The sequence below is a fragment of the Theropithecus gelada genome, chromosome 6 (assembly GCF_003255815.1).
Source record: "Theropithecus gelada isolate Dixy chromosome 6, Tgel_1.0, whole genome shotgun sequence".
Taxonomy (NCBI): domain Eukaryota; kingdom Metazoa; phylum Chordata; class Mammalia; order Primates; family Cercopithecidae; genus Theropithecus; species Theropithecus gelada.
Window position 1 is genome coordinate 67,882,609 of NC_037673.1, and position 125,335 is coordinate 68,007,943.

Consider the following 125,335-nt stretch of genomic DNA (forward strand, 5'->3'; position numbering starts at 1 on the left):
AATATCTTTTACTTAAAATAAATAAGTACAAAAAAATCTCCATGGAAGCCTGAGGGGCATTCCTTACACATGTGCTCACAGGGAGTTTCCAAGAAGCAAATAAGGTTCTAGGATGGGAAGGTCAGAGAGAGAATTAAGTCTTGATTAAAAATGGCCACTTAAACAGTGAGCATCTGTCATAGGTAACTACATGGAATTGTGAATTTATAATAGGAAGCCATGTGATGTCCACTAAATATTTTTTGTTAATTTCAACCCCAGGTTTTGATTTCTGGAACAATATTTTGGATTAGGAATGAGCTGAAAAGAAGTAGCTTGCAAGTAAATCATTTCCTTTTGCAGTATAAATAACCTAACGGGTAGTTTGTTGGCTGGTGGCCATCCCCACTTGTAAAGCTCCAAGCCAAGATTTGTTCTTTCCTGGGTTAAGATTTTTCCAGAGCCACATTTAGGAACAACTGCATCCTTCCCTTATTAAGGCTTGAGCTATAAAAGAAGGAATGGAAAAGGTGGAAGGTTGTCTGTCAGCCCAGTCACTAAATATTCCATTCCAGAAAGCCAACTGGCATTTGGTCAGCCATTCAGAGTTGAAAGGCCGCAAGACACCTGGATCAGGTGCATCCTTTCATAAGTTAACTGCCACAGAATCAGACCCTATTACATCAGAACTAACCAATCGGCCTCCCAGATTCCCATGCAACTCACCCATTGGACATCAGGTGGCGCCAACTGTGATCATCTAGGCAAAAATACTCCCATTTTCCTGTCTCTGGTGCCTAAAATACCACCATTAAAGACTTTTATCTTCATATTGAAGAGCTGAATTCACAAGCTAGAGGCCTGGGATCTAGCTGTGTTGTTATGGGGAATCACTTAATTGCTTTGAGTCTCAGCTTCTCATCTATAAGATCTGATTAATAATGCCATCTTTTAGGTTGTTGTGAGGATTAAATGAGATATTTGTTGGTTTCAAACTTTGGTGCATATGAAAATTATCTTGGATGTTTGTTAAAAATGTATGTTATCAAGTTTCCTCCAGAAGATAAAGTATATTAATTTATTTTGTAAATGTGAAGAGTTGCATGTATATAAATAATTGTTCATATCATCCTGGGATTCCTGGATGGGCTAACACCTTGAGTGGTAACCAGCCCATTGTATATCAAGAAAGGGATTGGGGTTAAATATCTTCCTCCATCCCTTTATTTTGAGCCTATGTGTGTCTCTGCATGTGAGATGGGTCTCCTGAATACAGCAAACTGATGGGTCTTGACTCTTTATCCAATTTGCCAGTCTGTGTCTTAATTGGACCATTTAGTCCATTTACATTTAAAGTTAATATTGTTATGTGTGAACTTGATCCTGTCATTATGATATTAGCTGGTTATTTTGCTCACTAGTTGATGCAGTTTCTTCCTAGCATCGATGGACTTTACATTTTGACATATTTTTGCAATGGCTGGTACCTGTTTTTCCTTTCCATGTTTAGTGCTTCCTTCAGGGTCTCTTGTAGGGCAGGCCTGGTGGTGACAAAATCTCTAAGCATTTGCTTGTCTGTAAAGGATTTTATTTCTCCTTCACTTATGAAAATTAGTTTGACTGGATATGAAATTGTGGGCTGAAAATTCTTTTCTTTAAGAATGTTGAATATTGGCCCCCACTCTCTCTTCTGGCTTGTAGAGTTTCTGCTGAGAGATCTGCTGTTAGTCTGATGGGCTTCCCTTTGTGGATAACCCGACCTTTCTCTCTGGCTGCCCTTAACATTTTTTCCTTCATTTCAACTTTGGTGAATCTGACAATTATGTGTCTTGGAGTTGCTCTTCTTGAGGAGTATCTTTGTGGCGTTCTCTGTATTTCCTGAATTTGAATGTTGGCCTGCCTTGCTAGGTTGGGGAAGTTCTCCTGGATGATATCCTGAAGAGTGTTATCCAACTTGGTTCCATTCTCCCCATCACTTTCAGGCACCCCAATCAGACGTAGATTTGGTCTTTTCACATGATCTCATATTTCTTGGAGGCTTTGTTCATTTCTTTTTTACTCTTTTTTCTCTACACTTCTCTTCTCGCTTCATTTCATTCATTTGATCTTCAATCGCTGATACTCTTTCTTCCAGTTGATCGAGTCAGTTACTGAAGCTTGTGCATTTGTCATGTAGTTCTCGTGTTATGGTTTTCATCTCTATCAGTTCTTTTAAGGCCTTCTCTGCATTGATTATTCTAGTTATCCATTCTTCCATTCTTTTTTCAAGGTTTATAGTTTCTTTGCGCTGGTTACATAGTTCCTCCTTTAGCTCTGAGAAGTTTGATCAACTGAAGCCTTCTTCTCTCAACTCATCAAAGTCATTCTCTGTCCAGCTTTGTTCCGTTGCTGGTGATGAGCTGCGTTCCTTTGAAGGGGGAGATGCGCTCTTATTTTTTGAATTTCCAGCTTTTCTGCCCTGCTTTTTCCCCATCTTTGTGGTTTTATCTGCCTTTGGTCTTTGATGATGGTGACATACTGATGGGGTTTTGGTGTGGGTGTCCTTTCTGTTTGTTAGTTTTCCTTCTAACAGTCAGGACCCTCAGCTGTAGGCCTGTTGGAGTTTGCTTGAGGTCCACTTCAGACCCTGTTTGCCTGGGTATCAGCAGCAGAGGCTGCAGAAGATAGAATATTGCTGAACAGCCAGTGTTGCTGTCTGATTCTTGCTCTGGAAGCTTCGTCTCGGGGTGTACCTCACTGTGTGAGGTGTGAGGTGTCAGTCTGCACCTAGTGGGGGATGTCTCCCAGTTAGGCTACTCAGGGGTCAGGGACCCACATGAGCAGGCAGTCTGTCCATTCTCAGATCTCAACCTCACAAAAATCACAAGCATTCTTATACACGAGTAACAGACAAACAGAGATCCAAATCATGAATGAACTCCCATTCACAATAGCTTCAAAGAGAATAAAATATCTAGGAATCCAACTTACAAGAGATGTAAAGGACCTCTTCAAGGAGAACTACAAACCACTGCTCAGTGAAATAAAAGAGGACACAAACAAATGGAAGAACATACCATGCTCATGGATAGGAAGAATCAATATCGTGAAAATGGCCATACTGCCCAAGGTAATTTATAGATTCAATGCCGTCCCCATTAAGCTACCAATGACTTTCTTCACAGAATTGGAAAAAAAATGCTTTAAAGTTCATATGGAACCAAAAAAGAGCCCGCATTGCCAAGACAATCCTAAGCCAAGAGAACAAAGCTGGAGGCATCACGCTACCTGACTTCAAACTATACTACAAGGCTACAGTAACCAAAACAGCATGGTACTGGTACCAAAACAGAGATATAGACCAATGGAACAGAACAGAGCCCTCAGAAATAATACCACACATCTACAGCCATCTGATCTTTGACAAACCTGAGAAAAACAAGAAATGGGGAAAGGATTCCCTATTTAATAAATGGTGCTGGGAAAATTGGCTAGCCATAAGTAGAAAGTTGAAAATGGATCCTTTCCTTACTCCTTACACGAAAACTAATTCAAGATGAATTAGAAACTTAAATGTTAGACCTAAAACCATAAAATCCCTAGAAGAAAACCTAGGTAATACCATTCAGGACATAGGCATGGGCAAGGACTTCATGTCTAAAACACCAAAAGCAACGGCAACAAAAGCCAAAATTGACAAATGGGATCTAATTAAACTAAAGAGCTTCTGCACAGCAAAAGAAAGTACCATCAGAGTGAACAGGCAACCTACAGAATGGGAGAAAATTTTTGTAATCTACTCATCTGACCAAGGGCTAATATCCAGAACCTATAAAGAACTCAATCAAATTTACAAGAAAAAAGCAAACAACCCCATCCAAAAGTGGGCAAAGGATATGAACAGACACTTCTTAAAAGAAGACATTCATACTGCCAACAGACACATGAAAAAATGCTCATCATCACTAGCCATCAGAGAAATGCAAATCAAAACCACAATGAGATACCATCTCACACCAGTTAGAATGGCAATTATTAAAAAGTCAGGAAACAACAGGTGCTGGAGAGGATGTGGAGAAATAGGAGCACTTTTACACTGATGGTGGGACTGTAAACTAGTTCAACCATTGTGGAAAACAGTGTAGCGATTCCTCAAGGATCTAGAACTAGAAAACCATTTGACCCAGCCATTCCATTACTGGGTATATACCCAAAGGATTATAAGTCATGCTGCTATAAAGATACATGCACACATATGTTTATTGCAGCACTATTCACAATAGCAAAGACTTGGAATCAACCCAAATGTCCATCAGTGACAGACTGGATTAAGAAAATGTGGCACATATATACCATTAAATACTATGCAGCCATAAAAAAGGATGAGTTTGTGTCCTTTGTAGGGACATGGATGCAGCTGGAAACCATCATTCTCAGCAAACTATCGCAAGAACAGAAAACCAAATAACGCATGTTCTTACTTATAGGTGGGAATTGAACAATGAGATCACTTGGACACAGGAAGGGGAACATCACACACCAGGACCTATTGTGGGGAGGGTGGGGGGAGGGATAGCATTAGGAGATATACCTAATGTAAATGACAAGTTAATGGGTGCAGCACACCAACATGGCACATGTATACATATGTAACAAACCTGCACGTTGTGCACATGTACCCTAGAACTTAAAGTATAATAAAAAAAAGCTAATAATGTATCTTTCAAACTATTAAAAATAAGATATTTTACACAAAAATATGGGCCAGAATTATCAGTGTGCTTTCCAAAAGAGTATTCCCAGAATGAAAGTATTCCCATATGACTTGCTCCTCTGTGAAGTAATGCTGACTTTCTAAGCTTTGTTCTATCTGATTCTGTCATCTAATAGTGGTTTTTGTTGTTAAAGAGAAGCAGGAGATGAGCTGGTACCTCTGGTAAATACACTTTGGCTGAGTGGGCAGTAAGATGGGGTGCTCTGTACAAGTATCAGGTCCTGACCTTTGCAGACCCAGAAACACCCCTTTTTGTCACTGAGATCTGTTCCAACTCAGTGAGGCTCTCAAAGAAAATTTACAAATGCCTGCCCAGTTTAAACAAGACTCAAGAGTAAAGTGGACTCCCCTTGGCTGATAAGTCCCCTCTCTCCTCTAGTTAAATCTGTAGAGGAAACAAAATTACTATCTAGAAGGTACCTGGTAAAAGTAGTGTCAAAGCCAGAGGCATAGTTGGTGATGTTAACAGCATTTATCATTTTATCTTTTGGTAAGAAGCCTCTTACTTGTATAGTTATTATTTATGCTGACTATGGGCCAAGCACGGTACTCCTGTTATTGCATTCAATTCTCACACAATGATGTAAGGCAAGTCTTCCTATCTACATGTTACAGATGAAGAAACTGGAGCTAAGAATGGTGAAAGAGCTTTCCCAAGTTCACACAAAACTCCTAACTCTCCTCTCCACTCCCTCTTTATGATTTTCAGGAAAATCCTTCAATGAATGCCTTCACACAGGCTAAAAAGCCTTGTTGGGAGTGGTCACAGTTCTCTTGATTACATCCCAGTCCTAATGACACACATTCAGCTCTTGAGACACCATCCATACATGCAGCCAGCATCACTGTGGCTACCTGGGTGCTAGAGATACAGGAGGAAGAGGCTCCCAACTAGTGCCCTGGTCTAGCAGTGAAGAAAGACAAGTAGGTTGATATTTACAATGCAGGATGTTTCATAGAGAGAAGGTGTATCAGACATTACTCAAGGGATAGGAGATGGTTATAATAGTTAACATTTATTAAGCAGTTGACCCAAAACAGGAACTGCTCTAATTTTTTGATACTTATTTAATTTCCCCAGCAATCCCCTGAGGGAGGGATTATTATTATGACATCTCACCAGTGAGAAAACAGTCTTGGAGAGGTTATGTAACTGGCCCCAGTGACACACAGTTAGTGTGAGCTAAGCACTTCCAATATGTGTTTTTCTTAGTTCAGTTCAGAGGACATGTCTGAGTTTCACGGCACCTTTTCATGAGTCTTAAGGGATAACTGTGTCATCATAATTAATGATGTTCGATGATATGATAGCTAAGATAGTTTCTGTGGAGACAGAATATAGTAGGAAGGTACCCAAAGAAACTTTGATTTTTTTTTTTTTTTTTTTTTTAACATTGTAGTCAGCTCATCCTTGAAGGACAGAGTAGGGGCAGGAGAGTTGACTTGACGTTGATACAGACATAAGTTGTTTTCAAAATTGGTAACTCATTCAATTTAAGGTGTCATGCTGTTGTGCCTGAATAAACTTTCCTTCTTCTACAGCGGACAGCCATCCTTTCCACTGGGAAAAACCATGTTTTGTGGTTAGCCATAGACTATACCCCCGAGTCACCCAGGTTGCTCTTCATTATGCAATAGTAGTCAAAAGGGAAACTAGTATGGGTGACTCAACACAACCCATCGCTGCCACTAGAAAAAATAACCCAAACCAGAACTTACTGGCTCTGACTTTCTTGTGTCATTTATCTAAAGAGCAGTATCATCTAAATTGATCTTAAAGGAGTTCCCTCTAGAGAGGGGATTTCACCAAAGTGCATAAATAAGCAAGATGAACAAGTGTCTAAATTCCACATGGGTGGGACCTGTAAGGAAAGGGGACCTGGGAGGCATTTCAGAAATGCCTTGAGTTGGAATGGAATGTGGAGAACTGGGAAGGGAAGACAGGAATGGCTTATTCTAGGAGAAAGTTTAAGATCTGTTCTCAGGGCATGGACTAAGAGTTAGGAGTTAAGGAAGGGAGTCGGGAGAGTAGAGGCCTCTTGCAGATGTTGCTGCTCTCTCATTTCCCCTTTCCTGAGAACTGGCCCTCGCTCACATAAATGGACCCCAAACTGCTGCATCTGAATCACATGAACCTACTCTTTTTTAACCATAACCAGTGGTTCAGGGGACCCCTGACCCAAGTGGAACCAATTAGATTTGTCTCTGAGGAATTTGGAGATTTGAATTGATTGGTTTCAGGAGTCCATGTGGTCAAGGGAGGTTAATGGCCTGGAATTGACGCTGATGCTGATGACTGGATCTGTCCTGGGCCCAGTCCTCTCCCAGGCTGACTGTTTGGATTCTCCTATGATTTTCTTATTTATTTACTTACTTAGCTACTTATTTACTTACGTTTAAGTTAGCTAGGGTTGGTTTCTGTAATTTGGAACTGGAGGAACCTTATCTAAGACAGTGGAAAGCTGGAAAATGTCTCTTCAGGCTTCAGTGACATCTTCCCAATGCTGATTAAAGTAAACTAATTTCTTCTAAGTAAGATTGACAGGTCAATTCACTGGAAATTAAGGCTCCATTGAAGTCTGAGACTACCTGAGAGTAGAAACCAAGAAAAGTAGTTTCTCTCTCTCTCCTTCTTAAATCATTTAAATTATATCTTAGGAAACAAGATTAAGGTCTGTGACTGACTCCAGCCAGGGTTAGCTGAGAAGCCTACCATGTGATAATGGCTAAGATTTCCAGAACACATTACTGGCTGCTAAATCAAGCTTATTGCATCAGAATACCTACATGGAGGCCCAGAAAACTGCATTGCAACATTGTAAACAAGCTCTCTCATTAAGTTTTGTGTTATTATTTAGATAGATTATGTACATATGTGGGTGTATATGTGCATATATATTTAACAGCAATGTTAGGGTAAATTCCAGTTCTCCTAAAACATTTATTATTAACTTACTGTATTAGTTTCCCAGTGTTGCCTAAACAAGTTGACATAAACTAGGTGGCTTGAAAGGACAGAAATTTATTCTCTCACAGTTCTAGAGGCTGGAAGCCTGAAATCCAGGTGTTAGTAGGCACATGCTCCCTCTGAGGGCTGTAATGAGAGTCCTTCCTTGTCCCTTCTAGTTTCCAGTGTTTGCCAGCAGCCCGAGCATTCTTTGTCTTGCAGCTGCATCACTTCAATCTCTGCCTCCATTGTCATGTGTTGTTCTCCTTGTGTGTCTGTGTCTCTATTTCTCTCTCCTTTTATATAAGGACCAGTCATTGGATTAAGGGCCACTCTAATCCAGTATGACTTCATCTAAGCTTGATTATATCTGCAAAGACACTATTTCCAAATAAGGTTACATTCACAGGTATGGGAGTTGGGACCTGAACATCTTTTTGGTGGGACACAATTTAACCCACAACACTTCCTGTTGAATATTTATGTTTATTTCTATTTTTTCCAAATGACAATGCTGCAATATTTTACATAACTTGTAGATGTTACCCTCTCTGTTTCTCTATGATAGATTACTGGAATTGAATGACGAGTCAGATAGAGTATCAATTCAAGTCCAACCAGGAAAACAGAAAACTCCCTTTATATTTTTGTAACAGTGTGGGAATTAATGCAAAAAAGAAAAAAAAAAAAAAAAAGAAAGAAAGAAAGATCACACAGGTGCTAGAAGTGGCTGCAGAGCCAACAGGGAAGGCGAGACAATCCAGAGTTGAGGAGTGAAGCCACTGCCATTCCTGTGAACATCAGGAGTCATGGGCATCAGATGGGATCTAGAACCATGACAAGCCTGGTGGCCAGAAGCTGGATCCTCAGCAGTGACTTTCAGAGGTGCCATCTGAGGTAGAGCATGGGGACCCACCTTCTCTTTTCCTCCCATCTCCATGGCCCTGTAATAAATAATATTTTCTCCTAATTGCAAAGGCAATAGATACTACTGTGGGAAATCTGGAAATTAGAGAAGCAACCAGAAAAATATCAAAGTCCTCTCTGACCTTACCACTCAGAGGCAACCACTATTAACATATATGTATGTATATATATTTCTTTTATGAAATTATAGTATTCTATACATGCTATTCAGTAGCTTCACTTTTAGTCTTAACAATGTATTGAGAAAATAATAAAATATTTTAAATGTTAAATTGTTTGATAGCATTCTATAATATGGGTATATTATAGTTTTAACCTGTCTCCTGTTATTAAACTTTCTGGTTGTTTAAAATCTTAAAAATAAAGAAGATGATAATTTCAGATGGTGATAAATGCTGTGAAAACAAAAACATGGTATTTGGGGGAAAGGGAGACTACTGTAGACCTAGCAGTCAGGGACGGTCCGAAAGGGTGACATCTGAATCTTGAGCCTGGCTGGAGCACGCCTGAGGTGAGGGTCAGTGCTTTACCAAGTTCCACCGGGTAGCCCCTAGAGCTGTGCTGGTCAAATTGGAGTGTTTGTATTCACTGTTTGGTGTCAGGGCTATTCAAAGCTACCGTATAAGCACCTATTTAGAACACACATTTTATTGAAGGTTTTGGAGAAAACAATATTTTATATTAAAACAGACTCTGACGTATTATTGAACAGAAAGAAGAAAATTAATATGAATATTTAAAACAAAACACAGAAATTCAGAGAAATGTCAAGCTTGCAGCAGACATTGGCCACAAAGACCTCTAACTCCCAAATTTGTGGGTCTCCAGTTCATTTCCTTGAGCCCTTCAGAGCACTTCCTTGGGAAAGTCTGAGAAATACTGCAGCCCTGCCATGTGCCTCATACACATCTGTGGGTGCTCAATAAATATTCCAGACTTGGAATGGAATTATGTATTAATTGCGCTATTACACGCAAAGTGAGAGTTGCTATTCACAAGTGGCTCGTTTTATTTCTGAACGTTGAAATTTCACTGTGACTTAATATTTGCTCTCCTGAACTCTTGAACTTACATCACTGTTAAAATATACATCATGATGCAACTCAAAAATCCAGCAAGGAATCCCACAGACTCTGCCTTCAGGTCCCTGACTTAGTGATTCAGCTTGCTGGAGCGCAAGCCCTCGGAAGACCCTTTCTTCTTAACTTGTATCCTGAAGGTTAGTCCTGCTCAAGACTCATAATAGGTGTTCAATGTGTGTGTGTGTGTGTTTGTATTTAATGATGAGAGAATGAATAGCATGAGAATGAACAGTGTTTTTGAAATTAACCACATCAACACAATCAGTGTTATATAAATGCAAAAATAAGATAGGAATAATTTTCTCCCAGAATAGCATAATGAAATTACTGCCCCTTGGTAATAGTCTCAGAAACAGAGAGTTGTCCTAAGATCTGAAATATTCCATAGGTGCTAGAGTTTACTCTTCCAGGACAAGGGAGCCCCCTAGGTCTGTGTCTAAATAGATTTCAAATAAAGCAATCCATTAACACATCCAGTATTCAGACCAGAGGACAAGCCTCTTTAAGTAAATAAAAGCCTCCAGGAGCCTGCAGAAAGGCAAGCCGTAGAAGAAGTTTGCTTACAACCATTTGCAGACAGTTCAGGCAGAGACAGCAGCTTGCTGGCTGCCCACCTTCAGGCCCACTCTAGGCGAGATATCAGAGGCTCAGGCAAATCAAAGGCACAGACTACCTTTAAGTTCCCATCTGGGAAACTTAACTTAGTGGGACTCCTGATTTGTATTTTACTTTCCCACGTTAAGAAGGTGATGACAGAAAGGACTCATGGTCACTATAAGGGGTAGGAGGCATTTCGCAACTTCATTGAGCCTTTTAAAGTGATTATCAGACACTTGTTTTCCAAACGAGACAGACAATCCACCATAATGCTTGCTGTCATGTCAGATGACATGCAAGTTGTGAAGGATGTCAGATAACAGAAGTTACGAAGGAAGGTGAGAGAAGAATCTTTTCTGGTATTAGGTCTAAACAAGGTATTTCAGAGGACACCTAGGAAAACAAGGCTGAGTAAAGGGAACTAGGGCCAAGACATTGCGGTTGCAGAAGTGTGGCTGCCCCTAAGCAGGCGTGGAGGAGAAAGGGTCATTTGTACCGCAGATACCTCTGGCTGTTCTTGTCTAGAGTTTTTATGAAATTGAACTGAGCTTGCTGTTCAAGAGTTTTTTTTCCTTTCCTCCATTCGAAGGCCAAACTGCTCAATGGGAAACCTCAGTGATCAACATCTATGCTAAGAGACCCCACACCCAGACATAGACTGGAGGTGCTGGGCTATTTCTCAGCTAGTTTCTGCTGTTCCTTGCTCTTCTTGTCACATTAGTATCCTGTAGTTGACTAAGACTTCCAGAAGAAGGGGCTACAGCTCCTATTCCTCTCTCTGCCCCACTTGTACGTCACTACTAATCTCATCTCACCACCCCAACATGTTAAGAATTATGAGAATGTGAGAAGAGTTCCCTCTAAGTCTAAGAAAAGTCTTAGACTGGCAAGTCATTCATTCCACAAATATTTGTTGAGTTTTTATCCTGTCTCGGGTTTTGTTCTAGGAGCTGGCAGTGCAGCAGTGAACAACAACAAAAATTCCCTGCACACATGAGACTTATAATCTAGTTGGGAGAGACTGACAATAGCAAATAAATGTATGGTATGTTAGAAAGCAGTAAGTACCGTGGGTAAACTAAGGTAAGACAATGGAGGTGAAGCTGGGATGGACTGTAATATTTTAAATAGATTGGGCAGGAAAGACCTCTCTGATAAATGCATTTGACCGCAACCCTTTGAGACGCCGTCCGCGCTGCAGGGAACTCGCGCATTTAGCAGCAGGATGAGCAGTATAGTGGGCGTGCGTGAAGAACAAGGGATGGGAGCGCGCCCAAGGACCAGGCCCAACCATGCGCCGGCTGCAGGCGCAGCGCCCCCCTTACCACCTGCGGAGACCCGCCGGTGCGGACCACCACTCCAGCCCTCCTGCAGGAGCAGGGATAGGAGTGCCCACCACCAGGCACAGGAGAACAGGGTAGACCAGAGAGGCAGGATGTGCATCCGGGACTCGCACCCCGATTCTCCTCGCCAGAGACGGCCTGCAGTGGACCCCGACCAAGAGGATAAAGAAAATAAAGGGGGTGAGACCCAAGGTCAGCAACCGCCTCAACAACTACCGACACAGACACCCAGAAAACCCTAAACCACAAGAAGGCAAAGAGACAAAAACAACCCATCAGCTGAGAATCCGGATCCCGAGGCTGAGTAAATGCGGGCTTACCATCTCTTCCATCATCCTGGTTATCATCCAACAAGAAGAAAGGAATGCAAAATTCCGGCAACAAGAAATGAACAAAAGATTGGAGCTGAAGATCTTGAGTGCTTGTTTTTTTCCGTTGACCAGACAACTAGAACTATCTGCGTTGTCTATGCAGCATGGTGTTTTGTTTTGCTTTTGAGATAGGGACTCACGATGTCACAGGCTGGAGTGCAGTGGTGCAATCTCGCTCACTGCAACATCCTCCTGGGCTCAAGAGATCCTCCCGCCTCAGCCTCTCGAGTAGCTGGGACCACAGACGCGCATACCATGTTAAGGTTTTGTTTTTGTTTTGTTTTGTTTTGTTTTGAGACAGAGTCTCGCTTTGTTGCCCAGGCTGGAGTGCAGTGGCACGATCTCGACTCACTGCAAGCTCCACCTCCCGGGTTCACGCCATTCTCCTGCCTCAGCCTCCCGAGTAGCTGGGACTACAGGTGCCCGCCACCACGCCCGGCTAATTTTTTCTGTTTTTAGTAGAGACGAGGTTTCACCATGTTAGCCAGGATGGTCTCCATCTCCTGATATCGTGATCTGCCTGCCTCGGTCTCCCAAAGTGCTGGGATTACAAGCCTGAGCCACCGCGCCCGGCCCATGCCAGGTTAATTTTTACACTTTTTTGTTAGAGACTGGGCAGGGGAGTCTCGCCGTGTTGCCCAGGCTGGTCTCGAACTCCTGAGCTCAAGTGATCCGCTTGCCTCCAGACAGTTTTTTAAAAACTATTTTTACCTAAAGACATCTCTTTTTGGTAATAACAAACATTTTTAAGCCCCCCTCCCCTCCCTTTTTTTTCAATATACCTTTAAAGGTTTTTAAATTGCTTCATATCTGGTCAAGTTGAGATTTTTAAGAACTTCATTTTTAATTTGTAATAAAAGTTTACGACTTGATTTTTCAAAAAAGTCAACAAACTGCAAGGACCTTTTAATTAAAGTCTTAAATAATTTTTTTAAAAAGGCTTCTGAGAATTTCTGATCTAGGTGAATTGTCTTAGGCCAGAGAAGTCTTAATGAACAGTGACTTCAAACCTGTGACTATCCGGAAGACCCTCCTCTGACCTTTCTGTAGGCCATGGAGGCTCAGAACTAGACATAGTGCTCCACATGGAATCTGACAATTCATTGGACTCATCATTTTCCTTCTTCCAGAATTTGATATTCTATTAATACTGCCTGTGGTTGCATTAGTCTATCCTCTTGGTATGTATTCACTTTGTGTCCAAGGTTTCCAAATATTTTTCAAATAAATGTTTTCAGACCCTTCTTGCCTCCGTCTTATGCTTATGTAAGTACTTTTTTTTTTTCCACCTTGACGCAGGACTTTACAGCTATCCATGCTAATTTTCATCTGGTTTGTTTTTATATTGCATCAACCAACATAAGTTTTTTCTTTTTGAGATAAATCTTTTTTATTGTTTTTTAATGAAAGGAATATTTGCTCATTACAAAAATATTATAAAGTGCAGATAAACAAAAAATAACATTAAAATTTTATTATGCCACCCACCCATAGTTAATCGTTGTGAATACTTTGGTATATATCTTTCTAGAATCTTAATAAATATCCTTCTAAATTATCCATAAACACATTTCCATACATAAATGACCCATAGCAGTAATTTTGAGATTCAGTCTTACATCTAGTGTATTTACTATACCTGCTAGCTCTGAGTCAGCCACAAAGTGGCTTCTGTGCATGTTGTTGATAAAATATTGTGTGATACAAACAAAAACAGAATCCTGCCTCGTAGCCCAATATTTTTCCCTCCGGAAGACTACTGATTCACAATTCAGCACTTGTTGTGTAGCAGTTTTCAACCAGTTAGAAATTCATGTACTTGTACTCTTAGTCCAGTTTTCTATGTTATTCAGATGGATAGTGTCAGTGGCTTTATCTGTTTAAGTTATGACAATATGCAGCCTAGAGATAGAGTGATCTAACTCTTGTAATTCCCAAATAACCGGGCTTCATCTTAAATTGACTATTTGTAGATTCCAAACTTCAATACTGTACTACTGGCCAGGCATGGTGGCTCATGCCTGTAATTCTAGCACTTTGGGAGGCTGAGGCAGGAGGATCACTTGCACCCAGGAGTTCAAGACCAGCCTGAGCAACATAGTAAGACCCTGTCTCTATTATATATAATTTTAAAAAATTGTATTACCTTCCTGGCTTTCAGAAATAAAGTCACTTGTCCATCTCCAATTTTCAGGCCCTTTTTCTACCCTTTTTGATTTTCCAAAAATTAATGGCAGCAATTCTACAATTATTTTTATTAGTTGTTACATCTTGAGCTAGAATTTATCCAAGTCTGAAGAATCAAAGTCTTTCATGAAGGCTCCCTGTTTTCTTACTATCTTGGCCCCTATCTTGGACTTCAGTGCAACCACGTTTGTTCTACACCTTCAGGTTTTGAAGCTGTTTCATTTTCAGAGAGAAGACAGAAGCAAAATAGAAGCCGTAAAGAAGTTCTACTCACCATCTTCCATTAGCTTTAGAACGTGAGCCTCATTACACAATTCTGGCCATTTTCACTCTGGTTGTATCCAACAAAAGCCATTTCAATGCCTCTAGATTTTTTCATAAGTTTGATTCATTTTTTCTTGGCTTTAGCCTTCTGGCTATGATTTTGACTGCTCTCCACCAATCTTTCTTTTTCTCTCCTGGTCAGGTACTATTCTCTGATCTTGTGCGTGTGTGTGATCTTTTACAATCTGATTCCACTGAAGTGGCCTTAGCTACTCATTTGCTTCCTTACCTTCCTGTCTCTTTTCCTTTACCCCAAGATCATTTTTTAAAAATATTATCTTCACATTTTTTATAGACTCTTAGGCCACCTCTCCTTTTATATAAAGGCTCCAGCTGTATTAACAGAGCTATCTCTCCCTTGAATATTTGAAATCTCAGAGAGATGCCTCATTCTGCCTTCTGTTTTCTTCTGGACACAATGGAGAGTGTATAGATATCATTCAATAAGGTTCTTAGGTTAGTAGCAGCAGAAACAGGCTATGGCTACAGCAAACAAAAATGGAATTTGTTGGGAGGATTATCAAGAAGCTTAAAGCTGATGGTCAGAATCAGGCTATACAACAGTCAGAATCAGGGTGGTTCCAGGAGTTTATTCAGCAGGAATTAATCTGTCCTGGTGCTAATAAAAGAGGATTTCAAAAGTTTGTGGAAAAATAAAATTAAAAGATAAAAATTAAAAAATATAAACTTTATGTCTCAACATAAGCTCCAAGAAGGTCAAGACACTTTTGTAAGCCATGATACTAGCCATTTAGTCCATCCCTAAAGAACTGAGGGCCCTGGAAATTTGACCATGTCAATGAAGTCTAATTTATATTTTTAACTGAACAAAAATGAGTGCCCTTTAATTTTTTTTTTAAAGGTAAGGAAACAAAGAGAAGTCAGAAAGAGCCAAATCAGGACTGTAAGGTGGATGCCTAAAGATTTTCCATCAAAACTTTCACAAAATTGCCCATGTTTGATGAGATGAATGAGCAGGAGCATTGTTGTGGTAAAGAAGGACTCTCCAGTGAAGCTTTCCCAGGTGTGGTTTTATTTTTTTATTTTATTTTTATTTTTATTTTTATTTTCTGCTAAAGCTTTGGCTTTCTTGAACACTCTCATAGTAAGCAGATGCTGTTGTTATATGGCTCTCCAGAAAGTCAACAAGCTAAGTGAGTTGAGCATCCCAAAACACTGTTTCCATGACCTTTGTTCTTGACTGGTCCACTCTTGGTAGCCATTGCTCTGATTGTGCTTTGTCTTCAGGATTGTACTGGTAAAGCCACGTTTCATTTTCTGTTACAGTTCATCAAAGAAATGCTTCAGGATCTTGATCCCACTTGTTTAAAATTTCCATTGAGAGCTCTGCTCTTGTTTCAGCTGATTTGGGCACAACAGTTTTGGCACTCATTGAATGGAAAGTTTGCTCAATTTTAATTCTTCAGTCACATGTATAAGCTGAACCAATTGAGATGTTTGTGGTGTTGGCCATTATTTCAGCTGTTAATTGTCAGCCCTCTTCAATTAGGGCACTTAATTGTTGGCCCTCTTCAATTATGGGAAGAACAAGATTTTTTTTTTTTTTGCAAATTGTTGTGGATGGTCTGCTGCTGCTGGTTTCATCTTCAACACTGTCCCATCCCTTCTTAAAACGAGCTGTCCATCTGTAAACTGCTGATTTCTTTGAAACATTGCACCCTTAAACTTTTTGTAAAGCATCGATGATTTCACCATTCTGCCACCCAAGCTTCATCATAAATTTGATGTTTGTTCTTTCTTCATTTTTAGCAGATTTCATGTTGCTCTGATATGTCTTCTTTTCAAATTGAAGTCTTATCCTTCACATGACTCAGACCAGACCCTATTCAGATATGTTATAACAAGTTAGTACAAATTTATTTTGGTACACAAAATTGAAATTCACTGAATTTTTTTTCATAATATGCATTTCCATGAACATTTTGAAGACCCTTCATATACTTCAGATTAAAAATCTTAAGAGAGATGGTGAGTCTGATTGGCCCAGCATAGGTCAGATGCCTAGCTCTTGGCTAGGGGAGGCTAGGGAATTCTGATTTGCATGTCCAATAAGGCTACATGCAATGGGGAGGAGGTAATGCCCCCAGAGGAAATTGGGTGCAATTACCTGTAGTGGGGTGAATACATGATAGAATGCTGAAGAACAACTGATATCCACTGTAGCTACTATCTCCCAAGGTTCACCTCATTTCCACTTTACTAATAAGTTCTACCTTTTTGCTCAGAGTTAAGAGTTGGCCGTATTTCCTTTATTGATCCAGCTGCTCCTGAGAAAAGATGTTATTAGCAAAGGATATTAGAAATTTATGAGATGTTCTGCTTTCAGCAGGATGAGACTTCCCACAGTATCCAAGTGGTAGAAGTCCCAGAATACTGGCAATATCGGTGCCAGTTTTAACAATACCACTAAAATTCTATTGCCGTGTGGCCCCAAATCTTTTAGAAAGGAGTATCAACAAAAGCATTTGCCTCATATTAACCTATTAAATTACTTTAGCAATCAATCAATCACATTTGGGGCTTATTCTATAGCCATTGGGAATCACAAATATTATCCCTGAAACTTTCCCACTATTTCTTCTTGAAAATTGTTAATTGTCCCCTCAATAACATTAATAATCTCTCCCATATGGATGCTGACCACCCAGCACTCAATATTCTGTTGCATCTTTGTTTCATATCTTTATAGTTTTCCTTAGACTTTTTCTTCTTCCTCATGATTTTAGGGTTTCCATTTATTTTTCTTTTTAAATTAATTCCTTCAAGCCTTCGTAAGTGGCTCTCAATCTTTGCCAGGAACTTATCCTAAGCCATGGTATGCCAGCCATGTAGCTACCACTCACATCTCACAACTGTCTTCTTTTAAAGACAGAATCTTCAACAAGAAGGATAAAAAAATGGTGCCTAGTTCTTAAATTTCCTATCTAGAATAGAGACAGATGTAAATTTCTCTTGCCTTAATCACTTGTTCCCATGTGAGCACATAGATGGGTGGTAGCAGGCTTAGGCTGGGCTCTCCTTTTCAGATATTGTCAAACAGGTGACACAGTTCTGAATTGACTGTGTCATCTCCTTATTCTCACTATGGATAAGCTCCGCAAAACACATCTTCCACCTGGAAAATTAGTGGGCATATAGATGTTGGAAGAGTAAAAGTAATTCTTAGAATCATTAATTCAAAGACAAAATGCTAAGAGGTGATAATAGGGGTTGGAAGAATGAGATTAAGGGAGTAACATGGTAATAGGAAAAGCAAGATTCCTTGAGAAATATTCCTGTTAGTGAGTTTTCTCATGCTATCCTGGAGCTCTCCCCTGCCCAGCAAATTAGAATTACAGTTGAACTGGGAGATTATTTTGTAAAGCCTCCTGACCTTTAGGCACTGTATTTGAGACTGAGGCAGGGAACAAAAGAAGTCCTAAATGTCATACACAGGTGTCATCAACCCCAGAAAGGCTTGGACTTTGGTCACTCTTGAGAAACCACAGCTGCTAAGATAAATGGTGATTCCCATGAGGAGATTGTTCTGGAATCTGTCATCGGGATGCCCTTTTATTTTTCGAGACAGCTAATCTGGAAATGTGAAACTTGCTCATGATCCAATTTTCCTTTCCTTTCAACTGCCTTTAATGAAGTCATAAGATCTGACAATGGCCAAGCAAGCAGCCATGGAGTGGATCCCAGGCTCTGGCATTTACTAGGTAAGGTCACTTTCTGGGGTACTTAGACATAAAGGAAGCTGAAGGTGAAACAACATTTAAGAGAGTGTATCTAAGAGTCAAAATGAGGGAGGCCAGATCCGTGGTCCAGGAATTCGAGAACAGCACAGGAAGACAGTAGAAAAGGCAGGACTAAAGAAAGGCCATTTTGCCATAAGTGGAGCTGGGAGATGAGAGATTTCTCTTTTATGTAAGTGACTCTCTGAGGTACGACACCTATGTTAAAAGCACTGGGCAGACCAATAAGAACAACTAATCCCCTAAAAAGAAACACCCTCCATTCTCTTAACCTGAAGCAAAGTAAAAATGAAGAGCTCTAGAATCTTATCAGGGGCTGTTCCCCTTAATGAGTAGACGCTGGAAAGTCAAAGGTTTGGCTTATCATGCAGTATGCCAAGACCAGCAGCCACTCCTAAACATCTATTTGGATGATCTCTGGGTTGAAAATGTTGTTGGGAGAAGGGACTAGGGGGCTTAATTAAGGCAGATTCAGTTAGATTTTGTATTTATTTTGGGGTAGCTTCAAGGTTGAAGGAGATGTGGTCTAATGGCTATAGAGAGGCAAGAATCCTCAACCCACCTCCTCACAATTAGATTAGTTTACTCCACTGATGATTAAGTTGTGCTGAAAAAGATGCAGAGAACTGTGAAAAAGGTGTTTGTGAGGAGAACAGGACACACACTCCGACCCCAATAATATAATATACAAAAATTATTTAAAGGGAGTACAATTCAGATTTCCAGGCTATATTTCCACTTTTACCCATGCAAGTAGAAAAAATAATGAAAAGAATGAAAAGAATGAGGAAAAGAGATATAATAGGAATGAGATAATTTAACCTTATTAGAGAAAGGAGTTCATCACCGTCTAAGTCTAAAAAGGATAATGGGGAAATAATGATGAGCACATGTTCTCCATGCCCATGGTAGACACAATAAAAGAAGGCAGACTGAAGCCATGGCCAGAGGGGAGATTGATCTGGGTAACAGAATTTCCTCCTCTGCAGGCTGTTAGAACTGAAGGCATGCTCCTTTTCCAAAATGGCTTAGTTGCAGCTTCATTGGTGTTCTCACTACCCATCCATCCCTCAGGCATGATAAGCACAGTCAGCTTAACTAAGGGCACTTCCCACCAGTTTCTGCCTGGGGTGGGGGAAACAGACCCAGCTGACACCTTGACCACAACCTCATGAGAGACCACACGCCGGATCAACCCAGATAAGCCACTCCCCAATTCCTGACCCATGAGATTTTAATGCGTATTGTTGTTTTAAGCAACTAAGTTTTGGGGTGATTCCTTAAGCAATTAAGTTTTGGGGTGATTCCCTAAGCAACTAAGTTTTGGGGTGATTCTTTATGCCTCTGAACCTGTGGAACAGAAGAGAAAGAAATAGGTTTGGGCAAAGGTAGAAGTTGAGCTGGGATGCAGTTTCAAGGAGGTCCTCAGCTGGCCATATGAGAGCTTCTGAAGCGGCGATGATACTGTAGAGTCACAGTTATTATTTTTTTAAAATATAACGATTTTATTTTTAATCCTATTAGAAACTGTCCCATATCAGTACATAAAGAGCTTCCTTAGTCTTTTTCACAACTATATAGTATTCCACTGTATGGAGGTAGGTACAACAATTTATTTAGACAATCCCCTATGGATGGACATTTAGATTATTTTAGTGTTTAAAAGCATGCTTCAAGGTACCTATGTGTATGATTACCTTTTTGTGCACATACATATAAAAACACAGAACAAATCTGTAGAATTGGAATTGCTGATATCCAGGCTTCTCACTCAGTATCTACAGGAGTTGCCTGATCTTTTATGCATCATCTACCTACCCCTGGTTCTCACTCAAGTACTGGAACCTCTACCTAGTGTAAGCTGCCTGGAGCCCCTACTGTACTCATCAGACAAGGAGCACTTTATGTAAACTCAGAGAAAATAGCTAAAAACTTTATGAGTGTGTTATTAAAAACAGTAAAACATCACTATTTCAACAAGTCCATTACTGCGTCCTACATAGACTCTTAGGTCAATAAAAAGTTCTCAAACACCTAATGTGATAAAACATAGTGTGAGGGCCAAAAAGAAATGAAAGACTTGGTCTTCACCCTTCAGAAGTTGAAGATCAATTATCCCCACCAGCTGGGACTCAAGAGAGCTAAATCCAATCAGTTGGTTTTTCTCCCTCAACGACACAGCTCCAGTTGCAGGGGAGAAACTGCCCTGAGGTCACTGAGGATAGGAATACATTCTTGGGTGAACTCCCTCTATCTTTTCATTTTTCTCTCACACATAGACACAATTTTTTTTGTGATGAAGTAAAATTATACTATTATGATTAGAGGGCATTGGCTGAATGATGTGAGTTTTCCACTATCTTCATGTACTTCTTTAATCCAGAGTGGTTTTCTTTGTTTTGATAAAATGCACATATGCTTTTATGTACATCTAGTGTTTCAGTGACTTCCAGTCTATTTTGACCATGGCTAACAGTATGAAACACATTGACAATACAATCCATCCAACCATCCACCCATCTACGTATATCTTTTAAAAAAGCCTCACCAAAAGCACTTAGCCTTATTATGCATAATACTTTCTGATAGTTCCTATTCTAGTCTATTCCATTTTGTAAAAATGCTGGAATCAACTCACTTAATTTTACAATCTACTAATGGGTCATGACCTGCAGTTTTAAAAACACCACTCTCTATGCCACACTACAGGCCTGGAGTAAAATCCAAGTGTTTGTCTTGTGTAATAAAAACCTTAGAAGTCTTTGAGCCCTGCTTGTTAGATTTGTTCTTCCTCTAAAAGTTAGAAGCTATCCCTGCTAAATGTGCTGGAAGCAACATAAATCCAAGAGTTTCTCATAAGTCGGCATGAATGTGCTGTCATTTGGGGCTGGTGTTAGAAATGTCAGTAAGTGCACCTGGTTCTGTCATTCTTCTTGACTGTCTGTCACAGCTGGAGAGGTACTTTCCCTCCAGATGCCCTCTGATGGAGTTCACAGGAAGAGAATGCAAATGCTAGTCTGCTTAGGCCAAGAATCTGTCTCCCTGCAGCTGATTGGGTTACGTGGTGGGGAGAGGTGTGTGTGTCTGTCACTAGCAAGAGTGATCTGCTTGTATGGGGAATCCTGGGGAATAGAGTAAAATGAGAAGGCAGATGTAAAAGAATTCTCCCTAACATTATGCCATCACACCTGGAGTAATATTAATGATCTCACATTTGTGTTTGGTCAGCCTGGGGACACAGAGGAGGGAAACTGACGTGATGGTTTGTGGGTCAGCTGTGTGTCAGGCCCCACACTAGGCACATGCCTGTGTAGTCACTGGAGTAGGTGTAATAAGAGCTAACATGTATTGGGTGCTTATTTTTCTTCAGGTATTTACAGGCATTATCCCATTTACGTCTCACAATTCTATGAGGTTCATACTATATGAGTCCCAATTTTTCAGATGAAGAAACTGAAGCTTAGATGGAAGGAATAATTTCCCCAGGGCTACACAGCTAGTGTAAGACAGAGCCAGGACCAGAGCCCAGGTATTCCCTAGTCCACAGCCTGTGCTTGTCACCACCACCCTGAATTATTGTAGGGGAGGTAACTGGCTCAAAAAGAATAAGTAAAGTGCACATAACCCCGGTTCCACAGCTAACAGGTGGCAGAGCCAGGATTCACAAGGAGTCTGTCTTGAAGTCAAAGCCAGGTTCTTTCACTAGAACCCTTCAGCTCTGCTGTTTCCTGGGCCCACGGTGGCCAGGAGTAATTTAAGGGGAAATGTGATTCTTTCTGGAATGCAAGTTTGAACATGGTAGGATGGAAAGATCTGCGGCTGCTATTGAGAAACATGTATTCTAGTGTTGACTCTCCATAAGCTTGCTGGGGGGTGAAGGCCCAGGGGATGAGGTCTCAAATAAATCATTCTGTGTCTTCATACAAATAACTGTACAAGTCAATAGGCTTTTATGAGCTCCCTAAGGATCAAAGCTAAAGGTGTGAGGGATTTGGACATTTTAAAGTTGAATATAAATGTAAGACCTGACTTTTAAAATTCCTTCTTAAACCATGTACCTTATGCCAAGAGAAATGTTATACTGTATTGCTTACATGAATTGAAATAAACTGCTTGTGGTCAGGAATCATGTTTCATGGTTCTTAGAATACTTAGCACTCACGTCCTTCTCCAGTGTTACCATGGAAAGCATCAGAAAAGGAATTTCTACTGCCAGGGAAGACATTTAAAAGTTGGGGTAGGGGAGAGGTGTCTAGACTGACAACCTCAACCTATTGTATGAATTTAAGTAATAATTGTAATAGATGTTAATATTATACCTAATTTACATAAGTAGAATTCTAGATCATTGCCTTGAAAGGAATTTAATCATTCTGCTTATAATTTGGGAGCTTTCTGTATAGCTGATGTATTGTTGCTTATTAGGGTAGTCAGATTGACGGACTGATAATGGCCTCACAAAACTGTTAAGTTCATTTAGGACAGTGACTGCGTCTGTAATGCTTATTCTGGGGTCTCCAGAGCCTCCCCAGCACAGTGCCTGTCAGGTAGCAGGTGCCCAGTGAACATTCATTGAATGAGTAAATGAAGCTGTGGGTCCTCTTGTTTTGATTTCAAAGGGAAAAGTCTTGGTCGGCAAATACTACAGACAAATTTTTAACTTTCAGACAAAGTATCAAGGCTTTGCATATGATGACTATAGCGTATTTTCAGTGGCTAAGTATAGGCTTTTATCACTAAATGCCTCATGTGAGTACTTAGCCACATTGGTTCTTTCTCTCTAAACAAACAAAAGCCCCATAGAGGTTTTTTGGGGTTTTTGCTTGCTTGCTTTCTGAAGCTTTTACAGTTTAAAATGTGCAAACTTCGACAAAGGGGTAGACCCAGGAACTTGAATCCTGGTTGGATACGTGTTCCGCTACTTCCCTGTGCCTGCACATCGCCACCTCCACCCCCACAAAGGGGATGCAGTGCTTGTCTACTATTCACAGACAAGTCCTAGGAAAGATTAACCCACAATATTTGTGATGAAAATTTTATGGAGGTCAACCAAGGGCACAGTTAGCTATTAGGTCACCTTGCAACTCAGGATAAAGGGAAAATAGGATGCAGGGTGGAAACAGAAAATGGAATGGTAAAGCAGAAGAAAATGCCCTAACTGGAATAAAGACTTCATATAGTTTGGATGTTCTTCCCCTTGAATTCTCATGTTGAAATTGATTCCCAATGTTGGAGGTAGGGCCTAATGGTAGGTGTTTGGGCCATGGCAGAGGTTGGGCTCCCTCATGAATGGACTAGTGCCCACCTGCCCTGGGCAGAGAGGTGTGAATTCTCCCTCTGTTAGTTCCTGAGAGAGCTGGTTATTGAAAAGCGTCTGCACCTCCTTTCTCTCTTGCCTCCTCTCTTGCCATGGGGTGTCTGCACATGCTGGCTCTCCTTCACCTTCCACCGTGAGTGGAAGCAGCTTATGACCTTCACTAGAGCAGATGCTGGCACCATGCTTCTTGAACAACCTGCAGAACCATGAGCCAAATAAACCTCTTTTCTTTGTAAATTACCTAGCCTCAGATATTCCTTTATAGCAACACAAAATGGACTAAGACAAAGCTTCTATTCAAAACCCAGATAGGCTCCTTGTTGTTTGAAGAATAAGAAGTACAGAACAACAGCACAGCTGTAGGAATAAACCCCATATAATTCACTGGGCATCCAGTTTCTATTTACAAGGAACAGGTACAGTTCATCTTTTATTTTCTATTTTTATATTCATGTGAAAAGAAGGGAGATTATGAAAGTAAATATGGATCCCAGCATTAACAGCTGAATATATAAAGGAATTCAAGGGCTTTAATTAAAAAATTATGACCAGTCGGGCACGGTGGCTCAAGCCTGTAATCCCAGCACTTTGGGAGGCCAAGACGGGCGGATCAGGAGGTCAGGAGATCGAGACCATCCTGGCTAACACGGTGAAACCCCGTCTCTACTAAAAAATACAAAAAACTAGCCCGGCGAGGTGGCGGGCGCCTGTAGTCCCAGCTAGTCGGGAGGCTGAGGCAGGAGAATGGCGTAAACCCGGGAGGCGGAGCTTGCAGCGAGCTGAGATCCGGCCACTGCACTCCAGCCTGGGCGACAAGAGCAAGACTCCGTCTCAAAAAAAAAAAAAAAATTATGACCACAGTGAGATACACTTCACACCCATTGGGATGGCTATTATTAAAACATGAAAAATAACAAGTGTTGAATGAGGATGTGGGGATAATGGAACCTTTGTGCATTGCTGGAGGGAATTTAAAATGGTGCAATGTCTGTAGAAAACAGTTTGGCAGTACCACAAAAAGTTAAACATAGAATATTACCACATGACCCAGCAATTCCACTTCTAGGTATATGCTATGGTGTGAACGTGTGCCTCAAAGTTCATGGGTTGGAATCTTAATCCCCACTGCAACATTGTTCAGAGGTGGAACCTTTAATAGGTGGTCAGGTCCTGAAGGCTCTGCCCTCATACATGGATTAATGCCATTATCTTGGGAGTGAGTTCCTGATAAAAGGATGAGTTTGGCCCCTTTCTCTCTCTCACCCATGTGATGCCTTCTGCCATGGTGTGATGCCTTCTGCCATGGTATGATGCAGCAACAAAGCCCTCACCAGATGCTAGTCCCTCAATCTTGCACTTCCCAGTCTCCAGAACCATAAGCCAAGCAAACTTGTATTGTTTATAAATTACTCAGTCTGTGGTATTCTTTCATAGCAGCAGAAAATGAATCAAGACAGTATACACTGAAAATCAAAATGGAAAGAACTGAAAACTGAGACTCAAACAAATATTTGTACCCCAATGTTCATAGGAGCATTATTCACAACAGCCAAAAGGTAGAAACAACCCAAACATTCACTGATGGATAAATGGATAAACAAAATGTAGTATGAATATATATAATGAAATATTATTCAACCTTAAAAATGAAGGAAATTCTGACATGTGCTATAACATGCATGAACTTTGAAAACATTATGCTAGTAAAATAAACCTAACATAAAGGACACATACTGTGTAATTCCACTTATATAGAGTACCTGAGTAGTCAAATTCAGAGTCAGAAAGTAGAATAGAGATTACCAGGGGCTGGGGAAAAGAGATAGTAGGAATTATCGTTTAATGAGTGCAGAGTTTCTGTTTGGGATAATGAAAATTTTCTGGTAATAAATAGTGGGGGTGAGTGCACAACATTAAGAATATACTTACTGCATTGAATTATATACTTAAAATGATAAATTTTATTTTATGTATATATTTCTTTTTTCTTTTTTTCTTTGGAGACCGCATCTTGCTCTGTCACACAGACTGGAGTGCAGTGCGCGATCTTGGCTCATTGCAACCTTGGCCTCCCAGGTTCAAGCAATTCCCCTGCCTCAGCCTCCCGAGTAGCTGGGACTACAGGAGAACACAGCCACGCCCGGCTAAATTTTTTTTTGGTATTTTTGGTAGAGAAGGGGTTTCACCATGTTGCTCAGGCTGGTCCCGAACTCCTGAGCTCAGGCCATCTGCCCGCCTTGGCCTCCCAAAGTGCTAGGATTACAGGCGTGAGCCACCGCACCCAGCCTGTATTTCTACTATAATAAAGATGATGTTGTAAAACCTATGAACGGATTAATTGTATTCACAATGTTGTACAACCATCACCACCATGCTCTGCTACCTCTTTCAGCGTAGGTCTTCCACAGTGCACAGCCGAACCCACTAGAACAGCTCCACCAAAACACAGAAATGCGAGGAAAGAGGGACTACACTCCTCACCAGCTTCTCCACTCAGCTCCTCCCCACTGAGCAGCAGCTGAGGGTGGGGGGAACTGTTGCCTGGATACCCACCCAGGAGAGATCTGTCTGTATAGGCTGGGGAGGTGGGAGTTGCCACCTGGCTGCCAGGCCCACTGGACAAGCCATCTGGAAGCTGGGGAGGTGGAAGGGTGAAGATCCTAGCTTGATTGCCATGGCCTCTCATTGATACTACAGAGTTTCTGTAGATTTGTTGAATAAATATTCCCTAAACTGTTGTAAGCCCTTTGGCCAATCACCAGAGATTTTTGAATGATTGTCTTTTACCTGTTTAATAGATGTCTCCCTGGGGGAGAAGTTTCACCGGCATTGTTACATTATCATTCTGGAAGAGTTTTAATTAGTTTTAATTAACCATAGTGGAAAAGGCATCGTTATATTATCATTCTGGAAGCTCCTCTCTTCCTCAAAGAGTTTTAATTAACCATAGTGAAAAATGCATCTTTTAAAACAGAGGCATTTTGTAGAGGCCCTTTTGAAGGCTTCTCCTGATAAATTCATGTATCAATCTTGGTCTGATGGAATTCTAAAGAGAAGAAGAGATAGCGGCTGTATCCAATCACAAGTATATTTAAAACCTTGCTGAAGACGGTATAGTAGTAGCCAGGCCCTTTGCTCAGAGAGCTAACAGTCTGAATAAGGCAAAGCATTTGAGTAGACAAACCTGAGATCAAAAGTAAACTATCCCTGCAGGAAGGTAAGGAGATTAATAGCATGGAGGCATATGGAGCTTTTGGAAATAAAGCCATTTGAAATCCACAAAATCACCTGTGTCTTCAGAGAGGGGCTTAGAGTGACTTTGAAGGGGATTAGACCCTGTTAACAGTGTGCTTCAGAGAGATGCATCAGTATACCTGACGAATGTTTTTTGAATGTCCTTGGGGAGGCTACCATTGTAAGTATCTGTTTCTGAGGCTCTGCATAACTTTGCTTTGATTTTTGCTGTTTTTTTTTTTTTCTATAAGGACTTTGCCGGTACTGGGGGTTTTATATTTCTTTTATTTTCAATTGGTTTTTAAGGAGGGAGAAGAGGCAATTGACTCCATGCCGTTTGTATACAGTCTTGTAAAACCACTGCTGAAGATTTGAAATATTATTCTGACTTGAATAACTCGCCACTCCAAGTGAAGCTGTTTTCTTCGCTAGACTTGCCACAGTTTGGAAGGGAAGCTGTCCTTCAGCAATGATAAATGACACAGCAATTGTTTCTGCAAGTCCAGAATGATGAATAGATCTTGCCTCATTTGACACAGGAGAGACCAGTTTCTTTACTGCTACATTCTAGAAGAAGAAACAAAACCATTTGCCAGCATGCTTAATATGATGAATTTCTAAACTGAAAGCACTATCTTTGTAATCCTTTTTGATGTCTCTTAATATATCTATCCATTTTCCTCCAAAGACCATTTGTTTATTAAGATCCACTCTGTGAAAAGAGTCACACGGTGTATTTCAAATGTCCATTTAAAATGATTCTTTAGGTATGATGCCAGAAATTGTAACAGCCCTCCGCCTCCCCTTCACATTGCCTGTGTGACCTCTGGCATGTCCTGCCAAGTACTCTCCCTCTCTCACTTTCATTGCCCAAGTGCATTCTGAGTAGCAAGGAGTTCTGCTGGGACTCGTTGTTTGGGTCAGGTCAGAGAGCACTCTTAGGTTTTTTTCTCATCGGCTAATAAAGATAAGGGGTGGCATCAGGGGAAGCACGTCTTAGAGATGAAGGGCAAATGGAAATCTTTGATTCAAAGAATGTGGCTCCATCACTTTCTCTTACATAAAAATTCTATTCATCCCACACTTCCTACTGCAAATCACATTGGTACCCCATGACAATGCAGCAGATACACAAGGACTTTCCCACATCACACTACAAACACAGCCACCCTCTCTGGGGAACGTAAGAGAACCTTTTGGGCTTCCACTTCCCCTCCATTTGTTTGAAGGATCAAGAGAACACTGTTCCATTTTCAACAAAAATTAAAAAGGAAAATCATGAAAAGAGCCAACCTCCTCTTTTTTTGTTTTCTCCCTTAATATATTGTTGCATCCAGGGAAGAGGAAACAGTGAGCGCCACTGATACTGGGTCCCCAGGGACCCCATAAGGGTCACTCCCCAGCTATCAAATGAGCATGTCTTCCTCCACTTGCAGAGTGAGTTTTTAACGGGAATGGAAGTTACTCTTGGCTCAGCTCTGATGTTCAAAAAAAAAAAAAAAAAAAGAAAAAAGAAAAAAAGAAAAAGAAATGCTACAGAGCTTCAGGGAACCAGGCTGTGTTCACACCTGGGTTTTCACAGGAGAGAGATTTTTAGCTTTAAGGCCTTGGAGATTTGGAGAAAGGAGATTTCAGAAATCATTAGCCATGTTCCTGCCAGCTTCAGCAGGCCAGCTAAGAACAGTGTGTTCCTTAAGGGCAGGAACAAATTCCTTCCACATGTTTTTGTTTTCTTGTTTCTTCTTAAGGTGCTATCAGTGGTGCCATGGGCCAGTTAACTTTGGGACTTAAAATGTGACAATATCTCATTTTTTCTACACCATTGCTAACTAAGATGATCACTAGATAAAATTTTCCAGATAACTGGACTGTCATCCTTTGAGAACTGTATTTTAAAAATGGAAATGTGTTTGGACTCCATTTAGTGAATAAAAACAATAGAGATGGTTAACTCTTTGTGCAAGTTCATGTTCATGGGTGTATTATTTTATTGGCTGCATCAAAGATGTCCTCAAGGTCTACGGAGATGAAAAGGACTCTGCAGCCTCACATGATGGTCTTGAAATTCTAGCCTTTCTGTGACTTTTCTGATCTTCCAACTCCGTGTTCATTTGGCATTGTTATTCTGTCATTTCTTCCCAGAATCTGCGTCTGAGAAGCCTCGTTGCCTTCCTCAGTCTGGACTATTTACTTCTTCACCAGTTGTAATGTAGGCAAAACTGAGAGAAACCAGATGGACTTAGTTTTACATACATTACTCAGTAAATATGCCCTCCTGCCAACTAAATGAAAAGCATGGTTTTTATGACAGCATCAAAATCTAATTGATCCCTTCAGTCACTGTGTGAGGAGATGGACTTTATATCAAGTGGCATTTTATTTTGAACTTAGAAAAATATGCATCTTATTACAATTTACCTTCAGTATAACAAGTCCATTGGACCTCCACACCAGATTTTGAACCATTCATTTCTAAATTATTTGCTACCTCCTTAATCTAGGCCAGTATTATCTCTCAGAGATTATGGAAACTGCCTTTTGATGGTGTTCCAACATCATCCTGGCTTTCTTCCAACCCTATACACTATAGTCAGAATGAACTTTCAAAAAAACTGAATCTCATTATTTCACCTCCTTTCTCAATGGCTTTCTATGTTAGCCTCACCTTGTAGCACTCACCCTGTCCTGCTGTGCTCTACCACACTGTCTTAAGGGGTGAAAAGAGGTAATCGACTCAATCCTGTATGTAGACACTCTTGCAAAACTACTGCTGAGAATTTTAAATATTGTCCTAAGTTGGGTAACCTGCCATTCCAAGTGAAACTGTTTTCTTCACTAGACTTGCCGCAGGTTGGAAGGGAAGCTGTCCTTCAGCAATGATAAATGACACAGCAACAGTCTGTGCAGGTCGAAGATGATGAATAGATTTTACCTTATCTATCCCCTCAGTTGACACAAAGTTGATACCAGTTTCCTAGAAGAAGAAACAAAATTATTTGCCAAAATGCTTAATACAATGAATTGTTAAACCGGCCATTATATATATATATACACACACACACACACAAACACACACGTATATATATATATATACACACACACACACACATATACGTATCTCACAGGACCTTTGCATCTGCCGTCTGCTCCATCTGGAATGCTCTTCCCTCTTTCCCTGGCCTGTTTCTTCTCTACTTCAGTTCTCAAATTAAATTTCACTTCCTCAGAAAGGCAATTCTTCACCATCTTACTTAAAGTAGGCATTCACTATTATTCTCAGTCTAGGGTAGAGTATGTGGATAGACATATGAGAGTGAACACAAAGTAGGAAAATCTTTATATCACATGTTAATACACATCATTAGATAGCATCTACCATGGAATAGACATTAAATAACCCAGCAGACAAAAATGACCTCACCAGTTGACTTTAGCCACCCCAGTGCTGGAGCAAAGAACACGTGAACAAAGTAGCCACACTGGTAGAGATTATACACAGGTCCAGCAGCAAGAACTGCATTTACAAGGGTTGATCTAGCTGCTACCACTGCTAAATATCCAACATACCAACCATGAGGACTGGTGATGGGCTTCTAATATGACACTGTTGCTCAAGAAAACCAGTCAGTCACTTGGTAAGATGTTGGCTTCAATGAGCTCGTTTCATCCTGAGGGGCCAGTGGTTCCTTATTACAGGCATAGACACATACTCTGAGTATATGTTTGCTTTCCTGCTCGTGGGAACTTAGCCAGCACTACTATGCAAGGGATGGGGTTATGGAATGCTTGCTATGTTGGCACAGAATCCTATATAACATCGCATCAAGCCATGACCTTCAGCTTATAGTAACTGAGGTTTAGAAATGAGCCCTGGCCACAGGATCTACTGATCATATCAAATATGCACCACCCAGAAGTGGCTAGCTCCCTACGGTGCTTCTTGGAGGAAATACTCTGGAAGGATGGGGTGCCACCCTCTGGTATATAATTGAATCAAATACTTTTATATGGTGCTATGTCCCAATAGAAAGACTGCATAGGTCCAGGGACCAGGAGTGGAAGTGGGAGTGGTCCCACTTGCCATCAATCCCAATAACACTCTGGGGTGATTGGCGGGTTGCCCGGGGCGGTGGGGGGGTGTTGTACTTCTTATCACATAACTCTGGGCTCTGCAAGGTTAGAAACTTCCATCCTCAAAGATGGTACACTTTCACCTTGGAACATAGCAAGAGTATCATTAAATTATAAGCTACAGCTGCAGACACTTTTGTTCCTTGCCTCTAGGGTGCAGAAGACAAGGAGAGGAGTCACCATCTTGGCAGAGGTAATTGACCTGATCATCAGGAGGAAGTAGGGCTGTTGTTACAGAGTGGGCCAGGAAGTATAGTGTGGAACCTAACGACCTACTTAGGCTCATTTGGTACTTCCTGGCCTACTTGTGATGTTAAATGAACAGGCACAGCAACCTCATTCTGTGGCTAAAAGAACAAACATCTATTTCTCACAGTTCTGGAGGTTGGGAAGTGCAGATCAAGGTGCAGGCAGAATCAATGTCTGGTAAGGGCTTTGTTCCTGGTTTGCAGACAGCTGCATTGCTACCTTCTCACATGGGAGAGACAGAGAAGGCCTAGTCTCCTCCTCTTCCTCTAAGGGCACTAATCACATCATGAGGGCCCCATACATAACTTAATCCAAACCTAATTGCCTCCCAAAGACCCTATCTCCAAACACCATCACATTGGGGATTATGGTTTCAAAATATGAATTTTGGAGGGACACAAACATTCAGTCCATAGTAGCATGGTGACAAGGGCTCAGACCTCTTGCAGATGAGAACCTGGGTGAAATCACTAGGAAAGCCACCAAGACTGCCAGAGGTGGTATCTGATGGTGAGGAGAGTCTAGACTGGGTAATGGAGAAAGAGAAAATGAGTATCACTTTTGGTCCCTAGACTCATTGCAGCTGTAGGGGCTGAAATTTGTGCTCACCTTCTCTTCTAAGTTTTCAATCAGGAAGAGAAGCCCACTGGAACCTGCAGGAGATGCTTCATGAATGTGCATTAATAAGTGGACTGGGGTGAGGCAGAGATGAGCAGTCTCTCTTCAAGGAAGTACTTGCATCCGAGTTATGAGAGTGCAGTTGGCAGACAGCCTCCAGCTGCCAGCTCCCTCAGGGTCTGGCCCAGCTGCAGACAGTCACACCCTTTCTGGGGAAGCCCACATCTGGTGACTGAACCAGGCAGGGGTGTAGAGGAATGGACATTTCTGTTCAAATTGGCATAACTCTGATGGGCAACATTTGCCCCCAGAGCTGCCCACCACAGTAGCCGAGGCTTTGTTAGGGCTGCACTGCAGGTTGCTTTCTCCCTCTGCTCAACCTTTCTTTCCTCTTCCCTCTTCCTACTGGTATTCATCCTTGATAAGTAGCTTCCATCCAAATTTGTCTCAGCATCTGCTTCCGGAGAACCCAACATGCTATAGGCTATATGATTTACCTGCTACAGACAAAGGAGTAAGTTGCCACCTAGGTAATTTGGGGCAAGTTATTTCACTCTCTTGGACTTCCATTTCCTTCTTGGTAAAATAGGGATAATGTTTGCGAGTATGTAAACCATCTGGCACAGTGCTTGGCCTATCACAGTGTTCAATATGTGCTGCAGTTTTGCTGTTTTAAAGGGAAGCTCCCCAGGAATGGACAGCCCCCCGTGCTGACACAACTTTGTGAGGTTTCTATTGAGGATGGGAAGCTGAGTGCTCAGTCTTTTGGCCACATTGTTGACAATCGCAGTGCCTAATTCTTTTTTTTTTTTTTTTTTTTTTTTTAGATGGAGTCTTGCTCTGTTGCCAGGCTGGAGTGCAGTGGTGCGATCTCAGCTCACTGCAACCTCTGCCTCCCAGGTTCAAGCAATTCTCCTGCCTCAGCCTTCCGAGTAGTTGGGACTACAGGCACGCACCACCACGCCCAGCTAATTTTTGTATTTTTAGTAGAGACAAGGTTTCACCATGTTGGCCAGGCTGGCCTCGATCTCTTGACCTTGTGATCTCCCCACCTAGGCCTCCCAGAGTGCGGGGATTACAGGCGTGAGCCACCGTGCCCAGCCTTGCAGTGCCTAATTCTTAACAGAGCATCACCATGAGCCCAGCACATTCCAAGTGTCTTGCATGTTTTAAGTAATTTCAACAACCCAGTAAAAAAGGTAGAGTTCCTAGTCCCATCTTACAGATAAGGAAATGAGGCACAAAGTGGTTCATGAACTGGTCTCAGGTCCCAAAGATTGGAAGTGGGAAAGCTGGGCTTTGAACACTTTGAACACAGGCCACCTGGGAGCAGAATTTGAGCTTTTGCTTATAGCATCTACTGCCTTTTTGTTGAACTTCATTTTACAAAGAATGTGAGGCAGAATGAGACAATCCTGCCTTCACCTCCCACTTGCCTGTGACATCCTTCCAGAATAATTTTTTTCTGAATAGGAAAGGGCAACAGGATGAGGAAGATGTCACCTTCCTGCAGATGGATTGGAATTCATTCATCTCTTTCTGAAGCCCTGAGGGAGGGAGAATCAAACACACTTGTATTCCTGGGGCTGAGGAGCCAAGCACTGGGAACCACCCTGGCCAAGGGTATAATGGCAGGAGTGATATGTTGACAATGGCAGCTACCTTGCAAAATTTCAGGTATCTGCAAATAATTAACTCAGTTTTTTCAACATGTCTTTATTTGCTTAAATTAACAAAATATAGGTTACATGTTCTTTTCAGGTAAACTGCTTTTTCAGTGAAGCAGAAAGCAATATTCACAACTTGGGCTGCTATATACTTAGAGTTTTAGTTTTTAAATAGCAAGCTAGGGTTCTGTACAAAATCAACATTTGGTGTAATGTTGTCCAAATATGCGAAGGATTTCAAATGTTAGCTCTGTTATATTTTGTTCCAGCAAAGCAGACAAAGATCATAATTCAAAACACCATGTTAATATTTTATTAAATGCCTTCAGGGCTTAATAAATACAGTATGCACATTGAGCTTTCTCATGCAACTACTCATATACAAATATACCAGTTACTCTCGTGGGTTCATGAAAGGTCAGCCTTAGTCTCATGGCCAGTGGGGAGTCAAATTTTTAAAAAGAGAGAGAAAGAGGAATTGAAAGGCAACATGAGGGTTAATCATAGGAAAGAATAAAAAGAATAAAAGAAAAATATGCCACTTGGCTGGTCCATTGATTGGTTCAAAGTGACAGTGGTCAAAAGGCTGGAAAGCATTTGGTAGTGACCTATTTTCCGAGTGTCACAATGTGATATTCTGGTTTTGGAATGCTGGTAATCTTGGAAGGCTTCATCCCTTAGTTCTCTGAGATGGCCCACATGGACTCTTCTTCAAGGCTTGCCTTCTGGTTCATCAGCTCATTAGGCAAGGCTGGCCAACCCTTCCCTTAACTCTGTGCTCATGCATAAGGTGTCCATGTAATTTCTCACCTATACTGGAATACTTTTGAGAATTAAGGTGACACTTGAATAATTATCCTGGGACAATAGGTCTAAACCAGGATCATCCTAGGCAAACCAGGATGTTGGTCACTCAACAGCATACAAAACCAAGGTTTTAGCCTTGGTGCTCAGAAGGTTAATTCTGTATTAACCATTAGGTTAGATCTAATTAAGTGTCTTATGCCCAGAGTCAACAACTGAAAACAGGCACTGGAATACACTCCATAACAAATTCTTTTTATTTCTCCTAGACCTTTTTACTCCCTCCAAATAAAATTTTATTTAGAATGCTAACATATAAATCAGATGGAACTTGAGCTGCTTGGAGTGAGGTGGGTGTGGGAGTTGAGAGTTTCTCCTCTCCCTACCACTCTTCAGAGGCCTAAAGATGACCTCCGCCTCCTCAAAACACAATCTGAAAACCACCATTCTAGACCATACTCTCTCCATCTCAACATTAACTGGTCCCTCAAACATTCCCATGTGGTTTGTTTTGGTTGGAAAGGACTAGAGCCTGTTACTCTAGAATTTCCTGGTTCCCATTCCAGCCAGGCATACTCAGAACCAAATGGCATTCTGCAGGACATGTGGTCAAACACAGCACGTAGTAGGTCCTCAACACATGGCCACAGTGTGAATAAATGTGTAACTGAACCCTAAGAGCTGGAAGCCTCCCAGGCCACTCTGCCAGCCTCCTGGGCAATTTCATCAGAGGCACTGATGAGCTATATTAATAATGAGTGGAAGGGACTTGCCCCTCTGAGGACTTGGAATGGGTTTTTGACCCAGAGTTGTGCTTGTAACCACAAAAACCCACAGTCTTCTCTTCACCATCTCCGTTGCAGGTGCCCTTACCTCAGGACACAGTACTCTTAGCACTTCATGGTGGTGGGGAGTCTGACAGGAGAAGCTTTAGGCAAGGTGGCAGGGGAAATGGGTCAAAGATGGACACAACACACAGGTGAGTGATGACAACCAGGTGGGGCTAATGGAGCAAACCTTGGCCTACAGAAAAGGCCAGCCTCCAACAGGTGGAGATGGACATGTCTTCTAAAGGAATGTATTGGGAAGTCTGGGATAGGATGAAGCACAATAATAACCAGTACCTAGCTCTACAAATAAGAGTCAAAACTACCAAACAAGAGGTTTTTACATAAACAGACACAGTACCAGAGGGTTATTGCTATGGGCAGTCACACGTACATGACACCCGGTCAGTATTGCTTTTCTCAGTGCCAGTGCCTAAGTAAGGCCGACCTGCTGGGCCCATCCCACCCAATAGAGTCATTTCCACTCACTGGCATCATAGTTCAAGAGTCTGGGAAGAGATAATGAGTCACCATAGGCCAGCCATGCATTTTTCAACATAGTAAGTGACCATAAACATCACAGGCATCATCTTCTAGTATAATGTCAAAAGTGTGTGTCTTTATAGAGAGAGTGTGTGTCCACTCATATGGCTCTTACAGACAGGTAAGAAGGCCTAAGTCAGCAGTATGATTGTGAGGTCTCCTGTTCTCAACCTTAAAGAGTCTGAGGCTAGGAACAGAAATACTTATGAAGTCTCTGGGAAGTGTCCTGGAAGCCACAGAAATGGTGAGTTCTATTTTAGTCCCCTCAATCTTCTCAATCTCGGCTGCACATAAGAATTGCCTGGAGCAATCTGGAAAATTCCAGTCCTGGGGCTCCACTCCAGATCAATTAAATCAGAATCTTAATGGGTGAGGCCTTGGTTTGGTGTCTTTTTTTCAAAGGTCACCCCAGATGATTCTAATGTACAGCCAGCACTGAGAACATAGTCCAGAGTCTTCTTTACTTATGATTAGCTGTCAACTATTCTAGTAACCCAAATAAGTCAGAGGTTAGATTTCTGGGAGAATTCTCTGAGGTCACCCCCCAGCTCTAGCTCTGAGGAGAAACCCCCTGGTCACTGGTGACAACTCTTCCTGCATCTGCCCTTTTTTTTTTTTTTTTTTTTTTTTTGAGGCAGAGACTCACTCTGTCACCCAGGCTGTAGTGCGGTGGCATGATCTCAGCTCACTGCAACCTCCACCTCCCGGGTTCAAGCGATTCTCCTGCCTCAACCTCCTGAGTAGTTGGAACTACAGGCATCCGCCATCATGCCTGACTAAATTTTGTATTTTTAGTAGAGATGGGGTTTCACCACGTTGGCCAGGTTGGTCTCAAACTCCTGACCTCAAGTGATCTGCCTGCCTTGGCCTCCCAAAGTGCTGGGATTACAGGCGTGAGCCACTGCGCCCGGCCCCTGCCTCTGTCTTATGCAGCATGAGGCCTCAGAGCAAGACAGCAATGGTCTCCAGGAGGGAGCTCTGCTTGAGAAGTGGGGGTTTGTCTGAGGAACCAGGACCCTGAACATCATCAGAGCATCTGAAAAAAAAATGCTCCAAATGCTCAATCTGATGAAGACAGCCAACATAGAACAAGAGAATCTAAGTATTCTAGGTCACCAGTTTCCCTAGTCAAAATTATTCTTCTCCTGAAATTTTACCTTATATCTGCAGCAACTACTCGAGAGCATTCTCTTCAACATTTCATCCTCCTGTGCCATTTCTGACATTTTTGGTTATAGAATAAAGGCTATTTTTATATATACAACTACTAATATTTTCATCTATCTGGAAAATATTATAACCTTCACGGATTCACCTAGTTATTAATAAGGTGACACCTCAAGCACCATATTTTTGCAATTAGAAATTTACCATGTATTGCATATAAATCAGAGGAAAGTAGAATTTCTAAAAGCACCTCAGCATCAGCTTACGATTAGATATCTAGAAGAATACTCACAGTTTATTATACTGGCGATGCATCAAACGCCACTGAAGAAGACCCTGCACATGTGTGAAGGGTATCAAGGGCCCCGTGAATGACCTGAGAAGGCTTTCCATTACCTACATCCCTGCTCATTTAGTCTAAGCCATTTGAAGAGATTGGTACTATTTGCCAGTCTCCAGAAAATGACAGTTCATGCAGAAAGCTATATTTGAACTGCCTCGTTCTCATTTTCCAAATGTAATTTTAAAACTGTCCACTTAGATACCTAAAAGCACTGCTTGTTTTTCCATTTTCCTCTCCAGTAATTCTTTCAAACTCCCATCTCTGTGCTTGAAGTATAAGTAATCAGAAAAAGAGGGACCCCGCCGGGTACTCTGAAAAGCCCTGAGGCTGAGACACTCATCTCTGCCTGCATAGTCTCTCTCCTGGCCACCCTCTGCCCCAAGGTCGCCCTTGCTGCTCTCCTCCCATTCTTCCTTGGATGCATCCTCCTTCTCCTCCTTGCAGGTTTCCTCCAGCACCTCCGGTGCATGCTCCGGCTTGGTGGACAGATCCTCGGGTGTGCAGAGCTGCTGGCTCTGGGGTGCCAGGCCAGGGCTGTAGGGTTCCACCTCGTAGCAGTTATCCTCCTCTTCCTCCTCGTGGCAGTGGCTGCCCTGGGCACTCTCCCCGTCTGACTGGAACATGGGCACCTTGGCCCGGTGCTTCTGAGAGAGGTCAAAGGGCTCCTCCTGCTCCAGACTCCTCAGGACACCGGCTGTCTGTGCCAGGGCGATTCTCCCCCTTCCCAGACCTACAAGAGCAGAGTAAGAATTCATGCACCTGAGGAAATGCTGGGGCAATGGAACCTTGAGGAAGGGGAGCAGCCCAGGGCCGTTTAATGTATTCTGATTGCGTATTTTACAAATAGATCATTCCCAGTAAGGATGTGGTCATGGGAGGCTTGTCACAGACAGTGTCCAATTGGTTTAATCCCTTTAAGGTGAATTTGGCAACATCCACCGAAAGCTTTAAAAATAAGCTTTGACTTAGCAATTATGCTACTGAGAATTTAAACTGAAAAAATAGGCAGGCAGGTGCACAAAACATGTGTATGGATGCATATCACCATATTTTTCATCACAGTCAAACTGTGAAAAATTTTTGTATTTAATAATAGAGGTTTGGTTAAATAAATAATGATATATCCATATAGTGAACCATGCATAGGTGATGTGGAGACCTACTAATGATCACAAAAAGATATTTGCTATGTATTTTAAGTAAAAACAAAATATATATGTAAGTTTGTGTGTGCGTGTTTATTTATAGTGCAGACCTGATTTTATCTAGCTAGCCATCTCTATCAAAAAAATGTCTTGAAGAAGTATGTCAAAATCTTAAAATTAACAAACATTCTCTTTTCACTTTTAATGTACTATTGTTTTATTTTTTACCATGAGCATACATTTTATCATAAAAAAAGTAAATCAATAATAAAGGCATTTTCATCTTGAACAAAACAAAGATATCCCATTTGGGGCAGCAGACACCACCCCAGGACTGTGGCCCCAATGCCAACAGCCTACTCATAGACAGGGTAGAGGTGGCATGAAGAGGTCCTCTGAGGAGCTCACACAGCCCCTGTGTCTGACCACCAGTGTCCCTGCTGTTGGGCACAGTGATTCAAGGAAGCCTCACTTTGGGCTTCAGTTTGCAGGGCTGTAGGGATGGGCTTTTCAGCATGGCAGTTTCATTTGATCCTATCTTTAAGACCTTGACCTTTGATGAGTCAATAGGCAGGCCTCCAGGGACAGCCTGGACACTGAGGACGAGCAACAGCAAGGGAGGGGTCCTGGGGTGCAGCTAGACCAGGCTTCTGGGAGCGGGGTGCAAAAAAGAAGGGTAGGGGCGATGATGTTCACTTTTTGATGCTGTCAGGCAATGAAACTGTCTGTATCTTTAATCTTGTCAGGGGACAGGAAAGATCTTTTTAATGATTTTTGAGCGATTTCAAAAGCTAGAGTGAAAAATAAAAGCTAATACCCTTTGTAGATGAAAACACTAAGACTGTTGAAAGTCTGTTAAAATTTTTCAAAGCAACCCTCTGATAGTTATTTTTCCAGAACAACAGAGCTGTTAGGTGCCTTTTAGGATTTGAGCAGCAGTGTGGGGTAAGTCATGGCAACCAGTTCGTGCTTTCAGATGGAGTGTGGTCTCCTCATTGACTTGTATGTCTCCCATCCTGATGACAGAGCAAACCTCACTTCTTCTGGAAAAATCCAGGCCTAGCTTGGGGAAGTGGCTCAGGCAACTAGAGATTCAGTGAATAATTCAAGAGAAAAACGTTTGCAGGAAAAACAAAATTGTTTTTGCTTTAACTACATTTTTTTTTCAGGGCTTTTGAACAAATTCCAGCTCTTGTTTTGTGACCACAGCTCCCTGTCATCCAGGAGTTACTAGAAACTCAGTGGGTACTGTGAAAAACCTGAAAGTTACAACCATTTTGTTTCACACTGTGTGTGCATATGTGTATCTATTTATGAATATGCTCACCCACTCGACCATCTCTTTTGTAAGGAGGTGAGTGAAACAGCACACAAACAAATCACCCCATGTTTCTGCCTAGGGTAGTGAGCACTGGCTTGATTCAGAAATTAAGTTGGAATCCCAGTTTTGTCTTCAGACTTGCTGTTTGACCTTGAGCAGTTTATCTAACATCTCTAGGCCTTGGTCTCCTCTTATACAAAATAAGAATAACACAGTCTCTTTCATGGCATTGTAGGGCCAAGCAATAATGTCCCTAAGGGGTCTCACCCTGTGCTTTGATGATACTAGTGACCGAAAAGCTGTTAAGATGATTTTGTAAATTACACATAAAATTGTCTTCTCTCCCCATGCACAGACATCCTAGAGGGCAGATGGTCTCCTTCCCCTAGTATCTGCTGCTGCGTATAGTTCACTGCTTTGGACACAGGGGCATTTATTGCCTGTTTATTGAAGGACTGGTTGATTAGACAGTTAAGGAGCAACCCGGCTGAATTCAGTAGATCTGGAACATAAACTCTTCACTCCCAAGGGCCCTGGGACTGAGAAGGTAAAGGTGGTAAGAACTTTTCATTAGTTCAGTGAGGACTCAGTGGGGGAGGTGTAAACCCCGGCTCTGCATATGGGCCAATCAGCCCTACCTACCAAGCAGGAAAATTGTCCTTGGGTGTGTCTGGTCATGAACAAGTAGGAAACACCTAGCCTGCTACCAACATAGTTCTGCTAACAGTAGGGCTTGCACATCTGTTTTCTAAAAAGGAAAGAAAAATTGCATTCCCATTCACAGCAATGCCATGAAGTGGGTACAATAAAGTCTGCAGAGTCAGAAAGGCCTAGGTTCAAATCTTGACTCTGCCACTTTTCAGCAGAGCAACTTTGGGCAAACTGATCTCTTGAAGCCTTCATTGCCCCACTGTAAAATAGAAATAATAGAAGTTCTTCCAGCCTGGAGTTGCCATGAATATTAGCGACAAGGCACCTGATGTAGTGTCTGGAACAAAGGAACCAATAATGGTACCAACTGGCATCATGATGACAGTCCTATTTACTCTAATTCACTTGTACTTACTACCTTCAGAAATTAGCATCAGATTTTTTTCTAGTAACATTAGAAGGCTACTCCTGCTACTCTGCTGTGGTCTTGACAAGAGTAACCCTCAAGGTAATGCCCCATAAAATGAACTCAGCTCCCATTTGCTGTCCACTGGACTGACTCGCGGGGCTTCCCAGAAGAGTGATTACCTTGGGAATGAAGGCCCCGCTCCATGACTCCGTGCTTGACTTTCATGTGGCGTGTCAGGTTCCCCTTCAGGGTGAATTTGCTTGGGCAATAGAGGCACTTGAAGGGTTTGCTGTCCGAGTGCAGGTGCATGTGGCCCATCAGGTTGTGCATCCGGTTGAACTCCTTCCCACAAAGCTGTCAAAGATGGGAATGAGAACACAGGTTACTCTGCCTGAGTGAAGCCCCATCCAGGCCCCTGGAGCACAGATACCGCTTCTACTTTGTTTGGACCTTGACATTTTAATCTACTTGCAAGGAAAATGTCCATAAGGAAATCAGGAAGGAGCCTCAAAGGTGGAGCAAGTAGGGGTAGATTCATGAGATTTGTTCCTGGAGTTTAGAAACCTTTAAATACAAAGTAAAAATATCAAAGCTTGTAAAACTTCTTTTGAATAAAAGCTTTGGAAAAGGAGAAGAGCTGATCTGAAAAGCAGTGGCTACGAGTGTTCCTCCTTCAATAATAAGAATGTGATTATGTGTTTAATATTTATGCAGCAGTTGCAATATGGAAGGCCTTGTTCTAAGTCTACCATGGAATATCTTATTTAATTCTCACACCAATCATATGAGATGGTTGCTGTTACCATCCCCATTTTACAGATGCACAATCTGAGGACTTACGTCACTTGGCCAAGGCACACAAGTAGTGGGTGCTGAAGCTGGGTTAATGAACTCAGGCCATCAGATGCCAGAGGCCACACGGTCAACCACCAGACCACATTGTGTGTCTCCCAGCACAACTCTTCTGTATCAGGCAGAAGAGAATAAAAGAATACACTGTAGTATTATATATGATGTATCACACAATGCTTTTTAAATTGCTTTATTTTCTAATCACTGGTATGGATTTCAAAGTTAAAAAAATGAGAAATCATCTCAGGAAGGAACGTGTCTTTTCTCTGGGTAGAAATTTGAAGTAGTGAGAGTGTACAAAAAGTAAACATGTTTTACTCTTTCTTTCTCATCATTCTATTTCAATCGAACTGCAAATACATGAAGGACAACTGGTTCTCCAACTGCTTTTGGAAGAAGAGCAGAACTTTCTTCTCACAGGTGATTTTGTATATGCAGAAAGAGGAACCCAGAAGCAGACTGCTTTGGGGGAGCTTTTGTTGTCCCCAAGCCTTACTAGAACAGGAACATTTCAGGCTGTGGTAGGAGGAATGCAAACAGTGATTTTGTGTCTGTGATTGGACAAGAATGCTAAGAGAGAAGAATTCTCCTTCCCTCCCCAACCTCAGAGGCCAGTGGAGCTGGGGCAGCACTACGTAGTGAGAGAGGCCACAGAGACCCTCAGGGTGAGGCATCCTCTGAGCTTACACCAGTTTTCCTTCCTCACTGAGATATATTTTTAGGGCCAATGTTGGGGATTCTGGATTAAATTTTTATTGATGAAGGCAACAATTTCATTAGTTGGCTACGGAAGATGAGTGTTGAGCTCGTCTTGAAAGAGTAGATAGACCTCTCCAATGATGATTTGGGGAGTTTAGCCTAGAAGAATGCTGGGTCCATGTACGGACAATGAATGGCTGGCTCTGTATTCTTGAATGATTCATGTTTGAGAATTGTAAGTACTTTCCCCGCTTTTGCTCTCTCTTACTAGCATGAATGAATTTGGCCTACTGGGTGGGGTTCCAAGCTCAGCATCCAGACAGAGCATCTGCACGCCACATTCATTTGAAAATGGTGACCTAAGAGGAGAAAAGGATGACAGAACTGGTCTAATTCCAACTTTCGCAAGAGAAGCAATATGCAGGATAGATGACTCTTTTATTCTCAATTGAGATAATTTATTAAGATGTATCAATCTGTGGCTCAGTCATGCATATGTGTAAAAGTTCTATTAGAGTTATGCTTATTAGCTTAATTTGCCCACTTCTCCACCATCATGGCTGAAAGCTCTCTTTTTTTTTTTTTTTTTTTTTTCTGAGACAGAGTCTCGCTCTGTTGCCTAGGCTGGAGTGCAGTGGTACCATCTTGGCTCACTGCAGCCTCCACCTCCCAGGTTCAAGAGATTCTCGTGCCTCAGTCTCCCAAGTAGCTGGGACTACAGGTGCCTGGCTAATTTTTCTGTCTTTAGTAGAGATGGGGTTTCTCTGGCCATGTTGGCCAGGCCAGTCCCAAACTCCTGACCTCAAGTGATCCATCTGCCTCAGCCTCCCAAAGTGCTGGGATTACAGGGGTAAGCCACCATGTTAGGCCAAAAAGAAGCTTTGAAGCTAGAGATTCTACATTAAGAATTTCCAGTCATGGGTCATTTTTAGAAAAAGCATACCTTATTTGGATTGTGGGATGGTTCCTGGTTATTTGGAGTGAAGTTGCTGTTACAGTTGCTGAGCATAACCAGTATTTGGTTCATATATATTTTCACTCAGGAGACTGCAACACGCATTGAAGCTTTGTCTGCTTTTTTATTTATTATCTGCCTAGTATTTGTGTGACACATCATAGTTCCTCAGTAAGCATCTGCTGAGTGAGGAAAGGGGTGGGAAACACAGCCACGGAAGAACGGATCAAATGAAAAGCCATGAGTGGTTAAGGACAAGGCATGTAGGGGGAGAGAAGCTGAAGGCCAGAAGATCAATTAGGCTAGTATACCAGTCCAGGCATGAACGGGGTCTCGTGGTCCTACAGGCCAGAAAGAGTCCATTGAAAAGAAGTGACAAGCACCTTCTGCACTTGGCTCACATGATGAGAGAAATTCTTCTTTCAGTTATTATCTGTGGTTGCTGAAGCCTTAGAGGCTGAACTGGTCTGAGAAGGTTTTGTAAAGGGGATGGAATTTTAGCCTAACTATGAAAAATGTGTAAAGTGCACTTTGTTGTACACAAAGATAAAGTCTCTTCATAAGACATTTTCAGACACTTCAATCAAATTCTTGTTGCTGCCACACCTTCTGGGACCTTGGGGTATTACAGACCTTGCAATTCACCTGCCCCAGTGTCCCATCTATTTCCCTTCCCCAACTCCATGCACAGAGGTGTGCACCTAGTAAAACGGTGTCTGGGCTCTAAACAGCATCCCAGGTAGTCTCCAATAAGCTGACTTCCTTTTCTTCGTAGCCAACTCAGTATCAAGCACAGGACTACACATATAGTACACTTCATGAATGCCTAAGTCTTTGATTGGGGAAATAAACAAGTCAGGGAAATGGCATTACTTCATGCAAAATTCTAAAAAGCAGCCATCACCAGCTCTCATCCTTTTTCCACAAAACCTATTCATTTTCAAACCAAACTCCTCAGTGGCAGGATAGAGTCAATTAACCCAGGACCTGAGATACTCGGGCTCCACTCACATCTGGGCGGTAGGTACTTAGCTTCTTCCTCTCAGCCTCTGACTCTCCACCAAGCCTTTTGGTTCTTATCCAGAACACTTGGCCACCTCATCTTTCTCAGAAGATTGTCCTCATGTGAAAACACCCAAGTGTATGGAGGTATTTTATGTCTGTGAAACTCAAGAGAGAAACCTCTCAGACACTGTTAGTAAAGAGAGGCCAGAGAAAGAGGATGGGGCCAGTGAATCACGGCGCTCTTGGGTGGAGTCTGAGATGTAAGCCCTAAGCAGAATTGTCACAGTAGGGGAGGGGAGTTAGACCAGAGGGAGGAGCAATGGATGGGAGGGACCACCAAATCTCTAGCTTCTTCTCCAGAGAAAAGCAGCCATTGAAGTCAAGGCCTCCTTAAATCATGCGATGTGAAGCTAAAAGTGTGCCCAAGCAGGACTTGCTGAATCATCTCTGCCAAGGTCTGTGGAGATGAAAATAGGAGTGGATGTTGGTTCAGGAAGCCACTGAAGTGGGGAGGACTCTGATCTCATTGCACAGGTGCGCTTCTCCACCAGAGTGCCCCCGCTTGACCTCTCGGTCGCTCCAAGGAGCACCGTCAGTGTGTTTCAACGTGAAATCTCAGCTTCTCCATCCACCCACTTTTTGAGGTGGAGATGGACCTCAAAATTTAATAAAAAATGGAAACAAATATTTTAAAGTGCCCTGTAAACATGGGTCGCATGGGTTATTAGGCTTTGAGATGTCAGAGTAGAGAGCAGAGGTGCAGACCCAGAAGGACAGAGAGCTTGCTCCATTTTCTCTTCTGTATAATGTTGATAATAATCATCGTTTCCTCTGAAGGTTGTTGTGAGGATCAAATGAGATAATTCACAAGAAGGGCTTGGCAAATAGTAAGAGCTCAATAAATATTAGCTCTTTTTACTATCATTATTGTGTATATAGTAGATTCTTTTACATTCCAGAAATGGAAAGGTCTTTGAAGATGAGGGGAATATTAAAGGAAGAGCCAAATAAGAAATCTGCTGACTAAATACCCACTAGGCTGCTTGAAGTGTAGTAGAAATGTAAGCGGTTGTGCCTGCCCCAGGTCTGGGAACTGATGGAAAGAGAAGCTCCATCCAAGGTTCAGGGCTGGGAGAGGGCAGAGTTATTTGGCTCCCCCATTCTTAGCCTGCCCTTTGAACAGCTGTGGGATGCCCGTGTGCTCCGGGCCTCCTCATCCCAGCCTCCTGGCACCCTTCTCCTCCCTGGTCCAGGTCCTGGAGGCACCTTGGGCAGTTGCCATGAACCCCAGTGGCCATGCTGACAGCCATGGAGAAGTCGGCCGTGGTCAGAGACAGGGTGATAGCGCGGGCAGCCCCTGGGCTGGGGCCAGAAGCAGCACACTACCTCGCCCCAGCCAGCCTGGTGTGAGCTTCAGAACTGAGATGCACCAGGAAGCCTGTGTTTTCCTATTCAGAAAGAAGAGGTCAGAGAGCTGTGGCCTGCAGCTGAGGAGAATGGCCTCCGTGAAACTGCCCTTCCCGCACATTCTTCTCCCTCTCTCTCTTTTAATAAGAAGGGTGTTCCTTTCCTCAAAGGGAGAGAGAGGGAGGGAGGGAGAGAGAGACTGTAAACTGTCCAAAAGGACCGTGAGAAAACAGGAAGCTTTGAAAAGTACAAGAGAAAGCAAGATGAAATCTATTTGCAGGCGGGCCCCTGGGGACATGTGAGGCATTGTTAAGCAGGCAGTTCATACAGCTATATCCTTCCTTCTGCTGAGGAGGGCTTTGCTGCCAAAGGCTGCTATCTGGTCACTGCCTTAACCCCCTCCATGCCAGCCTGAAAACTCTGACCCCAAGCACTGGGCCCCTCAAAGCCCCGCATCTGGTTTCTTCCTTCTTGGAGCGTCAAAGAAAGTGAGGGGAAAATGGAGCCAGTTTGACGACAGTGGTGGGCCCCTCCGCGGGGAGACCTCATCCCTATTCTGACAGCTCTGCCCTCTGGCCTTCAGTCTTATGCTACAGACAAGGTTTCAGATGACCTGGTGATTCATAACTCAGGCAGCTCCCGGCTTCACCCATCTCAAAAGAGAATTTGTCCCGGAAATTCTGGACGGCTGCTTTTCCTGGACAGGTTTCCCAAAGACGGCAGCTGGTTCTTTGCTGTGATGAAGTTTGGCCACCACAAGGATAGGATCCAAATCAACCCCTGTGTGCTTACCCAGAATCTGGGAAGCATATTTCTGAAAAGTGGCTTAAGTCTACAGGCGCAGGTCTCTGGAAAAACTCCAGCTGGCTCCAAGAAGCACGAGTCCAGAAGTCCAGCCAATAGCAAAAGAGCCCAGAAAGGCAGTAACTTTTTTATAACGAGAAAAAGAAAAGAAACATGGAATGGAAACCTTTCCTCTCCTCTAATTTTCCATCCTATTGTTAATGCCTAATCCCACAGTGAGTGAACATTTCTGCTTGCTAGGGACAGCTGTTTCCACTGAGCACAGGCCTGGAGAAGATCAGTTCACATTGAGACAGGAGGAAGGATGTATGTTAAGAAGGAATTTTAATGGTGAGAATCCCAAAAAATTAGAATCGGTTGCTAAAAGCCTCTTCCTTGCTGTGAGTTTTTGGGTAAAGGAGAGAGTGAAGACTGCCTCTCTGCCCAGCCATGTCAATCACGAGACAGGAAGTGGATGGCTCTTCCCTGTTACGGCAACAAAACACAAGTTCAGTTGCTTGGGCTTGTCCTCCAACACCACGGAGCAGCCAGCCAGCCATGTCTCTCAGATGACTGTGAACAGCATTGCAACGGGCAAATGGCCCTTCATCCCTCTGTCAACTCCCAAATCCCCAACAACCTTCACCCAAGGCCGAATTTCCAAGAATCTAGCACAGCACAGTTGGGAAGCAAGAACCACTGGACAGCATCTTGAGATGGCTCACCCCACAGTGTGACCCGGAGCTAGTTTACAAATGCAAAGAGCCTTGTGACATAATCTGTAAATCCAGACATGCTCTGCAAGTCTGTTGAAATGAAGAAGGGCAATGGTACAAAGACGGCACCCAGCAGGGTGACACTGACAGGAGATGGGGACAGGGAGAGGAAGGCCCTGACTGTATGCTTTGAGGATTGTCTCGGAGACAGAGGGCTGTGAGTCAAGGTGGCTGACACTTGTTCTTGTTTCACAAATGGCTAAGAATGGAGAAGGCCCACCTTCTCCATTGTTTGACAAGAATGCCCTTTCACATCCATTTCTTTTTGTCTGATGACAGATGACACTCTCTAGGGAGCCTCCTGACCTCTAGTGTGGTCTCCTGAGAGGACTTACCAATAGGAAGAAGCAACCTTTGCAAATGGCCAGTCCAATTCCTGCGCCAGGCTCATCTCTCCCATTGTAAAATAGAAGGGGATCATTGTTTCAAAGCTGTCATTCTACGTTATGAACCACTCTCTTATGGGTTCTGATGGTGTGGACCAGACATGGAGCCTAATCTAACCTCAAGAAATGGGTAAAACAGTTTCTGAACTGTAAAGCTGACCATCTGACACCCTTTGGACCATGTAGATGCATCATCATTGGAGTGGAGGAGGAAGGAGCCATCGTTCGTGAAGGGAAGCCCTAAACATCAAGCTGGGATTGCTCATTGCATCAAGGGCCCAGGTTACATAGCACCTTGCAGTCTCTTGTGCACCGACACTAGAGAGAACCCTCCAGATCCTCAGATACTACCTGGTCCAAGAAGTCCTCCAAGCCCCTGAGGGTAGAGAAGCAGAATGCCTCTGTATCCTCAAGCCACACACAGCCTACATTTGTTTTGCCTGCTGACATAACCCTATATTTCAGGAACATTTTCTGCCTGGTTTTACCACTACCACTGGACCAGAATTGACGAGGTGGAGGTAGGAGATGGTTGACTGGACAGATGTGAATTTTCAGGGGATTATAAACTATGCTAATGGCTCCCTTCATATTTTAACAATTTTGCTCCACCACCATCAGTTGATAAGATAAAAAATTCAGTTAATGCTTGAAGCCCAAGAGTAAACTCAACATAAGGAATGAAGAATGGCAAAGAGACCTGCTTGTAACTCCATTGTAGGAGACAGTAAACCCTTTACAAGAAGAAATAGCTCTGTGAAATGTGAAGTGCTCTAGGGGCTCAATGAAGTGGGAAGGAAATGAAAGAAGTCCCCAAAGAGAGAGAGAAGAGGAGGCTATGGAGTCCATCGCTGCATGCAGCCAAGGCCTCACTTCATGGGCATATCACACAGGGTCCCATAGTCAGAAAGCTCCTGAGTTTGGCTTAATGCTCTGCTTTCATCATCTTGAAACTCCCAGTAATGTTTGTACAAGGAGTCTTGCATTTCCATTTTGCATTGAGTCCTGAAAAAATGTGGCCTGTCCTGCACGAAGCTGACTCTCGCTTTAGACGGATGTAAATTGACTTTCAAACCACTGGGAACATGAAGAAAAGGAGGGGAAACAGAAGTTGGTGGCAGGAAAAGGGCTGGAGGGAGAAGCCTCCCTCTCCCACCTCTGGACAATGCCCACACAGGTCTAGGGAAGCTCTGGTGTCTGACCCCTCACCCCTTCCAAGAGTTGCCAACACAGGAAAGAAGTCAGCTTCACAGGGGATTCCTTCAAGTGGGGCCACACTGCAGAGGTATTAAAGCAGGAACAGCCCCTGGAAGCAGGGAACCCCACTTCAGGAGTGTGGATCAGCAGAGTATCATTTGAACCCGATTAGGCACCCACTAGCACAGAGAGAAAACCTCCATTTCAAACAGAAGGGCTCTAATGATATCTGAATGTGGTAATTTCCCTCTTCTTCCCCCTCAGCCTTCTTCATGACCGGATGACACTTGGCCAGTACATCACTCGGATTAAACCCAGTCATGGCCAATGCTCTCTCCTCATTTTAGAAGTAGAGAGAGGAAACACTCTTGTGGGGTGGGGACAGCCTCGGGGAGCCGGAGCATTTCTGAGTAATGCCCATCAGCGCCTTGGGCTTTACCAATCTCCAGCTCACAATTTTCTCAGCTGATGAAATACAAACCCAACCAAATTAGTCTAACAGATATTTTAACTAAGATGCTCCATCCCTGTGCTACATGGCACTTAGCAGTAGGTGAAAGGCACTTGAAGTGACTGTGCTCACAGTTATTCCACAGCCCCAGCAAGCATTTCTGAGGGCCTCTGAGGGGCTAGCTTTGAAGTCCCTCTCATCCTCTCTGGGAGGTCTGCCCTCAAAGTATACATATGGCTCAGCCCAAGTGTCAAGAGGCAAGGAGAGGAGTGGAGGCAGCAGCAGGGGGGAAGCTGTGCTAGAAGCTTCTCTGACTCCTATTTCCTGTTCATTGCCTTGTAAGCAGAACGCTAAACTTGCTTTCTCCTCTCTAAAACAAAGGCTCTCCACATCACCTGCAGCCCTTAACAGCCTCCTTCTTCAAAAGGGCCTTCCACGCTCAGACCTTTCCCCTCGTGCCTGGCTCCACCCCTGGGCACTGATGCCATAGTGAGACAAACAGGGCAGGCTCCTTAGGGACCTCCAGCCTGGCATGACATAAGTGGGATGTGCAGAGGCGCAGAGTGGCAGATGGGACCTGGGGTTGGCCACGGACCTATTCTGAGCCCCCGTAGCCCCACTGATGAAATACAGTAGAAGGCTCCCTGGGGACCCTTTCCTATCAGGCATTTGCGCAACTCTCTGGTTCCTCTCAAGTCCCACTGCCCACCTTGCATTTGAAAGGCTTCACATCAGAGTGGACGATCATGTGTGCCTTGAGGGTCTGCTTCTGCACGAAGCTCTTGTAGCAGAGGTGACACTGGTAGGCGCGGATGTTGGTATGGATCAGCACGTGTCGCTTCATGTTGGCCAGCAGGGTGAACTCCCGCCCACAAATTCCACACTTGTGCTCCTTCACACCCTGCAGGGAGGGAAGATTCAGAAAAGTGGTGATTGACAGGTAGCATGCTTTCATCAGGATCATAGACTTCATTTTCCTCTCTGCTACATCAATCCACAAAGAGCTTGGTGATAGATGTTGAGTTTCAAATGGTGTAGCTTCAGCCTTGTTAAATTGCTATTTTCTGGAAAAGTGTTGATTATATAATCCTTTTTTTCCCCTTCTGAAAACCATAAACTAGCCAGACTGTTAGAGGAAAAGAAAGCTATTGCTTTCGTTGTTCCAGCTGCTGCTGGGGTTAAGTCTCCAGTGATAGTTCTTGAGGATTAACAGGCTTTTGTTAAGAGCACTGTGGGCTGATATGCAATACGAGTCTATAATCCAGCTTTCATGATAATGAAAAAATAAAATCTTCCAAAATGATATTATTATTTACTCTATGGAAACCAGTGTTCTCTTGGGTTCTCATTAATGGACTTGAAAATCCCAGAACATCTTATATCCACACTTCAGTAAATTACAACTTGATAATCACCCTCTCAAGCTGGTCTCCTGGGTTCCCACAGGCCACACTGACCTCCACAATGACATGGTTATGGAGCCTCCCCTAAGCCAGCTCCTTCTTATAAAGAAGTTTGGCAAGAGATAGCTTTCTGCATTAAGGAACAGGACAGGAGGCTTTCTTGTTTCCTTTCTGTGCATGAAGGTGTGTTTGAACCAAGGCCCTTAATTGAGAGCATTTCCAGGGACTCACAGCTTAAGCCGGGCATTCACTAATCCTGACTATCCATTACTTCCCCGCAAAGGCCTCTGCAAGAGGTCTTGACCCAGAATGACTTTTGGGAAGAAAAATTAGAGAACCAGGGCACTAAACTGAAGGTTACCATAGGATTGGAACAAGTTGCTTAGTTAACAACTGTACCTGATGAAATCCATATTGCCTGATAGTCATAGTGGCGGAAGGAGGGAAGGAGGGATTCTAAGCTCATCTCTGACTCTCTCTGTCTATGTTTCCATTTCTTTACTTTGAGTCAAGGTAAAAAAGAATCACTCTGCAGTTCTGGCGGGCCCATGGTACTAAAGGGTGGATTCAGGTCTCTGCCTGGCTATTCCCTGACTGTAAAACCTTAGATGAGTCCTGTGGCTTTTTTTAATGAAGGCTTCTCATCTCAAGATGAAGTGGTGGGTCATGAGAACCCTGGGGTTCTTTCTAACTCAAGCACTGTCTAGTCCAGATGATGTTACATGAGTATGCATTTATATTAATAAGGAGACCTAGAAATCAACCTCCTTTAGAAATTAAACTTTGATTCTGCCTAAGGAGATGAATTTTTAAAATGTAGTGCATATTTAAACACTGAGTTTAAAATTATAAAATTTATGAAAAACATTTTCTTAATGGATTTTAAATTTTATTTTAGCATCTTTCTTCTCTCAAGATTTTTTCTGGGCTTGGCTCTGATCCATTTGTCCTGAAACCAAGGAGAATTTTCTTATCACTGTTTTCAGAATTCTTTAAAGAGAATTCTGTGTCCAAAGTAAGATTCACCTGTGGGCTGGCCTAGAATGCAAATGAGCAGGAGCCTGGACACAACTTTGAAGCAACAAAGGAAGCTGTTATTTCTCTGATAAGATCAGTGGAATCACAGAGTCGGAGCCTGTCAGGTGGTCAGCGGTGTGAACAGAGAAGCAAGTGGAAAAGAGGAAGTGCTCACCATAGAGTGGCCAAGGCACAGATGCCTGTGCCAGAGATTCCTGAGTGACCTGCCATGCCTCAGTGTCTTCAACTGCAGATGGGGAGTAGCTCTTAGAGTTGTTGAGAAGTAAATGAGGATTGGATAAAGAGTGAAACACCTGTCATATAGCAAGTGTTCAACAAATACTACCTCTCACTGTTTGCTTACACCTCTCATTAAAATATATTTTGTTTTCTAATTCAAATGAAACTTATTTCAGACACCAGGCTGTTTCTCCCATTTTGACTTCATTTTCTACCATCTTACAGGATCTTTATATACTCTAAAATGCACTTTTGATTCCTTTCCCACATATAAAGGAGCCCCTGAAGTTAGCGAATGGTCCCCCTTGCGACTGAATCCCAGTCTGGGTCCTTTGTTGATGGTTCCTGCACTTGGCAGGTGATTCCCCTTTGGATGGTATCTACAGGTGCCTTTTGTAGGGCAGGACCTGTTTGTGCAGAGCCCACAAGGCAGCCACACATTTCATCTCAGCTGCAGAGCCAGAAAATACTCTGTGTGTTGTCCTAACCTAACAAGTGAAACCTATTATAGCACAGAGAAACATTATCTTGACTGGGCAAAGTCCTCTGCTGACCTTTCAGAATTAAAGAATGCTTTAGAAGCTCTGGCTTGCTAGAAGTCTTTCCTGCCAAGAAAACCACTTGAGGTTAAGGGTGTGAGAGTAGGAGTCAGTGGGGGCAAAACTCCCTCTTGGAGGCTCAAAGCAGTTTCCATAGTTTAGCTGGGGTAAGATTTCAGGGACACCACTAGGGCCTTATTTTAGTTCAGCCTGAATGACTCTAGGGCTATGTTTGCAAACTGGGCTGAACTTAGACTCTTGGGCCTGTATTTCCCCTTGAAGACCTGAGCACGGAGAAGATCAAACAAAACCAGAGAAGGATGCTTTCTCATGCCTCCTACAATATAAACCACAGGGCCCTTCACCCAACTAGGAACGGGTTCAACACAGGGAGGCATAGGCCCTGCCAACCTTGGCCAAGCTCTGCTTCCCTTGGAGAGCTTGCATATGAAGCGGGTCTCACAGTTGAGGGAGAAAACAATGCAAAAAGTTGTTTTCCACTGCTTCAACAGTACGAGACCAAGAGAATTCTCCAGAAGGTGCTCCCTGGCACATCCCAGGCACAGAGCTGATTTAGGGTCTGATGACACACTCATTCTAGTGCCTTGGATGAAGTTTCTAGAAGCAGAAGCTGCAAGATTCTTGGAGGCTAGGGAGCATCCTTCCTCATCCTCCTCTGCAAACGTCTGCATTATTTATTTCTAGGCCTACCTTAGAGTCTAGAAGGCTGGTGGGGGAAAGGGTTTGGTTGAGAATTGTTCTCTCCTATTTAAACGTGAGGAAGGACCTCAGGGCTTAGCCAAGGGACGGCTTATCCGGGGTTGCCCAGCTCCTCAGGGTCAGATGCAGAGCGGCACAGGCGTCCTGCTCCCCGGGGGTCTGCTCATGGCCCCACTCCTCTTCCCAAGGCCCCGCCCACCCCACCAGGGGCCCCGCGGTACCTTGTGGGTGAGGGAGTGCTGCTTGAGGTGGTGCGGCTGCACGAACTCCATGCCGCACTCGGAGCAGATGTAGGGCCGGATGTCCTTGTGCTTCATCATGTGGTTCTGCAGCTGGCTCGGGTACTGGAAGGTCTTGTCGCACTCGGAGCAGTTGTACTGGATGGGGCCTCGGTGCGTGGTGAGGTGTCTCTTCAGCTGGGCCAGGGTGGGGAAGTCAAGGCCGCACTCCACACAGATGTTCTCGCGCCCACTGGCGTGCTTAGCTTCGTGGGCCTTGAGCTCGCTGGGGTAGGCAAAGCCGCGGCCGCACACGCGGCAGTTGTGCGGCTTCACCTCACTGTGCTGCATCATGTGGCGCTTCAGGTGGCTGGTCTGGGTGAAGGCCTTATGGCACACCTGGCACTTGTGGGGCCGCGTGCCCTGATGGGTCAGCATGTGCGTGTGCAGGTGGCTGAGCTGCTTGAAGAGCTTCCCGCAGTGCGTGCACGCGTGCGGCTTGATCCCACTGTGGCCCAGGATGTGGGTGACCAGGTTGTACTTGGAGGTGTATGACTTCTCGCAGGTAGGGCACTGCCAGCGCTTCTGCGCGCCGCCCACGTCCACGTAGTAGCTGTCATCGATCTGCACGTTCACGTCCACCCTCTCCACCTTCTGCTTGGTCTCCTCGTTCTCCTGGGGCTCGGCTTTCCGGGGCAGCAGAGGTTCCGGGGGCTGCTTAGGCAGGAAGGTGTGCCGGCTGAAGGGGAAGGGCGAGGACGACGGCACGAAGAAGGGGAACATGAGGCCCGGGTGGACTTTGGGGTAGTAGGGGTAGGGCGTGGGCAGGAATGGAGTCGGCGTCGGCTGGGGCCACACGGCACTGGGCTTAATGGGCTCCTGCTTGACGGTCTTGCCCCCCAAGTGTTCCATGCTGCGGTAGAATTGGAAGCCCACGTTGCACAGGTCGATCATCTGAGAGTCATACTTGGGGCGCGGGGGCTGCGGGAACAGCAAAGGGAGGTTGGGAAGACCGTGGTTTTTGTTCTCCTCGGAGTGGAGGGCGAGGGTGGCTTCTTCTGCAGGGTGGTTATAGGGCACCTTTGTGGGCATGCTCTTCCGTTTCCTAGACCCCGCTCCTTCGAAGACCCCGGGAAACCCATCTAGGTCTCCTGGAGGAGGTTCATACCGAAACTGGGAAAATGGCCCTCGGAGAGCTTCTGGGAAGGGGTGTCTTTGGGGAGCCTTTCCCCGAGAAACCACTGGCTGCAGGCAGTGGGGAAAGGAGGGGGTCTTCCTCACAGCCAAGTTGAAATGCACATCCTCATCTTTGATCATCTTCATTTCCTTCTGCATCCTTGGCAATTTTCCTTTAAAGAGAAATAAACTTGTGTGCTTTGATTTGGTTTTGTTTTAAATCCTCTTTTCCCTTAAGGGTTCTGGCTATTTATCAGTACTAATTTATGAAGAGTAATACTTGCTTAATATGAACCCTCATTTATCCTTGGGCTGTTCAAAATATCGCTTTTCTTTCTCCTTGAAAATCCAGTTATCAATATGGGTAGCACTGGCCTCTTGGGGTGACCCTAGGGCTGAATCGAACTGGGCTCCAGTGTAAATCCAGCCACAAAACCAAAACGGGTGATGGTAGGAAGGGAAGTGGACTAGTTTGGGAAGAAACCTGAGAACTCATCTGGTCATTGTCCCCATTTAAGATCAGGGTACCAAAGTCCAGACAAATGAAATGACATTCTCAGGTTACACAGGTACTCACTGAAGGAGTGAGCACCAGACCCATTCTGCTGCAGCCTTTCAATCTGAGATGTAATTGCATCTACTAATGGTGATTGGAAAGTGACTTTTAGGGTCTTTTTTTTTTTTTTTTTTTGTGAGGAAACCAATTTTCACTGCTACTCCCTTGCTTGGACCTTTGCTGCTGGAAATGAGGATATTCAAAGCCTCATGGGAGAAGGGATGTTAATGCTTAACTCAGATCTAATCATTTCTGAATATCCACCCTGAGTAAGGTGTGCTACTCAGTTAATGACATAAACATGATTTTAGAAAGCATATCGAGTAGCTCAATGTTATAAAGTCACCCTGGCAATGCACACATTACAGTCTTAAACCTGAAGCAAGCTAGAATGAAATATTTCTTTATTATGTGAAATAAAGCCACACATAGGTCTCTCCTTTCAGATAGGTGTCAAAATAAAGGGCAGGCTTGGTGACTCCTGTGGTGCCTGACACTTCCCCTGCTGACACAGCCAGTTACTGTGTCCTGATGACATACATAGGCCTGTCTGAAAGAGCTGGTGGTGGGACTAGAGTCTGAACCAGGGGCTGTGTTTTTCACATGTCTCCTTGCCAGTTTTCTTTCTTTCTTTTTTCTTTTTTTTTGGAGATGGAGTCTGGCTGTGTCGCCCAGGCTGAAGTGCAGTGCAGTGGCACACAGCTCACTGCAACCTCTGCCTCCTGGGTTCAAGTGATTCTTGTGCCTCAGCCTCCCGAGTAGCTGAGATTACAGGCGTGCACCACCATGGCCTGTTAATTTTTGCATTCTTAGTAGAGACGGGGTTTGTTGGCCAGGCTGGTCTTGAACTCCCAACCTCAAGTGATCCACCTGCCTCAGCCTCCCATAGTTCTGAGATTACAGGCTTGAGCCATTGCGTCTGGCCCTGCCAGTTTTCTGTCTTCTTCATATGGATACTGACAGAATGAACCAAGTGCAACTCCACATTTCCAGGGAGGGTCAGTTCTACCCAAATCCTCTGAGTTTGAATGGGATTATCCCTTTTGCTCATCAGAGGCTCCCATGGAGCCAGTTGGCTTGGCCAGGTGTAAGGTCTGATGTAGGGCCAGTGGAGACAGGGCTGATACAGAGTCTTAGACTAACTCAGGGCTCTAGCCCCCGGGATTGTCTACAAACAAGGCAATATGGGGTGAAGGTCCCAGGGGTGAGAGGGCCAACAGTTTTCAGTGATTTTCTATGATCCTTGGTGAGTCAGATACAGCTTTTACAATGATCCAGATATTCTTAAATTCTTAAATAGCATGTGTGTCTTTTTGGGAGGCTTGAGAGCTGCAGTGCAATTAAAACAAAAATGAGCCTTTTTTTTGTTTGGTTACCTAGTCTATACACAGACAATCCAATGAGGAAAAAATATGTGCCTTATTATATAACTATCTGGGCACTATTTAAAGCTGTTTGTGAAACTGGACAGATAACTAAAAAATAATACTTAATACTTGCTTTGTGTTTATGTGAGTGAAAAGATAGCCCTGGCTTATCTTTCTAACCGTGGGTTTGGGGCTTAGTAATTATGAGCAAGAGCTTGTGTGTTCAGCAAATGGGAGGCCCAACCTGTGTCTTAAAAGATTCTTACTGCAGTGCTAGATCTCCTTCTACTGCTGCCTCAAGGGCCAGGCAATTATAGGAAGTGACGAGGGCAGTGGGAGAATGAAATGTCTAGCTTTATGAGACCCGGAGGGGTGTGGGTGGGTGAAATGAGAGTCGTGCTGCTGCTATCAGAAAGGACCAGCAGGAGGATGGGGAAATAGAGGTTCTTTGATGGTTTTTCTTGTTTACTAAATCATCTCTTAGCTTGCAATCCAGAAGGTCCTGATCTCTAGATTCACATAGAGTTATAGAGGGTGTGGCCCAGGCCCAAGAATTTGTTGCATCTATAAAAATAATTGACTTTCAACAAGACTAAATGTGTCCTGCTGAATTGGAGGGGAAAACGGCAGATCCTTTCCTTATTATTTCATTTGGAACATAGTTGATTTTATAACCTCTTGGGAGATAAATTTCTTTTAGTAGAAAGGCTGCTCAGATTGAAAAAGTCTCTTCCAGACTACAAGTACCTATGGCAAACCGTTGAAGAGCCCATCGAGAAGCAAACTGGTTCTCTTTTAAAGTTCTGCTCTGATTAAAAGAGGCAATAATTCCTAGTACATACTAGAGAGCTTGGGTTGAGAATTAGTGAAAAAGAAACATGTCAGAACCTGGGCCAAAATGCACTGAGTTTCCTGTGTATTTTATTATTAAGAAGGTACTTCTTCTTAAGTACGTGGCTAATGACGTGTTGTATCTTTATACAACGGGCTGTAGCTTATACTGGAAAGCTACTGACTTGGAAAGGAATGTTATCACTAATTTTGAAACGGAAGGTATTTCAGTCTATGCACGTTATTATTGCCTTTGTTTAATATTTTTGTTTTTAGTTATGACATAATCAACTAATTGTTTCCTTTTAATACATTAGGAGTTGTAATATACTCCTAATATAATGTTAATCTCAAAAGCATAGTTATTTTCAGCATTTGAAGTTTTATCACCATTGTCCTGGTAAAGCAAAAAAAAAAAATGTTGAACAGAGATGATGTGGTTATTTTTTTTAAACATAAATGGCACAATTATGTCCCCAAATGCAGTGACTTTAGGTGCATACATTTTAATTTTTTATATATTTTAATCTCATAATATTAATTTCCTCCAGTTTCTGTGTGTATATATAATGATTCTCCCACTCTTAAAATAGTAGTCTGTGCACACTAGAATAAAATCAGAAACCCAGAAAGTTTTTTAAAAAGTAGGATCTCAGCTGGGTGTGATGGCTCAAGCCTGTAATCCCAGCACTTTGGGAGGCCGAGGCAGGTGGATCACGAGGTCAGGAGTTTGAGACCAGCCTGGCCAAGATGGTGAAACCCATCTCTATTAAAAATTCAAAAATTAGCCAGGTGCAGTGGTGGGCGCCTGTAATCCCCGCCACTTGGGAGGCTGAGTCAGGACAATCGCATGAACCCAGGAGTCGGAGGTTGCAGTGAGCCGAGATTGCACCACTGCACTCTAGTCTGGGCGACAGAGCAAGACTCTGTGTAAAAAAAAAAAAAAAAAGTAGGATCTATCCAGGGAAATTTTTACAGACATTTAAAACAGCAGTCCCTTTCTGAATACAGATGCATAAGGACCTTAAGGATCATCACCAGTCCCTACAGAGGTCAAGGAGAAGTAGATCTGATTTCCCTTTGGCCTGCCTGAGACAGAAATCAGCTGTGGCTGCTTCTAGCTATTAATATCCCTGCCTTTGAGCACCAGCACCAGGTGATAAGGAGAAGCCCTAGATGGTAAAACAACAACAACAACAACAACAACAACAAAATCTAGCAAACAAATGCATCCTGGGGAAGGGGAGTGTTGAAGGGAAAAGCTGGGAAGGATATCTCCCTGAGGAGGTAATTTATCTTGAAATCAGTCAAGTTAAAATTCAGGGTGTCCTCCGCAAAAATATTAATAGATTCATAGAAAACCGCAATGTGTACCACCCACATGCTCGCCTCTATTTGTTACAGTAGACCCACAGGCACCCATAAAACTGACAGGACTCTTATGCAGGAGGCAGGAGAGGCTTGGGGATGGCAATCTGGTTAGGAGACCCAAAACATGAGGAGGTGGGGCAAGCCCTGCTAAGTCATTGATCCATGGCTGCCTCCAGAGGCCCTGGAGAAAACTAGCAGGTTGTAAGACAGTTCCCCACCAGGAAGAGTTGAAACAACATGCAAAAAGAAAGAAGAACTGAAAATGTAAAAGCCGCTGGGTGTGGGATAATGGAAAAAGTGCTGGTTTGGAGCCTGAAGGTCTAGGTTTGAATGTGGGCTTTGTGCTAGCAGCTATGGGAGACTGAGTAAGTTACTTTTGAGGTTTGATTTTCTCATTCATGAAATGGAAGTTAGGATATCCCCATAGGGTAGTTGGAAATTTACAATGTGTGTGAGAAAGTATGTTAAACACTAGACAGTATGCTGCCCTTAAGGAGTGAGAAAGAGTGGACAGGAGAGGGGGACTGGGTTGTGATCAGTGGTTTGATGCTGTCTGACATCATGTCTGTTTTCTAAGCTGAAGCTCTTGATCAGCACTGATGGCATCTGGGCCTCTGCCTTGCAAGTTAACCAAGACTTTACCCATTTATCCTGAGTTGGTCTTGTCACAGCAGCGAAGGTGAGCCACACTCAAGAAGGCCATGGATAAGGCTAGGGTGAGTTATTCATACCATGTGGCAATAAACCATACAGTTAAAGAATACCTCCCCATCCCTTCTCTATGGCTGTTTTTGCTATTACGGAGATGTTTTCAAGCTTATGTTAATAATAGTCTGCTTTGATGAATGAGGATTTGAAGCAAAGGCTGATCTCATGAGCTATTTCAGCCAGTGTGTGAGAAACTGAAACAATGCCCCACATCTAACATCAGAGGTCACCTTCCTAGGGACAGGAGGACCTGTTTGTCAAACCCAAAGTCTCAGACACTAGAATAGTGCTGGGTCAACATTAGCAAATCAGCTCTTACAATTCCTGCTAGACTGTGAAGACAGGGACTGGGTCTGTTTTAGTCACTGCTGCATCTTCAGTTCCCGGGATGGTGCGTGGCTCAAAGTAGATGCCCAATCATCTGCTTCAGGATGAAAGAAGAAATGGGTGGTTCTTGTTTTTAAAGTCTCCCCATGAAGTTTTAAAATGTATAATTTTATCTTGCATTATTTAGACTGTGGATGACTTTCAGTATGTCCCTAATGAAATCATCAGCACATCTATAAGTTATTAGGTAGTTATTATGAAAAGAACTTGATACACAGGCTTTGTATGAGCTGTTGCTTACCCTCCTCATTCAAGGGCACTATTCTCTGAACTAACTCTCAGATTCAGGGTAAGCCCTAAATCCTGGCTACACTAACACTGGAGAGCCATTATCAAAGTGCCACCAAATTCTGCAACCCAGCCAGAAAACAGATTCCTGAAAAGTCCAAAGGGCAGTCATGGGTAGAAAGAAAGATTCCTGGATTGAGAAAGGGAAATGTAAAGCAAGAGTGGGTGGTCACCCTGCACTCTTCCACCTAAAAAAATGTTTGGGAAACTAATAGCAGCCCATTCTTTGTACTAATAAGAGGGAGAAGATTTTGAAATAATCATACATTTTCATTGTTATGGTCAGACATTGTTCTAAGGTCCCTGGCTTTCTACAATGCATCACCCAAACCCAATAGGCTATAAATCAAGAAACAAATAGTTTAAAAAGGAACCTATTGGGTTAATCTGTGTTAAAGGAATCTGGGACTCAGATAGCTTCCTTAACTGCTATTATCCATAGGAGTTCGTTACGAAGAAATAGGGAAATAGGGAATGAATGAATTTTAAAACCAAAACCAAAATCTCCTCTTTGACCCATAAAGACCAATGAGAGAAATCCAAGGCCTAACCAAGACAAAACCACATTTAGTTTGGGGGGAAATATGCTGTTAATAATGGTCTTTAATTGGGAATTCACCTACTGCACCAAAATATAAATATTCCCCAGATAAAATTACTGGTATTTTGTGGTTCTCATTCAAATCAAAGGTCATTCCAGTAAATGTTGTTGAAAGAGTCACAGTGAGCCAGCATGCCAGGGGCAAATCTCTTTATCCCTCCTCCACCACACTGACTTCTGTTGGTCCTGAAATTCACAAAAGAATATTCACTCTTCCATGAAAGAGAGAAAATGAACTCTTCATTCCTTGAAGCTTTCCTATTTTCATTGGAAAATGTTACATTTTACTCTTGGAGGCCCTGACTTCCCTTGTAATATGAGAGTGGCAGTTTACTTATGTGATGTACCCCAGAGCTCTGTTCTCAACAGAGGTGGAAGCAGGGAAAAGGTGAGAGTCAAGGAAATTGGTGAGAATAAACAGCAGTGTGAAGAGAAACAAAGGGTAGGGGGTGGGGAGGACCACAGGAAGGCAGAGGAGGAGAGACATGAACTGGCAGTTATCTTCTGTGTTCATACAAAGGATCTCCTAGTGAGGCTCCTCTGAAGAGGGATTTTTAAGTCTTGTAATGTTCTAACGTTTCAGCATAATTATCTTAATATATATGAACTTACACTGCTAAGTTCTTCATTTGTAGATGTTTGGCAAGTAATGATTCAGTCTGGCATTCCTGTGATTGGCAGGAATAGAAGGGTCTCGAAAGATAGCTGGCAGATAGAGCAGTATGTGGTCAAAAAAGTGAATGTTCTGCCTCGTCACTCTCTGGGTCAGTGGTAGAACCAAAAAGAGGTAACCTGATGCTGGAGCAGGCCCCAGGACCCTTCCAGATGCCCTTCTGGCCCCCATTTAATTTATAAACCCCAATTCCTCTCATTTTATTATAAAAATAATGTCAGCCCATGATGTGGGCCAAGTCCTCTAGGTGGCCAGAAAACATGAATTGTTGATGAAACTTGTTCACATGTGAAATAGCCAACTGAACTCACAAAATCAATTTTTTGAAAGTTCCTAAATACAACCAAGACATAATATAATATGTTCATAATATAAAGACATAATATAAACAATTGTGTATTGTTTAAATAGTCCATAATTAACTTGCATGTTTACCATTTGTATATCTTAAATGTATACATTGATAAGAAGCTCTTAGTAAAAAAATTATCAACAACAGATCCAGCTACTAACTTGCATAGGTTAAAATGGATGTGGGTTTCATATGGGAAAGAGAAGTTTTTCTTTTAAGTGCTGAATACCTAGACCTAGTTTCTGGAAAGCAGGAGTGAATATAATCATTTGAGCTTGGAACAGCTGCCAGCGTGTTGGGGTTATCTCTGTCCTCGTGACCCATTTAAAGGAAGGAAATGAATTGGAGATATGACTTAGCAGTTCTCTTCTCCAACCTCAGAGCTAGTATATCTATAATAGATGGTGCTCTAAGTAGAATGTTAGAATTTTTCTCCAACTTTCTTTGGAGGGAATATCTTTAGAATATATGTTGTTTGTTCATGTTCACAGACAAATAAATTTGATAAAGTTACTCCTAGCTACACAAAAAATACATATGCATGTTAGAAACCTTCTTTTTGTCCACCTCTGAAAATGACAGCATATTCAGTCTGGTGGGCTCCAGAATTGGTAGATAGTACCAGAAAATATTACAATCTGCAAGCAAAAGTGCTGAGAATCAACGCATAATTGATGAGGTTAGCCATCTATGGAAAGAACCTATTTTAAAAGTATAACTCAAGGAAATATTAGGTGGGGAGAAGTTGATAGAAATATATTGTATTTTGTTTCTGGTGGTAATTACACAACTCTGTATTTGTCAAAATTTAAAGAACCAAAGGAATGAATTTTACTGAATTTAAATTAAAAATAAGTTTAAAAATATAAAAGAAATATACAAAAATGCTATTCTGCACACTGTTATTAAAAGTGTGTATGAGGATATTTGGAAAACATCCAGCAATAGTCAAGGTGACCAGACCCCACCCAATAATCAATTCATATTTGTGGAATGTGTCCAATGATATTCATATAATATATACAGAGGGGACCGGGGTTATGAGAATTTAATAATCTTAATTCCTGCTCTATTCAAAGGGGAGACTTTGAATATGGCAGATACCAGCATTTTTTTGTGTGTGTAGTCTATTCAGCAAGAATATTGTGGGGGCAGGGATGATGCATTAAGTTATCCTTCAAGGTAGTCTTTTGCCCTGATTGCACATTCAGTAAACAGTCTTCTATAATTGCCCTAACATTCTTTGAAATGCAAAATCATCTAGAGCCTGGCACAGCGGCTCACGCCTGTAATCCTAGCCACTAGGGAGGCTGAGGCCAGAGGATTGCTTGAGGCCAGGAGTTTGAGATCACTGTCTCTGCAAACAACAACAGCAACAAACTTAGCCAGGTACGGTGGTATGGGCCTGCATTCCCAGCTACTCAGGAGGCTGAGGTGGGAAGATTGCTTGAGCCCAGGATTTCAAGGCTGCAGTGAGCCATGATCATGCCACTGCATTCTAACCTGGGCAACACAGCAAGACCCCGATTTAAAAAATAAATAATAATAATAAAGTAGTATCAGTGGACAAGATCATTCTGGCCATTAGAAAATATACTTCTACTTCTTGTGAATCGGAAGATAGGTATTGATAGGTCACTGTGGTGCATCATTTCCCCTAAGCTTGATGAACTGAGTTCTCTGACAACATGGAAGTTGTTTATTATAATATTCTCCACACCTGCCCGCCAAATCCTAAGTTGCCATGGCCCCACCGGATGTTGCTCTCCCATGCAGCCTACCTGAGCAGCCAGCTACTTTCTTTCTTTGACATTTCATTGGCTGTATCCACCATATTGTTGCAAGATTCTGCAGGGCAGGAGAAGGAGAGAACCTTCCCTAGTGGAGTCTTTATGGAGACTTCTAGGTGAAACCTTCCTTTCCACAAGAGCCAGAAGCAAACCCCTCACTTCTCTGAAGCCTATCACAATTGTTGGATGTTCCACTCATTGGCAGGATCCTGTGCTGCCTGTCACCTTTCTGTGTGGGTAGATGTCCTATATTTCTAATATAATCTGGTTAGAAAGTCAGAAACTTGCCTGGTGCCTCATGTATGGTTCAAATCTCATCATTACTTGAAAATTTACTTGACAAATAACCATGTCCTAGCTTTCTCTTGCTCCCTGATCCCAAGCAAAATTTTGCTATTTCCAGAAGACAGGACTAACTGGTTGACTTGTCCTGTCCCAGTTTATCCCAAGTCAACCTCACATAAATTAACTGCTAAGAACATCTCCCATGAGGAAGGTGCTTTAGCCACAGCATAGCAGGGACTGGGGTAGTGCTCCTCAGAATGGATGGCCCCTGCTTCATCCTGGCTCAGGCTCCTTGGCCAATGAGTGGCGTGTTTCTTTGATATGAAAGATAGAATGTCCTGTTTCACTGAAATAGCATAAAGGAGTGTGGGAGGGTTCTGAAAATGCCCAAGGTGACGGTGGGCAAATGCCAATGAGTCTCTGAGTATGCCACCAGAGCAAAACATGCCCACATTCCCGCAAACACAGCGTGTCCTGGAAGGGCAGGCCACCATGATTTCCCTCACTGACTCAATAGCTGCAGATTCCCCATGACTCTCCATGCAAACGCTCATTCGCTTTGTGGAAAAGCCCATCCTCATGGGCAGATGGGTCTGTGACCCCACTGTTCACTGTTTCTTTTTATTTTATGTAGATAGATTTCTTGCTATATTTCTGCCTTCTGATGAATGATCACTCTGCATCTGGATACCTTTTCTCCCCACTTGACATTTTTATAGTTCCAAGTCTTCTCATTCATCTGCTTCATATTGATTTTTTTCTATTGATTCTGCTCACTAAAATCATTCTTATAAAATATACATACTTATAAAATACATGCACTTATCTCCTTGTGTACATGTACAGATAGCCTACCTCTAGAAGGAAATAGAAGAATCTGATATTATCTGCTGTCTCTGGGGAAAAGGACTGTATGGCTGAAGGAGGAAGGCTTGGGAGTGAAGCAGCTGAGTTACCAATTTATGGAGGGGCTGTTCCCATCATAGTCTGTAGGTGGGTGACTCTGCAGCTGTTCAGTGCCCTGGGTAGAAAGGAAATTTTCAATGGTATACTTTTGCAACTTATACTTCTATACACTGTAGATGACTTAGCTATTCAAATACTTGCATTAAAAATGTAAAAATTCATATTGGTTTTCAAACAGCAAACACTCAGACAAAATTAGACTTGGGATTCCCTTCCTTTTGAGCTCTGAAAAATTCCCTTGAGGCATTTTAATGGGCTTCTTGATTTTTCTGCCCAGGATCTTAAAAAAAATTGAGATGGGGTCTCACTTTGTTGCCCAGGCTGGTCTTGAACTCCTGGCCTCAAGTGATCCTCCAACCTCAGTCTCTGCCTAAGTTCTTTGGATGCTTCTGTCAGACTTCACCCTAGCTTATACTTTGGGCATACAGCTTTATGACACAGGCTTGTATCATCAGGAAAACAAATACAAACCACAATAAAGACTCAGACTGTGAGGAACCTCCCTGCAAGTATTCACTCAGCAAACTGCTTCAAGTGTCTCTTCTGTGTCTGCACTATGCTGGGTGCCAGGAGGACAGTGTCTCATAAACCGAACACTAGGTTCAAGGAACTCACCATCTAGTGGAAGGAACTGACAACCAGATGTGGCGCAAAATGTTTTAGGAGCTACTAGAAGAATATTGAACTGGTTGGTTGATTTACTGAACATGAGAGAACAAAAAGAAGAACTACATTTCCTTGACTAACATCAGAAACTATTTTCTTTCAAAATGTCAAAATGTTCTTTTCTCTTGTTTTTTTGTGTTTTTGTTTGTTTGTTTGTTTTTCTTACTCATTAAAATGTCAGTTAAAACAACATGAAAAGGATGAAGGACTATCTTTGGATGTGAAGGTTGACAGAAAAAGTTTCCCCTTTCCCAACCAGTGCCACAGCCTTCCCTACCAGTATGTTCTGTAGAACAGAGGAAGAATTTGGGGACTTGCAAAATTAGACTGACCTTCAATTAACTGCATTAAGAAAGCCAGTAAGTGTAAGTCCAAAAATGAACTTCAGTTATCCTTGAAATAAAGAAGAATCAGTTGGAAACATTCACAGTAATTACAGAATTACACACTGCAAATATGATTAATCCAGTTTCTCCATTCCAGCTCTCCGAGTTTCTCCCTGACTTCTTATCCAATGCTGAGAAGGCACTCTGGCATGTCAAGGGTGAGCCCTTTAGATTTTGACAATGTAAAGTCCTTCCCCAGGTCCCTAATGTAGTTGAGTTGCTTAAAAGCTGCTTTCAGGGTAAATGAAAAGTCCAATCCTATTTGTACCACTGTAGAACCACAAAGTACAAAGCATGCCCCAGCCCTCAGACAGAATCAGTCCCCCTTCCTTTCAGCTCCCACAGACTGTGCCCACACCCTCGAGGGAGCTTCCTCATGGGATATTGCATAATCTAACCTCCCACAACACTGGGATCTCCTTGAAGCCAGGGACCATTTCCTAAACCTTTCTGCATCGTCACTATCTTATACAATGACTGGTACTTAACATTTTTAAGTGACGAATTTTTAAATTGCTATAATTTGCTAGTCTTAAGAGGATTTTGTTCTGGTTTTTTTTTTTTTTTAAACAATAAATAGTAGATAAAACTGCTTGGAATGTGGATATGAGACTGGAGGAGGAGCAGCCTTATTGGAACCATGAAGCAACAATGCCTCCTACCATGTGTGGTCAAGAGGTAGGGGGAGATTGTCAGTGTGGAGCTCCTGTGCCCACTTGGTGCTGGTCTTCTTGTTATTTGAGAAAATGAATCCTTTACTTGGTTAAGCAAATGTATTCAGAGTTCTATGGCCTGTAGCTAAACACAATCTTTATCTGATATACAGAGCAAATCAAATGTCAACTCTTCTACCTGACTGTCAAAGTTCTCCATGATCAAGTTCAACTCTGTTCCCCTTCTCTCTAAAATCCTGCCAACTGCAGTCAGATCAGACTTTCACTGTTGTCTACAAGGGGCATAATAATACCTTCCTCGTTGCCTTTGTTTAGATTGATTGGCCATCCAGGAATGTTCTTTTCATTAATCCATTCCATTCTTCCAGGCTGAACTTAAGTTCAGCTTCTTCCCAGAAACCTTTGCTCCCTACTCAGTTATCTGTCTCTTGTTTCAAATCCTATGACATTAAACCCACTAATCCCTGGGTTAAATGTATGTTTTTCCCCCTATATTGCACTCTGATTATTTTGTGTTTAGATTTAGTGCTGAACCAGTGCTTAAGCTCCCTGCAGCCTAGGATTCATACTCTCTTCTGTCATCGCACATTGCACTTTACTGATCACCATGAAGATACTTAGTAGATGTCCCTTGCTTGGTTGTGATCCTCTTACTATGCATTACTGTATCTGCTTTTGAACAGAGGTTTGTCTGTGGCTTGAAGAGCACATGTGAATTTAGGTTGTATCTCCATCTGGTAAATTAATATTGCCATTGGTTGCCAGTTCAGAATCAGAATGAATTAATTTGCCACGTGGAGAAATTTGCAGCAGCAAACATTATCATTATGGCTTATTTATTGCTGTGAGCACTATGTTGAATTTGCACATTGTTTAAAGAGCATTTGTTGGTACTGGGGGTGGGGATCAACGTTTAACCCCTTCAATCTGTGTCTTTGGCCTCAAGAAGATGAGATCAGGAGTTTCTGACAGACACTGTCTCAGAAGCACCACAAAGGTCAATTAAAAGGCTCGGAGCTCTCAGGCTCCGGCACTGAGCTGGGGCAGCTAAGCCATCCCGAAAGTCTCCTTGGAGGGCTGTGGTCCTCCACTGCACACAAAGGAGAAAGGACAGGAGAAGGGGGGAAATGACACTGTTGATTAAACCTGTGGGGGTTTAAATATTCTTCAACTAAATTGAAATAATCACAAGACTTATATCTTGGACAGGTTTGTATCTCTCTTTTGGGACTTAAACTGTGAAAATCAAAAAGGATATCAGAGTAAGGGAGGGAAAGTCCAAATTCAGAAAGGAAGGTTACTGTAATTTCTCAGTTTTCTACATTAATTTTTTTAATGAGATTTCATCACATTCATAACCTTGCTTTCTTTTTGTCTCAAACATACACTCATGCATGTGCACACACACACACACAAGCCATGTAAAGTAATCCAAGTTGCCAATTCTTTGTGTGTGCATTACATTACAAAATAGGGGGATCCCTTCCAAGATATAGTTCCCTTAGTAACCTTACTGGAATTTCCTTCTCTGTATGGAATCCTCCACATCTTTAACCACAGAATCCACTTACTACTTGGAATTCTAAGTCTGCCTTATTGAATAACAATTCCTAGTCTAGGAATTCCAATGACTCTTTATTTGGCATTTTAATCTCAATTTTTAAAAATTTAATTAGAAAGAAAGGAGGGGTAGCATAAAAGAATTTTTCTGGTGAATTTTTTCTGTCCAGGGGACAGATCTTGGGGCAAAGACCCACAGAAGCCTTTACAAAAGCCTGCGAGATGCTTTGGGAGCTTCTTTGAAGAGGCTCAAAGTTGCTTACTGAGAACTTCACCCTGAAGTCTTGAGAAGAAAAGCCAGAGTTACCATCTTTGCTCTGACATACAAGAGCTTATGAGCAGCAATCCTGAAGCCTGCAGCCTGAAGACCTTCCTACAGGGCTCAGGGACTCAAGATGAGCATCAAGCTGCCTTCACGGACTGGTCTCTGATATATTTGCTGCCCACCACAAGCAAGGCCTATGGTGGGTGGGAGAGAAGGGGGTCTTCTGCAAAGAAAGATGTGTACGATGAAATGCCTTCCCTCAGAGGCTTGCTACCACTCACTAAAGATCATAGGACCACAGATTGTCTGAGCCGGAAGGAACCTAAAAGGAGTACAGAGGTAAGCCGCACTAAATTCTCTTAACCTTTCAGAGGCTTGGTTTCCACATTTATGAAACTCAGCTAATAACGCCTACCTTAGCAATTCATTCAATGAGACCATTATCTTGCAGAGGGCCTGTACAGAATAAGTGAGTTTTGATCTGCTTTTAGTACTATCAATATACAAGTCAGAAAATTGTATTCAGTAGATGATACTGATAATAGGATATCACGTTGGAGTGAGGTAGTCAAAGAAGTTCTGCTATTGATTTAGTAGTAGGTAAAAGACAAAGAGGGCTGTAGCATTCTGGAACCAAATCACTGAGGGTAAGCCATGCCCTCTAAGGTGGCTTCCAGCAACAGCGGTTGATTTGGGCTGATCTGCCCAATCAGAGGCTCTCATTGTCCATCAGCCTGTAAAATCTGGGCTTGGGGAATGCAGTGACACTTGCCATCATGAACAAGGAGCAGGATCTGAGTGCTGCCCTGTTGTAGCACTGAGCTCATCACGTGCAAAGAAGCAAAGTATGACTCCATAACAATGATGCCCTGACCACTCTAAAGTTACAAATCTCTGCATCCCTGGCTCTCTCTTTCTCAGCCTCAAGTTTTATTTTCCTGGTAGCACCATAAAAAATATCTTGGCCATTCATATGTTTATCATCTGACTTGCCCCACTAGATTCTAAGTTTCATGAGACCAGGTACCTGGCCTATGTTCACTGTTGTATGCCTGTAGAAGAATGGCTGGCACGTGGTAGGTCAGCACACGAGAATCACTTGGGAAGTTTTAAACATACAATGCCCACCTCCCTTAAAAAATGCAAACCTAGGCTCCTTCCCGGACCAAAATCACCTCAGGATCTCTTGGTGGGGGTCAGGCATCAATGTTTTTTAAGAGCTTTGTATTGTAGGTGATTCTCATGGCCATCCTAGGCTGAAAAGTACTGTAGGGAGTGCTCAGTGAATCTCTGTTCAATGTAAACGACAAGTCTCTACAATAAGGGAAGTGTGAATGGTCATGGTGAGTGGGCGAGCATGGCAGAGGAGACATTCTGATGGAAGAAGCCCTATGACTTGCAGTCATCTCTCCCTTTCCACCACCCACCCAGGATACTAATGATAGGGTGTTGGAGGTGTGGAGAAAATTTTTCTGTATGTCAAGATTGAGTTGATGAGGCATAGCCCAGGCAATGGCCATCTGGGGTCCGGGTAATCACAAAGGAAAGGTCCTGAACAGGTTGTGCTCTCCCCTGGTGGCAGTGGGGAGTGCTCACAGGTGCACCATTTGTATGCATGTGAGTCCTGAGTGGAAGACTTCTCTCCATTCCACATCAAGACCCTCCCCAGCCACTAGATGAGAAGCTGAGTTGGAGATATGCTACCCCCACAGCGATGGCTCTTCTAACCCACAAAGTTTAACAATGAGGAAGAGGGCAGGACGTTTTCTCTCTGCATGACTATGATACTTCTGAAAGGTTGGGCTGTGGGATTTTTTTTTTTTCACTTCTGTCTTGGAAATCACCTCCATATGCTGGTTGGACTGCTGGATACGATTTCTTTACATTGAGAAAGCATTTCCCACCATATAGAGGAGACAAAGTGGAACTGCTGGTTTTTCAACTCCCTTAATGGCTTTCAATGCCATTTGTCAAAAGGTTGGTTTTCTTTACAACATTAAAAAAATTTCTAACAACAAACAACTAAATGCAAAATCTTCCCTTGTACTTTGATTGATGGTTCACACCTTTTGGAATATCTAGCTCATATTTTTAGAAAGAAGCAGCTGGTACTCTTGACATTTAATTTCAACAAAATGCCTCATTCAGTTCCTTCTCTCCCAAACAGGGTACACAGACTATTGGAAAATATCCAGTGGCACTGATTCAAACATCTACATTAAGTGTGGAGGAATGGCAGAGTATGCTTTTAATGTCCTGGAAGTTGAGCTAATAGCATTGAAATGGCTGATCTTAAGAAAACATTTTTTGTGACAAGGAAGGATGACCATTCTAGCTGCTCTTGATATCTGCAGGAGAGAACTTTGAAACTGAGCGTGACCAAATAGGTTTCTGTTCCTGGGTTAGTGTTTTACCCAAAGAGCTTCACTGCAAATCAACAATTCTAGTAATAATAATGATAGCTGTTATTAACTGGGGACTTACCACATGCAAGTCTTTTACATGGATTCTATGGTTTAATCAGTACAATTATCCCTATTTGCTAGATAAGGAATTTGAGGCACAACAAATGTAAATGACTTATCTAAGGTCACATAGCCTGGAAGTAGCAGTTCTTAGCCATGGGTTGGCAACACTTTACTATAAGGGATCAGACAGTAAATATTTTCAGCTTTCTGAGGCACACAGTCTCTGTTGCAACTACTCAATCCTGCCAGTGGCAATGAAAGCAGCCACAGTCACCACATAAACAAGTGAAAATGGCTGTGTTTTAATAAAACTTTATTTACAAAAAAACCAAAAAACAAAAAAAAGTGGTGGGCTAGATTTGACCCGGGGTCTATAGTTTGCCAATTTCTGCTCTTAGTCATGACATAAGAACTATTGCAAACAGTCGTTGAGCCCACTTATATAATGGCCTTCTGGGTAAATAATTGAGGGTCTTTTTTTTTTTTTTTTTTTTAAATGAATCCTATTTCTGAATTCCAACAATACTCTTAATGTTTTGGCGGTAAAAGACATTTGAGTGAGTAGGATTGTAAGACTACATAAGAAACCTTCAGGGGAAAGCCTCCAAGGGCGTCATAGCTCCCAGGAGTTTGTGAGCTGGGCAGTGAAAGAGGACCAGGCCCTGTGTGGGGGCCCTTCACACTCTCCCATTTATTCAGTGTCTTGATATACCACCCCTTCTATGCAAGTTTCAAGGTGGCACACAAAAACATACACAACTACAAAGATAGAATAATGGAAGGAAATGAAGCATTGTATTATTTAATCCCTGCATCAGTCCTGCAAGACAGGTGCCATTATTCCATTTTATAGATGAGAAATCAAAGTGCAGAGGGGAACTGGCCTGCCTGAAGTCAGGGAGTGAGTAAGTGACTGAGCTGGCATTCCACCCCAAATGTGCCCAATTTCTTTACATGTACACCTTTCATTAGTCCATACTGCTCCTTTAGAGTGAACTGCACACCTCACCTTGCTTAACTCAATCGCTGAATTTGGAAAGTCAATTAAATTTGAGTTTCTATTTATTTTCACCCCTTGAAAAGAAAAGGAAGTCCTAGTAAATCTACTCATTTTACATGATTGCTGTAATAATCAAGCAAGATAGAGTAGGTGAAAGATTTTTGCAAAGGGGGGGAATATTCTGCAAATGTAAAGTGGTAGCACCTGCTAGGGAACTGGCCATTGAAAGGGTTTGCCCACCCCAAGGGGACTTTGTCTACTGAATCATTCAGATGGCTCAAGTCTGGGAAGACATTGGCCTCTAAAAATCCCCTGAAATCAGTCCAAAGCCCAGGAACTTGGAAAAGGTTACAGAATAGTCATCCAATTTCTAGTCACATAAATGACTCTTATAAACACTTGTTTGATCACCATCCCCGCCCCCCTCCCTGCTTTCCTCCAAGAGATTTTCCTTCTACTTCTGTTCTAGTTTCAAATGGGCTCTTCCTCCTGAGGATGAGTGTAAATCTAACCCTTTATCCCAGACCTAACCCTTGCCCATTTGTTTCAACAATACTATTGCAATAGGAAACACTGTAAAAGCTTCATTCTAAGTCCAAAGCTCCAACTCATTGGTAGAGATGGCTTTAGTGAGTCTGCCTTACCCCTATGATTTTTTAAACCTCTGACTAAAAGGCAGAAACTAGGAAGGTTGAGTAACTTGATTATATAAGAAAACAAATCCTGGCTGGGCATGGTGGCTTACACCAGTAATCCCAGCACTTTGGAGGTCCGAGGCAGGAGGATGGCTTGAGCCTAGGAGTTTGAGACCAGCCTGAGCAACATAAGGAGACCCTGTCTCTATTTATTAAAAAAATTTAAAAATTAAAAATTAAAAAAATTAAAATAAGAAAATCCTGTATGTCAAAAATCACATAAAATTTAAAAGGAAATGACAAACCACAAAAATTTTTTTCAACATGTGACAAATAGTTAACGTTATTCAATGTCTGAAAGCTTCTGTAAATCAATCAGAAAAGTGACAACTTAAAGTGGAAAACTGGGCAACAGCCACCAAAATGCAATGTAGAAGAACAATACTAATGACAAATGTTTTAAAACTTTTCTGGGGGCTAGTTTCAAGTAACACCAGATACCTAATTACCATGGAATCACCAGTAATAGAGATGTTTAGACAAAATATACAGGACATATCTGGCGTATTTAAGTTGCACAAGTGTGTGTGCACAAGCATGTGTAATCTCCCTATGTAAACACACACCTGCCTGAGACAGCTTAGATGACTGGAGGGTATAAGACTGGAGACAGAGATTGGACTGAATTTCAGGTTTAAAACTTGTGAAAACAACACATACAAATATAACCAAGACTTCAACCTGAGAACGTGAACAAAGGGTGAAAAAACAGATATATTTAAGGAGGAGATGCAAGCAGGCTCACAAAGTCTTGTTTTGCAGCAATGGCTGGAATGTGATATATGCGTTCCAAGGCTCATCTAAGGCAAAATCATACATAAGAAAAATCCATTCATGAAACTAAATCATCCTAATGCAAATGACACTTCATGAGTAGAGACTAAAACCAAAGTGTGAAGGACATTTTCCAAATCAATGTGAAAGTGTGCAGAAATAGCTGGATCTAAATTGAATAAGAATTGTGTGACAAATTGATGAGGTACTGAGGGAAAGCCAGTTAAGACACTGAGGGGCCTATTCTGAGAGACTGGATGCCACAGACTGAATCTAGAAGAAGATTCTGCATAAAGAATATTTTCTTGGAAGGTTTGGCAAAAGAAAGAGTTCTTTTAAATGATTTCCCATAACTTATTTTCTGTTCCTTGGAGCTTTTCGACTTTTAGTGGTTTGGAATGACTTGGTTCTGGTGGATTTCAATCAATATCCCTCCCTTCCTGTACTCCCTCCCTCCCCACAATCCCCTTGTCTTGGTGGAGTAACAGGCTGATTCTGTTTCATCACTAACCTTCTCTAGCTTCCTTATAAAAGGAGTATGTTAGATAACATTTAATGGGCATTTGGGAAATGAACCTTTTAAGTTTTCATCTTCATTTATGCTGATTGAAGAACTGGTGAGGTGAACCTAAGACAGAACTAATTTGAACGCATAAATAAATAATGGAATGAATAAATAACAAAATACCTTTCTACTGAGGGTCTCACCTGGAAAGAGAGAATTCATTTGAGTCTTTTTAATAACAACAAAATATGAGCAAATTCAATCTAGACTTTGCAGAATCGCCTATAGTTTCTAAAACCTTTGGGTTCTCAGAGTAAATAGCTATTCTGTAGAAATTAATGGAAAATTCAACGTGAGTGAAGACTGCTTCGTAGGGAGGATTAAGCAAGCCACACTTGAAGAGCTCCTGTATATCATATTGCCGAAGAAGTGAGCCCTGGGCCACTTCACAGCTTGTGAACTTCGTGTGGAGAAAGAATGCAGGGAATATTGAAGGACGGAAGGAACACCATGTGTGGACACCCTAAAACGGACAGGTGACTCAGCTCTCTGGGTGTCAGAGGGCTGTTGGCAAATAATAGCCATAATATAAAGCCCATGCAGCCTCATGGTTAGCAAAGAACAGAAGAAAGCCCTGAAAGCAGTTCAGATAAGCTGGCTACTGATCAGACATATTAAAAGACAAAATGTGTTGGTACCAGGATTAGATTAAGGTGAACAAGTTTATACAATTTATTTTTAATGACCTTTAAATAGTATAAATTTATTACCATTGTAAATAGAATGCTGAAATATCTAAGAGAGAAAATTAAAATAATCAATAATGCTACCACCAAGAGTTACTGTGTTAATATTTTGGTCTGTTTCTTTCAACTCTTTTACTATGTATGAATATATTTTCTTTTACAGCACTACTTACTACATATCTCTATGCATTAGACAAATAGCACTGCAGTAGACAACTTTGTTCATAAATCCTTGTTATGTCTCTATCATTTCCTTAGATTAGATTATCTAGAAATAGAATTACAGAGTGAAAGTATATTAATTTTCAGGTCTTAATACATAATGCTAAATTGTTTTCCCAAAAGGTCAACCTAATTTATACTTATATTATTCATTTCTATAAATGTATCTTTTTGTCTTCTATGACACCTTTTATTTTCCACCTGACATTAAGTAAGCTCCTACATTTGACCCAACATTATAATAAGAAAAAGAAACAATTCTAGGTTTATTGAGATAATTATTTCATGACGTTGTGCTAACTTACACTGAGATAACTCTCAATTATTTCAAAAATTTTCATACCCATTAGTACGTTTAGTTCCCCCAAAACCCCTGAGGGGAAGATATTTAATTATAGAATGTTTAGAGCATGGGAAAGCATTTCTGATATCCTCTAATTCAGGTTTTATTCATGTTTATTCATGATAGAGGCATGGGCAAGATATGAGAGTTTTAAAGTTCTAGAGCCCTCGTGTCAGGAATCTCAGTTCGTATATTCCTTCCTGCCGGATGACTTTGGCTCTATCCTAGTCCCTGTAAAGCTTTGTATCCTTCTCAATTTCCTCCTCCCCTGCACTGTTTCATCAGTCCATTGGGAAGTCCACCATTAGGTTTCTTGCTCTTCCAGGAGTATGAAAATAGCTAGAAATCTGGACTCGGACTCATAAGTAGAGACAAAACAGTCTTGAAATGAATGTTTTCTCTATGACGTGGGTGATGACCTAGAAAAGATCCCCCAAGATCATGTAATGAGCCAATGAAGTTGAGAGAGTCAGATCTGTGCTTAGGATAAACTTGATAAACCAAAGTAGTCAAGGGGAAGTTTAGTAAGAAGAAGTGTGGGGTTCCAGGCTCAGCTCAATGTATTAAAGTATTAGACTATTCTGACAATAAGGATTACCAAATGCTGACGTTTGCTGGGACTCCTCTGGATAATTCTCACCTGCTTCTCTGATTTAGGTAGCATAAGTGGGTTTTTTTTTGTTTGTTTGTTTTTTGTTTTGTTTGTTTTTTTGAGATGGAGTCTTGCTCTGTCGCCAGGGCTGGAGTGCAGTGGTGCGATCTTGGCTCACTGCAAGCTCCGCCTCCCGGGTTCACGCCATTCTCCTGCCTCAGCCTCCCAAGTAGCTGGGACTACAGGTGTCCGCCACCACGCCCGGGTAATTTTTTGTAGTTTTAGTAGAGACGGGGTTTCACCGTGTTAGCCAGGATGGTCTTGATCTCCTAACCTCCCGATCCACCTACCTTGGCCTCCCAAAGTGCTGGGATTACAGGCTTGAGTCACAGTGCCCAGCCATAAGTGAGTTCTTTCAACAGACAGGGGGCACCTTCAAGGGAAACCATCTATGTGCTGTAAAGATTGGATATGCTATGTTGCAGATTATCATCATGTTAATGTACTATGGGATTACAATATATTGCTTATAGCTTAAAACAGCACTGTGTAGGTGTTTGAGAGTCAACCCATGGTCCACCACAGGCTCCAGAGAGCTGTTGCCGTGTTTTCCTATGGGGGTCAAATTTATTTTATTTAGAAACATCAGAGTCGCATTTCTATTTTGTGTGTGTGTGTGTGTGTGTGTGTGTGTGTGTGTGTGTGTGTGATTTTAAATTCTGAGAAACCATCTCTTAAAATGCCTGACATTTAAGAAAATCTGGCACTGTATTGCCACCACTGAAGCCAAGTATCACATGTGTAGAAAGTAGCACAGTTTAGCATGCTGAGTGTGCCAATTTCCCTTAAAATTAACATTTGCACCGTATGTTGGTACCCTAAACTCAATACTTTTTTGGCTGATGAAAATGCAAAAGGAAAACATTCCCAGACTGAGTCCTGTTCTCTTTCTTTGTAGACACTGTTTTAAAGAAATTAGCAGTAGTCTTCCTTTGGAAGTAAAAATGAGTGAATGCTGTAATTCATGGTGAGAAGTCAGGCATCTAGTGGTGTTGAAGCTAGAAGATCCATGCCGGTCAGGCAAAGGTACCTGAAGGTGTCAATCCTGCAATGTTGTCCCTTGGTCTCCATTTACCATTCAGCCCCTCACAATGTCTTGGGTAGAAACTCAGAGATGAGGTCCAGCTTCTTCATCCTCTATCATGATGTTTGAGAGGGTAAAGTGAACAGGTGAGACCAGAAAGCTCCCACTGAACTTAGAGCATTATGCCAGACATTTAGATAATGCCCAGGCAACCCAGGGTAACAAGAGACCTATACTTACCCCTGTGGTGGGTCCCAGATGCTGACTTCCTGGCCTTTGAGGTCACATTCCCTCTGAGATCCTTTCTCAGATAGCCCCTACCTGTCTCTGTGGCATGTAGCTTCCACAATATGAGGAAGAAGTAACATTATTTGTGCCTGTGAGTCAAGCATCTGCACCTTTCTAGATTTTCAGTGTACTTTGTACAAACCCATGATATATCGCCATGCTCCCTGGACACCTGTGTGGCTCTGGCAGAGTTTGGGGTTATCCTTGAATTACAGTGGAGACAGCCTTTCACTTCTAAATATTGATCCTAAACTGTATGGGGGAAGGATGAGAGAATAAAGTTGTGTTACCGCTAAAACTGCCAGAGATATTTAAACTATGATGGGAGTGATGGGCCCGGGGCTTCATCCCACTGGAGTATTAAGTAAGAATCACGTGCTCCTGGCCCTCAAGCAGATTTTCTCATCCGTACCATGAGGGATACACAGTATTTAAAGGAAAGTTTAAAATATAAGAAAGTCTGAAGATCTACTTAAAAAAAACTTTTTGTTATGGAACAGTTCAAACTGTGAAAGTAGACAGGATAATATCTGTGCTTATCCTTAGTTTCAATTCATGACCAATCTCATTTCATCTATACCCCACTCCCTTCCCCACCTTCCAACTGGGACGCTTTTGAAGCAGATGACATCATATTATTTCATCTATAAATATTTCAGAACATATCTCTTAAACATGGGGACTTTTTCTTAAAACTTAGCCACAATAGTATATTATACCTAAAACTCAATAGTTTCATTAATTATTTAAATAGTCAGTATTCATATTTCTCTAGAAAAATTCAACTCTTTGCTTTGCAGTGAAGGCCATTTTGGAGTTTTGTCAGTTCACTATTGAACTAGTCAAATTCCACCTTTCAGATACCATAGAAGAGTTAAGGTTGAAAGGAAAGGTCTCTTCAGGAGCGATGACAAGAGAAGGAAAAACTATTTGGACTTCCTTATCCAGAGTCAATGATCATTAAGACTGAAAGGGTAGGTACACATTACCCAGCCCCATCACACTTCCTTATTACAGACTGAGGCAAAGGGTAGTAAGCTGATGTCCCCAAATGCACACAGCTAATTAACGACAAAGTATTCAATTTTAAAATGCAACAGGTTCTATTTAAGGTATTACCTACTTTTAAAATTACTGGAGAAGGACCTATATTTCCAGCGCTTTGTTCATGACTTTAAAATGTGTGTGGCTTGATGGTTTAGAGCTGTGCTGTATAATTCAGTACTCATTAGCCACATGTGGCTTTTGAGCACGTCAAATGCAGCTAACCTGGATAGAGATATGCTGTACATGTAAAATGCACACTGGATTTCAAAAATTTAGTAAAAAAAATTTAAAATATTTAGTAATTACTGTATTCTCTTGATTAAATGCTGAAATAATATTTTTCAACACCGACACTCAGCACATTAAGTTAGAGTGTCATTTTACATGGATTTGTTGTGTGATTATTCACTTAATGTCTGACTCTCTCCATACTGTTTGCTCCATGAGGTCAGGGATCCTGTTAGTTCACAGTCACTATTGTGCCTGCCCTTTCTTTAACAGACCCTCAGTTAAAGAAAGGAACAAAGGAAGAACAACTGGAGTCCTGCCTGCTCTAGCTATGTCCCTTCCTTCTTTATTACCTCTTCCCAGTTCACTAATGTGTTCCTGGACAGGCCACCTGAGTACCCTGGTATATGAATTAGCAAATCCTATGTGCTCCCTTTTCAATATCTGTCCAGAATCCAAGCACTTCTCACCACTTCCACTGCCTCTACCCTGGTCAAGCCACCAGAGGTTCCTTCCAGGATCACTGTAACAGCCTCCTGACTCTTCTCCTGTCTTCTCCCTTGGGCTCCTATCTACTCAACACAATAGTCAGGCAGGTTCTATTAAAATGTAAATCAGATCTTGTCATTCTCCTGCTCCAAACTCTCTAGTGATTTTCCATCTATTTCAGAGTAAAAGCCACAGTCTACACAGTGGCCTACAAGTCTCTACATGAAGTTTCTCCCTGTTACTCCTACGACCTCATGCCCTACCACCCGCTCACTTGCTTCTTCCACTCCCACTCTCCAGCCTCTGGTTGTTCCTGGCACACACCAGCCATTCTCCCACCCCAGGGCCTTTCACTTGCTGTTCTTTCTGCCTGGACAGCTCTTCCCCCAGATACCCACATGCCTCTTTTGCTTCCTTCAAGTTTTTGCTCAATACCGCGTCTGCAGTGAGGCCACCCGAACTCCGGCTGCCAAGCACTCCCTACTCTCTCTCCTTCCCGATTTAATTTTTCTCCATAGCTTCTAACACACTGTGTACCTTACTGTATTCATTGTTCATTTTCCTCCACTAGAATGCAAACTCCCTGTACACAGGAATATTTGTCTTTTGTTTCCTTATATATTCCTACTGTCTAAAATAATGTTTGGTGAGAGGTTGTTGCCTGGCAAGTATCTGTTGTCTGTGAGACTAAAGGTCAGCCTATGCACCTGAAAAATAGGCAGACTTGAGACCAGCCATTGGACTTGAACATGCAGAATTGGCCTGTGCTGTCAGTGGGACCAACTCGGCTCTACCTCGGTGCTAGTTCAGGAGACTTGGAGGCTCCCTGCACTCAGATTGGCCGCCCAATCTTACAGCTCAGTTCTGATGACTGTGAGGCCCAAGGAAACAGTTTGGATTCAGGGAGGGTCTAACTGGCTCCTCCCAACATCCTCTGTACCTCCCCTGCCCCACACCACCACACGCAAATATACCACAACATTCTCTCCCTTCCCAAGGACAGACTTGGGCTATTTCTAAAACTGAGATTCTGATCCAAAACAGTAGCCAACACTTAGTGTATCCCATGTATACAGGAAAAGACAGGAGACCTCTGAGCAATTTCCTGGCCTTATATTTTTCCATTCCAGTAAATGAGGCCTTCTTTAGCTCAGGAATCTGTCTCCGAACCAAGCCAATGCTGTAATGGTGCATGCCATTTGTTACTGCCTGCCTTATTTCTTTGTTTTTTTGAGATGGAGTCTTGCTCTGTCACCCAGGCTGGAGTGCAGTTGCCCGATCTGGGCTCACTGCAACCTCTGCATCCCGGGTTTAAGCGATTTTCCTGCCTCAGCCTCCTGAGTAGCTGGGATTACAGGCGAGTGCCACCACACCCAGATAATTTTTGTATTTTAGTAGAGATGGGGTTTCACCACGTTGGCCAGTCTGATCTCAAACTCCTGACCTCAGGTGATCTACCCGCCTCAGCTTCCCAAAGTGCTGGGATTACAGGCATAAGCCACCACACCCAGATGCTTATTTTCCATTTTAAGTGATCAACAATTGGGTTCTTTCTGTCATGAAGCTTCGACAACCAGCTCTACTGGTTGGCTACCAGTTAAGGCGCATATAATGCTACTGGAGAGTTTCCTTCCTAAACTGGCATTTTATCCAATAATGCATAATAGTCAAATTGAGCTCTCTGCCTTCAAAGAGTTTTGCAAACTTTACACCTCATTAGGCTGAGCAGCGCTTGAGCTCTGCTTTATGGATTGGACCCTAGCAAGGTTAAACAATTTGCCTCAGGCTAAAACCTGCTTTGCTCTGGACAAAGTACTTTGTCTTCTTTAATGAATCAGAACAATATAATGAATAATATATGTAGTCCCCTAACAACTATGTTTTCAGTAATTTGGTTCCAAGTCATTTCCATGTGCTTTTTTAGGCCATATTTGGGGTTATTCCTAGTTTTCTGATATCATTTCACAGTTCTTCTTCTCCCCCCAATCCCCCAACCCTCCTCCTCCTTTCCTTCATCCTCTTTGGCTTCTGGGATACTCTAGCTACCAAGGGGCAACCGCCATGCCCCTAGCCTGAGAGCAACCCTTGTCCCTCTCCCTCAGGGACCCACTTTCAGATGGTAAGCATATTGACATTAAAAGATGGGGAAGGCTTAAGTTCAAGTTCCTAGGTGTGGTGGAAACCACAGAATAAGTTAGAGTGTCTTTTGGGTTATGCAGTAGTGGACAAATATGGGTATGTTACAGAGCAAAATGCGAAATACCAGGAGAGGTTAAAGTCTGAAATTCTACCTGTGGTTGGCTGCTTAGGATTTCTTCTTCAGACTTTTCCCTCCCACTAGAAATAGATACATCTGAGAAGAACTGACATAACAGGGTGCTGGGTGCGGTGGCTCACAGCTGTAATCCCAATGCTTTGGGAAGCTGAGGTGGGTGAATCACTTGAGGTCAGGAGTTCGAGGCCAGCCTGGCCAACATGGTGAAACCCCATCTCTACTAAAAATACAAAAAAATTAGCCAGGTGTGGTTGTGCATGCCTGTAGTCCCAGCTACTGGGGAGGCTGAGGGGAAAGAATCGCCTGAACCCAGGAGGCAGAGGTTGAAGTGAGCTGAGACTGCGCCATTGTAGTCCTGCCTGGGTGACAACAAGTCTTGTTATTTTATTGCTCCTTTGAACAAAGGTTTTTTCTTTCCTGGAGACTGTTTTGGGTGAAAGAAATAGAGGGAATTTGGGGACATTCTTTTCCCTGGGTTATGAACATCCACCAGGCAGCAGCCTTACGAAAGTAAGAATAGAGCAACTGCTCTCTTATTATTTAACCAATAAAAGTAATAAGCAAGGAAATCTATGATACTTGAGACTAGGATTAAAAAGAAAAATCTAGCATGTGGTCAAAGATACCACTTCTTTTACATATGATTCCGCATCGAATGTGTTGAATCCCTTGAAGGAGAATTGAAGTGGGTAAAATGAAATAATAGCTGAGCCACAGTGATTTAGCTTTTGCTTTAACCTGTCCACATCTGGGGCATATGCATACCCCCGTGAGCCCCAAGAACACTTTAGCCCAGCAACCGCATTTGGAGAAGAGGTTGGATACCATGTACGGAACATGCTTGTGAAATGCACCCACTATAGGAGAGCAAAGAGCTCAGGAGCTGACATCACACGCTTGGCCTTGAAAGCCAGCTCCATCACTTCCTAACTTTCCTAAGCCTCAGTTCCTCAGCTATAAAACAGAGACAAGAATACTTTATTCATGAAATATTTCTAGCTCTTCTTTTGGGCACATGATTGTATTGCATTTTTCTATCCCTTTATAGGCGGGCATGGCAAATGACTTGCTTTGGATAAAAAAATGTGAGCACATGAGCACAAGTGACATGTGTCATTTCCTTGTGGAATCTTTAAGAAATAGCCCACAATTCTGGCCAGACGTGGTGGCTCATGCCTGTAATCTCAGCCCTTTGGGAGGCCAAGGTGGGTGGATCACTTGAGCCCAGGAGCTCAAGACCAGCCTGAGCAACACAAGACCCCATCTCAAAAAAGAAATTAAGAAAAAAGAAAGAAATAGTCCACAATTTCATATTATTTTCTCTCTCTCTGCCATAGCAACCTGAAACATTTCAGATAGCAGTTATTTTGTCAGTCTAGGGCCTAAAGGTAAGATGATCTGGATTCATATAGTGGATATGTAATACAAGTAAGGCATATATTCTTGTTTTCTTTCTTTTTTAAAAAGCCGGGAGATTTAGGGGTTGTTTGTTAATGGAGCATAACCTCGTCCATCCAGACTAATGTATTTCTTTGTGGAACTGGAGGAAGATTAAATAATGTACTGAATAGGTAATGTGCATGGCACATGGCAAGTGCTAAGTAAATGTTTGTTCTTTCCCCTCTTACCAAATTTCTCCACTCCATGATTTTTCCCAGCCCACACTTACCAGCCCTGAGCTTTGCTACCCTTCAGAAAGTTGTTTTCAATTTGAGAAGAATGAGAATGAACTTTGTTTTTAAGACCTTTAAAAGTATTCCCTAATACCCTTTAAGAAAATGGGAGAGCCCCTGAATGGAGCAGAGTTGGGAATTCCCATGATGGGAAGAGAACCTTCTCTCTGAAATTTATGAAAAAGAAAAAAGCTAAGGGTCTTCTCAAGGGAATCAGCCAGAAAGTAAAACCCATGACCTCTGAAAATTTCCAACCACAGATAATGCTCCATACTGCAGCAGCATCATGCTCCTATCACGTAACTGGAATCAGGATACAGGCATCTCATGGGGACACATTTCTGACTCTCTTTCAGCAGGTTATCTGTCAGGAGGGAGCTGCAGTCCTTGGTCTGCTTAGTACCAGCTTTCCTGACATTTCAGCAGGGATGATGAAGAGGTCAGCGCTTGAGCTTGAGCTTCTTCCTTGCTGACTCTTTAAGACCCCTTCCCTTCCTCCACAAGTTCCAGGCTTCAAGAGTAGCTTCAAGGGTCAGAGAAGGGAAGTCAACAGGGCCACTGTTGCTGCTTTGGCCAAATCACTTAATCATTTAACAATCTAGTCAATTAGACCATCAAGGTAAATACCTTTTTGGAGTGTTTACTTCTATTGTGGAGATAAAAGCTCCTACCTAAAATTACCCTACAAAGCCACGTCTTTGAGTTTTACTCAAAGGGTAAATCATAATTGGTCAATTTAGAAGGTCAATTTTGAAAATTTTGAGAATAAGGGAAGGAAAAAGGAATGGAAAACAGATGAGATAGAGCTGAATAAAGCCTTCACTTTTAAAGTCGGTTCCAGAAATGATAGGCAAGCAGGACTGCTCCCGTGGGAGAGGAGACATGCTGAAAGATGGCAAGGTACCAAGGAGAGCATTCATTCATGAGATTTGTACTTAGTTTTTGTGAAGGGATGGGCACTGTGCTGGGCATGGAGGGACAATGGCAAGAAGACAGTGGTGGCTCTGGCCTTCTCAATGGGGGCAACAGCATTGCTATTTGGGGTCCATTTTTCTTTTTCTTTCTTTTTTTTTTTTTGAGACAGAGTCTTGCTCTGTCACCCAGGCTGGAGTGCAGTGGTGCAATCTCAGCTCACTGCAACCTCCGCCTCCCGGATTCAAGTGATTCTTCTGCCTCAGCCTCCCAAGCAGCTGGGACTACAGGCACATGCCATCATGCCCGGCTAATTTTTTTTTTTTTGTATTTTTTTTGTATTTTTAGTAGAGATGGGGTTTCACCATATTGGCCAGGCTGGTCTCAAACTCCTTACCTTGTGATCCACCTGCCTTGGCCTCCCAAAATGCTAGGATTACAGGCGTGAGCCACCACGCCCGGCCTGGGGTCCATTTTTCATCATGCCAGATTGTTGTGTGCATTGCAGAATTTTAGCATCCCTGCCCACCCCCAGCCACCAGATGCTAAAAGTGCCCCTTAGTAATTGTGAAAACCAGAAAGCACCCTCCCTATTTCCAAATACCTCTGTAGGCACTGGACTGCCCCCAGTTGAGAACTACTGAACTTGAGCATGATAGTTGCTGTACATAACATAGTATGCAGCTTTCAGAGGAGCGCAAAGAACCCCAGCAATGGTAGGAGGAGCCAAAGAGAAATCTGCCCTGAGACCCTCTTCTCCCTGATGGCATGTGCTATCTACATCTTTCCCTGACCTGTGGACTCTGAGTCCAAAGAAGACAGGGTCAGCTCTGAGCTGCTGTGGAGCTCTCAAAAGTCACTGGATTTAATGGAATGGTTTAGGGAGTGCATAGAATTATTTGAAGAAATAAGGAGAAACTATATGGGGTAGGGATTGGTTAGAAAGAACTGCCAGACATTCCTTGATAGTAAACAAGTTGGCCTAGTACATGTTAATAGATGTAGAGCTGGCCCACAGCCCCACAGAAGGGGTGTACATGGCCAAAGGCATGCCATTGCAGAATTCATGTTATCTGACCACTCTGGGAACCTGGCACACACTTGTGTCCACTCTAAGCCCTCTTCTTCATTTTTAGGTTCCATGTGATTATTTGGGAGAAGAGGAAGGATGATGAGAAAAAGGGAAACTAACATTTATTGAGCACCTAGCATGACCAGCCAAAGTACTAACTATGTCCAAGTATGTTATTAATATATCACAGAGACACTGAGTGATGTGTGAGAAGGAGCAGAAGCTTGGAGTTAGGCAGCCCTGGGTTTGAATTCTAGAACTGTGGCAAGTTACTTAATCTCTAAGCCACAGTTTCCTCCTATGGAAAATGGGGATAAAAAATACTAATAACCCAACTTGCCTGGTTATTATAAGATTTCATAAAATAATAAATTTAAAACACCAGAAAAAGACACTTAATAAATGGCAAGTATACTAGTATTTGGTTTTTCTAACAACACTGGTTAGAAAATATTCTCATGGTTCCACAGAGAAAGGAGGAAGACCTGAGACAAGATTAGGGCTGGGGATCTAAAAATACAATAAAGAAAATCAACCATTTTGTTTCAAGTTTCTTATTTATTTACTCCAGGTCCATTCACTGGGCTTTTTGAGGAAGAATTCCAGCAGTTGCTCTGACCCTGAATACTGAATATTGGCCCTGGAGAGCCCAGCTCCACTCTGTACTGGCCAAAACCACTGGGATGGTGGTGGTGGAGGAGGGTTCTGGGTCAAACATTATGGAGAGGAACAAATTAGAGAGTGTGCAAAGCAATGTGACCTACTGGTGAGGAGACATAAAACCATACCTTACTTAGATGGCTAGAGTTCCCTAGTATGTTAATAAGGAAGTGTGTTGGAGACCTAGATTCTTGATGGCTTATGTTTAAATACTTAAGAGCTGACATTTAAAAGAACTTGATTTGTTTCATTTGATCCCAGTGGGTAGACACGGGATCAGTGAATATAGGTGACAGGGAAGCATATTAACGTCCCTTATTGTAACTATGCCTAGAAAGTTCTGTAAGGGAGAAAATGGGTCTTACTTTAGTGTCTGTAGCATCAGCACAGGGTATCACTATGACTTGTCATCTGATTACTACCTAGTCTTGGTAAAAGCAGTGGAGTCTGAGAAACTGATTTTTTCTTCATTGGCCCATTTGCCAAATACCTTTGTTAAACAATAAACAACAACAACAACAACAAAAACCAACCATGTCAGCCAGTGCTGAAACTCAGGACAGCTCATCTTTTAAAGTCAAGCAATAGGTTCTTTTTTCTACTTTCAAAACCTCACAAAAACAAAACAAAAGCAAAAACAACTGTTTCTATAAGGCTAGAAGGTTATTCATGTAGTAAACCAAATAGCTATCCTGGGATGATCTGAAAGTAAAATCTTAAGCTGGCTAAACATTGAGCCTGCTATGAAAGGTCATTCTAACTTCCTTTGACCTTCTTACAGCTGTGGTCCTCAGCATTTTGGTTTGTGGCAAGAAAGCATCGCTTCTCTTCTCCCATTTGAAGAGTCTAACGGCCTTGTTCCCTCTTATGGTTTTTAATGAGGAATAAAGCCTTTACTTCACATCAGTTCCAAGCCCAAATTCTTCCCGCCTGATCCCTTAAATGCACGTTGTGATACATCTAGCAGATAAAGCTGATAAACCTGTAAAGTCTGCTGGGCCAGAAAATACAGAAACATCATCAGCTCTCTAGCTTGAGCTCACCGAAATGAATATTCCCCAAATGTAGCCTCGGCACAAAAGCAGCTGTCCTAATTGCCTGCCTGTGACCAAGGAATTGTAATTAAAAAATTATATATATAGAACTGCCCTTATTCCTACTTCACATTTTCATTTATTTACTAATGCATTCCAAAAATGTCTATCGAGCCCCAACTATGTGTCAAAAACAGTCTCAAGTATTCAGCAACAATAATATTTGCTGAGTATTTCCTATGTGACAAGAATGTGCTAAAGACATCACAGGCATTAACTCATGTGACCATCACAGCACCCTCTGAGGTAAGTACTACTATTCTCCTTACCTTGTCAATGAGGAGACTAGGACACAAATAAGTTAAGCAAATTTCCCAAGGTCACACAGATAATAAAGGAAAGAATTAGAAGTTTTTTGGGAGATAGTTGTTAGATGAAGGAAGAAATTAAACAATGATGATCAATACTTCCACCATTTTCTAGACTTTGATCAAGTATGCAAACCTATTATAGGTAGCAACTGAAGAATAGAAATGTTCTTTGCTACCAGAAGACCTAGATTCTTCTAAACACACCTTCTGCAGTTTGTTAGTGAGCCCTAGCTTTGGTCTACTTCAGCGGATTCCAGACTTCTCAGATCAAGGACCTCTTGTAAGTTTAAAAAATAAACCCATTTTGCACCTTACTAATAAGTTAGAAAAATACAAAATAAAAGCTATTTTGAATTCAGTAACATTAACATTTTTTTTTTCTTTTTCTCCTGAGGCAGAGTCTTGCTCTGTTGCCCAGGCTGGAGTTCAGTGGCATGATCTCAGCTCACTGCAATCACCGCCTCCTGGGTTTAAGCAATTCCTCTGCCTCAGCCTCCCAAGTAGCTGGGATTACAGGTGTCAGCCACCAGGCCCAGCTTTTTTTGTGTGTGTGTATTTTTAGTAGAGGTGGGGTTTCACCATGTTGGCCAGGCCTGTCTCAAACTCCTGACCTTGTGATCCGTCCACCTTGGCCCCCCAAAGTGCTGGGATTACAGGCATGAGCCACTACGCCCAGTCTTAAAATTTATATTTAATCAATGAATGAGTTAATTACTGTAACATAACCATAACATAACATGTACTATAACATAAACAGAGGTCCATATACTTCTAAACCATTATTTAGTCAGTCCAAAAACATTAAGCACTTGACATCTACATACAGACTCTTTGCAATAACTCTACATTCCCCTACTTCACATTTTCCTGAAGATCCATGGAGCTATATGACTTCGCCGAATCCTTTACTCTCTCTGAGCTGTAGTTTCCTCATCTCTAAAACGGGGATAATAAGAGCTGTTATTTCTTCAAAGGATCTGAAAGAATTAATGTGAGACCAGCAAGAATTTGGAGAGCCTCTTGTCCTAGAGAGTACAAACATCATTTAAAATACGGTTCCTGACAAACACAGTTCTGATGTAGTTAAGAAGAGAAGACAGACACGAAAGAATTATTAAGCAGAGCAACCACTAAACTGAACTGTGCCTTCTAGAATCCGGTTCTAAAATGTGATCTGATCATGAAAAGGAGTCTGCTATCACCTTATACACACAGGGGAAATTCAGCTCCTTTAAAAGCTGTCAGAGATTTTTTTTTTTTTTCTTTTTTCTTTTGGTGTCAGGAGGGCTACTATCCATGACTGAGACCCTTGAAGTTACAGGGATTCACAGATAATTGTCTGGATTTAGATAAAACCCTTGCTTCTGCACTGAGACTGAAGTTGGAAAACAGGGGCATGCACATATCATGGTAATTAGAGGTGTTTGGCTTGGTTTCGTTTGATTTGAAGCAACAACTCATTTTTGTCGAATGACTACCATGGCAAGGAGGTTATGCAAGTGTCCCCATATTAATATTCAGTAATATTTTAATCCAAATGTAATTTAAGGCACATTTATCATGTAAACTGAAACTCACTGTAACTTAACTGGCTCAACCCCCCGCATAATGTCACAATCTTGTAGTTTTACAGCTTGCCTTCTTCACATTTTCAGGATGAAACTGACTCCAGGAGATAGAATCTTGGAAGAAGTTTCTTGAAGAAGTTTCCCTCATTGATATTGGCTTGTGGGGAGCAGAATTTACTCCTGCCTCTCCCTTTGGGTTGTTGCATGAAAAAATAAGCCATTTCATCACTGCCAGGACTCCCAGTTCACAGTGGTAATGAATATACAACCTGTTAACTGACATGACTTTCTTTCCCCGACTCCCAAGAAAGCTCCTGGTCCCATGAGTAGGGGAGTTCAGATTAATAATTAAAAAGGCTAACTGCTTATTTAATATTACTAATTACATGAATTATCACTCTAAATTCCTACCCAAAGAGGGGATGCTATTTTATACCTGTTATACAGATGAAGAAACCGCACAGGTGAACTCCCCACGGTCACGCTGCCAGCAAGCAAGGTGGCTGGGGTTTCATCTCAAGCAGCTGCCCCTAGGACATGGTTGTAACTGCTCCTGTATACTGTATACTGTCTTGTGTGTTTGCCCCTAGCTTTCTAGGCTGCCGTTTCACTGTGGTTGACATATTTTACATATGTGACTAGAGAACATGGCCCCAATAAACTGAGAGGCAACTGAATGAAAAGGAACAAAGCCTTTGGTTGTGGTTTTACATGTGGCATTTGGTGACATGCTGGCAGGGAAAGAACGAGAAGAATGTCGGCAGGCGAGAGATGCTCATCCCTAAAGAAATTCTCAGAGCATGGTACTTAAAATCAGAAGTATCTTTAAAGATTGGCTTTATTTTACAGATGAGAAAACAAAGGCTCAGACATTTGCCCACTATAAAAGAGCTGGTATGGCTCACATGGGTCTCAAAAACCCCACCCCACCCTGGTACAAAAAGGAAATATAGTTAAATGTTTCCTTACATCCCTGTCTCCCAGCCATCCTACTCCCTCCTCCAAAGGTAAATTCTATCAGCAAGTCTATTGTATTTTTCTGGAGATATTCTATACACATGAAAAATACACTTTGTTTTCTTTTTTCTTTTCTTTCTTTTTTTTTTTTTTTTTTTTAACAAAAATGATACACTGTAGAATTAGAGTACCCCGGCCTTTTTACTTAACTATATAGGTTGGAGATTGCTCCCTTATCAGAACTTATAAAGCTGCCTCATTTTTTTTTCAAGTTAAACAGCTTTATTGAGGTATAATTTACATGATATACAATTCATGTGTTTTAAAATATGCAGTATGATGTGTTTTAGAAAATTTATACAGTTGTGCAACCATAAAAAAATCCAATTTTGGAATAATTTCATCACTCCAGTAAGTTCCATTATGTCCATTAGCAGCTGATCTTGCTCCCACCCCTGGTCCCAGGAAAGCACTCATCTACTTTCTGTCTCTACAGTTTTGTGCTTTTAGAAATTTCTTATAAACAAAATCATTCAACATGTACTGTGTGTCTGGTTCCTTTAATAATATTGTGTCTGGTTTCTTTCTCTTAGTGTGATGATTTTTAGATTCATCCATTGTTGCATATGTCAATAGTTCCTTTTTATTGTTGAGTAGTATTCCACTGCATAGATAAACCAGCTTTTGCTTATCCACTCACCAATTTATGAGCCTTTGGATTGTTTCCAGTTGGGGGCATTATGAATAATGCTGCAGTGAACATTGCTCACAAGTCTTCATGGGAACGCGTGATTTCAGTTTTTGAGTGTAGTTACCCAGGAGTAAAATGACCGAGTTGTATGGTAAGCATATATTTAACTATTTAAGAAACTACCAAACTGTTTTCCAAAGAGGCAATACCCTTTTACATTCCTACCAACAACATATGGGAATTTCAGTTTCTCCACGTCCTTACCAACACTTCATATTTTCCATCTTTTTGGTTTTAGACATTTTACTGGGTGTGTAGTGACAGTTCATCATGGTTTTAGTTTGCATTTTCATAATCTAACAATTTTGTGTATCTTCGATGTGATTTGCCATTTCTATATCTTTTTTAAGTATTTATTCAAAATGTGTGTCCATTTTTAAATTGGGTTGTTTGCCTTATTATGAATTTTAAGAGTTTTAAAATATGTATAAAACAAGCCCTTTATCAGATATTCTTAAAACAAGTCCTTTATCAGATATACGTTTCACAAATATTTTCTCCTAGTTTGTTGCTTGTCTTTTTTTTTTTTTTTTATAACGGTATCTTTTTCTTGAAGAGCAAAAGTCTTTAATTTTGATAAAGTCCAATTTATCAATGTTTTCATGTATTTCATGTTTTGCGTCATAACTAAGAAATCTTTGCCTAAGCCAAAGTTACAAAGATTTTCTCCTGTGTTTCCCTATAGAAATATTATAGTTCTAACTCTTATATTCAGGCCTATGATCTACTCCAAGTTAATATATGTGTATAGTGTGAGATAAGGGCCAAAGTTCATTTTCTCTTTTGTTATAGACATGGAATCGTTTCAGTATCATTTGTTTAAAACACTATTTTCCCCTCATTGGCACCTTTGTCAAATCAATGGAACATATACCGAGAGTCCATTTCTGGACTCTATTATGTTCCCTCATTTGGTAGGTCTGCACAATATTCCATTGTACTAATTTAACTCGTCTGTTATTGATGGACAATTGTGCTATTTCTAATTATTTTCTGTCCAAATAATGCTGTGGAAGATACATTGCATTGTAGGTCTGTCTTTTTGCATCTTATTTATATAGGATAAATTCAAGAGGAGTCAATGTTACATTTTGATAGACATTCACAAACTGCTCTCTGTGGATGTTCTGCTAATTCACAGTTACACCAGAAATATCTGAGAGCTCTCTCCATAACCCCAGAGAAAAATGGGTTAACAAATGTTTCATCTTTGCCAATAAAGTAAATAAAAATTGGTATCTCATAGTTTTAATTTGCATCTTCTTATTATGAATTAAAATATCTTTTATTTTGTGCATGTTGATAAGCCAACTATATTTCATTTTATGTGACGTATGTGTTTCATGTCGTTTGCTCATTTTTCTGTTTATACTAAGCTCTTTGTGATACATGTTGCAAATGCTTCCTCCGGTTTTTTGTTTGTCTTTTGACTTTGTTTATTGAGTTTTGGCCCTGCAGAAGCTTTTTATTGTAATGCAATAAAATGCATGATAAATGTTAAGGCTTCTGTGTAAAACTAGAAAGGCCCTTCCTACTCTGCAATTCAAAAAAAAAAAAAAAATCTCTACAGTTTTTACGTTTTCTTTGTTTCATTTAAGACTTTTTAAAGCAAAATTTTAAGTTCACATATATTTTTATTTTTAACATTTTAAGTCTTTGATCTATCTGGAATTTATTTTAATTTAAAAAATCAAGTAGGAATATAAGGTTTTTTTTTCCAAATAGCTACCCCGTTGTCCCAATCTCGTTAATTACATAATTTAACTTTCTCCACTGATATACATGTTATTTTTATGATATACTAAATTCCCATATGCATTTTAGTTCCATTCATGTGTCAGTATGTACACTCAATCCTCTATTCTCTGACTCTAAGTAGCATTCTTTCCTGCGTTACTCACATTCTCAAAACAACACACAGTAAGTGAATGAAGTGCTTTATGAATTGCTTGTAGTAACACTTAAATCTTCTCTCATTTTCTCCCTGCCCCCACTAGTTAACAATATTCAAACTCTTTTTAACATCGCTAAGAAAAATATAATTAGGACAGTAAATCTGTTTGGAAGTTTAAGAGATTGAACATCAGATACTACATTCTCGAGTCACACAATTTGGGGCTAACCCATTGGCTCATAATCTTTTATAAGAGCCAATGATTTTGTGTCGGCAGTGTGTGTATGTATACACAAGCGTAAGGTACATGTACCATGTACATAGTGATAGCACTTCAGCAAAGCACGACCCCTCCCAAAATATCCATATTGCTTGAAGAGCAAATACATTTGGCATTTTATGTCCTAATCCTTCTGAAATGGGATTTTCTCACCATTAAATGTCCTTCCCAACTGCATGTATTAAAGATGTGATGCTGAAATTTCTCTCCTAGGAGACTCAAGGGGGAAAAGAGCCAATGTCAGTCATTCTAAATAGTGGGATGTGTCTGAACATATGGAGGATGTGAAGACACATGGAATGGGATTACCTTCTGCAAAATGATGCAGTTTTGAGCAGAACTTTGTTACCCACAAAACTGGTGTCTCTATTCCTTCACAAACATCCCCATTTAGATCTGGGGTCCAGGCTGCCACCAGAAGAACTCTCTGCCCCTGGAGACTTCTCCCAGTCAGAGACAGGTGATTGTGCCATGAAATCACTGGGTGCCAGGAGGGCTGCAGACCATGTTGGAGGAGACGCCTGCTTGCCTGCCTGCTGCATCACTGAATGTTTCCTGAATGTCAAGAAAGACAATGCCAGGAATAGTCCCTCCTTGCCCAGATCTCTGAAAAACCAGGTAGGAGGTGAGATTCTGGATATACCTGCCAGCAACCTTTCAGAACTGTTCACATGTTCCTCACCCTAAGAATTCAAATTCTAGCACTTCAGGAACCGTGCCTTTATAGATTACGCATAGAACTCTTCAGTACCCTAAAAATGTTCAATATATACATTTTTTAGGATAATGCTAGAAGACCCTTCTTTGTACTTAAAAAAGAGAAAAAAACAACTGAAAAAATTCCCTGGAAGTAGGGGTGAAAGGAGGAAATTCCACTGTGCTGTGGGAAAGAAAATGCCTGAACTAGAAAAACAGCAAGAAACAAGTGGTGGACCCTACGGAGGTAGGTGTTCCACCAAACAGCGCTGAAAACCTGAAATTCCTCATCTCCCTGCACTTTCCATGGAAGGTGGCCAGAGGGCCTCAGTAACGGGAGAGATGCCATGGGCTCCATCCGGGCAGAGGCCCCATTTTGTCCGGGCTTCAGCGAACCAGAGGCGATTCCGGTCCTCTCCCTCGCTCTCTTCCGGCGCTGCTTCCTTCCCCCACCCCTCCAACAATAGTCCCCTCTTGATTTCTGTTCCAGGAGAGAACGGTGAGTCCCCAGTGCAAAGGAAACTCTAAAGATTCTTTCCACAGAGTTTTCTCACTGGGAAGAGGGAGGCGTGTGGACTGGCGTCTCCTCCTTGGCTGTGATGCTAGAGAAGGGGATCCTCCCTTTCTCCCTGAGGAAGACACAGGGCAGACGGCAAGATTTCTCGTCCCCATTCTCAAGCATTCAAAGGAAGAAACCGGCAGAGTACCTTTTCTTCCTGGAAGAACTCTGCGGTTCCCTCAAGCATTAAAACATGCACTGCTGTTTTAAATGCTTTTTTCAAGCTACTGAAAAAAGCTAAACTATTTTTTAGGGTATCTCCCTTAAATACTCATCACTACCCTCCCTGGGGGCTTTCTTACCCTGAGCCAGTAGCTTGAATAGTAAGCAAAGCCTTGGTCCCCTCTTCAACTTTGTTAGATCTGGGGAAGGGCCTAGAAATCTGCCTCAGGTAACTCTGATGATTGGTGCTCAGAAAGTACCTGAAAATAATACCATCAACCTTTCCTCTCTGAGAGTGCTAGGATCCCATGAAATGGAGTTAACTTCATGGGGGAGATCACAGAAATCATGCCTACTGTTGCTCACAGCTGAATAGATGGGAGACTGGTACAGTAATACCACTATTTAATAGGGAGGTATGTTGTCTTGGACAAGGTCAAAGTTAACAAATGGCTTTGTAACTCCTTGGAATAGGGACCTACATTCCCAGATCAAATTGTGTGCAACAGTTCAGAACCATAAGGCAGTGCTGCTCAAACTTGAATGTGCAACTGGTCACTTGGAGATCTTATTAAAATGCTGATTCTGCTTCAGTAGATCTGCGGTGGAGCTGGGATTGATTCCACATTTCTAACAAGCTTCTGGGTGGTGTCATGCTGTTGGTCCTTAGACCCCGTTTGAAGGCTACTACCTTAAAGGATACACATTTTCTTAAAGAAATTATTAGCTACAGATGACACTTTTTCCTTACTAAGGAAACTGAAAACAAGGAACATTAATTTACTGACCTTGAGCAAATCACGTACTTTCTCTAGTTTATCTGTTAAACAAAGTGGTTGCCTTTCTTCACCTCTAAGATGAGGAGAATAAGGCAGGTACTTGAGAATGGGGTAAGTGAAATGAAGTGTCTAAAGTTCTGAGGAGGCCCCAAACCTAGTAATGACTGCTCCTTAATTGCTGGCACTGGTGGTGGTAGTGCCGCTGTTGGTAAATCACTCTCCCATTTAGTATCAGTGGCCATCACAGAATGAGGTCAGAGTGGGGCCATAATCTATCAAAGGAATATAGGAGAATTGTCCAGAATTATCTTTGTGTGCCCTGGTACTTGACACTAAAGACAGATTTTATCAATGTTAATAGAAAGAGCCTTTTCGGTTTCTACTCCAATTAACAGACACCTAGAACCCCAATGTTGTTAAATGTAAAAAGCATCATCCAAAATCCCAACTTTTGGTATTAGGCATGTAGATTTGCCACTTTAAATTTGCCAAGTAAGTATAAAACTGCCTCGATCCAGTGGTTTTGGCTTTCTTCAATTGCCTTGAATTAAAGAAAGGAAAGGGCATTGTGCTCAACAAGGGTATCACATTTCTCTCCCTGAATTTACCCCATGGTGTTTTGTCAGTTCAGCCCAAGTGGCATTCCTTTAGCTTGGGTTCACAGCCTTTGCCTATAACAAACCAGAGAGTTGAACATTTCCTACAAGGCTGGATCCTGGCTCACAGCTCTTTTAGTCAAGGAAAAACAAATGACCGTGCTCTCTTTCGCCAAAAACAATTTGCAAACCCATCATCTGCCCAGAAAATAAATGGAAAATAAAATGCAACAACAGTCTTTTCTGTGTATCTATCTGATAAATGTTAATTTCCCATGAACAAATGGTTGGGGGTGCTTGCCAAGATGACATTTTAATACACATGTAGCAGCCCCATGCACACAACAGCAGAACAAGCCCATATAATTCCAGTCAATTCAGGTGAGGGATAAATACATCAAGCTGGCAGTTTGGCATTGTCTAGACTCCAAAAAAGTTTGACTAACTTTTTCTTTTTCTTTTTTTTTCTTTTTTTTTTTTTTTTTTTACAAATTAACAGCTTCATTTGGCCTTGTATAAAGATAGCATCTTTCACTCTACAGCCCGCTGATTCATGAACTCATCTATTTAACAAATATTTATTGTGCATCTATGACAGGCTCTGTGCTATTGTAGGCCCTGGGCAAACAACAGTGGACAAAATAAAGTCCTTGTCCTCGTGGTGCTTACTTTCTTGTGAACCTTATATTACACATAATGCTGGATGAAGAAGTGTTCTTATTCTTTTATGTAAATACCATTGCTTTATGTAAATGTATTTGGTTTTTGAGTAGTCAAAAAGAACAGACATCATTAGGCTAGTTGTTTCTGAGGGTGCACATTAAGATTATTTGTTGCCTCTATGTTACTGTCAGAGGGAGATCTGTGTCCATTACTGCTTTACTTCATTATCCATATAATCATACAAGAAAAAATTGAGTGATTTAGGTAAAAACCAAATCAGGAAAATTAGAACAACTTTTTCTATAAGGTTTATATTTTCCTTATAACTGAAGCATACAATATGACGTGTGAATGCTGGTTTTTCAAACACCATTATCAATCTTTTTGCCTTTCTACATCACCATTAAATTAAGGACAAGGATCTAACTTGTAAAATAGGCTCATCTCAGCACACATTGTAAAAAACTAAGAAACAAAACCTCATGAAATAGAATCTACTAATATTTTTTAAAGGGAATAGAAAAAGCTTAGTATTTGTGTTTTTCTTGATTAACAAATACATGCTCACTCTAAGATGCAAATAATATAGGAATGGATACATCAAAAAGTGCTATTCAACAGGGCGCAGTAGCTCATGTCTGTAATCCAGCATTTTGGGAGGCCGAGGCGGGTGGATCACTTGAGATCAGGAGTTCAAGACTAACCTGACCAACATGGTGAATCCCCGTTTCTACTAAAAATACAAAAAATCAACCAGGTGCGGTGGCAGGCAGCTGTAATTCCAGCTACTCGGGAGGCTGAGACAGGAGAATCGCTTGAACCTGGGAGGCAGAGGTTGCAGTGAGCTGAGATTGTGCCACTGTACTCCAGCCTGGGTGACAGAGCCTGACTCTGTCTCAAAAAAAAGTGCTATTTATATTGATTTATAATGTTTACAGATCTAAGTAATTGATCTTGTGATTTACATATGGTTCTAGAACATTGATCATTATCATCAGATTGCTCAACCGGCTAGGACATTCCTTATTTTATAATACTAATAGCTTCTAAAATAACATTTGATATACTCAGAACTACCTTCTAGAGAGAACATCCAGTGCTGAATAAGAATTCCATTTGAAAGCATGGCTCTTCAAACGAGCATTTACAGTTAATGCCACCCTGAAGAAGACGGAGCAAGACATTGACCGTCTGTTTTAGAGAATCACAGCATGTCAGCAAGAGTCTCATAGATCATCCCATGAAGTGGGTAGGGCAGGGGGAGACTGTAAACAAGGCCCCAGGTGACTTCTAATACACACACACACACCCCCCTCGAAAATTACTTATTTATCCCATTTTGTCATTTCACAGATGAGAAAATTGAGGTCCAAGCAAGTAAAGAAACCTGTCGAGTCATGCATCTAGGAAATGCAGAGATTGGATGAGAACAGCAGCATTCTGACTCCCAATCTGGTCTTTTTCTACTCCACCAAGCCACATGAGAGGGCACCTTTTACACGTTAGTGCAGAACAACTCAGCTTTGATTTGTCCCTAAGGTTAAGTGTCCAAATACGTATCTGTTTTATCACAAGCTCTCAGTCTAACAAAAGGACCTGAATGGCTTTGGTTATTGGTGGTAGTTTTTTTGTTGTTTTTGCTGTTGTGTGTTTTGCTTTTGGAAAGTGGAGAGAAATTTAACTAACACCTAAGAAAAAGTATCATTGTTACTTGACAAACTAATGGTCATACAGGTCTTAAAGTTTAGAGTGAAAGAAAAATAGCAGTTGGATCAATCAGGCACCACACACACACGTGTGCGTGCGCACACACACACACGCACACCCACACACACCCATGGTGATACAGTGTTCTACTTCTCTGTGTGAAGGCGAGTGGCTCACTATTAGAATGTTTGAGGAGAGAGAACCCCAAGTGTGCTCAGCCCTGGGCAGGAGGAGAATGTGTCACTTTAAGTCCTTTTCTCTTTAGCTGAGTCATGGTACAACCACGATGGTCTCCAAAAAAAGTGTCTCCAGCCCTCCACAACCAGGGAAAAGGTCACCAATAACACAGAGCTCAAGCAGTTGGGGAAGTGGGTGAAAGGGAGAATAAAATGTCTACAATATAACTGAAGTCTCTTTGCACGTTCATCTAAGTTGAAAACTTTTATCCCAAGACAAACTTGCCCCTGCATTGAGCTGTGTTGAATATAGCTGCATTCAATGACGTTAAATCTGCCATTTCTGCCACTAGTGAAGATGAATGTCAATACACTAAACTCTACACTCTTTTATTTTATAAGAATTTAGAGTTCAGAATATCTTCACTCAATGTGTGCCCAACTCTAAAGCTGTGAGGAATAATATCTGCTCTGTCAGATCCTTGATATAGTATCAAGCAAGAATAATGACACAGATTATAGGAGACTCATTCTATTCTCTGTATTAACAAAATACAGTACTCTTAAGTGTTAATATATGACTCTTAAAAAGTATATAACTGACGCTGATTGACTCCTACTACTTGCCAAACATTATGTTAAGTGTTTTATGTCAATAGTTGTATTTAATCCTCACAACTCCATTATGTTGATGCAATTTTACATTTGGGGGCACTGAGACTTAGAACAGTTAAATACCTGCCCTGAGGGCCATAATCAGTAGGCAATGAAGCTGAAATTCAAACCAAAATTAGTATAACAACAGAGCCTGTGCTCTACTCACTCTAATTTGACTCACATCCCAGCACACAGATCTACAGGACACACATCCTAACATAACTTAAAATGTGCATAAGAAATTGTAATTTAGTTATGTGTACACTTTTGGCAGAAATTAACGACTAAAATATTGTGTGTCTCAAATTCTGGATCACTTCAAACTGGAATTCCCCCAATGATATCACAAAAGAGCCCTCTGATGACCCCCAAAGAATCACACACTGGAAGTTTCCACAAATGCCAACTCACTCCTTGGAGTTGAGTGAGTAAAGATAGATTGAGTGGTAGTGACTTAGACTAAACTAGTTGATGGCTTTTATTTTTCGGGTAGCCAAAATTCTTTTCCCCCGGTATCCAAGAAATATTTTCACAGCAATGACTTAACAACTTAAATGGAAATATTGAATACACTTTTTTCTTTAAAAGAAAACTGCATATCCTCAGCTTCTTAATCTCAAGCCACAGTGAATACTAATGCTAGCATTGGGGCTGTTTTCTGAGCCACTGGCCTACCCATCTTGTGCTTTCCTTGTCTTTAATTTGATTGCCTTCCTTGTCTTTAACAAATGACTCTGCTGTCATTTGTTTCCTATTGTGTTGCATCTGATGCTTTTACTCAATAAAACTAGAATGTGTTCTGTGATGTTGTTTTTGTTGAGCACAAAATTCAATACATTATCAAGAGAAATGAAACTGAAAGGAGCAAGTCAAGATCGCAGACCTGCATTTTCTTCTGGGGCCACAGTTGCTGATAAATGATGCAAAAATGCCCTCGACAATCTATTCCAGCTACCTTTTGATCTGAAGATCTATGAAAATGAAGTAGTTAGGGGAGGTGGTAGGGTAGCTGTAAAAAATTTTCAATTGTTATTAGAATAATTTTGCATCCGCAAGCTGGCAAACACTATTCACGTCTCTTTATATTGCTCATTTTATGGTGCTCCTAAAGAAAGTCTCTTAAAAAAAGGAGAAGAAAAAAGAGGTCTGACTAATGGAACAAAAGCTACATCACAGTCTAGTTCTATCATGTTTTCTCATCCTTAGTAAGATGATGGTTCAATTTTGAATAAAGATTAATTACTAGAATGTGGTTAAAGCATAGTCTAGCCAAATTAATTTTAAAAATGAGAGTCCAGCTATTTTTATCTTATTCTTCACATCCCAGATGATTTTAATCAGTAAATTTCATAGCAGTGAATATTTTTTAAAAGTATGCATGGCCATTGGCTTTTATCCATTCGACATCTCTCTGAATTAAAGTATCAATATTGGGAAACATAATGAGTCTCGCAGAGTGACCTTGCTGACCTATTTTTGACAACATGATTTCGGCTCCCTCATGGCTTGTGATGATGGGTTCCTGGTAACATTATCCTTTATGACAAATTTAATCGAAGCAAGTTAGACTTTTAAAAACAAGTTGTGTATATAAGCTTAACTAGCTTGCTATGCCCTCTTTGGTGCTTGGAAAACCAGGCACTGGGTGAATGTTTTTCAATTGCGTCTATAACTTAGTTTTTCCCACCTACTGACATAAACAATCCATCTTAATCCTCCCATTCTAGCTGCATATCGTTTTCCAAAACTAAAGCTATATGCCCCAAAACCTTTGCCTTCTGTCATGTGGCAGATGACATCTTCCACTGACAGAGAATAATAAATTTACACTCAACGCGCATGGGGAACCTGAACACATAAGCTCCCCACATGCAGAACTATTTCCAAGTGACATTCCCTTCTCTCTTTCCCTCCTACTTCAGTGATGCAGAATACCCATCATACAACAATTAACAGTCCTCCTTTAGGGGGATGCTGAATGGAAAGAAAAGAACAGGAGAAGGACACCTCAATCCAGGCAACGTGTTAACAAAAACCCCAGAGCAAACCCACAGTCCTTGACAGATACCCTGATAAGATTCCCAGGACACAGTACTGAGGAAAAGCAGATTCTCCAGTGGGACACATCTCACATGCCAGTGGCTCCTGGTTCACCCAGCCACATGATCTGTGCCAAAATTCAGATTTAACGCAGTGTCCTCCTTAGTCCCAATGTAATTCTATTTCTAGTTTTGCAAGCCTTAGCTCTGCAAGGCATCAGTATTCTCTTACCAAAAAAAAAAGTATTAGCTTAAATTCTGGGCCATCTATCACTCATATCCTTTGGTTAAGGACTATACCCAGTAAGGTATTTTCTGTTGAAGATGCCCACAGCAGTATCCACCCAGGAACCTTGAAATGGAAGCAGAAATGATTGCATGGGTAACTTACCAGCTCCTGAGGTCTGAATGGCTGCAGCAGCCCCACTCCTTTACCTGATCCCTGCTCTCTCTGTCTCTCTCCCTCTCTCTCTCCCTCTTTCTCTTGTGTACAGATTGCAGGGAACTTAAAGAACTCGCAGGGACAGTGTTTCGAATGACTTAAGAAAGAGAACAGGAACAATACTTCGTTCTCTTTTTCTCAGATGAGTACCTTCGGGAAGAAGGAAGGAAGGGAGGGGAGAGGGAGGAAGTCAACAACCCTTTGCTTTCCTGAAAAAAAATAAGGAAACAGAAGATAGACATCTCATTTTCTCTTAAACAAAATGTTGGAAGGGGCAAAAAAAAAAAAAATCTTTGAAAAAAGGAATTCCTCAAATATGCTGTCTGCCCTGGGAGTTTTAAAGAGATGAAACGCCTTAGTGGCCTGGCCTGTCCAAACAAACGGTGTTCCAGACAGGCAGGCTCTCCTGAGCCCGCAGCCTCTGCTATCTGGTTTGCAGAACTGACACAGCCGAAAGGGAACAAATCATGTCATGTCGACTTAGAGCAAGGGAGAGCTTGGCCTGTTGTGCTAACCGAGGTAAACCTGCAGCCTGTAAGACAGTGTCGGGGCTGGTCAGCCAGGACTCCTGGCTTTTCCTAGGCCCTTTGAAACTCCAGCATTGCTGCAATTCCTCACTGACTCTAGATCCTCAGAGTTTTTCCAGGATCAAATAGCAGATTTATGCCCACCGAACTTTACGCAATGGACTCAATCCAGCTTCCATCACTGATGGACGAAAAAGGAAAAGAAGCAACTAACCGCAACTGCTGCCGGACATGGTTATCTCAGATCTGTTGTTTATATTATTCTATCCTCTACATTCCTAAGGCTTCTTGGATTTAATCACCTCTGGAAAACTGGAAGGAGCTTTCTAATTTGTTTTCAAAATACTGCGAGGCAGCATAGGGCTTAGATAAATCAGCCACGGTGTTTGAAAAAAGATGGGGGAGGCAGGAGCAGAGAAAATGGAGGGCGCACCCTTTATCAACGTAGAAGACTTGGGGCTTCAGCAGGCAGGCATGAGCTCTGCTTAGGTTTAGTTGCATTTAGGAATAAGCTTGGTTTTAACTTCTCTGATTTGTGTTATGTCTCTTGTGTCCCTCATTCATCTGGTTAGGACCATTTTCACTGTGAACAGGAACCAGCAGCTATGTAGACCTTTGTGGCAGCAAAAGAAAAACCAGCCTTACACTACTTCCTCATTTCACTCAATTATGAAAAAAACGGGGTGGACAGATACACCTGATTGCAGAGAGTCATGAAAGTAAGTTAAGGGGAAGAATGATTCTGATTCAGTGACCCTGTAAGATTTTGACTGAGTCCTTATTGGCCTATAGGATTATGTTTTTATTCTGACACATTTTTTCTATTATCTATCTATCTATCTATCATCTATCTATCTATCTATCTATCTATCTATCTATCTATCTATCTATCAATCATCTATCTATCCATCCATCATCTATCTAATCTAGCTACATATCTATCTATCTCTCTGTCTACCTAGCTACCTGAATATGTGTGCATGTATTAGAGAGAGACATGAAGATTTTGTTACTCCGTAGGTGTGCACAAGCCAGGGCAGAGTCCCATTCTTTGCATCCACCACAGCACCAACACTGGCACACCCCACAGCACTGGAGTTCTGGCCTGGGTGACCCAGCCTCACCAACAGTGGGGAACATGGATGACCAGAGACAGTCTCTATGGTTTGCCCATAGCCACACGCCAACACGTTCCTGTCTCCTGATCCCGGCTCTCGGGCTCTTTGCCCTCTGCTGGCCTTCCTCTGCATCCTGCCTTTGTAGAAATGGGAAGGGAAATGAAAATGAAAATCCGAGAAAGCCAGGGAAGCGCATGAGAGAATGGAGCAGGAAGGCCTAGGAATGGAGTCTTTTAAAGGGGGAGCAACACTGGGGCAAACCTTTGAGTAACTGGAGGTGAAAGAAGCAGGCAGCTGAAATTCACAATAAAAAAAGTAGACATCTGGGGGATTGAGGTGGGGTGAGGAGAAGCAATAGGGAGGGGGCGAGGTGTTGGGGGCATCAGCAGCAGAGGAAAGGAGGGATCCAAGGAACAAGAAGCTCAGGGTACCAACTCCTCACAGGCAGGAAACGGCCTCTGATCATTTGAAGAATCCATTGCAGCTACACACAGGCCTTCCCATATTTTTATTCCTCTTTGCAACCCCAAGGGCAAGGCCAGGGCTGAGCCCCAGGAGTCCAGGCAGAATCCAAAGGATTTCCCTTTTAAGTCTGCAGAATGTGGGGACTGTCACGTTGAGGCCGTGTTGTTGTCTCCAGGCCAACTGACCCACCCAGACAGCCTGGATGGGGACATGTGCCATTTCAGGCTGCGTGGCTGTGACTGAATGGGGTAGCATCCAGTCGGGATCAGACATCATCCCTGCAGCTAGCCAGGGGACTCTCAATGCTGCCTTGTGTCAAGCTGCTCCATGCTCACACTGCGTTGCAACCCTGCCTGTGAGAGTCACAGAAAAGGCTTTCCCCTGTTTCCCCATGCTGCCAATCACCTGAGCAGTCACCCTCTAAAACTTGTGAAACCACCCACTGGGTGTCAGGAGCAGAAATTCCCAACCCTCCCATTAGGTTTGGCAGGAGAGATTTCTGATCAGCCCACTGGAGCTCTAGTTCTGTCCTGGCCTATCTGGATCCTGACTGAAAGTGAAGGATCCAACTGAGACACATGAGCAGGAATGGCATATGGCCTTGGCTCTCACCCCTCAGGAAAGCCCCATGTTGCAAAGCGTATTATAGAGATCACTTGAATAGAGAGAGGGGCTGCCCACCCCTGGGACTAGATAGGAGGACAGGAGGGAAACCAAGGTGAGGACAATGCTGTGACCCCAACCCTCAGAACCAGCACCACAGAAATAGGAGCTCTCCTCAAAATGGCGTCCTGCCTCTGAAGTGTCCTAATTTGTATGGCACCAGTTTCCAATGACACAGACTCTGGGGTCATCTGTTGATTCCCAGACTAACTTGATTTCAGGTCATGGAGGTAGCAGGGTAGGAGAGAATGGAGAAAGGTTTGGAATAGAACGTATTATTCAGAAAAGTGCACAAAACATAAGTGTACCAGTCAGGGAACTTCACAAAAGGAACATATCTGAGTAGCCAGCGCTCAGATTAAGAAAGAGGACAGAGGCCCCCAAGCCCCTCCTGTCACTACCTCCTGTCCGGTGCCCTGACTTCTAGCACCTGACATGGATGCACATTACCTGGTTTTGAATCTACATGAAAATGGTATTGGCTTGCACTTCGTTTGGTTTCTTTGCCTCGATAGTATATTCGTGGGATTCGTCCCTGTTGTTGAGTATAGTTGTGGCTCATTCACTCTCATTGCTGGATAGGGTTTCATTCTGTGAATATACAACCATTTATATGTCTGTTCTACTTAAGACAGACATGGGATTGTTTCTAGTTTGGAGCCATTACAAATGAGCTGCCAGGAATATCCCTGTCCCTGCCAGATGTCTTTTTAGAAGACTGATGCAGGACTCATCTCTCTCCAGGAAGACTGGCCACTCCAGTGACTCACAATCTTTCTGTTTGGTATCCTTTGGCACCCACTTCCTCTCAAAGGGGATGCGTAGCATAGATTTAAAAAAAGAAATCAAATGACTTTGATTTGAGGACATGGCCATGCCTTTGGAGACACTGGCAGAGTTCCTGAGGCGCTTGGGCACTGGTTAGGAGCCACTGTTCTCACTTCCTGTAGCAACCTGGAGATGCTAGTTCCTGCTGCTCTGAGTCACGCTCCAGCAGCTCCCCATCTCCACTACAGATTTGATGGAAAATATGTCTCTCCTCCCTGCTCTGGGTTTCTCACGAACATGCTAAGTTTTGTTATATCAAAGTGCAGGAGGGATGGCGCAGTCCCCGGACTGAAACTGCTTTGAAACTTCCTTTGTTTCTTTGATTTATTGTCTTCAACTTGCCAAACCCCAAAAGCCTCCAAGTCCCAACTCTCAAAAATGTGAGAATGTTCATTTCTTTCTTCCTTTTAAGTTTTATTTAGCATGAAAAGATGATATGAAGGATTCATTTAGACAGGTTATTGAAGCAAGTCTATTTTATGCATACAGTTTTTTTCATATGACAAGTGGGGATAAGAACACATCTATTTTTTACAGTATTTGGAGTAAATAAGAATAGGTTAACATCTTTCACATACTTACCATGTGCCAGACACTTCTAAACACTTCACACTTCAAACCAACTTAGTCATCACAACAGTCCTATGAAGTAGGTGCTATTATCGTCCACTGTCCCCTTGCCCTTTTTATAGATGAAGAAACTGAGCAAAGGAGACATCATACTACCTCCTTGATACCACACAAATAGTAAGATTTCAAACCCAGGGAATTCTGGCTCGGAGCCCTAATTTTTAACCAGAAAGCTAACCTACCTTTTTCTCTAAACTAACACTGCATGGCGCATGGTAAAAACTAATGACTGCTCCCTAAAATTGGAGAACCACATGTTTTATAATATAAAAGACACAAAGGTTCATTGGGCAGCTCTTTAATAAGCATGTCTTAAGGACCAGGAAGCCCCATGCTAGGTGTGGTTAACGTGCTTCTGGATTTTATTGCCTCGTAGAGCAGAGATACATTAAAAAAAATCAAACAAACCATACCTGAATACCTAAACAGTTACCATGGCGGTTAGTGCTCTGAAGATTAAGTGTGGGAGTTACAAGAGCATATAGCAGGGTACCAAATGTGGACAAGAAGGTCAGGAGGCTCCTCCCGAAAATGGCATGTCAGCTGAGACCTCAAAAATGACCATGAGTCAGGGAAGATGGTGAGGGGCAGCTCATGCAAGGGCCAGTCGGACAGGTCTGGGTTCAAATTGTGACCTTGATCCTGAGAAGGGTGGGAAATCATTAAAGATTTTACTAAGGGGATAGAATGATCAGGTTTGCATTTCAGAAAGACTATTTTGGTCACTATGCAAAGAATGAAGGGGGGCAAGAGTGGAAGCAGATGAGCTGCTGTAAAGTCTAGGCTAAGTTCGATCCTGCCAGTAAGGCCTATCAAGAGACATAGGTGGACATGTTGTAACCGCCCAGTGGGTTCACCTTGCCTGCTACCTAGACAGAACCCATTTATCAAGACAGAAGAATTGCAGTGGAGAAAGAGTAATTCACGCAGAGCCGGCTGTGAGGGAGACTGGAGTTTTATTATTACTCAAATCAGTCTCCCCTAGCATTTGGGGATCAGTGTTTTTAAATATAATTTGGCGGGTAGGGGCTTGGGAAGTGGGGAGTGCTGATTGGTCAGGTTGGAGATGGAATCACAGCGGGTGGAAGTCAGGTCTTCTTGCTGTCTTCTGTTCCTGGGTGGGATGGCAGAACTGGTTGAGCCATATTACTGGTCTGGATGGTGTCAGGTGATCCATCCACTGCAGAGTTTGCAAAATACCTCACACACTGATCTTAGACTTGACAATAGTGATGTTGTCCCCAGGAGCAATCTGGGGAGGTTCAGACTCTTGGAGCCAGGGGCTACATGACCTCTAAACTGTAATTTCTAATCCTGTAGCTATTTGTTAGTCCTGTAAAGGCAGACTGGTCCCCAGGCAAGAAGGGGGTCTTTTCTGGAAAGGGCTATTATCAATTTTGTTTCAGTCAAACCATGAGCTGAATTCCTTCCCAAAGTTAGTTCAGCCTATGCCCAGGAATGAACAAGGATAGCTTAAAGGTTAGAAGCAAGATGGAGTCAATTAGGTCTGATCTCTTTAACTGTCATAATTTCCTCAGTTATAATTTTTGCAAAGGCGGTTTCAATGTTGGTGCCTGGAGATGTCATAGGAAGACCAAGTTTAAGAGCTGCACTCGGATGTTGTATGAACAGAGTCTATTGGAGAATGAATATAGGCAATGCCTAGCCTAAGAATAACTGGCTTATGAAAGCTTCCTACTTTCAAACAGCAATATCTACCATTCCCCTGCCATCCCCAATTTCCAGAGCCTCCAAAGCTGAGTGCCCACCCCTCTTTATTCCACCCCAGCCTCCTGTTTGCTTGCCTTGCTGTCATTGTCCCATGTCTTAATTTCTCAACACTCACCCAACGGAGAGCTCCTTTTCCTTTAACACACACCCAGTGCTGTTACCAAAAAGCTAGTGGCATCCTCCAAGCTGGCCCAGGAGTGGTAAGTGGGAGGGATGGAGTAGAACTCAGTGTTTGAACTACTAGCGTTGGAGAAAATGTACCCTAGGCATTCCATGTAGGACCCAGGCTGAAATTTCTAAGAAAACTGTTACACTTGGTAGATTGCTGGTGTTATAACAGTGTTCCAGCACATTATGGTTTTAAGAACTGGTCTGAGGATATAGGAAAAAACACTCCATTTTTCCTGCTATTCTTTCACAACACAGAACACTTCTGACACCAGATGTATGGGAGTTTTCCCCACACACCTAGGAATCAACCAATTCTGCAGCAGACACCAGTAGGGTGTTTTAATTCAATTCAGTGTCCACACTGTCAACCTAGAGACAGTATCAGATCCCACAGGTTGAGGATTCAGTCCCATGATACTTTCCTCCACTTCAGGTGCCAGTCAAAAGCCCCAGGTTGTTTCACCTGTACTTCTGACTAATCAGCTACAAATCAGGGTGCCCATGACTCCCTCCTCAGGTTCAGTTAATTTGCTAGAGTAGCTCACAGAACTCAGGTACAGACTTACTTACATTTACTGGTTTATTACTAAGGATATTACAAAGGATACCAATGAACACCAGATGAAGAGTTGGATAGGGCAAAATATGGAGGAATAGGGAAGAACTTCCATGTCCTCTCTGGGCATGCCATCCGGAAGCTCTCAAACCCAGTCCTTTTGGGTTGTTATGAAAGCTTCATTATGCAGGCATGATTGGCTACATCATTGGCCATTGATGATCAGTTTAACTTTCAGCCCCTCTCCCCTTCCTGGAGGTTGGGGGGTGAGGCTGAGAGTCCCAACTCTGTAATTACAACTTGGTCTTTCCTGTGACCAGCCCCCATCCTGAGGCTACCTTGGGTTGCCAGCCACTTGTAAACTCATTAGCATACCAAAAGACACATCATTTTGAAGATTCCAAAGATTTTAGGAGTTGTGTGCCAGGAAATAGGGACCAAGGCCAAATATATATTTCACCATATCACAACTGGCTTGTGGACTTAACCAAGGAACATGCAGTCTGAACTCCAAATATCTGATACGAGCAAACAGGCATTTTTAGTTGGAGAGTGGTTGTAGTAATATTAAAAGTAAAACAAGTCCTCCTTGCTTACTCTTTTTTTTTTTTTTTGAGACAGAGTCTCGCTCTGTTGCCCAGCTTGGAATGCGGTGGCACGATCTCAGTTTACGGCAACCTCTGCCTGTCAGGTTCAAGTGATCCTCCTGCCTCAGCTGCCACTAGTAGCTGGGATTACAGGCATGCACCACCATGCCCAGCTAATTTTTGTATTTTTGGTAGAGACGGGGTTTCATCATGTTGGCCAGGCTGGTCTCAAACTCCTGACCTCAGATAATCTGCCTGCCTCAGCCTCCCAAAGTGCTAGGATTACAGGCATGACCTTGTTTACTCTCTCTTGGATTGCTTGCTTTGGGGGGATATTAGCAGCCATGTCTTGAGGATACCCAGGTAACCTAGGGAGAGGGCCACGTGGAGAGAAATGGAGGTCTCCTACTAACAGCCTTTTGACTGCACTGTCAACTGTGGGTTTATTATTAGGCCAATCATTCTGCAGTCTTCATTTCTGTAATTCAATGAAGCTCACCTTTTCACAGTCTCCTCCAGAGAGGTTGTAAGGGACTTTTCTTCTGCTTGTAGGCTCTCTTTAAGCATTCTAAATGCTTATTTATGTGTTTGTGGCACACCAGGGACAGGAAATAACTTTCTTTATTTTTATACATTAAATTAAATATGATTAGAGTTCCTCTGCTTGACAAAGTTCGCTAACAGTTCTATATCATTATTTTTCATGGATCCCACACCCTTCCTTAGGTTGTCCCAGACCTAGGGCTCAGGCAGTCTTAGGAAGACAGCACCAAGCCTTGATCCATGCTGGGTCATTCATGGTCCTGTCAAAGGGGGCTGGTTCCCCTGGTGACTCTACACACTCAGTGTCAGGTTCCGTCACAGGAACATCTGCCAAGTCTGTTTGACCTATTGCCTCATGCCCAGATTGCCACAGTTGCCCCTGTCATCTCTACAGCCCTATGCAGGTATAATGCAAGGTTGCTGTCACTCTAAGAAAACCTACAACCTGTCTCATTTCCCAATCTTCTGGGATTCAACTCACACCGGGGGTCAGCTTTCTTCCTTCTTCAATTCCATTGCCATGTCTTCCAGTCTCATTAGATCTAGATAGTACTTAGAGCTAAACTCAACTATTTAAATCATGCAAGCAGGTAACACACATGTGTTAAATAAGTGTGCCATGTTTAATACAGAGGATTTGGTGGGGAGTATGGCAAATTGAAGAGTTTGTGTTCAATATAAAGTGCTTTGTGAGCATGTAGGCCTAGTGTGACCAGATTTAAAAAAAAAAAAAAATAAGAAAAAATCTGAATATTTATGTGGAATCTACAATTTAAAAATTTTAGAATTGGGCCGGGCATGGTAGCTCAGGCTTGTAATCCCAACACTTTGGGCGGCCAAGACCACAGAATTGCTTGAGGCCAGGAGTTTGAAACCAGCCTGGTCAACATAGCAAGACCCATCTCTACAGAAGGAAAACAAGAAAATTAGCTGGGCAGAGTGGTGCATGCCTGTAGTCCCAGCTACTTGGGAGGCTGAGGTGGGAGGATTGCTTGAGCCTGGGAGGTTAAGGCTGTAGTGAGCAGTGATTGCTCCGCTGCACTCAAGCCTTGGCAACAGAGCAAGACCCTCTCAAAATAAATAAAATAACTTAAGAAAAAAATAAATTATATATGTGAAGAGGACCTAGTGTTAGGGTTTTAAAATACATCTCTAAATTCTTTGATATTCCTTTCTTTGAGAGATGACATCTAATTACCCATTCTTTCAGTGTGAGTTGGACATAAAAGCAGGATAAGGCAGAAGTGACAGTAAGGGACTTAGAAGACACAATCATTGAAGGCATTGGGGTTCCCTCCTTTTTTACACTTTCTTGGATTGCTTGCTTTGGGGGAAAATTAGCAGCCATGTCATGAGGATACCCAAGTAATCTCTGGAGAGGGTCACATGGAGAGAAATTGAGGGCTCCCACTAACAGCCTTCTGAGTGCACTGTCTTGGCAATGGATCCAGCATCCAGTCCAGGCACACTTTTAGACCATGGCAGCCCCTGCCACAGTGAATGCAACCTCATCAGAGCTCCTCAGCCAAACCACTCAGATAAGCTGTTTCTGAATTCCTGCCCCACAGAAACTATGAGATAATAAACATTTATTTTAAAACCAGTAAGTTTTGGTATAATTTGTTATGCAGCAAAAGATAAGTGATAAACTCAGCAGCTGAGAGGCTGCTAGTTTACAATTTTGGCTCTAACTTTTCAAACCAAAAATCCCAGGTAGGAATATTCACAGGTGGGTGGCTCTCAAAGTTTGACTCTGAAACTAACTAAGGCTGTTAACTGCTGCATCCGCCTTCACCACACCACCAGTGAAGGGGGTCTGTTGTAAAATAGTCACATATTTTTTCACCACCCTATATCATGTATGGGATAACAAAAAAGTGAATGTATTGAGTCCCTTTGTAGACTACAAGCCACAGGAGTTCAACTCACCATCTATGCCATCAACTTATTTATTTCTTTCCCATATTTTTTAGTGAGTGGAGGTGATGCTGTCTAGGCAAGTTCTCTTTTTAGGTGTCTTTTCTTTATAGATTTTACATTACCATGGGTTAGAAGCTCACCAGCTAATTTGCTTCAGATGATGACTATACTTAGTGTTGCAAGTGCTTAATGAGTACCAGTTAATACTCTGAAGGCTAGATGTTGAAAAGATGTTATTTTCCTTAAAGGAGAAAAAAAAAATCAACGGAACTCTTTCACCAAAAAATAATCCTTGTTGGAAATAAATTCAAACAACAGAATGTAAGTTTCATGGGAATCAGACTTTGCTGGGTCACTGCTGTATTCCGGTGTCTGGAAGCCACCTGGCATGTGAAATTTGTTCAACAAGCAACTTTGAATGAACGAATATGTGAGTAAATGAGGCCAAAGAGAAGAGGCTCCACTTGGAGGAGGATGGTTCTGTCCATGGAGTATCCTCCTTTCCCCACCCCTTCACCCATCTCACTCTCAAAACGTCATCATCAATGAGGCACTTTTGAGGTAGGCTAAGACTTCTTAAGAAATATGTTTTGAAATCCAAAGAGTGGGAAGAATACCTTCAGACTAGACAAGGACAGATCTGGCTTCTACCCCCAATCCTTCAATTTACTGACCACAAGACCCTGGAAGTAGGCCTCTGTCGCTCTTCTTCGGTCCTAATTTCTTCCTCTGCCAAATGAGATCGAAGCTTCCAGCGTTAACACCAGAGATTTCATGAGTCTGTCCCAGGCTTCCCCTTTTTTTAACACCCTCCCCGAAGGAGGCGAGTCGCTGCTTGTGAGGTGCTTTGAAGCTGAAAAACCGGAGGCCTCAGAGCGATGTGACCAGAGGCGCACAGCTTGGCACATGACCTGATATGACTGATGTTCAAAGCAGCTGTCAGTGAATAGAGGCAGCACGCACAAAGGAGCCAGCCAAAAATAATGAGAGCAGTGAAAAGAAAAAAAAAGAAAAGAAAAGAAAGAAACACAGCAGGGCAAGGCTCCAGGGTCACTTGTGTTTCCTCTGGTCTAACCTCCTCTCTCTCCTCCACCCAGTCCTCAAACAACCCCCTCCTGCCTCCTCCAGAAGAAAAGTTAAAAGCTTTCTTTTGGAAACAGAGTAGTTTGCTTAGACTGCTGCTGTTTACCTTTGGTAGGACAGCCATTGGCGGTGAGTTCAAACACAGGAAAAGGCCTGTGTTCCAGGAAGAGCTGCAGACGGGCTGGAAGACCGGCCATGATGCTGCTGCGTTGCACTATTCCCCACTGGTGCTCAGCCTGGGATCACACCAGGCCCTTGCCTCAACCTCAGGCAACCAGCCTCCAGCTATTTCTTGGACTACTACCCTCTCTTGGGAATATTACCCCTAAAACAAGATGGTGTGGGATGGAGGGATGGGGAAGTAAAGGAAGGGGAATAAAAAGAGAAAAAGAGGCTTACACTACAAACAAAAACACAATAGCCTTATTTCCAGTCTAGTATGAAAAACGTAATTATAACAAGCAGCAAACTTTGGGTTTACATTTGGAGGTTTTCTTATTTATTTGTTTTCAATTATTAACATCATTCTCTATGAATTACGAGGTCCACATTTGTCAAAACGAGGCCACACATTCCCCAGGGCAGCTACCTCCAGACATCTCTGATCTATTGGTGAAAAGGAAGGGAAAGAATTTACCTCCTTATATTTCAAAGTGATCCACCCTGAATAGGGTTATGCTAAATTGTGGGAGAAAGGAGGGAAAGCATATGAGGAAATACATGCTGTAAGGATTAAAATCTTCTGGGCCTTCCCCATTCCCCCCAAATTTCTTTCTACTAATTCCATTTCAAAAACTCCCTTGGCTCCAAGGCACTATATTCTCTGGTTGGGTCATTCTCAAGTTTACCATGAGGATCTCACTTCTCTTTCCCTGATTTTAGAGTTATTTATGTCAAAATCTTACTGTCTTCCAGAGAGCTCACAGCATCCTGTCTCCTCCAGAAGCTCTTCCCCAGCTGAAATGGAAGTGAAAGGCTGCTAGTCTCCTCCTCGGCCACCCACCTCCTTGGTCTCTGACAGTGTGGATCAGCTTCTCACACCCAGGATTTGTTTCTCCAGTGAAAAGCCACAATTTCTCCTACACTGAAAATTTCCTGAATAAAAACAGTTCATGAAACTCTGGATGTAGTATTTTATTTGGTGTAGAATGAGTCTACAATAAGATCCTTTGTGTTCTTTCAAGATTATTCTTCCAAACTCTGGTTTTTAGCACTTTGACTCTGATGTTCCTGTGTGTGGGGGGTGTGTGTAGGTGTGTGTTTAATCCTCTTCTGCTTGGGGATTGCTCTCCTTCCCAAATTTGTAACTTCATGCCTTTCTCTAAATTTGAATAATTTTCACCTACACTTTTTTTTCAAACATTTTTTCTGACCTATTTTTTTCTCTTCTCCTTCTCTGACTCCAGTTACATATGTATTAGACCTATTGATATTGTCCACTGTTCCCAGAGGACCTGCTCATTGTTTTTCAATGTCTCCTCTCTGCTCTGCATATTGAATAACTTCTGTTGAATGATTTTAAAGCTTACTAACTTCTTGCTGTTATTTCTATTTTACTGTTAAGGCCAACCAGTAAATTTTTTATTTTAGATATTATAATTTTTAATTCTGGAATTTTTATTTGATTCTTTTAAGAAAAAAAGTAGTTTTTAGTTCTTTATTGAGCTTTCTTATCTTTTCATTTATTAGGAGTATGTTTTTCTTTATGTCCTTGAGTATAGTTACAATAACCACTTTAAAATCTAGTCTGCCAATTATATCACCTGCATTATATCTAAATTGTTTTTTTCTCTTGAGAATGGGTCACATTTTTCTTCTTCAAATGTTGAGCAATTTTGGAAAGTATTCTGGCTGTTATAAATGATATATTGAAGAGACTCTGTATTCTGTTATGCTATTCTGAAGAATATTGTGCAGCTTTTTCTAGGCAGGTAGTTATCTTGGCTGAATTCAAATTGCAAATTCTGTATGCCCTGAATTGGGCAGCAGCTCAAATCCAAGTTGTTTTCTTAGCCTCAGCTGAGAGACCTGAGCTCTGTCCCACAAATATGAGACATAGGATTCAACCAGAAATTTCTAGGCAGCATTTGGGTGTTCTCTCTCTCTCTCTCTGTCTCTCTCTCTCTCTGTGATTATCTCCTTCATGGAATTTCCCTCTCATTTTCAAGAAGCTGTGGTTGCCTTGAACTCTGACATTTGGTTCTGCAAGCCAGGAAGACTGTGGGTTTCTATCTGAGTTTCAGTGACCCCCATGTCACACCAGCTATAGCCTGCTCTCAGGATAAAAGCTGTAAAAAAGAAAAACATAAAACTTAACTCATGGTATTTCCTTCTTCAAGTATAGACTCTTCTGTAATATCTGCCTGCTTTTATTTCCCCTCAGATATTTTTCTGTTTTTCTAAAGTTTTAAATTATTATCTGCAGAAAAGTTGGTTAGGTAGGGGTTTATTACTATAAAAGGGAGTATAACTCTTATTCTTTTGCTTCTTGAACAAATAACTATTCAAATATTTTCTGACATAGCCAATTTTGCTCTTTAGCAAATACTTTTTGTTTCAGTTTTCTATTTATTTTCTCATGGTTCTATGGGTCAGCAGTTGGGGCTTGGACTGCTGGGCAGCTCTTCTGCTGGTCTTGTTTATTGTTACACTTGTGGTTGCATTCTTCTAGTGGCTTGACTGGGATTATATGGTCAAAGACATTCTCACTCACCGGTAATTGATGCAAGAAGTTGGCTGGTCTCTTCTCATGTGGTCTCTCATTCTCAAGGAAGCTAACCCAGACTTTTTCACATAAATGTCTCAGGGTTCTAGGAGGGTAAGAATGGATGTTACGTAGGCTCTTGAAGCCTGCAGTTAAAACATACAGTCATTTCCACCACAAAGCAGGTCATAAGGCTATCCAGATTTAAAAGAATGGAGATTAGACTGTATGTGTGCATATATAGATAGGAGGAATTTTTGGTCATTTCTTACAATCCAGCACATTAATATAAAAAAAGGTTATTATGCAACAATAATGGTAATGATCTTATTAAAATTTAACCCTCTTTGTGATCTATCACCATACTCAATGTGAGACATTCAGATGAAAAAGAGTGGGATGCTTTTCTTCACACTCTTTTACATCTAGGGAAAATGAGGAATTGAGAGGTTAAGTAGATTTATCAAGATTGGAGAGGCAGTGATAGATAGAGCCAGGATATATAATGTTTAGTATATAAGTATGTATGATGGAGAAAAGCAAAAAACAAGATTAGATTAAGAAATGCAGGAATGGGGTGGGGGAGTTTGCAATTTTAAATAGGATATATAGGAAAGGCTTCACTGAGAAAATGAGGATAGAGAAAAGACCTGAAAGAGACCAGGGAAGGGGAAGACACTTTCATTCAGTGGGAAGAGTAAGCACCTTTGGTGAGATATGACATTATGTATGTATGTTACATACAGATCCCTGAATCTTCCATTATATTTTTATGAGTTGGTAAAGCACACATTTATCATACTGAATATCAAACACCTGAAGTAGTCACAACTTAAAATTATCTTATAAACAATTTCATATTACACCAGATTGAGTCCTTTAAAGGGACTTGATAAATGCTACATTACAATTTTGGTTATGTAGGATATGTTACATATATATATGTATATATATACACACACACACACACACATATTCTTGGTATATATAAAGTGCTCTATAGTGACTAACAATTTCATAAACATAAAGTAGAAATAGAAAACTATGAAAAATATTCTTTCTTCTAATAAATACATAAACTGAAACTTCTACTCACAACAATTGATGATTAGAAAATTTGGACAAATCCTCCCACTAAGGAAACATAAAGAACTGAATGAAGTATTAAAAATCTTCTCAAAAGAATCAAAGTATTAACAATATATTGAGGAATTACAAAAACAAAATCTAGAAGAGGAGAACCAAGAGAGTAAGACCAACATCTGAATCTGATTTTGCCCTAGGAACATTTGCTAATCCTAAAGAAATGTATTTTTGGCAAATTCCTGGGACCACGAGGCAAAAGGCAAGACCTGTGATCCACCAGAAGTCAGGATTTTAATAAACCATGACCATTTTAAATTGGGATCCCAAAGGATCCAGGTAAGGTAAATCATGAGTGAGCTAATCCCTGCAAAGAATTTTTGATTTGGCTTTATGTCATTTGGGTGGTCCAGGAAACTGCAAGCCTTGAACTTGGTTTGAGATAGACCCAGACTGGTAGCACCTCAAGTGTCTGGCAGAGGCAAAGGAAAATCCTCTTTGGAAGAAGATGATGTTATGCTAGGCCTCAAATTATTGTGAAAATTAGTACAAATAATCTTTAAAACACAATGTCCAACACATTGTCAAAAACAGCCAGTCATACATGGAAACAGAGTTCATTGAACAACACCAGCAGAAACAACAGACAACACAAATAGACCCATAATCACTGGAAATAATGTCTGTTGGAATTATTAGTCACAAACTATAAAATAATTCTGCTGTATTCAAAGGAGAAAACAGACAGAATAAGCTAAAGGCAATGTTTTAAGATATGATAGCCAAGAATATTAAGGATTAATAAAAGACATCAATCAATAGATTCAAGAAGCCTAATGGAGCTTACACAATATAAATGTAAAGAATAGCACTGCCAGAAGCATTATAGTGAAACCATAGAAAACCAAAGAAACTGAACAGTAAGCACACCATATGATAAAAGCAGCCATAGAGAAAAGGACATATTACCTTTAAAGAAATAAAATTAAGTTGACAACTGATTTTTTAAAGTTAATAAGTCAGAAGACAGTAAAATAATATTGTCAACATGTTGACAGAAAATAATTGCTCACTTAGATTTCTATTCCCAGGAGATATTCTATTTATTAATATATTATTATGTTATATATCCATTTATATTATATATGGTAAAGATAAATACTTTTTTTTTTAAAAATGGGTTTGGAAAAATTTAAAGGATGTATTTAAGGGACAAGTAAAATGATCCAGATGGAAAATGTGAGATTCAGGAAGAAATGAAGATGAAAAAACAATAAAAATATAGAATTTAAAAATTATGTAGAATGTTAAATTGTGACAAGTGCCAATTAATTGGGATGTAGATAGATGGGATTGAAGTGTTCTAAGCTTTCTGAATTGTATAGGCCAATGATAGAGATTAACAGTTATATTATATTTGGATAACAATGAAAGGTTAAAAATAAAATAATAAACAGAAAATGATAATAATTTTTAGGCCAGCCACTAAAAGAATAGATAGTTATTGTAAATCTTCCAAAATAGTAAGGGGAAAGATTAATGACTAAAATATCTTAGTTGATCCAAAAGAAGTCAAGAGATGAGAAAAAGAATCATAGAAGAGGTAGAACATATTAATCATGAAATAAGATGCTAGATGAAAACCCACATTTATCAGTGATTCCATTAAATGTAAATGAGCTAGCCTTAATATTCCTAATAAATATTTCCTAAGAAATGTGCATTAAAGGGCTGTGGGGAATATTGGAGAATGCCCTGAGCTGAGGATAGGAGGCCTGAATTCCAGTCCTGCTTTAGTCATCAGCTAACCATGGAATTCCGAGCAGTTCCCTGGACTTCAGCTCACACAGGAAATGAGGACATTAGGTTGGATAATGGATGAGCTTAATTTAGTCCTTTTAGACTTAGAGATTATTCTCATGACCTCTTTGCTTAGGTTCTAGGTCTTAAGACAGCCTCTTGTTGAAGGAAGGGACGCCCTCTGCTGAGATAAAACTGAATTCTCTTAAGCTTCATTTATCTCACTTGGCAAGAACTCTTAAGTGACATACGGAAATGTTATACATTAGAGGTGGCAAAGGTGTTATAAATACCTTTTCAAAATGACTATTCATATTGATGCCAGAATCTCCAATATTGATTAACTTGGATTCACAACTGAAAAATCCTATTCACTGGTCTCTAAAGACAGGCTTGCAGAACTTCCAAAGTTATTTTTATTCATCCTCCCCCATAAGCAATCTAGATTGATCAACATTTAGTATACATAATGGCACTGGTACTCTCACTTGGTGCATATACAAGCTGGTCATGGATCACAAACAGAACTTGAGCTATCCTGAAGGAAAAGTGGGAATTCACACTGTGAAGAGGTTGATAATTATACTATCACTCCTTCACTGGCGTTTAGTGTATTGTGACACAATACAGTTTGTATATTGCCAACAAACAATTGTTTAAAAGACTCCTGCCCTCTAAATTACAAACTAAATAGAATTACAAGTTAAATAGCCTAATAAGTTAAATAGAATAATAGTGCAATTAATAATAATGCAATTAATAATTCTGCAAAGAATAAGAAAATGGCAGAGCGGACATTTTTCCTACTCCTTCAATCATATTACAAAAATAAAAATAATGATAATTGAATGAGATCCACAAAGAAGCCTACACTGAGGCCAAAGGGTATTGAACTCCATCAAGAAGGTTATTTGAAGTATAGATTTAAACCATCAATCGTTAATGGAAACCCCAACTAAAATCAGCTCATGAAGAAGAGAGCCATTGCAATTAGCAGAAAACTTTAACGTATGGTTTATTACATGTTTTCTATCCTTTGAAAAGTTCTTTTGGGTATGTTTTATAATAAACTAATATGATAGCTTGTATGTATAATTTATAAACAATCAAACACAGATACACATTTTGGGGATGTATGTTCAAATTTGAGGAAGGGGTACATACAGAAATCTAGAGATTCCAGACTTAGTTTAAAAAGCAGAGCCCTGGGGTGGACCTCCAGAGTGACATAAATTGTAGGGCTACAGGGGAACTGAGAGGCCTCAGGTCCTTGGACAGGAGCAGGTGGGCACTGTGATGTGCTGACTGTGAAGTCAGACAAAGACTCCGTGTTGTCTGTGCTCTATCATTATAGGACCTTGGGCAGATGATATATCCTCTCTGTGTTTTTAAAAATACAGTCCTTGGACAATCTGCTTCAGCACTGAGGCATTGGCTAAAAATTTAGATTACTACCCTGTGGTCTGATCGTCACTGACCCTCTTCTTGGGCCAGAAAAGGGTATTTCACATTACTGAGCATTTTCTTTGTGTCAAGTCCTTTCTCATATTATTATTTTATTTGATAATCATAACAAATATTCCCATTTGTGAAATATTCCCATTTTATAAATTAGGACAGTGAGTGTGTTGGACAGACCTCAGGGTGACTGCCGATAATTCCTGCTGCCTGATGTTCAAGCCCTGTGTAATCCACTCCCTATAGGTGTTGATGAACCTGTGACTTGCTTCTATCCAACAGAATATGGCAAAAGTGATGGGCTATCACTCCCTTGATTAGATTAGATTAGATTATACAACAAAGATGTAGGGCTATCACCCTATAATTATGTTGTGATAGAAGTTTTAGCAGACTGAAGAAGCAAGACTTTCCTGCTGGCCTTGAAGAAGCAAGTTGCCATCATGTCAACTGCATATGTTGAGAGTCACAAAGCAGGGAATTGTGGGAAGTCTCTAGAAACTTCCAGCCTCAGTCCTGTAACCACAAGGAACTAACTCTTGCTCAACATCCCCCTAGGCTTAGGAGAGGACTCTGAGCTCCAGGAAGGAAGGAGACCTGGTCAATTCTTTGCAGACAATCTTGTGAGGCCCCAAGCAGAGGATCCAGTTAAGCAATGTCTAGATTCCTGATGTGTGGGAATGGTGACATCATAAATCTGTGTTTTCAGCTATTAAATTTAAAATATGTATTACACAGCAATATAAAACGAGTACAGTGGACATGCATGGTGGCTTATACTTGTAATCCCAGCACTTTGGGAGGCCAACATAAAAGGATTGCTTGAGTCCAGGAGTTTGAGACCAGCCTGGGCAACATAGTGAGACCCCTTCTCTGAAAAAAAAATTTAAAAATTAGCCAGGTGTGGTGGCAGGTGTAATCCCAGCTACTGGGGAGGCTGAGGCAGGAGAATTGTTTGAGCCTGGGAGGCAGAGGTTGCAGTGAGCCGAGATTACACCACTGCACTCCAACCTGGGTGACAGAGCAAGGCCCTGTCCCGAAAAAGAAAAAGAAAAGGAATGCAGCAAGTGATTCCCTTTGTCTCTCATGCTGTTGTCCAGGCTGGAGTGCAGTGGTGCGATCTTGGCTCACTGCAGCCTCCACCTTCTGGGTTCAAGCAATTCTCCTGCATCAGCCTCCTGTGTGGGTGCGTGCCACCACGCCTAGCTAAATTTTGTATTTTTAATAGAGACAGGGTTTCACCATATTGGCCAGGCTGGTCTCAAACTCCTAACCTCGAATGATCCTCCCACCTCGGCCTCCCAAAGTGTTGAGATTACAGGCGTGAGCCGCTGCGGCCAGCCCCCCGTGTATCAGAATCATCTTGGTTGAAGGTGGATAGTGTTCTCCAATCTAGCTTATCCATAATAAAGGTGATATTTGTATCTTCATTCTCTATCTTTTGTGACTATTTCTCAACTGGTTCCAAACTTAGAGTTGGGAGGAGATATGACTGATTATCACCTCTAACCGCAGCACATCGTAGCATTACCCGCTCTTCTCCACAGGGCACCTTCCCACCCATTGTTCATTTGAGCCTCAAAATAATTTCATAAAATCAAGACACCTTTTTAATTGTTTAACATCCATTTTAATTTTAGACCACTCTATCTAAATGTGAATTTTATTTTTATTTATTTTTGTCCTCTTAAGCATTCAGGATGATTTTTCAGTCTGAGGATTTTTATATTTTTTCAATTAATTTTTTTTCTGTTATTATACTTTTAAGTAGTTTTTCTGCCCAATTTTTATGATTCATTCCTTCTGGAACTCCCATTGGATGTGTGGTCTGTATTTCTCTGTCTATTTTTCTTTTACCTGAACTCTTTTATTCTATCTCTTCTTTCTAGGCTAGGTCTAGGCTAAGTTCTGTATGACCCCTCTCAGTGTAATCTTCCAATTCTTTTGTTCTGCCTTCAGGTCTGCCCAGTCTCTTGTTTATGCTAAGTATTAAGGTTTATTTTTTGAGTGTGATTTTTCCTAATTCAAGGAATAAAATTTAATTTTCAACAAGCTTATTTTATATCTTCTTGTTCTTGCCATATAACCTCCAATTTAATATCGAAAGAATGCTATTAATACATCCTTAATCTCTTTAAGAATTCTAAGCATGTTAAGTTTAAAGTTATTTGAAATTTACATGTCATTCCAATTTCTTTGTGTATGAATTCTCACTCGTTGAATCTCATAAGGTATTTGTGTTGCAATGAATTTTTCTGTGTGCTTTGTAGATTTCATTTGAGATTTCATCCTGCATGCAACTTTCCTGAATGCCTGTTCCTTCCCATGGTTGCCTCAGCCTGGCCTTCCGGACTTCACACCTTCAGGATAGTCTTACATGAAAGTTCCAGTCATTCAGTTCAAGCAGGTAACGCATTACACCTGTGCCCTGTGCTAGCCTGGTTCTCTTTATTACGTGGGCTCCTCTCTACACAAGTAGAATGTTTCTAGCCATAGCTATGTGGTCAAGCAGAAAAATTTCAGTCCCAGTTCCCTGGATGGAGGTGCTGTCCAGCCCCCTGCTTAATTCAAGGAGCTTGGTCTCCCATGATGAATAGAGTTCTCTTGACCCTCATTTCCAAAGGAAATTTGACAGCACCTACTCCCTATGTGCCCCATAACTTCAACTTTCCAAATATTTGCTATTTTTTTATTTTTAAAAGAGATGTTCCTGTTTTCTCTAAGACGTGTATTTTAAAAATGTGTTATATTCCATTTCTATCACCATGCGTTATATGTTTGTATTAGAGAATAAATGAAGGATTCATGTGATTATTTTGCCATATGGACTCATAATCTTTGGACATTCATGTTAGAGGTTAACCAGCAGAAGCACAGAAAAGTTAGCTTAGCTTTACAGCTGCCACAACAAATTAGTAGTCAAGGTATTAGCAAAGCCAAGTCTCTAGATTGCCGTATTTGGATACAGTGCTCTTTCCATTCTGCCACATTGAACTATGGGATTTTATTTGCTTTGTTTGTCTATTTATATAAAGTTATTTGTTTGTTAAGCTACAATAGCCTGTGAATACAAACACAATAACATCTCTTTTGTGTTTCAAACTAAATAAGCCCCGTCTCAGTAGCAGAATATGTAGTAGTCCTTGTGAGACCTGTGATCTTTCGCTAAATTGTCCAAGAACATCAGGGGTTAGTTGGTCCAAAATGTTCTTTCCTCCTATCATGGCCTTGGTTCTTTCCTCCCCAACAGACTTCTCACTGTAGATTACTCCAAGCCATTCAGCATCCAACGACTTTGCCAGTGAGTGGTTCAGCAAAACTTATGTGACCCAATTTTGGCTAAGTAGACATCTAAAAAGATGTCTCCACTTCTAATAAGAGAGATAAGAAAACGCACCCCCCCCCCCCCCGGTTTTCTCTGGACATTAGATGGACACTTGGGACTTCCATAGATACACATTGACCTCGCATGAGCCAGATGACAGCAAAGTGGGAAAGTGAGAAGCACTGGGTCTAATGATGCCAGCAAGCCATGGTGTTCAAAACAAAGTTTGAGGTGCTTTCCAGCCTCGAACTGCTGTGAGATAATGCATTTCTTTATTATTAATACCACTTTGAGTTGGGGTTGTTACTCCTTGAAACTAAGACATCCTAATGATAGTACCTGCTTCCAAATGGCTCCAGCAGTGACAATGGGATCTTCTAGACCAGCACCGTCCAATAGGAATGTAATGCAAGCCACAAATACGTGCCACATATGGGATTCTTAATTATTTTTAATAACCCCATTAAGATGAAATTAAGTCTAATAATATAGCATATTTAACCCAATATGTGCAAAATATTATTTTGACAGATAATAAACATAAAAATTGAGAAATTTTATGATACTGTTTTACAGTAAGTCCTCAAAATCTAATATGCATTTTACACTTAGAGCACATGTCTCCATTCAGAATAGCCACATTTCAGAGGCTCAAAAGCCATGTGTGGCTAGTGGCTGCCCATCTAGACAGTGTCCCAGCATGTGTGTTTGGGACTGCAGCTGCCCCCTCTCCCTGCTGCATTCAGGGTTGTTAATGGACTGGGTGAGGCCCCCTGTTGGAGTTCCCAAGATAAGCATTTTGGCTCACACTCACCTCATCCCCTTATTCCTGGGGAGTTGCGGATGTGTTCTAGTCTCAGAGACATGGTGAGCTGAACCAGCTCTCCAAACAGGAACATCCAAGACTGCTAGTGAGCCCTGGGCAGGGGCCAGAGCCCCTTCCACACCTTCCCTTGCTGTGGGTTACCCTGGTAGGGCCCTCAAGGCCTTGTCCTGCTGGTATACTTCAGTCAAAACCATATTGAACTTCAAAAGAGGAGAGATCTTCTCTCTCTCTTATTCCAGAAGCCTTCTTTACCTCCATCTCTATAAAACGTTTAAGTCTCTATGGGCCAATTCTGCATAAAAAGAGGTACTGCAACAAAAAGTAAAGTTTTTTTTTTAAGTTATAAATGTCATTTAAACTTCCAGAGTATTAAATGCCTACTCATCTTATGTTTGTATAATTAAGAGGGCATACTTAGATTACAGGCAGGTAAAGAAGTCAGTAGCAAGTTTTAAAAGAAAACTTTTCTAGCTCAAGTTTCATCTCACCAGCTAACAAAACAAAACAATTTTTTTTTCCTTTGAGTTAAGGACTTGCAAGAGTGAATAAAAACACACAGTGGGTACCTAGTGAAGTGTAGCTTTATTATTTTTATAATAGTCAAAAAACTATTGCTGGCTGCTTCTGGCAGAGGGATCTTGGTAGCAGCAGACAGCACATGTACATCTGTCTTAATGAAATGGCATCATGTGGCAGGCACAGAAGCAATGGCAGGAGAAGACGAAGGGCCTGCTGGAGGAGTGAACACATCCCACATTTTTTAATCCATGATTAGAATCAGGACTGGCACCTGGTACTCAGTAAGCGCCAAGATTTTCTTGGACAATTTCAAGGTCAGAATGAGGGGGATTCCTAGAGAAGGAGGCAGGGTTTTCTACTGATTAGCATGTGGGGGGCACAGAGAGGAGACTCAAATGATTATTTCAAACACTAAAATGGAGTTTTAACTTTGTTCGTACACATAGCAGATCATACCAATTACAGTAGATTTAAAAAATATCATTTATGAATGGTCTGGCTTTATTGACATTAGCTTTTAACTGCAACTACCTTTCTGGCTCTGTTTTCTAGATGGTATGTGTAAAATAGTGATGGACTACGTCTTAGTCTATTTTGTGCTTCTATTGCAGAATAACACAGACTGGGTAATTTATAATAAACAGAAATTGATTGGCTCACAGTTCTGGAGGCAGGGAAGTCAAAGATCAAGGGGCTGGCATCCAGTGAAGACCTTCTTCCTGTGTTATCCATGGTGGATCAAACTTACTGTCTCAAGCCCTTTTATAATCAACATTAATCCATTCATGAGGGTGGAGTGCCCATGACCTAAACATCTTTCATGAGGCCCTGCCTCCTAGCACCATTGCACTGAGGATTAAGTTCCCAACACACGCTTTTTGGGGGACACATTCAGACTATGACAATGGTTCTCAAATTTTTCTGTATATTGGAATCACCTGAGAGCTTTTTAAAATCCCATTGCCCAGGCTGTGTCCCAGATCAATTAAACCAGAACCTCTGGAGGAAGCACCCAGGCATCAGCATTTTCTCAAACTCCCCACATGATTGCCGTACGCAGTCAAGTTTGAGAACAAGTGCATTATGATCCATGTTGTCAATTATTAACAAATATTTGAAAACATATTAATATACAAATAGGTTTACTAAAAATATTCAAGTGAAGATATAGTTGGCTTTCTGCGCAACAATTTCTTCTCCCTTCCTCTTTTCCAATAGAGTCCCAAGTTTCTTCAGACTCCTCTGAGTGGCCATGCATTTGAAGAGTGAATTATGATTGGCCTTTCCTTTGTGGTGGGAGTGGAAGGATTAGGGATAACACGTCAGGAAGGGAGGCCATCCCTCTGTGTACTTTCTGAGGCCAGGCAATATTCTGGTAGCAGAAGCAGATGGAGAGGGTTGGGAAAGGAAAGTGTTACATTGTTCAATGTGGGTGGAATGACGCCAAGAGGGCATACCGAGTGGGTTATTTCCAGTCTAATGACATTTTACGAAAGAACCAGTCGTAAAGTTGCATGCAGGTTTCCAAGAAGAAAATGCATTCCCAAAGACCAGCTCTATTAGCTTTCTCTCTCTCTCTCTCTCTCTTTTTTTTTTTTTTTCTTTTTTCCTTCTCCGATATCCAAGATGTCTTTGAGCAGGAGAGCTATTTTGAATTCCTGCCACTTGAAGTGGGTTTGGATGCCTCTGCCACCAGGGTGAACTAATGGCCAGGCAGTGAAACTCTCTATGCCTACAGAGGGAGGTTTTCTGGGAAGCTGAGCAGCCACTAGAGAGTCCAGGCCAACACATAGAAGAGGCAGCTTCTGGGTCTGCTTTTGCCTCCAGGGAAATAGTTCTGAAGGACTTCTGCCCTGGAAGCCCAGCTCTGCTTGCCCAGCCCTAGCCTGTGGGAAGATTCTGTCAGCATTCTCCTGCGTGTAGGCAAGGAGCCCTGGCAAATGGCCTCTGAGAGGAAATTAACTTGTTTAAACGTAAGACACTCTAAAAAATGACACAAAAGGCTGGGCGCAGTGGCTCACGCCTGTAATCCCAGTACTTTGGGAGGCCAAGGCAGGCGGATCACGAGGTCAGGAGATCGAGATCATCCTGGCTAACACGGTGAAACCCCATCTCTACTAAAAAATACCAAAAAAAAAAAAAAAAAAAAA

At 41.8% G+C, this 125,335-nt stretch overlaps 1 protein-coding gene across 1 annotated transcript; it reads right to left on the bottom strand.

Moving 5' to 3' along the window:
* Positions 1–33,517: 33,517 nt before the first annotated feature.
* On the bottom strand, positions 33,518–100,769 carry ZNF366 (zinc finger protein 366). Its single transcript, XM_025389441.1, has 5 exons — positions 100,598–100,769; positions 53,346–54,691; positions 49,915–50,106; positions 40,874–41,048; positions 33,518–37,898 (listed from the first exon to the last, which is right to left on the bottom strand). Exons 2-5 carry the CDS (start codon positions 54,675–54,677, stop codon positions 37,363–37,365), a joined length of 2,235 nt encoding a protein of 744 aa, XP_025245226.1. The 5' UTR covers positions 54,678–54,691; positions 100,598–100,769; the 3' UTR covers positions 33,518–37,362.
* Between the last annotated feature and the right edge of the window lie 24,566 nt (positions 100,770–125,335).

Excerpts from the sequence above, each read along its gene's own strand:
- ZNF366 (XM_025389441.1), bottom strand. The coding sequence starts at position 54,677 with ATGCAGAAGGAAATGAAGATGATCAAAGATGAGGATGTGCATTTCAAC. Across the intron at positions 50,107-53,345 it reads AGCACTCCCTCACCCACAAG|GGTGTGAAGGAGCACAAGTG; the intron begins GTACCGCGGGGC and ends CCCTCCCTGCAG. Across the intron at positions 41,049-49,914 it reads TGAAGCCTTTCAAATGCAAG|CTTTGTGGGAAGGAGTTCAA; the intron begins GTGGGCAGTGGG and ends CATCTTTGACAG.